The sequence below is a fragment of the Anoplophora glabripennis genome, unplaced genomic scaffold, assembly GCF_000390285.2.
Source record: "Anoplophora glabripennis isolate ALB-LARVAE unplaced genomic scaffold, Agla_2.0 scaffold322, whole genome shotgun sequence".
NCBI classification, from domain to species: domain Eukaryota; kingdom Metazoa; phylum Arthropoda; class Insecta; order Coleoptera; family Cerambycidae; genus Anoplophora; species Anoplophora glabripennis.
In genome coordinates, this window is record NW_019416693.1 from 6714 (window position 1) to 150892 (window position 144179).

Below are 144179 nucleotides of genomic sequence, written 5' to 3' on the forward strand. Positions count from 1 at the left end.
CTATGCGAAAAAATCTAAGAAATGGAGTACCTATCAATATTTCATAAAACTGATTTCGCTATCCGCATTTTTTATGAACATTGGCTGTAATATTTCAACTTCCCCCCGTATAACCCCACTGCATGTGGCTTTGATAAACATCATATGCGTGTTAAGCGGATGTTACACGTTATGTAACATGTATTTACTTAAGTAATCGTCTGATTTCATCGAGAGGTTGGTAGGTATATTTATTTATTTATAGGTATTACAAAAAGCAGATGTGTCACTATTTTCAAATACAAGCTAATTCATATTTTATAGTCCATGTGTAGGATCTGATTTACGAGTGTTCTAATGGCAATATTTTTTACAGGTTGGATAAATTGTTGATTTTACTAACTTAATTTATATTTTGAAATTGATAACTCGTTATAGCCTGCTTATTTCAGTAGTATGCAGCAAATTTACCTCACCTTCGAAACTCGAGCTACAACACGGATTTAGGGTAACATTTAATCAAAACGATTTACAGACTGACAACTCTTTCGAGATATTGACAATCCACAGAGGGACGTAATTCCAAAACACCAATTCTCTGATTCTGACGCGGACATCGCTACAAAACCCCCTGCGGAATCAACGTACTGTGTGATCGAATGTCAACCCAGGCACCATGCAGTTCAATAACCTTATCGAATCTTGGTTGCGTTCCAAATTATTTCATACTTTTGTTTTATATTGTTTTATACGCAAATGTTACGTTTTATTTATTGTTAATTATTACGAAAATTGCAATAAATCACGATTTTTTATAAAAATGAAATCTGATTTAAAAATGTATCCAAAGAACGCACATACCACCCAGGGATACAAGTTCCTAAAGGTTTAGCGGAAAATTTTTTTAAGGACGCCTATGAAACTCATTAAATTTTATTACCAGACGTTTTTTTTTGCATATTCAACTGACTTCGGAAATACTATAATATAACTCGGAATATAGAGACGACACTAATTGTAACAAGATTTCGCAATGTTGCCAATATAAATTGAATTAGAATTTAGTTGCTTACCAAATTTTATTGTTTAAATTTAGTTGGTATCAATTGAGTTTCACCAGTTTCTGGTGGAGGTAAAATAACCTCACTTTAAATAAGGTTCATTTGTTTATTTTTTAATAGTTATGGATTATAAAAAAACTTAAGGAAAGTGCAATTCGTTCATATTTTTATTTGTTTTGTTTTTTTACAGCTAATGAAAGCGTCTCTAACTTACATATCATACATTTTTTATCATTAAAAGAATAGTTTTTTTTTGTTTCTACATTTTACTATGTATATTTTGAATATAAGACAAACATAAATATTGTTTACATATATATTTTTTTCCACATCTACACTCCACGTCTTGAGTATATTGATTTATATTTTGTATAATTTTTACCAAATGTTATTGCTTTTGTTTACATACATTGGCTTTTCTGTTACCATCAGAAAAATTTATTAGTAAACATTTTGTATAGCAGTAAGTCTAGAATTTCTGTAAATGAATCTAAATAAAAATCTAACTATTATAAGTCTTTTAATTTGCATTTAATATTACACTTTTTCTAAAAAAAAATGGAGCGGTGTTATCAGCCAGGGGTTGATTGTTGTGAAAACATTGTCAAACTGCAATAACTGATCCTTCGGAACTATTCATCTGCACTGCCCTCTCATTTTTTTCTTCATCGACCTTTTAATTCCTGATACCAGACACTTGTTGTTTTACCTAAGTACATTAACATTTTTAGGTATATATTAAGATAATCATTAAGGAATATTGCCACGGTAAAAAAAATATACCTTGTGTATTCTTTCTAACCTAAAAAAAATATTTTGGTGTTGATTGAAATATTCTCTCAATATTTCAGTAAACGTTTTTAGTCTTTAATACTTATTGCACCAATTCAGTTATAACTTGGTAAAAGTTAGTAGTTTAGCAGATGACTTTTTGTGATTTTAAAATTAGTATTTGTGGAAAACATAAGATCGTGATATACAATTAATTTTACGTTACATTTACATAAAAAAAAAACAAGAAAAAGTACCACAAAATTTTACGCTTAATTTATTATTATTGGATGTCATTATGCATTCATTTTATTACTTTAGTATTATTTTATTTAATGAGAACTATCTATAAAGTATTTTAAATTTTCCCGCGACACCACTTTGATATTAAACTGACTTTGGTAAATAACTAGATATGTTAAGTTGACAACGCTGCGAAATCTTGTTACAATTAGTGTCGTCTGGAATATAGTATACCTAGACGAGACAGGGCAAAATTTTTCTGGACGTCTATGGATTCCGTAGAATTGATGAGTTAAATGTTTTTATGCGGTTCCAAAGATCGTAACAACTATACTTTGTACGTCATATTTAGAAGTACATATTTCTTTTCTACAAGCTCCTCAAGTGTCTATTATGGAAAATAACTCTAATAATCATATTTCTATGATAGACGTCAAATGTATTTACTGTAAATGTATGGGCGTAGCTAGGATAATTGCTAGGAGTAGGCCCAGGGTTGTAAATTCTATGAAAACCTCTAAAAAAAACACAACTCAAAACCTAAACACATTTTCGTTTCATTATAAAAAAAAATCAAGCAATCAGCGACCTACCGAAATAAAATTTCAAAACATAAACACTTTTTGAAACTTACGGCATGCAGCAACAATTAGGGGGGGGGGAGCCGCGACCCTTCTGCCTCCTGGCTACGCCCATGTGTAAATGTCAACATTTTTACGCTTATATACCTCGGAACAATTTTGGAAAAAAACACTGTTTGAGAATTAATTTTGTTCACCACAGTGGCGTAGGTAAAGGAAGGGTCGGACTATTTATATGTCAACAAAAATAAAGAAATGAGACTGAGAAATTGGTGATAGATTTTTCGCCTTCTAGATCTGCGATTCAATACATTTTAAATGTGTTTACGCCGGTGATACTGCGGGGGTCGAGACACGTAAGAGCATTCCTAATATTATGAGGTGAATAACAGCGTGCCGTTTAGATTACGTTCTCTTAAAAATAAATGTTGGAAAAACAGGGATTTCCACGCCCGTATTTTCTGGAGGGATTCGAGGGAACTTTTCCAAAGGTAAATAAGCAAAAAACCGTTCTTGGGCTTCAACGAGCGCCGAGACGGCGGATTGATGAATCGCAGTTCTCGGAACCCTCAAAACTCGGTCGTATACAGGGTGGACGGCCGGTAAAAACAACCAAAAAGTATTTCGTCAACTCGTTTTCTCTGGGAAAACAGCAGGTTCTAACCATATCAACTGTTTCTTGATTCGTATACATGATTTTTTATAATATCATACATTACGAACCTAACCTAACATATAAACTGAAAAACTAAAATAAAATTGTAACAAACCATTTACCATCGCGTCATATCATACCAGGTGTGAAGTCAATTTGCAGCTGCCGCTTTTCAAATGCGGAGACATGGTATAACAACTGCACAGCTGTGGCTAGCCTGCGGCATTATCCATCGGGAGCGTTCAGAACATGATGGGATTCTGCTTAAAATTAAACTGTTCACGATTTAATTTTGTTGCTATTTTATTTATTTTGGATTAATTTAATATTCGCTTCTGAAGCTGAATAAGAAAGAAAAAGTGGAAACATGCCATATTTCTTAACATTTTAACTTTCCTAAATGCGTCCATTTCTACTGTTCCTAGTGACAGTAATATAGTTCAGATGAACTAGGTCTATGTCAGAGGTCAGTGACACTGTGATTCACAAATTAAATACATATAATTTAAAAGACCAGTACTAGTCCAGACATTGAAGGCGAAAATAAAGTAACAGCCCCCAATTTTTCCAGATAGCATGGATTTTCCTGAAAATTTGCATACAAGCTCATCTGATTCCCCACTTCAAAAGTTATATTGTCTAGATGTGTGCTTTTTTCTATTTGGGGGTGAAAACTACCCTTGTTTGAAAAAAATGCGAAAATCGCAGATTTACGTATTTTAAAGATTCAATTCATGTTCAAATATGTTGGATAAAGTTCGTTTCATGTTTTTTAATATAATTTATGAAATTTAATTACTTTTCAACCCTTAAAAATCCTTAAAAACTAACCTTCCATGGCCAAAAAAGAAATAGAAAAAAAAAATGTTTTTAACAGTTTAAAATATTCTTTTGGTGCATTCACAATGTATTGCATTTCTTCTGATATTCATTAGGAAGCTTACGAATCATTACAAAGTTGCAACCCTTAAAAACTATCCCTTATAATAAAATAAAATATTATTGAAAGCTTGATATGTTTTAATGGTATGCATATGTTGAACTTTTTATTGGTTTTCAAATGATCTATGATATATTGCAACTTTTCAGCCACTCAAAAAACCCTTATGGAAGACCTACACCTCATAGAAAACCCTACCCGTTATAGAAAAATTTTCTAAAAATTATGTGTGAGTATGATGATATAATTATTTTTTTAAATTTTATTGAATTTATTCTTAATATTTTTATATCAAATAAAAAAAAAATTATATACATTATAAATGGATACGTGTGTGTATGTATATTATTAGTATACTTACTCAAATCAGTTCACAAGTGCTTTAAAATACACAAAAATGATGGTAATTTACCCACACCGAAAATTTTACCGAAAAAATGCGATTAATTTTTTTTACCATAACTTTTATAATTTTAAAGTTATAAATTTACTAAAAAAACCATTTTGTAGGGAATTTAAAACATTGAGTTCTGTGATTTGCAGTTTTTTTGAGCCCTTCGTTTTTTAGATTTGTAAGCTAAAAGGGCTCAGGAAAGACAGTCTTGGAGCTTAGTTTTGAGCTTCTAATGGTCATAACTCAAGTCAAATTTTGTCCTACAAAAATTAAAAAAAAACAAATTGTTCAGTAAGAAAAAACCTACAATTTCTTATTCTATCATTTTTTTTATAACTTTGTTAGTTTTTGAAATATTTTGAAAAAAATGCGATTTTTAAAAAATGAAAAATTTTATTCAAAAGTAAATGAAATATTTTTTTTTAAATTTAGGCTTCTAAAATCGTTCAAATTCCCAGAATCAACTGTTAATACATAAATAAAGTAAATTGCAGAAAGAATAGATTTAATTTTTTTTCCGTCAAGTCATTAATTTTAATACCGATTTTTTTTTCTCAAAAATCAAGACAATCGTTTTATTTTCATTGTAACTTCATTAGTTTTCATGCTAATGACTTCTACCACCACTCAATTTAAAGGTCTTTTCAAGAACTTTAATAGGTGTTATTTATATAGATAAGTTTTCCTCGAAAAACCTTTAATTTTTCTGCTACAGAACGTTGAACGTTTCGATTATAACTATCTTCGAAATTGACTTCAATTTCTGGGAGTCATAACTCGGGTTCTATACCATCTGCAAAAATAAGAAAAAGCAATATCTTTGCTATTTAATTACCTTCATTTTGCTTATTATCATTTTTTAAATGAAACTTGTAGTTTATGAGATATTCGCGAAAAATGGTTCAAAAACGTGCATTTTTTGGGCTAAAAGCGAACATGTTTAGGCGCAAATAACTCAAAAAGTATTTACTGTACAAAAAATTCTTATAGAACAATTTTTGCTTAGAATTCGTCACTTCGTTATTTTTAATAAAAAATTTCCCACCCTTCAGGAGGGGTGGCATCCACCCCTAGGGTAAAAGCACACATCGGCACTATGTAACTTTTGTTTCTTGGGCTATTCCCTAGCTACAGTTCAAATTTCACGTCAATCCAGACTATACGTTGTATGTGAAGCAATGCGTATAAAGGTTTTTGAGCAAGAAAAGCGGATATGTGCAGTTCTTTAACAAAAATATGTGTCGAAGATGTTTATTATGTCCTAAAAAAGTGATGAAAGTGTAAAACTGGACCCTTTAAACTGATACACCTATGGAATCGCACCCAGTCATATGGATCCGCAGAACGAGCTACCGCCTGCTACAATGGCACTTATGCGTGTCCTTAATTTCAACAAATGTTTCTTCCCACCTTCCCCAAACCTTAACCAGGTCACCCAGTACCCGAACACCTGTAAAACTACAATCCCGTCCGTATCATCCGCTCCGATGCCCCGGCAATCCATCTGCCTGCCAACCCATCTGCCTGAATGGACGGTCCGGGACCAGCGTCGCGGCGCCTGCGTCCGTTGCGCCCCACGATCACCGGCGCGGCGCCGATACACTCGCTCGTCTCTCTCTCTCGCTGTCCGGGCTTCGTCGTCCGTCTCCGTCGCTCCTCCTACAACTCGGCGACTCGAACAGAGGGACACAGAGGAACTACCGCCGTCTCCGTCTGGCTAATGGAGACGCACGGCCGACTTGACGTTCGGCGGGCTCGAGCCGGTCCCACCGACTCAGTAGGCTATGGTCGCGGTTAGCGTTACAATCGACAGGATGGCTGTGTATTCCCTGGAATATGACTCAGTTTCTGTGCCGTTCGGAATTTTGGGGTTTCGTCAATGAAACAGGCCGCGAATTTTCGGTCTGTCGTGTGATCGTGGTGTGCCGTGGTCCGCACGTGGTCTAGAAGGCAGGGAGTGGTGCACCTTATGTTATTTTTGTGATGTTCTGGGAGCCGGCGATGCACGGGGGCTGCAGCTTATGAAGGTGACTGTCGGCGTGCTTAGAGTCTATGTATTTGTCACTGTATTAGCAGGATTTCATACCAGTTTGCCCCTAGGATTGTGAACAGTAGGCCTACCTGGTTGGTTTGTTCCCTTCTCAGGTAGGCCATGACGTTATGTAAATTGAGCGATAGCCGTTAGGTACCTTCTTTTGCTTCGAAATCAGGTCCCAGCGTTAAAAAAAATAAAATAACCCCCGTATCACGATTTCATGATTTGATTGCTTGAAAAACAAATAATAACTATTAAAAAAACTATGGGGAAAAATGCGACGTCTGTAACTAACGAAAAAATATAAATTCTATAGCAATTTCTCGATATATTAAAAAAAATGCTATACAAACAAAAAATTCTTTAAAATCTTCTACATATAATTCTAATTAATAATTCTTCTAATTAGTTGCCAAAATAATTGTAGGACACCCTTTATATGTTTTCATTATTTGTTTGTTTGTTTTGCCACCTGTGAAAAAATTAGTAAACTCTTATAAGGCTTATTTTTATGAAAATAGTTTTGCCTAATCAAAAATTTTATTGAAAAAAGCAGACAAATACAAAAAACACTATTTTCAAAACGTTAACATCTTTTTCAAATGTGCTAAGTTTCCTAAGTACGGTCCTTAACTTCAGGACACAATTTCTTATGGTATTTAAAGAAAACAAGTTCCTATAAACATATGGCCGGAAGTGGCATAGATTCCGAGATACAGGGTATCGAAAATTTGAAAAAATATATTAATATTTGAAATAAAATTGGAACAGTCAATGTTAGGTTCATAAAGAGTGACCGCAAAAAACCTGTGATTTTCGCTCGTTTTTTCACAATCCGCAGAGAATTAAAAAAATACATAAAAATATGTTTTTGGTCGCAAATTACTTGTCGAAAAAAACTGAAATGACCATAGCTTTTAGTCTCGCTTTTAGTATTTTGAAGATTTTAAAAATCACCCCTACTTAGGGGTTGAAAAAATGCCAAAAATGAAGAATTTGAATATTACCAATTATTGATATAAAAACTATTAGATGTGAATTATCTTAATATATATTTTTTGGAATTTTACAATTATTTCTGATATTCTCTATTTTTGGGGATGATTTCACTCCCTGAGCGCGCTTAAGGGTGGATTTTCTAATTCAAAATGCTTATTTCAGTCATGAGAATAAATCTTTGTATCAAGAATCATTCGATTGAAAAATTCACATGATAATAGTTTTTATATTTATTAGTAATACCTATTCAATTCTTCATTTTGAGCGTCTTTTCAACCCCTAAATAGGGGTGATTTTTGAAAATTTTCAAAAAACTAAAAGCTATGCTCATCTTATTTTTTACGAGTAATTTGAGACCAAAAACATATTTTTATCTATTTCCTTTAGTTCTCTGCGAATTGTGAAAAAACGGGCGATTTTTTCGGTCATTCTGCAAGTTATTTGGTACGTTGGTAAAGAGCTGCATTTTTAATATAAAGCCAATTTTTATCTGCCGCCAGTGGCTTAGTTAGGCCTGAGTTAGTCGACGTTTTCGTCATAAAATGTAGAACGCCAATGGCTTTCTATAAATTTCTGTTATTTTCGGACTCGCCAAACATTTTACAACAAAAAAGGTGTCTTGAATTTTTTGCCTAATACTAACTTATTCTTAGAAAAATGGCCGGCAACTACAAATAATAATCATAGAATGTGTCAGTTTCGACACAAAATCAAAATAGATGTTGAAAATGGCCACCTTCTGATAAAAAAGCACGATTTCAATTGTTCCATCATTGATTATCTCATTGAGACATCGTAAGGTTGAATTATTCGGTTTCGCCTTATACACAAGAGTCTTGAGATGGCCCCATACATAAAAGTCGCAAGGATTCATATCGGAACGGCGAGCTGGCCAAGCTTGGGGAACTGCGTCCAATCCGGCGATTAGGAAAGGAGTTGTCGATGTACTGACGAACAACACGGCTGAAATGAACTGAGAAATTAGCTTACTTAAGAAACAACCTGTATGATGATGTGTTTTTTGTATTTAGCTGCTCTTTTCAGTGTGAAATTTCTAGTTTCTAAGTGAATTTTCATAAAAATAATGCGCAAGGGTTTATTTCAAATTTTTTAAATTTTTTAACAGCAGTCCAAATTTACAAAAAAATAAAGAAAACTACGAGTACGTTCGCAAATAAATAACCTCAGACAATACCCTCATATGCTCGACTTACATTTCACATACAAAACAGTCTCAATAACAGCTTTAGTAATATCAATAATACAAAAAAGTGATTCTAATACAAGTTGCACCGTCCAGAAGAAATTGAACAACGAAAAATAATTTAAAAACATGAAGGAATGGGTTCGGTGCAACATTTATTTGTTGTGTTATTGATTTTGCCCGAGCTATGGAAAATTCACCTGAAATGGAACACCCTGTATTATAAAGAAAGGCACGTAACCGACCTATGATTACACAAGGAATTAGTTCCGGAGCAATGACTTTTAATCCGTTAAAATTCCAAAAGTGAAAATTCACCAGTGCATAAACACGCCGCAGTTATTTAAATACCAATCAGTAACGGGGTACAAGAACAGAAAACCCTCGTAACATTAGCTTAAGATTTGATTTGAACTAATTTGATGTTGGGACACGAAGAACTGAATTTTGCGACAAGGTTATACAATTTCAAGTAAGAAAATCCCGAGGAAAGGACCTTAAGATATATTCAAAGTGTATAGAAAGTCACACTAAAATTTGTAAAAAAATATTTGAAAGTATTCAGGTAAAAACAGAAATACAGGGCGATTCACAAATGGTGACCAAAAATGAAACCTCGTATTTTTGGTGAATTTTAAGGGGAGTCTTACCTACAAAGTTTTTCTCTAGGATGCTTCGTTAAAAAAATACACCCTGTATCCTTTTAACGAATATGCCACCGATACCCTGTATCTCCGCCACTGGAGCATGTATATTTTAGGGAAAAACCCTCAGATTTTGGACAATGTTTACATAAATACATGTGCCCAATATCAAATTATTTCACTTACTAGTTTTTAAATTATTTAAGAAAAATAAAAAATTTTTTGAAGTTTAACACCCTGTATTTTTTTAACGAAGTGTCCTAGATAAAAACTGAATAAGAAAAACTCCCCTTAAAATTCACCAAACAATACGAGGTTTAATTTTTGGTCACCATTTTTTTAATCACCCTGTATATTTGTCAAAATGACTGGTTTATAATTGTTTTATGCTGTGTTGGCCTACTAATTAGGATCTGAATTTACACTATCTTGTTGAACAATATAAAAATATAATTATGATTAGCATCTTCCCTAATAGGCGAGCGGTTCACTCCTAAAGAAAAGGCATGAACCGACTAAATATTTAAAACAAAAACCTACAGCATGAAACTTTTTTGTTTTATAAAGTGTATTTTTTTGATAATTTACATATTTTTTTTATATTTTTCAGCGTGGTCAGTCAATTGTTATAAACAAAAAAGTTGTAAAGAAAATCACTCGTCGAACGGCTTTGAAAATGGAATTTAATTGTAAAATGGGCCAAAATAAACACTTTTTGTTCTTTGACAAAAATTCGAAAAATGCTTCGTTTCCGAGATATTTACAATTTGATGTGAAAAAAGTGGCGAAATCGACAAATTTTCGGAATTTTTTTCTCAAAAACTACTGAACAGATTTTAATTCTAAAAAAAGCATAATAATCGGCAGATTTTCTACTTCATGATATATTTTTTTGGTATGGATCAATCATTTTATTGAAGGTCTAAAGCGAGTAAAAAAAGTATTTTAAAGAAAACATTATGATAACACAAATTTAAATTTTATTTTTACAATATCTCGGATTAGATTATAATTTTACAATAAACATTATTATAATTTTTTTTAATCGATATATGTTAACAGTACAAATGTTCAAAAGATCATTTTGTTTGGTTTTGTAGCCGGAGTAAGGTTTTTGCAAGTAATTAGTCTTGAAAGTTATACTAAAACTAAACTAAATAAGCTTTTCAAATCGTAAAATTAACCTAATAATAATAATTGACCTAGTGGTCTCGAAAAATAAATAAGTTATTGGATAATTTATTGTATAGGATAATTCTTTTATTTTTAATTCACAAAAATATTAAGAGCAATAAAAGTATATTAATTTCTTTTTTATTTAATTTTTAAATAATAAGATTTTCGTTATTTTCGACAAGTTATTGAGTTGAAATAAGCGTTTCATCATCAATTTCGGATGGAATATTTTGACATTCATCTGAGCACGCACAGACTACACAGCATTCCAGGTTCGATGACAAGCAGTTACAATTTTTCGTAGAAAATTTTCTACTACATGAACAAAAATATTTTTGAAGCATATCTAACGCAGTTTCTCCTTCGAAATAATTAAAATCCAAACAACTATTTTACAATTTCACTATTTGTAGCCTGCTTCCATTCACTTATTTGCCATTTTGATTTTCTTTAAAAGACTGTTTTTTTTTTACTTGCTTTAGACCTTCAATAAAATAATTGACCTATACCAAAAAAATATATCTTAAATTAGAAGATCTGCCGATTATTATGCTTTTTTTAGAATTAATTTCTAAGTAGCTTTTGAAAAAAAATTCCGAAAGTTTGTCGATTTCGTCACTTTTTTCACATTAAATTGTAAATATCTCGGAAACGAAGCATTTTTCGAATGTTTGTCAAATAACAAAAAGTGTTTATTTTGGTACATTTTACAAAAAAAAACGGGTTTCAAAGCCATTCGGCGAGTAATTTTTTTTACAACTTTTTTGTTTATAACAATTGACTGACCACGCCGAAAAATATAAAAAAATATGTAAATTATCAGAAAAATACTCTATAAAATAAAAAAAGTTTCATGCTGTAGGTTTTTGTTTTAAAAATTTAGTCGGTTACTTTCATTTAGAAGCATCTTTTTAGGGGTGAACCGCTCGCCTATAAAACTGATTGAATAAATACAAAATACTTTGATTTTAAACATTTGTTTCTAAAACAAACATATTCGAATTTAAAATCAAATTTCAACGTCAGCTTAATACATTCTAATTTTGAAATATCGTTACACGTTAGAAAATTACAAAATCCTTTATAATTAATTACTATAAAAATGAATCAGTGCAATAATTATCGTTATTGGACTTTCTGTTTGTTGTGAATCATTTATTTTCGCTTACCAATGTGACTAAAAATAAACGTGCTTTCTTAACACAATTATTTACAAACATATTGATGTTTAATCAACAATATTTTCTTTATATCTATAAAATATGGTTGTAGTAGGTAGAACCTTAGATAAATCAGTTTTAGTACCGTGTTAAAAGGCCCCTCTTGAAGTGAGATCATAAACACTTTTTTTATTGGACCTTCCAAAACGTGTAGGTATGTAAAATTCATTGACTGTTTTATGCAGGATACCATCCCTTCTATCACCAGCGAATGTAAAATGTTATTTGAAACACGCATTTCTTTTTTGAACTCGATCAAAGGTGTCCGAAACATGCTAGAAAAAATACGAAAACATGTTTGAAGAAATACAAAACCGACGATTGGTGCCCAATTGCAAAAGTTACAGAAAAAGGTGTTTTCAAGAATCTGATTATTTTACATAACAAGTATAATTATGTTTTTTCTACGTTTAATTAATTTCCGGCAATATAATTATAAGTATAATTACAACAATTACTGAAAAGTACTACAATAGCCTATATTTTTTTTACCAGTAATTTACCAAGGCAGTAGCAACACAAATTTTAAATTCCTTGGAGGTTAAATGAAAGCAATAAGAATTTATAATTATTTTTAATTTTTTTGCATTTTATCGCGCAAAATACTCAACTTAGAAAAAAATGGAACTGTTCATTTTTTCTCAGACGTTACGACAACAAAATTGACAAGTCCAAGTATACAAAACTGAAATGATACACTTACTGACACTGAAATAATATAATCTCCACCTAATCGAACGAAGTTAATATTTTTAGATTTACTTATATATACAATCTTATTTATGATACTAATGAGTACTCACGATGGTGTTTATCGAATGTCAGATCCTTTGATCCGTACTGATCTTCTTCAAATATTATTACTACAAACGTTCTTTCAATCAAGTGTTATTGTTATAAACATATACCCTAATTATTTTTGCTGTTTTAATCTATGTTTCAGCCAATAAATTTCCGCTTTTAATTCCTGCGGATTAAAGTATGCACTTGTGTATTTTGCACATTGCAAATTAAAAAGTGCTATTTTAATATGCATTTAGTGTGAGTAAAGTGTCGTATTTAATTCCAAGGAGTTAAAGTAAAATCAGAACTTAACTTCGAGTGTTTAATAAGGATTAAAGTTTTAATTCCACGGGTGATTGTTTAATAAAATGCCATAAAACATGTATCAGAATGCATCAAAACAAATAAACATAACCAAATTACCTTCAATTATCTCTCAGAAGTACTGCTTTAATCACTAATTTCAGGAAGTAAAAATCAAATTCAATCCCTAGGGATTAAAATAAGCACTTTAGTGGCTTGGTAGTGCACTGATTAATATCCCTGTTAACAAATAAATATATTTCTTTTCCGAGTTCTTTTCGCTTCTCTACCTCTGCACTTTGGGAAGTAAAAGTGCTGTTTTAATCCCGAGTGTTAGAAAATAAAGTGCCAGTTCTAATTTCTTGGCATGCAAAAATATACATGCATTTTAAATCGATTTCATATATTAAATACATTTGACATTTCTGTCTTGTCAAGTGAATATATTAGCGGTGTAAAAACTAACGCATATACTGTAGGACTAAAGTGCATCTTTTAAACCCTTGGGTGATTGTTTAAGAAGGACTAAAGTGCATCATTCAACCATTCACGTAATTCCTTAACGACTAAAGTGCATGTTTTAATTCCTCTGGTGATTGTTTAACGAACTCAACCTTTGGGATTAAAAGACACACTTTAGTTTTTCTGTTAGGTGACGAGTTATTTTTAGTTTCATTGTCCACAAGTGCTTAAATTCTTACAAACTTACTTCCTGTTCATTATGTCTGTTTAAACCCTCAGGTGATTGTTTAATAAGGACTAAAGTGCATCTTTTAATCCCTGGGGATTAAAAGTTACACTTTAATCATTTTCAGTGTGGTGACAATTATCTGTATGTACATATGCAATGTTGGCAAGTAAATGCCAACTACTAATAATACTATTTTGGCATTTTGGGAGTATTAAGGAGTAAAGTGTCACTTTTAATCCCTTAGGGATTACATGCAGAAAGAGACGAATATTTACAGATGTAGTTTAAATCGATACTATGATGATTTTGCACAGTCGTTATATTAAATAAATTAGACCTTTGCCAAAGTGCAGCTTTTAATTTGAGTGATGCATGCTTTAATCCCTCGGGTGTTTGTTTAACAAACTGGACTTTCGTGATTAAAAGACGCACTTTAATCTCTCTCTATTAAGTGAAGTTATTTTTTTTTAGTTTCGTTGCCTAAACCCCTACAAACCTACTTCTTGTTCGTCATGTTGGTAGCCGCAAAAGATAAATATGTATATATTCAGAAAATTAAGTATCACGAGTGCTGTTATCTGGCTCTCCACTTCTGCGTCATCCTGCCCGCAAATGTCACGACTTCCTATCACCGCCGCACTAGCAAATCCTTTTATATTTTTTTATCGAAAACGTGTTTTATCTAACAGACCAAAGCTTTAAAGGCGTCAAAGGGAGAAATAGCCGGGGCAGAACGGGTTGATCGCCTAGGTAATATACTGTAAGGTGGGCCCAAACCTGTTAATGTTTTTATATATAAAAAAACTTCAAAATTTTACGATCCAATTATAATTTGAGTTATTTTTTACGACTTATTCCTCGTTAAGGGTTTTACGACGCTGCGGATAGTTTTGCGCTATTTTTCTCTGGTCTGTGGCCGGTGAATAAACTATACGACACTCCCTGGGCCATATAACTATGGCACAGTGAGAAGTACATAGAATTAAAACCATATAACTCGGTAATAAACTTGTTACGACTTGTTACGGTAAAACTGTAAAAGCGGTTCAGGTCAGAGTATCCACAGGGTGACTTAATTTATAACTGACCGGTTGAGTATCGACGAAGCCGAAGAAAATATAAAAAATAAGACAATTTTTTTTTGTATACAATAATACTTATAAATGTTGTGGAAATTTGGCCTATGAAGTCTGTAGGCCCCGTTACCCATTTTTGGACACTCTGTAAAGTATATACAGGGTGTTGCACCTAAGAGGGATTCTTCTGTAACTCTGTAACTGTAAAATTTATAAAAAAAAGGTTTTAATAAAAGTTGCCTGGAATCATGTGGGCCATGTAAAGAAAATATTTTTAGCTGTACAGGGTGTGCCACTTCGCGTGGGTCTTACTTAACTCTGTTATTTTAAATGGAACACCCTGTACATTATTGCGTTTTTGAATTCTTTGGTTAATATTAGGTAAGTTTATTAAATGTACTTGGTGTTTAAAACTTACCGTTTTCGAGATAATCAGTTGTTTTTGAAAAAAATCACGATTTCGGTAAAAATAAACACCGGATTCGGATTCAGCGACCTCAAAAACATGTCCATGAATTTTTTACATTTTTGGAAGGTTTTTTGACCATTTGACCTTTAAATGACCTTGAAATGAGGTCGACTGACCTCAGAATCAGATTCAGGGTCCTCGAAAACACGTATGAAATTTTTCAGATTTTACGGATGGTACTTGACATTTTTGTCTCAAAAACCCCTCAAATGACCTTGAGATGACCTTGAATGACCTCGAAGATGCATGCAAAGTAAAAATAAACACCGGATTCGGATTCAGCGACCCCAAATTTTTTAAGATTTTCGGATGTTTTTTTGACCGTTTGACCTTCAAATGACCTTGAACTTGACGTGATGGAGCCTAACCGACCCACTCATCGTAATCAGTGACCTCAAAAACCCTAGGATACCATCTTCCATTCCCGTGCACAAGCCTAGATAAAATGTTGATTTGTGTAATCTTACAAGATGAAAAACTTTTTTTTTTCAAATGGAATGACCCATATTAATTGTCATGGGTCAAGAGAGTCTTCGTCTATTTCGATGTTACAAGGAGTTTCAAGCGCATCGCTATAAAATGTTAATCGCGTCCTCAAACAGAAAAACATTTTTTTTTAATTCGTGAAAAAATGTCAGCAGTTTCTTTCTTTAAAAGTCATTTTCATAAAATAAAAATTGAAAGTGTAAACTACTTTAAAAATTATACTACTTTAGAAATTATTCAATCACGGAGAGAATAAAAAGACCTGCGTTCGCTTCTAACGTCTATTTTATAATAATCCTTTTATAATATCGTAGGGCCAGCAACAAGGCTCTTCCAAGTATCTTAAACCTAAACAAAACATTAGCCGAACGGTGACGCTCGGCGTTAACATAAACACATATATCGTTTACTAATAAACCTCACAGGGCGATCTTCTGCACAGGGTACAGGGAGTCCTAATCCACAGAGTGGTTACAGTCGGCCCACTGCGATCGTTTACAAAAGTTATTTGAAAAAAACATACCCAAAAAAAGTTCAACTTTTTCAGTCATTTTTTTATCCTTAAAATTAATAAAATCGTCAACATTTTTTGACGGCATGATAATATAACTCTTTACAAAGAAAGCAAACTGAAAATCGTTACTGTAGGGCTATCCGCTGACAAGATCTAACCAATTCTCGAGAGCGCCTTTTTTTCAAAAAATCGACATATCGCGAAAAATAATTAATATTTTTAAATTTTTCAAAAATGTACTCTCTTGGATTGCCGCGGGCTATGCTTGCAGTAAATAGCAAGAATGGGAACGTAAACGTAAACGAGTTATAGAAAAAGAGAAAAGAGGAGATTTTTAACGGTTTTTTCGGAATATCTCGATAAGTAACAAAGCAATCGATACTTACAAAAAGTCAATCGATATATCTTTTTAAAGCCTACAACTTTCTCATTTAAAAATTTTCAATCGGTGCTATATTTTTTAGTTATTTTAGAAAAACCGTTTTTTGCAACTTTGCGATTTTTTTAAGCATGTTCGTAATTTTTGATCGAGTTTAAAGAACTAGAAACTCAATTAAAAAATTTAATTTCCTATGCGGTCATATTTTTTTTGTCCAGGTAATAATTTTGCAAATTTAAAATTAGTCCGTGACAGAATGCTTAGACTATCATTTAGCGAGTTGAAATAGTGAATTTTTTCAAAAACAACTGATTATCTCGAAAATGGTAAGTTTTAAACACCATGTACATTTAATAAACTCTACCTAATATTAACCAAGGAAGTCAAAAACGTAATAATATACAAGGTGTTCCATTTAAAATAACAATGGTATGTATCGCCAAGCGAAATGGAAGACCCTGTAAAGTTAAAAATATTTTCTTTAGATGGTCCATATGATTCCAAACAACTTTTATTAAAATCATTTTTTTCATAAATTTTACAGTTGCAGAGTTACAGAAGAATCCCTCTTAGGTGGAACACCCTGTATAATTTTAAATGGGACGTTATTTTCGCTATACTGACACACAATTAATTTTTCGTCACACTGTAGATGAGTGGTGACGTCATTGATATATATTTTTTTAAATGGGATTATACATTTTTTTTACCTAAGAAATGCCCTTCTAAATTGTGTGCACTGCCCCGCGGGACACCCGGTACTTTTTTCATTAAACTTTATTCCTCATCACTAGAACCTCAGTCCTCTGTGCCAAGTCGATTTCCACATGATGCTGTTTTAAAATAACTGTCGAGATAATAATATCCGCATTGGCAAGTGACCGGTGATCCAATCTGTCAGTTGCGATAAACACTCGGTCATATTATCTCCGATAATGTACGATGGCGTGCAGTAAGCGGAAATTAAATGTGGACGAGTGACCAAATTATTCGAATTAGTCGCACGGATATCCTTAGTTCGACTGCCAAACTTAACAGGAAAAGTTCACAAATCTCCGAAGGTAATTTCACTGCTGTCATAGAACTTCGAAGGCGCACTGTTTATCCTTGTCTTATTTATACAAATGTATAAGATTGTCTCTCTCGCGTAACCTTTTCCAAAAACGACGAGCACGCCTCTGCATCATGACGATTCCACACAGTCGGAGCTTTGAAAAATGAAAATGACCTTTCAACATGTTTGCTTCTGATCTAAAACTTCGCATCGATCAATTTATTCGATACGTATCTGGCGGCACCCTAATGCCGGTGGTGTCAGCTTGGCGTGCCCTCGAACAATCCAGATTTTTTGCTGAGATGTCAGCCATATATTTCATTGACGTTTATGCGTGTGTGAGTGAGTTTACAGCTTTATTTGGTCGAGTGTATGGCACGTGTTTTTATGGCAGTCAGTAGCATTGTGTATCGTGAGCATAGAGCGGCACACGTCTTGACCACATAATTAGCCTATTTCTCCTACTACAACACATATTGGCGCTTATTTATTTGATTGTCGCCACAAAGTTTGTTGTAGAGTTTAACTTAAACATAGTAAACATGTCGAAATATTAAGCCATCAAAAATGCCAGTTTAGCTGCCGAATAAGTTCTATGACAATACATAAACGGTTCTCAGTCTTAAAATGGAATAACACTACTTTTTTATCAACAACACAGCAATCAGTAATCATTATTTCGCAAGATAAAGTTAAGTTAATAGATTGGAATATTCTTATTGCGTAGAAAATGATACAGACGAAGCCATCCGTGCGAAATGATGCAGAACAGAACGATCGTTATTACTATAAGAAAAATAATGATATGGGCGAAGTTTTTCGAAAGCTATGCGACGTTTATTATGGAACTCCATTGATACTGGACGAGACGCGATAAGAATAAAATTTAAGCACTTTTAACGCTTCATTTACTTAACAGCATTACTGAATAAAAGGGAAATATACAGGCCAGTCCAGACGTTTAAACTGAAGCGCTGTTGACAATAGCATGTGGATTCTGGTTAACCTGAACTCAAATTCCACGTAAAAAGTGTTAATTTGGCATAGGGACAGATTTAATCATAAGATGGGCTTTTCTAATTCATTTTTGCAGGTACTGAAATCATATTTAATTAGTAGAAGGCAGTACGTTGTTTACAATGGCTTTAAATCTGCTGAAGTTCTAGCTCCTCTCGGTGTACCCCAGGGATCCGTTCTGGGACCATTATTATTTAATAGATTTACATAATAGCATACATGCATTAGACGTACTTTGTCGTTAAGTACTAATTGTGGGGTCTTCGTCAAGATTTTCCAACATTAAGGTTCACTTGCTGACTACGTCTTTCTCCTCGAGGAACAACACTTCCCGTATCTCGGAACCGCTGAACGCACTGTAGGATTGTATTTGCACATGGGGGTGACGTTGTGGTCATCGTTCCCGGTACAACCTAGTCGCCGCGAGCGCATTTTCTCCGGCTGCACCATACACTAACACCAAATCGACACGTTCGGAAATAGTAAATGCATTGTTTTCTCGGTTCATTGTAAAACTAGTTTGTGCCCAAACTAAAAAATTAAGCAGAGTAAGAAATAAGAATCTCGTTTTAATGTAATCGGCACGCTATTCTTATTTTTTACTCCTTTATAAAAATTACACTGTAAACTCTCGCGGAATTACAAAATAAAAACTTGTGTCTGGAATCTTTCACTTTTTAACACTGATGGGTCGATGGACGATGCTTAATATTTAATAATTAAGTGAATAATGGATTCAATACAAATACAAAATCAGTTGACTTCACAAATTTTTTGACAATGTAACCTAACCCTCTTTTAGTACTAGTATTAGATTATACCGACTTAAATTATAAAGTTGCATTTCGAGTTGCATAAAAACATTTCCAAAGTTTTTAATAAATAACACGGGGTCGGCCTTCATTTTCATCAAATAAATGAACTTTAATTTACAAAAAAAAAACGCAGAGATAGAACTTTTTCGTATAAGTCGTATAAGACTTTTCTATTACAAGTATCATTAGGCAGCTGTAGTTTAATTTTTATAGATTATACACGCCGCACTCTGTATAGACCAATTATCCAGATGGCAGATGGTGCATAGAACGTAGGGAACCACTCAATATTGCAAAGTTTATCGTTGTCATTTACTCCCAAATTATCTCCTCAAATTTTTAATTGTAATTTAAATAACATAAACATACAAAGACCTGTTACGTTCCGGGATCTTGGTGTTATACGAAACTGAGTTTTTTCTCGCATATAGCAATTATTTCCGGTGGGGCACTTATAATACTGGATTTCATTGTACGAAGTAGCCGCGATTTTATCAACATAAATATTATAAAAATCTTATGTTAGAACCCAACACCGACTCCAAACACCAACACCAAATTTCTACACATGTTTAACAACTCGATTATTTCCTTTGCAGATGCAGCATATCGGCGTATACTGCTATGTGGCGGGTTTCGTACCAAAGGACTAGACTTTAAGAAAGGACAGTATGTGGCGGAAATAAGAGAAATCCATCTCATCCAGTGTCGCACGTATCATGCGCCTTAAGGAAGTAGCCGAGTGTATTATTCTTAAGGGGCGGGAGATCTATCTGTAAAGCTTAGGATGCCGGGTCTCATTGTGTTCAGGAGACGATGGAGTGTCGGATCAGACGATTTGGTTGTTCCCGGAGCTTTCCTATGCACCATGCACACGATATGGTAAGCTTTACCCCAAAAATCCGTTTAAAAATAAAAATTGTTCCGTTTTGGTGATTATTTATTGTTTCCAGCAATATCAGCAGTTAGGGGAAGAATATTGTTTGACTTCATTTTATAAAATGGCGAAAGGAACAAATTCGTTTAAAATTCAGGTAATCATTTTGTGGAGAACGCTCGATTAGTATTTTTAGTTGCAGATTTTTTGACATAAGATTATTGTATACAGGGTGTCTCAAGAAGAACATATGCAGTCATCATTGATTTTTTTAATGGAACACCCTGTATATTTTGCCATTTTTGAATTGTGCGGTAAATTCTGAACACTTTTTTTATAATCACGTTTGAAAATTGATATTTTGAAATACACACAAGTAATTAAATAAAATGTTTAAATTGAACTACCTTGAACATTTTTTTAAAAGCCAACAAAATGAACCTGGTATGCCAAATTTTATCTTAAACAAAACAATTTTCTTAGATCATTTTGATGTAGTATTTTGTGACAATAAAAACCAAATTATCATCGGCGTTTGTTTGTCAGTGTCATTTGGCAGTTTTACGTTTCATTTTAAAAATGCATTTATCTGAGAAAGAACTTATTGAAGTACTTATGAATTTTGTTTAACAAATTTGTTTCTTTCACCATGAACGTACTGTATTTTTAATATTTTAAGTAACTCTCTCTCATTTTATGTAAATTTACAATATTTTCACTATCAATTTTTTCAGTGTACACTCGAAACCTATTTTTGCGAGTCAAATTTTATTGATTTGCGGAATTGGTTAGTTTTACATAAAAAAACGTTTATTTTTCTCACGTTTCGTATGAATGTAAATACAACATAAATAGCGTGTAAAAATAGTGAGATAACTGGAATTGCCGTTTAAATTTAGACATTTTGATGTCGTTATACAAAAAAATACTGATGTTCTTTCTCAAAACTGGTAGAAGAAAATTTAAATATCGATTTTCCACCGTTACCAAATTTTTAAAACGGGTAGCAATAAAATTTGTAGTAGAAGAGTGGCAGTAAATGTCTGTAATAATACTTGAAGACGAGATTTATTGTAAACGAATGGATAAATATATTGACTACGTAGGTAGTGTACTAAGGTCATAAGTCTAATTTCGCACGATTGTAGCTTTTGTTTTTGAAAAATTACATAGCATTTTGGAATAACTACAATTTCTTAATGTGCTTTTGTTGTTATACATGGTTTTGTTATCATTTGAGACTAAGGTGAAACGCGTTTGAATAATAAATGTTTTTTACAGGAGGTTTAGATTTACATGCTCATACACATGTATTTTTATAATGTTTTGGTGCACATTTCATCAATTTTTTTTATATCTTTACTTACAACAAAAATTATAATGATTTACAATATAATCTTATCGCAACAACAAAAATTATTCGTGTTATCAGAAACATTTGGCATAACATTTTTGTTTTTAACATAACAAATATAATCACTTATTTTATTTTTCTGTAATAAATTATCATAAACAATCTATCATCACTATCAGCCTCAAATCCGTTGAGAAACCAATTCTAATAAACTAAGCCATACTCTAAGGAAATAAATTTGCTATCTATATATTTTATCATTGCGAAAGAAACATTTTTCTCGATATACGAGGCTAGTAGTGACGAAAGGGATCTCTGCTGTCTTAAACAATGCTCAACGCCCCCCTTGGGAGAATTAAAAACCAATTAAGGCTTTCTTAATTGCATTCAAATGTACCAATTAGTAAGTCGTTTTCGTCCATCTTTTTATTGGCTAATAAACCGAAATTACCTGCTTTATTAAGTCAATAGTACACGGTAAATGACGATTCATTGGCTTCTTATTGAGGTTTAAACACGCAATTAAAGTGGGAGGATATATCGCGTTCCTAGAGATTAAAGTGCATTTTTTAATCCCTTGCGTTAAAACGATCACTTGAGGGATTAAAAATCGCACTTTAGTTCACTCTTGTAATACAGGGCCTGAAATAACTCACATTAAAGAATAAAAGAGCACTTTTAGGTTTACTAAAGTATTTCCATTGGTGAAGATTGTTAAATCACCACCAGAAGGATTAAAAGATGCACTTAGCGTGCATAGTTTGAAATTCATAAAAATAAAGATAAAAAAGCACATATTTTAATACTGTGAATGAAGATTTTTAAATCGACCACCCGAAGGATTAAAAGATGCACTTTAGCTAATTTTTTACTGTGCGTGGCCTGAATTAAATACAAATAAAATTTAAAACAGCACTTTAGTGCTTAAGGTGAAAAATACCGATAAAGTAAAGTGCATCTTTTAAGTAATAGTCCGAATGAAGATTGTTAAATCGACCACCTGATGGATTTAAAGAAGCACTTTAGCTTATTTTTTGCAGTGCATAGTCTGAAATACACAAAAATAAAGATTAAAAACAGCACTTTAGTACTTAAAGTACTAAAAAAACAATATATCGATAATTAAAGTGCATCTTTTAATACATCAGTGAAGATTAACAATCGACCACCTGATGGGTTAAAAATATGCTTTAGCTTATTTTTTACAGTCCATGGTTTGAAATACATAAAATTAAAAATATAAACAGCACTTTACTACATAAAATGCAAAACACCAATATACCGAAGATTTAAAGCGCATCTTTTAATCCTGTGAGTGAAGAATGTTAAATCGACCCCCGGAAGTATTAGATGCACTTGTAGCTTATTTTCTGCAGTGCATGGCCCGAACATGGGATTCCTTGGGTGCTTGATGAACCTGGGAGATCGGTCTTTTAATGAAAATTTTAAATTTCTGTATATGTTTTGCAGTGCAAAACAAAAGCAGTACGTACAAACTTTCTCAGACGAATTAAAAAACGTAAACAGTTAATTCTGATTAATTTATGATATACTGTCTTTATCTTTAATACGACGGGATTAATGCATTACTACACAATTTGTATGAGATTGATAAGATAGAAACAAATCCGTTTTTCCCCAGGGGTTTTTCATTGTCATTGTGACATTCAAATTGCCTGTGAGAAAGCAATTAAAAGTAATAGTAATGGCTTCATAAGTCATTAACAATATGCAAATCCAGTAAACGAGTTTTTAATGTATTGCAATACAGACTGAGAGTGTTATGAAACTTTCCGTCTTACGTAAAGACTATTGTTTTTTTTATAAAGAAATGTATCAATTTCAGTCTCTACAATCTATAAAAACGAATTAATCACGATAAAATTCTATTTATTATTTTATTTTTATTATAAAATCATTTAAGGTGTTCTAACAAATCTACACTGCAAAAAAGATGGAAGATTAATAACGTCAAAATATTTAAATAGAACCAAAAACAGTTGTACTCTGATTAAGACGATTTTATTTGTGTTTCTTTATTATTAATTAACTAGGATTCAATTTTGATGAGTAAAAAATGAAAGTAAATATTACATATCATGCAGATTCTAGAAGTGTTTTTTTTAAGAAGCGAATGTTGCCCTCGATATTAAAATATGCACTTTTATTTCTTGGAACGTGATACACTATTATAAACTATGTGGATTAAGTGTTGTTTTAATCCCTATCAAGTTTAAATTAAAAGAAGCACTTTGGGGTTTTGGTATGTACTAGTGGATTAAAAACAATCTTTTAATTCTGAAATAAGTGTCATTTTTAATACGTATGGATTAAATTGAAATAAGCACTTTAGTCTTTTGATATTTAATATACTAAGTACAGTTGGATTAAAAATATTGTTTTTATCCCGAATCAAGTGTAAATCTTAATCCCTAAAATGAAATTAAGAGGCACTTTAGAGTTTTGGTATGTAATATACTACTTTATACGCCATCGCCATAGATTAGAAGTGGCGTTTTAATTCCGAGTAAGTGTCACTTTTAATACCTATAAATTATATTGAATTTGCACTTTGTTTTTGGTATCTAATATGTAATGTACAGTTCGGGGATTAATAATTCAATTGTTTTTAATGTAGTATCATTGGAATGTAATCTTAGTGAATTAAAGGTACTGTTTAAAGTAAAGTGTCAATTTTAATATCTAGGCATTTAATTAAAATATGCACTATATATTATTATGTTCTGTTCATTACAGTGCTGTTTTAATCTCAAGTTAAGTATTAAAAGGTGCGCTCCACTGTTTTACTGTTTACTATTTCACTCTTCCTTTTTAACCGTAGGAATTAAGTTAAAAGAAGATTTTAGGGGTTTGCTGTCAAAAATACTATTGTGTACTCTACGGATTGGAAGTAGTGTTTTAATTAGCTAAGTGTCACTTTTAATGCCTATGAACTAAACTGGATTAGCAGTTTAGTCTTTTTGTGTCTAATATACGTACAGATTTTGGATTCAAAATTTTCTTTAATCCCGACGTAAGTGTCACTTTTAATCCATTCGAATTAAATTAAAAGATGCACTTCACTTCCTTGGAATGTAATATAATTGTTAATAGTGCTGTTTTAATACCGAGTTAAGTGTCAATTTTAAGGGATTAAAAGATGCACTTTAGTGTTTTACTATTGTCCACTTTGTGGATTGGAAGTGCCGTTTTAAACCAGAGTTCGCTATTCCTAGGGATTAAATTAAAAGACGCACTATCATATTTTAGTGCTTAAAATACTATTGTACGTTCTGTAGGTAAAAAGTTCCGGTTTAATACTGACTTAAGTGTCAGTTTTAATTGCTATAGACTAAAGGATGCGCTTTAGTTTTTTAGTAGGTATATAAACTATTTTACGCTTCGTTTCTTGAAGCGAAGAATCGAAATAGTATTTTTAAAATGCAATAGGTAGAAGTCACGCCGTTAAAAATATTATTTACTCAAGCCGTTTACGTTTCCCTATTTTTAAATAATCAGATAGCAATGACGCACGTAAGAATTGTACATCTTCTAACCTGGCAGTACCTGGCGTTTCGACGTTTGATTTCCTATTATTTTGCGTATAAACCTACATTGGCATTGTGTTGTTTTGTTTGTATTGCTCACGTAACCTTTGGTGTTTGCAGATATACGAAATGTTAAGGTCAGACAATGTGTTTTACATGCACTTATGTCTATGTCGCAGAAACCGGTGTAAGTGCGGTGTGCCTCATAAAACATTAGGTACGTCGACGGCTCGATAACAACTATTCGAAAAATTCGCTGACGACTGACCTACTTGGTTAACCTGTGTTAGCCAATCTTGTACTTGATTCCGCCGTAGATGGAGGTGTTATGTAATTCCCGTCGAAATACCAAATTAATTTCGTCTGATATTTCAAAAACCGCTTGGTTTATTCCAACGGTGTCATTGCGCTAGTCGGTGGTTCTTGGAATGTTTGTATTCATATACATTTATGTTTATATTGTCATTGGTTTGATTATAGGCGACCTTGTTTCCATCCGATACGGGAGTGTTTGTGTTATTAGTCGTAGATTACTGTGCATTAGGGAAACAAAATATTGCTTCATTCGGAAGAATATGCGACAGACGCACTCTTAGCGATTTTATCGATGATTTCACACCGCAAGAATGGCGTTCGTCTAGATTTTTATGAAATACTAATCCAAAAGAAGACACTGGAAAGATTAAAGTACCTATACAGGGTTTTCAAAAAGTTTTGAACCCCCCTCTATCTCAGAAAATACTGCTCAAACAAAAAAATGATTAGGACAAAAGTTGCAGGGTTTTGAGTGAGTAATCCAACGGTGACCTTGATCATGACCTTGAAGGTCATTTAGAGGTCAAGTTGAAAATTTTAATTGGAACCGTATATTTTTGACCCCGGAAATGGAAAAAACGGAAATTTTTACGTTCGGATATAACCTTGACCATGACTCTCAAGGTTGTTTACAGGTCAAATTGATTTTTAATAAATGACCCGATATTTCTCGCTCTTTTAATTTCTGGGATCAAAAGTATACGGTTCCATTTAAAATTTTCAACCTGACCTCTAAATGACCTTGAAGGTCATGGTCAAGGTCATATCCGAAAGTAAAAATTTCCACTTTTTTCATTTCCAGGGTCAAAAGTATACGGTTCCGTTTAAAAATTTCAAGTTGACCTCTAAATGACCATCAAGGTCATGATCAAGGTCGCCGTTGGATTGCTCACTCAAAACCCTGCAACTTTTGTTCTAATCATTTTTTTGTCTGAGCAGTATTTTCTGATAGAGGGGGGTTCCAAACTTTTTGAAAATCCTGTATATAAAATTATACGTAAAATAAATCTATCATCATAATACAAATTCACGATCAGTTACGAGTTGGATCTAGGTTGATAAGTTACTGAGTGTTATTTAATTTTAAAATCACCTTTCGGATGAAAGTTGACTAGAGGACTAGACGGTTGTGAGACATATCGAAACAATGTGTGTAGGTTGTAGTAATGTTCTACGAACAATTTGGTGAATTAAACAGTGTATTTTATTATGTTATTATTAACTTAGCAACAATGTTCAAACCGATGCTGAAGATAAACATTTCCAAACACATTTAGTAATTTTAAAAAGGTTTTTTTTTTTAATTCTCCTACGTCGAATTTCATAATCACATTAAAATCAGCTTTAAGTAAAGTTTACCAATTACCACAGTAACATATACATTCTTTAATTTAAAGAGGTCTTCAATTCATTATAAATCTACTTCTAATAATGCGATTTAAAAGCTTGTCGCGACATTTATTCCTAATTGGAATCACATAAGAACATGAACATACTGATTACAGATAGTACTTGTCTATACAGGTAAATTCGCATCTCACTACAGGGATCTCGAAAACGGTAAGAGATACAAACTAACTTAAATGGGAGCAAAGTTGCGTAATCAGGGGACCAACATTATGCCTCTAAAAAATCAAGGCTAACATGATTAGTTTCCGAAATATTTGAAAAAAAAACGAAATTTTGGGAATCCGTATTTGTTTAATTTCAGCCTTGTTTGAAAAAAAACAACACTTTCTCATGGCAACTTCATTTTTTTAAATACGACCCTAGAAATTTTATTACATTTTTTGCAAGTCTTCATGATCCCCGATACTGTACTGCTTCAACCTGAACCAGATTCAGACGTTTTGTCTCGAAAAATTCATCTTCAGTGTATTCGTTCCAAATTTTCTAAATTTTTTATTTAGATTTCTTTGTTTATTGAATTATCGTACACTGTCAGTGTCGTTAGACCCTGCGAAATCCATCTAGTTATTTGAACTATTACCACTTTGCGTTACAATAAAACATTTATTATTATTAACTATTACCATCTCTTGGTCATATATAACTCAATATATAATACTCATATATAACTCAAGTTGTTGCGTCAAAATTAAAACATTACAATTTTAATTTTTAAAAATGCATATGAACAACCAAAACGCCAACTGAATATTATTCTTTAAAAAATTTCAGTAAATGTTGAAAAACGTTTTGGCAAAGGTTGAAAATGAATATCAGCGTAATATTACCGGAATTTATTATACCTGCAACCGCAACTGAAAGAGCATGTCAGATGTATTTGTGTGGATATCTTGAAAAAAATAGATCGGAATTTGTTTGAATTTTGAGCAGTCGAGAAGCCTAGAAATAACTATAGACACGGGAATAAAACTCTAATAATTTTTTATTGTAATGCGTGGTGGTAATAGTTTAAATAACTAGATGGATTTCACAGGGTCTAACTACACTTACAGTGTACGATAATTCAATAAACATAGAAATATAAATAAAATTTTAAATAAATTTAGAACGAAAACACTGAAGAATTTTTCGAGGACAAAACATCTGAATCTGGTTCGGGCTGAGGCAGTACAGTATTGGGGGTAATGAAGGCTTCATTTCGTTTTTTAAGTTTTACTCGAAAATTAGTTTTTTTTTCGAAAAATATAAGAGAGTAGTTATTTGTAGAAAATTGAAAGACGAATCGGAAAATATGATTATTTCCGTAAAACAGTGGCGTACTATTTTATTTAGAAAAATATGCCACCGATACCCTATATCTCCTCCACTGGAGCATGTAAATTTTAGGAAAAGCCCTCAGATTTTGGGCAATGTTTACGTGAATACATGTGCCCAATTTTAAATTATTTCACTTAATAGTTTTCAAATTATTTAACAAAATTAAAATATTGAAGTTTAACACCCTGTATCTTTTTTATGAAGCGTCCTAGATAAAAACTTTATAGGAAAGACTCCCCTTAAAATTCACCAAAGAATACGAGGTTTCATTTTTGGTCACAATTTGTGAATCACCCTGTTTAGGAAGCATATTTTACTATTAAAATCCTTCGCACGTTGATATCTGACTTTTTAAGGTAACTCTTCTTGTAACAGATTGAAAATGCACAAATTTTTTCCCAGTCAAAATATTCCTTCAAATGGTCAGTGTCTTTGGAAATGTCATACCATTCTCGTGGTTATATTATCAATACCTTTCTCTCTGTAATTTTCTGCTTCGTTAAGCAAAATCATCTACAATAGGGTTGTCCACTATAAAAAACAAACCATATACAAATTGTTGTTGAGTCAAAGATTTTATATAAAAGAACCTACTTATATAACCAAATTTTAAATATATGACAAATTAGTGGTAGAAATCATTTGTGAATTTTTGCGTTACTTAAAAACTAGTCTGACGTCATAAGGGGCAATTGAACAAGAAGCTAGTAGCGATCCTATTGCATAATTTTGAAGAAGAAGAAAATATGTTAAAATTGTCCATCAAACCCTGCTGCCCTGTTTCCTGTTTTTTAAACAAAAGTGACGCTAGTGACAGCAGTCTATCAATTAAGAGTATTTGTGATAGTTATTATTAATTCCCTGATTGTAATGGTTATCAACAAAATTTAAGTGGTGTTTTGTTCCACATTCCACATAGCCAATTGCATTATCTCCATAAGACTCGCGATCTGCACTATAAATTTCCATTAAATAAATAGGTATTTTATATAAATAAACACAATAAAATCATTTATTAAACATGTTGATCCTTACCTGACTGCTTTTATACCTCTGATTTCGCCAATATTAACACGCTGGTCTCTTTTTAAAAATTCAATTCATGATCATAAAAATATCAATTTTCGGTAAAATTTGCGAAGTAGATTTCACAAATCTCGATTCATACATTCTGCTTTAATTATAAGGGAAGCTATTAAATGATTTTTACTAAATAATAATTTTACTTGATAAAGGAATTTGAAGATTAAGGAAAATAACTCGTAGACTTGAAAATATTTTATACGACTGTGTCACTGACAGACTGACACTACTGACAGTGTTGACAGAGCGTCTTCTTCCAATTTTTTTCCTTAACGCAATCATTTACACATAATTTCACTACAAGGTGCCCCTTATGACGTCACAGCCGTTTTGAAAGGTTATATAAAAATTAGTTTTAGATAATTATTTTAAAACTGTTCTGACCCATTTCTCAATCTCTAATTGTGCATACACACTAATTAGTACGAGTAGAATTATATTATCTACTTTTTTGAAATTTGGTCAACAACCCTATTCTCCATAAAACACCACTTCATCATCATCCATCACGAGCTTGTTTATGTATTTCACCGTTTGCCCCATTTCTGTGCCAATTAATGCAATTGAACTAATTAATTGTTATCAGGGACACGTCACTGGATATCCTTCATGGCGATGTATAAAAATAACAGGTGAAAATAATCGCCGAACAGCATGGCGTGTCGCTCCGAAACACACCTTAATGCTGTCCATCCGCACAAGACAAATTAAAATTGAATTGAAAAACGCCATTAGGCTACCCCCAATGTAGGTCACATAGAACACACAGAACCATCTGAACCAGTTGTAGTGAAACTACAACTTCTTCGGGAAGATAAATTGAAACCGATTGCGACAAATGAAAGCGAGGGATTACTGATGTTTGTCGATATACGATATCAGGCAAAATCTAATCGGGCGACAACACATCATATCTATACGGTTCTATAAATTAAACTTAATATTGTAATCCAATCTAGTGAACTTTTCAACATTCCCAATGCCTCATAAAAGGAAACGCAAATAATGTGATGCCAGCAGGACAGCCTTTCAATATGCTAATTTGGTTATTCCTACTTCACGTGTGATTTGCGTTGGATAAATATACGGTGTGATTATACTTTCAAGTAGGTAGCATGATATAAAACAATACCAATACGTGTATATAAACGCTTCCTAGGAATGTAATTCCATATATCTGCTTAGTAATTTGCAATTCTAACCGCAGCAGTTAGAATTGCAAGGACGATTTTCTGAAAGAGGATACGAATTAACTAAATTTATTATGAATAGTTACTATACTATGTACAGGTCTGAAATTCGATAGCAAGGGCCTACTGTGACGGTACAAAAAATTTAAATATAATTTGGGACACGTGGTGTTAAATGGGATGAGGTAAGCTCCATTTTCAATAGAAAATATTATCTTTGGGATTTGACAGAAACGACTAATTACATCATCAATTATATTTTTTCCAGAAAAATATCCAAATTTTGTTCCTGTTACAAAGCTCTCTTTTCTTTTAATAAACTTTTATTAGGAATTTTTTTTTATATTACCATCCGTTTAAAAGTTATAAGCAATATAATCCTAAAGAGCCTCAAAAGAAATACCACCTAAAAATTATATTAGCGGTGGAAGGATCAAGTAGTCGTTGGAAAATAATTGAATGTTCGTTGTTTAGACTGCATAAATGTCATTAAGAATAAATAAAAGGATTAAACTCGATAATTCTTTAATACAGCTAAAACAAAAGATGATGATAACAATAACTAAACTAAACGGCTTTTGGAAGATTTAATAACTTTGTAAATATGAGTCAGAACTGGCCCAAATCGGGTACCCGGGGGTTTTCGAGGTCGCTGATCACGATTATGATGTTCAAATTGACCCCCCGAACACCTGGAGCTCAGGAACGCCGATGAACGTCATCTCCGTGGGACTCTCCCACAAATCACGCGGGGAAGTAGAGAAACTCGGCGCCCGTTTTTTTTTTGGGTCGCTGAATTCAAATATGGCATCGGCAAACACCTGGTGCACCGGAACCTGGACGTGGACGTCATCTCCGAGAGTTTTCCTGACAAGATTGCCAAAACAACCCGAAAATCATTGTGGGGGCGTTTTTTGGGGCGCTTAATCCAAATTTCACGTCGATCCCCCGAACACCTAGTGCACCGGAACCTGGGCCTGAACGCCGTCTCCGAGGGTTTTCCAGACACGATCGCTAAAGACAAACCGAAAATCGTTATGGGGTTTTTTTGGGGCGCTGAATCCAAATTTCACCCCAAAAACGTACCTTCGGACACCTGGTGCACCGGAACCTCGGCCTGAACGTCATCTCTGAGGGTTTTCCAGACACGATTACAAAAAACTAACCGAAAATCGTCTCATAATTTGACACATTCATTGATGGGTAACTCTCGTAAAGTTACAATTAGATTGTATTTGATTTGAGTTCAATAAAAATTTTTCAAATGCCAATTACATAAATATTGACTTTCTATTCATTCGATTTCTTTCCTCCTCACATAATCTAACTAGAATCAACAATTTCACACAGCTATGCAGTATTGACGTCAGTCTCTAAGACATCAGGTTTGATTGACATTCATGGGAATGACATCGATGTTAAGATAAAGGTTCCGGTGCACCAGGTGTTGGGAGGGTCGTTTTCGACGTGAAATTCGGATTCAGCGCCCCAAAAAAAAACCCATAATTTTGGGTTCGTCTTCTTCGATTGTGTGAGGAAAACCCTCGGAGATGACGTTCAGGCCGAGGTTCCGGTGCACCAGGTGTCCGGAGGTACGTTTTCGGGGTGAAATTTGGATTCAGCGCCCCAAAAAACCCCCATAACGATTTTCGGTTTGTCGTTTCAGACCGTGTCTGGAAAACCCTCGGAGACGACGTTCAGGGCCAAGTTCCGGTGCACCAGGTGTTCGGGGGGTCGTTTTCGACGTGAAATTCGGATTCAGCGCCCCAAAAAAACCCCCATAACAATTTTCGGTTCGTCTTTTTCGATTGTGTGAGGAAAACCCTCGGAGATGAGGTCCGCGTCCAGGTTCCGGTGCACCAGGTGTTCAGGGAGTGGTTTTCGACGTAAAATTTGGATTAAGCGCCCCAAAAAACGCCCCCACAATGATTTTCGGGTTGTTTTTGGCAATCTTGTCAGGAAAACTCTCGGAGATAACGTCCACGTCCAGGTTCCGGTGCACCAGGTGTTTGCCGATGCCATATTTGAATTCAGCGACCCAAAAAACCCCCGAGCGCCGAGTTTCTCTCCTTCCCCGCGTGAATTTTGGGAGAGTCCCACGGAGATGACGTTCATCGGCGTTCCTGAGCTTCAGGTCGGCAGGTGGGTCAATTTGAACATCATAATCATGATCAGCGACCTCGAAAACCTCCGGGAACCCGATTTGGGCCAGTTCTGACTTATTTACAAAGTTATTAAATCTTCCAAAAGTCGTCTCAAAAATTGCATTTTTTTAATGCATTTTTGGCTGCAGCAATGCAATTTCCGGTTTGTATAAGATACAAAGTAGATACATTCTTTACAAAAAATTTTTGGAAGCGAATGCAAAAAACCGCATTCCAATCCGTCTTAGTGCAAAAAATTCCGAACTTTTGGCCTTTTTAGTGCTTCATTGCCTCGACTATACTCGTACATATATATTACAATCTATTCTCTCATTTCAAGTCAGATATCCAATCTTCGCCTGACTTTTTTGTGAGCTGCGTTTATTAACATTTTGCCGTTTAACTCATTACAAGCGTTTGTGATTTTTTCTTTCAAATGATTAATATCTAGCGAAGGTGTTTTGTAAACTTAAATTTTTAACTCGCCGTAAATTAGCAACATATCAACTTTTTCTGAATGAGAAAACATTTTGTAAGCACAAAAGTTATACGTTTGACGTTCGTATTGAGTAATGGCAAGTATTTTTTGACATTTATGCACTTTAAACAACGAACATTCGATTGTTTTCCAACGACTACTTGATCCTTCCATCATTAATGTGATTTTTAGGTGGTATTTCCTTTGAAACTCTTTAGGACGATATTGCTTATAACTTTTAAACGGGAAGTAATACAGAAAAATTTCTGTAATAAAAGTTTATTACAAAAAAGAGACTTTTGAGAGGAAAAAAATTGCGTATGTTTCTGGAAAAAACATAATTGATGACGTCATTAGTCGTTTCTGTCAAATAGAAGATGAAGTAAGAGAGAATCCTTGGTACAGTTTGGTCATTTTTGATAGAGATATCGAAATGGTTTTGATCAATGTTATGGTTAGAAGGAAAGCTTCAGATGTCAAAGCAGAAGATCCTTGCATAAAAAAACAATATGAAATATGATTTAAAGAAGTTAAAATGAAGAATTCTTGCATGCGGATTTTTAACAAGGATATATACCCAAACGTTTCTGATCAATTAACAGCTGGATGGTTATAAAGATTCTTGGATTCTTTATAAGGTTCTTGTTGGTGCTATACTGAAGTAATTTTTGGTGCAAACATCTAAATATAGGTATTTGATGAATTTAATGATTTCATAGAAAGCTGCAGGGTTCTCGGGCTGACGTTTGAACACACTCAAGGCTGGGTCCGCAAGGATTCTGCAGTGGTGTCCGCATTGGAATTGAAAATTATTTTATTTTCAAAAAATTCGGAACTGTGGTGATATTTTTCACGCTATGCGCTGTGGTTGGTGGTTCGAACTCTGCTGACGGTAACGACATGTTACAAGATTCTTCAAAAAGGCGTTACAAGATGCTGAGATAGTCTCGTGCCGGTCGAATCAAAGGAAATATAAATTTCGCCCTCATCCCCGCGGATGCAAGGGGGTCCCGTAGCAGCAGCCGAAGAAGCGAGATCGGGAACCAGAGACGCGAATGTACAGTAAACACAGTATCGACCTGGCGGGTTTGGTGCAGTCGGTCGTCTTCTCGTCTCCAGGGGGGAAAAGGTCAGAGGTCAAGTAATTGTGCTAAAGCGCCGCTCTAAATTCAGATGCGGCCTGGGAAAATGGAAAATTCATTTCCGTCTAAATTAAGGCGGGAGAATGTGTATATATATAGAGTCCGCGCCAGATTAAAATTTAATTACGGCCCGTTCTGGGAGAAACGGGGAACATAAAAATTTCAGGGGGCGTTATATATCACAATTAGGATCGGACGAAAATTTTTCAAGGCGATTAAATAACAGAAAAGAATGGAATTTTAATTAAAATTGTTCTTAGGATTGAAGGGCTATATAGGATGTAACGAGGGTCATATTTATATGGAAGCTACCTTGGAATTTTAGAAATACTGGATGTACTACCTAAGAGGGATTCGTCTGTAACTCTGTAACTGTAAAACTTACAAAAAAATGGTTTTAATAAAAGTTGCCTGGAATCATGTGGTTCATGTAAAGAAAATATTTTTATCTCTACAGGGTGTTCTATTTCGCGTGAGCGCTGCATCATAACTTTGTTATTTTAAATGGGACACCCTGTATATTGCGTTTTTGAATTCCTTGGTTAATATTAAGTAGAGTTTATTAAATGTACATGGTGTAATGGCAATTATAGAATATTGCGCCCATAATGTGGAAGACTTGTAATTCTTTGCATTTTCACAGAAGTATGCCAACAAAACATTCTCGCTGTATAATTGAACATTTTTCTCGGCGCACCACTTTTTGAACCGATTGTAGGCTATATCGTATAAAGATCTTGACTTCGTAGGCAGCAAATTGCTTATTGCAATATTTGCAGCCTCCACAATCTCTTCCGACTCACAATTATTCGTTGTGCACTAAACAAACTCTAAACTAAACCAAACTAGCACCTTAATTTGACAATTCTTTTTGTTTGTTTATTTTGTAGTTATGACAATAACTCAACGACTACTAAATAAATGCTAAAATCCGAATAAATAATTCTAGTGCTACTTACTTCATAATGACAAAATATGTGTTTTTAAGTTAATGAGAGCATGGAAAAAATAGTATATACCATTCGGGAGAGATGCTATTTTGTCCTCGGTGCATTGTAGCCCTCGGGCTTCAAATTGCACCTCTGCCAAAATAACGCATTTCTCTCCCTTATAGTATAATGTACTATTTTGTCATCCGCGTTTAGACGCGGTCAAAAATTTAGCCTTGTTGATATATAAATAGTTCTTAAGATACCGGCGGTTCCGATTAGAAAGTTAAGCAAAAATTTGAAACCTAGAATACAGCACTATACAGGGTGTCCCACCACGAACTCCATCGATGGATATCTGGTAAACCGCTTGAAAGATTGTGGTGGTGTGATATGGGCGTGAGGCTTACCAACTTAAAATATTTTCAAGGTCACCGTACTTCCGGTTATACCGGAAGTTGATACCAACTTTCTTATTTTAAATGGAGCCCCCTGTATATTATTGCATTTTTGGAAAGAGCATTTATTTTTAAGTTGAAAACATATAGCACACTCCATACTTAGGACTTAGGATTGATCGTTTCCGAGATATTTTGATTTTAGGGCAGAAATTGACAGATGCTGACTGTCAGGAAAATTTAGTTTCCTCGGAAACACAGCTTTATTTTTTTGTGCGAATTGGACATTTTGTAGAGGAAGATCTAATTTATCGGATTTTACATGAAAATTTTCCAGTTTTTATACAATAGACCAACCAATAGAGCGAAAGGCTGTTTTTGCATCTACATATTAGAGCAAATTTCATGTATTATCTTCTGAAAAATACTTAATAAATGAAAACCCAAGTGATTTCCCCAGCAAAGTCGTAAACATTTTTTTTTAAACAATAGAAACTGCAAAAAAATGAAATTTTTTTGTTTTTTTTTATAATATCGCGAAAAATAATGTTGGAATCGTCTTACTCTCAATAGGACTTTTCTAGAATAAAAAAAACCTATAAAACGGTTTTTTGTGCGACCCATCGGCTCAGTTTTTACAGAGAAAATCCGGAAAAACCTCTAAAATAGACTTTTTTTCAAAAATTCCTAACCGTCAAATTTATCAAAAATGGTTCGATTTAAATTCTGAAAACGGTATCTGACGACAAAATCTCCAATTTGTATATCTCGTATTTTCGCCTGGGAAATATGCTAAAAATGCCCTCGAAAGTCGCCCGAAACGATCGAAACTACGCTCGAGCCAGAGTCATCCGCTCGCTGCTTCCCCCACTACCGCGTGATCGAGCAGGATTATCGCTCTTTATCCACGCAACGATTAGACGAATTCTCTTATCTTTTATATCTAACGTGGTCAACGTCGCAAACTGTGGGAAACTTAAAACAGTAAAATATTGTTAAAATTTTTTGCTATGTTCTTTTCTGATCATGTGTGGTCAACAATTTGTACATTTCATTGATTTCTTCTTCTGTTTTATTAATAAATAAACGACCTCACTGTACATTTGATTCCACGGGTTGCTTACTCTATTTAGAAACAACGAAAATGATAAAAAACTTAATCTTAGAGTGGTCACTCAACATTTTCCTCGAAATTTGGTACAAATAATAATATATAATTATTGAAGTAATCCGAGGCAATTCTTAACAAATCATTAAAATTACAATGAAATAAATCTGCTATTTGGTTATAATTATTAGCCATTAAATAAACAGGAGATTTTACGCACACATTTGTTCTAGCATTTGGACAATAAAATAGTGAACACTCACGAGAGCCAGGTCTCGGAACACGTATATTAAAAAGATAGATTAAAGCCTGAGAATATATCATGGCCATGAAACAATTTAAATAAAAAACACAAACTTGTAACCACCCTTCTAGTATTCAGCGACTGCATACTGAATCTTTGTAGCAATAGTTGGTGATTGTATCCCCTGTCAGGATAAAAATTGTCAACACGAAAAGACAGTATATCTGATAACATGGGTGCCAAATAAGGCTACAATATTCGAGTTTCGAACATACCAGTGAATAGTATAGACTCTTCAATGCACCCATATCGGTAAAAGATTTTGTACTTCTTATAACAAAGCCTAGCATACTATAAGCGGATCCAATACTTGAATTAATATGATCAGCAAAAGACAATCTGCTGTCAAACATTACACTGAGATCCTTAATGTTCTGAAAACGAGTTAAAGGTGACATACCTATATTATAATCAAATATGAGGGGCTTATTTTTAAGAGTAAACGTAGACACTTTGCATTTTTTTGTGTTAACAGGTAAATAATTATCAGTACACCATATATAAACATGATCCACAAGGTCTTGCAATAACAAACAATCAGCCACAGACGATATATTCCAGAACAATTTCAAGTCGTCGGCAAACATAAGATGATTTGACTTTAATGTTAGAGATAAAGTCATTTACAAATAATATAAAAAGGAGTGGCCCCAAGTTAGAGCCTTGAGGTACTCCCGATGCCGCATTAAAAACATTCGACTTGAAACCATTATAAGAGACATACATCTTTCGATGATATAGGTAAGAATTGAAAAGGCGGAGTAAGCTATTACTGAAACCATACCGTTTCAACTTACGTAGCAATTAACCTTGTCAAAGGCCTTTGAGAAGTCTGTGTAAATGACATCAACTTGCCCTTTGTCATCAACATAGTTGGCTGTATACTGGGTAAACTCGGCCAGATTAGACAAATTTGAAAGGATACCGAGTCTAGCGGTGGAGTCATATTTCAAATAAAAAAAAAATCGCTAACCAATTTTAGTTTTAGGGTACTTCTATACGAAACGGGCCATATTGTAAACCAAAAAAAAGTGGTAGACGACCCTATCTTCCGTACAATTTACCATTCCCCACACTCATCCTGACTTTGCCTTTTCGAACGTTCAACAGCCTTCCGCCGAATAACAAATATTAATCAGGATCCGTATACCGTAACAGAGCCTCCCCTCTGTTTGCCGCCCGACTGACTAAGCACATTTGAATAATAACACCAGCCGTTCAACCCTTGCCCTTTCCGGATGCAACGTTAACACTATAAATTCCCTTATCATTTAACCAGCCGCCTGAAGGATACGTCCGAAGCCGACACGCGAAATAGTCGATGCAAATGCGGGACGGTGGATAAAACTGGTGCCGACACAGCCGATCCCGGAACTCGAATGCCTTGGAACTCGTCACGTGTGCAGAGCGATAACCATAGACAAGTTGAATGCGAAATCGATTCTGCAATAGGCCATTGAGGCGTCTTCCGCGTTATTACAAGAATCGGAGCGATAAAGTAATAATAGTCCGTCCCCTCTCCACTCAAATATCCGATTTCAACTTTAATATTATTTTAAATTGCTCCAAATTGTGACGATACAACGTTATAAACAAAATTTCAACTCAGTATGTCACTCTCCGAGTTATTCCCGTTCAACATTTAACGTATTGTTGGCGTTGTTCAAAGCTCCCAACGAGTCCCATAATGTCTTAAATGTTAAATGTTCCTTATCGGTACTTGTCGGTCGGGATAATCCGTTTTCTTGCAACATCATTTTCTCCTGACGAAATATAGGTTCTAACCATATCAGCTCTTCCTTCCTATACATGCTTTTTCATAATATCACCCAGAAACTTAAGAATAAGTTGTTTGCAGCCGTGGCACTCTGATTGGCCACGGAACCCTATCTGGCTCCTAGACTATAAAAACTTGAAGCAATTTTAAAACAATATCTCATATTAGTCAGGTTAATAAGTATTTTTATTAATTTTTCTAAAGTACGTTTTTTAAAACGGTAAAATTGATTATTTTAAAATATGAATTAGTTTTATTTACAGTTAGTAATGTACCAATATTAAATCATGTAAGCAAATTTATTTTTTTAAACAATAGAATGTTTTTTTATGTTTAACTCTTCGTCCACATTGATATCAAAAAAATATGGTGACTTTAAAATAACACGTTGCTAAGCCATACAAAAGCAATGATTTACTAAATTATTTTCCACGGACGCTCTTTTACAGTTAATTTAAAAAGATAACAAGTGGCAACGCTGATAGTGCACTGATACAACTTATTGGGTTAATTTCTGGTGGCCCAATTTAATTTTAGATTCGTACCAGGGGAGGACACCTTTGAAATATTGTAAATAAATAAGAGGTGCGAAAATTCCATTGGCAGAAATATTTTTTTACAAATAGTTTAGCACCTAACGACTCATCAGTCTCATCACGTTGATACGAAGATAACTTTTTGGAACCGCTAACTACACCGATAGAAGTAACTCGTGAGCAATTCATTATTCATTTATTGTTTATTATTAATTCAGTATTATTGTTCTGACGATTTAAAAAAAAAGCTTGACACGCTATTTTCGGCTACGACTATGCACCTCTTTTTATGTAGTACGTAAGTCGGAGGCGATTCCAGGGGTTCTCAATAAGTTTTATTAATTTTGATTTATTAGCAGTTTCAACGATTTAAATTTTTGAAAATGCTTATTAATAAGATATTACTACTATCAAAAAATCCTCCCCATGTGTGCAAACACCCTGTATACCTGTATTAGTAAACGAAACGAATCATTTAGCGGAGGCCGTCAACCGCACAATACGGAAGCAATTTAAACAATTTCATGTGTTCGTACCGAAAATATCCCGACTGAACACGCGACATTACAATCAGTTGCCCCGCCATCGCCGGCTCGATTCCCGCGCCTCGCCATTTTTTATTCACCACACCAATTGTGGCGTAAATTATGGCCGAACAAAGGATGTACAATTTCGGAACGTCTGAACCAACAACAAAACCAGGCGGATAGTATTGAACAGTTGCAGCGAAGACAATGAAAATTACATTGGAAATGAAAAAGAAAATACGATAGGGCTTGCATATAACGTACACGCTATAACGTACACACTTAAAACGTATCCCGAAAAGTATATTTGATTAATATTATATATGACACTTGTTTATAAAGTGTAAGTGTACGTTACAGATATAACGTACCTTTTAATTATCCTTAACAGAACGTTTCAATCAGGCATTATATTTGCAATGTGAAACAGGAATAGCAAAAACAAATATACACTTTATCGTACCTTTATATTATATACCACATAATAAAATATCAATTAAAGTCGTACAGCTATGTTGATAAATGCAGTCGTTATATTTTTATTATGGCATCCATTAGAAAGTAGAGTGAATGTCTTCAGGATGTTTCATGTTTAATACTCGTGCCCTTAAAATTATCTGTAGGAAGAACATACGTTAAAATTGAACGAGCTCGTTAAATATATTTAACGTTCTGATAGAAAATACTACCTGTAAACGTTACGTTGGTTGTTAAATCTGAGACTAATTCTAAACAGTTTTGTGTACGGTTATATCGATTCAACGTCCAGAAATGTTTTCAGATGAAACGTTGAACAGCTTTTAGGAATATAGATTCAAATCGTGTTATAATTCAACAATACGTTAACACTATTTAACGATACAAATTTGTTTTTGACGTTCCAGCAGAGTTTCAGTTCGAACATTAAACACATTTAACGTATGATTGAACGTACTGGGAACGAAACTATTACGTACGTTGTACGTTATAACAATATAACGCATACGTTATATATCAAGGCAAATACGTTGTGTAAGACATAACCTGTAAAGCGTGTTATATTTTAAATGCCATTGCCACTATTTAATACGTTAAAGTCATTTAACGTTTTCGCTTAAATGCTTTTAAATGTACCAAACAAAAACGAAAGAAAACAACCTATCTCGATATTTGCCTTTGACCATTTCAGCTACACAAGTTTCTAGACTTTCGGCATAAATAGAAACATTGTGACAACCCAGCAAGCGACTACAATTTACTGCCTTTAGCAGTCGGAGTTTTACGAGTCGCCGTCAATCGTTTTTTCAGCGTGACTCATGCCAGGAGGCACTTACTCCTTATGACGGTCGCGAAAGGGGGGACCTGGTAACTCTTATTTACGATCGCGAGGGCTTAAACGCCAAGATAAATGCCCGTTTAAATTATTAAACTAAGGCGCAACGACCGCAGATATGCACTCGATCGCGAAGTGGACTGGATTTATTACGTCGGAAGGGTGTTACCCTGCGGGATAAGCGACGGCCTGCATTCGTTCGCGCGAGTTAAGGAGAAGGGAGTGAAGCTTAGGGCCAGCGTTTTCGATTGAGACAATTCGGGAAGCTATTCCACTTAAAATTAATCTCAATTAAAAAATTAATTCAAAGGTAGGGTGTCACTATAGCTTCCTATGACCAAAACAAACAGATTTAACTAAATTTTACCTCTATCGTAAGTTGCTTTGTTTAGCCGTTAGCATCAATTTCGCAAACAAAACTTTTTTTTTTTTAATAACTTTGAAATTCCTTGTACGTACGATTTTATTAAAATTTGACATTGTAAATTAATTGGATTAACAGAACTGTGAAAAGTACCACCTCCCTTGAACTAATCTATAGTCTGTTTGGAAATTAAAGAGAGTAATAAAACCCCGAGATAAGAACCGGCCATGGGCGTGGTAATATTTCGTTTCGGGTAATTATCGGGTAACACTAATGCTAACAAAAATGACAGGGATTGGAAAATCGACTATCTACAGACTTTTAAAGGAAACAAAAAATGAACAAGATACTGTAAATCCCCCAAGATAATCTACAGGGAGGTCAAAAGTCGTTATAGATGATTTCTTCAAAAATGTCATTCGCAGAAAAGTACACTCATTTTATTTTAAAAGAGAAATACCAACGCTAAACAAAATTTTAAGTGAACTTTCAGAGGACAACGATTTGCCAAAAATCAGTAGAAGCAAATTATGGGCCGTCTTACGGGAATTGAATTTTTGCTGGGAAAAACTGAACAGGAACTCAGTTCTTATCGATAAAGATGAAATTATTTGTTGGCGAAGATCCTACTTAAGATCAATTAGAAAATTCCGTGACGAAGAGAGTAATATTTATTATCTAGACGAAACTTGGGTCAACGAGGGATATACTGTAACAAAAGTATGGCAAGATAAAAATGTAAAAAGTTTTCGACAAGCATTTTTGGATGGACTTTCAACAGGGTTCAAAGCACCTTCAGGTAAAGGGCGAAGATTAATAGTGACACATATAGGTAGTGCCAGTGGTTTTGTAGATGGCGGTTTACTTTTATTTGAATCTAAAAATACAGGTGACTATCACGAAGACATGAACGCAGATGTTTTCGAAGAGTATTTTACACAGATGTATATTTATACAACACTACATTTACTCACCATAATTTGAATTTTCAAAACACATATTTGTGGAATAAAAGTCTATTCATTAAATTTAAATAAATATTTTGATAATAATATTGAATAATTTTATTTGAATTACTAAAAACCCTCTTAACCCGGTTATGATGCTTAAAGTAGCCTCATGTTTTGAAATGCTGTTTTTATATTGTTTACTTATAAGAGAAATGGACCGAGAAATTGAAGCGGCATAGACAAAGACGGATTGTCGGGGATTAAATTTTAGCTACCTGCTACAATTTAGTACAGTCCGATCGCACAAAGTTTTTTTAAAAGTACACCTCATCCTATACCGATAATACATAATATAAAAATATTGAATATAAGCACCAGTACTATATTTATTTACGATTTGCATACATAATAAGCTTTTATTACTCTCTTTCATATCTAAACAGACTATAGATATTATTCTCTTTTGTTAAAAAAAATGCAAATTGGGGTCTCAAGTATTACACTGGATCAATTTCATTCCAGGCGTGGAAGCTAGGTGATCTCAAAACCATATTTTATTGTGAAGCTCCAATTATGGTGTCACCTCAGCAGTGGCGGTTTTACCATAAGAGCTGCGGAGCTGCAGAACACATAAAATTTTATGTATTTAATTATATTAAATATCAACAAAATATTTAAAGAATCCAAATGTAGAGCCAGAACCTCGGCACACCGTTCGAGGGCATCAACTAATCGACATAGAGTACATGTCACAAAGCATGCACTGCTCTTTTTGCAAAGAACTTATTTTAGATTATCTACAAACTGTGATCACGAAGTGATTTGCGTGGAAAAGTTTAAACGTGATTTAGTTACATGCATTAGTAGCATACTACTATGATGCACTTGAATACAAATGTTCCTTATAAGACAAGGGTTTAAAGCGATTGCATTTATGAAAGTATAAGATAATTTGATATAATTATGTAGTATTTCACTGTGAAACGATGTTATTGCAGCCAAAATTATTTTAAAAAATATTTACCGAAATTATTGAAATGTTAATTTTAAAATGAAGAATGCTATTGAAAATTTCCCATTTTATTTTATTGTGTCAAATTAAATTACAGTTGAATGTAATTCACTTCTAATGATTAATTTGTGTATCGATAAGTTTATTTAAATTTCCCGCCACCTATCCTCATTCATACTTATAGCGCTGTTGCCGTTACTCCTTTGCGTTTATTACTTGGCTGGCGACAACTTAGAACTTTTTATGTTTGATAATTTATTTCTCTGTGAAATGTGCGGTAACCTACTTTGTTTATTTCTTTCGTCTATTAATTAATGATTGAGGTAAATGTCTATATTTTTTTCGTGTTACCATTTGCATTTTTTCACCCGTAATTAAATTGTAAGGGTATGCATCATAGCATTTCCCATGAGAATTTATTTGAAATATTCAAATCCTTGACATTAATTAAATACAAAAACAAAAACAAATCGATAAATAATTCGAGAATAATTCACAGAATTTAACTTCGCATTGCAAAAACAATATATCAATAATACGAAATTGGCCGCATTTTTTTCATAGCACTCACTTGTGCTGCAGAAAATTCTACATTCTTGAGTAGAAAAGCAATAATTAGTAACCTAAAATCAAAAATAACTACTTCAAATTCCATATATTTGAACTATATTCTTTTGAGTCTATTTTTTATCTTGTTATTACATATTTTGTTTGCCTTTTTCTATGTACCTACTACCTATCTCTATTACCTCCTGCTTACAAAACCTTCTAAATATTTTTTAAACATTTTCATCCAACTCCAATATTTGTAATTTCCACATAACCTCAACTTGTTTAACGAATATCATATCAATATGTAGTAATAAACAAAAACCACGTATTTTGAAATCATATCCATCTCGATAAATTATTTCTTGCGATTATATTAACCATTAAATAGATCTAATTTAAGTCTACCGTTGTTTTTCTCGGTCCACAGCTCTCATTTAATCAGCCAATTTTGCAGTTAATACTGCTAATTGCATTAATCCATCGATTTATTAGATTACCGATATGAAGTCCTACTTTTCATAATTGCATTACCTCGATTAATTTATTTATTTTACCATAGATAATAGTAAATTGGATAAAACTCGGATATCGATTACAAACCGTACAAATAAACCTGACAATTTTTTTAATCAGTGCAGAGTTCTATTTTTTTTCCTTACAAAGGACGCAAATTTTCAAAGTTTTAAATTCTAAGTAACGTGGACTGTTGGCCTATAGCTCGCGTTCCTTCGCGAACAATTAACATCGGTCTGCACGCACCTTTAGTTTTAAAGCCTGAGGTGGACTAAATAAAGNCAATACTAAAATACCTATTTTACACTTTTAGAATTTTTTTAAATTAATATAATTTTTTTCTCGACTTCACGATTTCGTAAGCTATAAATTATTATTAACTTTACGCTTTTATATCTCAGTAGAATTCTGTCGCATTTAGCTAAAAAGCAAGGGGTTACGATGTAGTTTTTATGTGTGCAAGATTATGTCTATTGCGTAGAAAATTCCCTGGGCAATAAATAATTGTTTATAGAGTAAAATGTTGAAAATCTATACTAATATTATAAAGAGGAAAGATTTGTATTTTTGTATGTATGTTTATTATGAATAAACTCAAAAACTACTGGACGGATTTCGATAATTATTTCACCATTAGAATGCTACATTATCCCTGAGTAACATAGGCTATATTTTTTTCTATACTAATATTATAAAGAGGAAAGATTTGTATTTTTGTATGTATGTATGTATGTTTGTTACGAATAAACTCAAAAACTACTGGACGGATTTCGATAATTATTTCACCATTAGAATGCTACAATATCCCTGAGTAACATAGGCTATATTTTTTATNCCAGTGGCGGTTTTACCATAAGAGCTGCGGAGCTGCAGAACACATAAAATTTTATGTATTTAATTATATTAAATATCAACAAAATATTTAAAGAATCCAAATGTAGAGCCAGAACCTCGGCACACCGTTCGAGGGCATCAACTAATCGACATAGAGTACATGGTACAAGGCATGCGCTGCTCTTTTTGCAAAGAACTTTTACATACATATTTTTAGATTATCTACAAACTGTGATCACGAAGTGATTTGCGTGGAAAAGTTTAAACGTGATTTAGTTACATGCATTAGTAGCATACTACTATGATGCACTTGAATACAAATGTTCCTTATAAGACAAGGGTTTAAAGCGATTGCATTTATGAAAGTATAAGATAATTTGATATAATTATGTAGTATTTCACTGTGAAACGATGTTATTGCAGCCAAAATTATTTTAAAAAATATTTACCGAAATTATTGAAATGTTAATTTTAAAATGAAGAATGCTATTGAAAATTTCCCATTTTATTTTATTGTGTCAAATTAAATTACAGTTGAATGTAATTCACTTCTAATGATTAATTTGTGTATCGATAAGTTTATTTAAATTTCCCGCCACCTATCCTCATTCATACTTATAGCGCTGTTGCCGTTACTCCTTTGCGTTTATTACTTGGCTGGCGACAACTTAGAACTTTTTATGTTTGATAATTTATTTCTCTGTGAAATGTGCGGTAACCTACTTTGTTTATTTCTTTCGTCTATTAATTAATGATTGAGGTAAATGTCTATATTTTTTTCGTGTTACCATTTGCATTTTTTCACCCGTAATTAAATTGTAAGGGTATGCATCATAGCATTTCCCATGAGAATTTATTTGAAATATTCAAATCCTTGACATTAATTAAATACAAAAACAAAAACAAATCGATAAATAATTCGAGAATAATTCACAGAATTTAACTTCGCATTGCAAAAACAATATATCAATAATACGAAATTGGCCGCATTTTTTTCATAGCACTCACTTGTGCTGCAGAAAATTCTACATTCTTGAGTAGAAAAGCAATAATTAGTAACCTAAAATCAAAAATAACTACTTCAAATTCCATATATTTGAACTATATTCTTTTGAGTCTATTTTTTATCTTGTTATTACATATTTTGTTTGCCTTTTTCTATGTACCTACTACCTATCTCTATTACCTCCTGCTTACAAAACCTTCTAAATATTTTTTAAACATTTTCATCCAACTCCAATATTTGTAATTTCCACATAACCTCAACTTGTTTAACGAATATCATATCAATATGTAGTAATAAACAAAAACCACGTATTTTGAAATCATATCCATCTCGATAAATTATTTCTTGCGATTATATTAACCATTAAATAGATCTAATTTAAGTCTACCGTTGTTTTTCTCGGTCCACAGCTCTCATTTAATCAGCCAATTTTGCAGTTAATACTGCTAATTGCATTAATCCATCGATTTATTAGATTACCGATATGAAGTCCTACTTTTCATAATTGCATTACCTCGATTAATTTATTTATTTTACCATAGATAATAGTAAATTGGATAAAACTCGGATATCGATTACAAACCGTACAAATAAACCTGACAATTTTTTTAATCAGTGCAGAGTTCTATTTTTTTTCCTTACAAAGGACGCAAATTTTCAAAGTTTTAAATTCTAAGTAACGTGGACTGTTGGCCTATAGCTCGCGTTCCTTCGCGAACAATTAACATCGGTCTGCACGCACCTTTAGTTTTAAAGCCTGAGGTGGACTAAATAAAGCATATCTACTTTACCGCACATCCTGAACTCGGCAAGGGAATCGGTACATCCCTGCACGACCTAAACGATGGGAAATTTGTTTTGATTATCCAGGCTAAGAATAACACCCCTAGGTCTCCGTCGCAAAGGATGTGTTATGAAAGATATCTCAATCTCTGTTAAGAAACCCGAGGCTTGCTTATTTTGTAAAGTGAAATTCTGTTACAGGCAGTGATTCATTGAAATTTGATTTGATTATGTACTTAGGCAACCAGTTAAACTTAGGAATGAAAATATGGTAACTCTGCAATAAAATCACCCTTTTTCATAATACATATAAATAATACAGATGATAGAATTCATTATTTATACGAGTCGTGTTTTGCGTAGAGCTCATTTAATTTTTCTTTGGAGGAAACCTCAGTTTTTGTGCGACTTATTCCAACTTTTTGTTCAATCAACAATAAATTGTAAGAGAACCTATGATCTTTGCATATAACACTGGTTATTCAACTCCGGAGTAGACGTTTGAACACTCTCTATGCTGGCTCCGCATAGGTCCTATAGCGAGGTCCGCCTGCATCAGAATCGAAAAATTGTTTATTCAGAAAAGCCTCCTTCTGTGAATTGTAGGAGTCTTCAAAGAATTGTGAGTTCGAATTTTAGAGTATTCGGTAAAATTTTCACGCCTTTCTGAGCTGTCGGCGGCACCTGGGCGATGAGGGGCATCGTGCAGTTTATTTATCTCAAATAATTCACAGTTTTGAATGCTGTCATGACACAAAGTTTCACGAAAAGCATACGCCTGATATTGTTTGCGAAAAGACTATTAGATTCATGCTCTACACAGTAAACTGTATATCTAAGATTCATCATGTATAAACACGGGTTATGCGATATTCCGCAAATCCTGCCTTTACCTAACGTGTACTCTTATTATTAATTAAATCCTCTACTCGCTCAAACTCCAATATACAGTACGCGGGGCAAACTAAGCCTTTCCATAAAGGAAAATTATGTGGCGGTCCGGAACCCGCTTGCGCGCTCATATTTCAGAGTCCCGTCTCTTTGTTACCCGTCGAAAAAGGCGACGCGCCGTGTGGCAACTCCCAGGCGGTTTCGGCAACTTCATACATCACGGTAGCCGGTAGCATTAACCTAGTTTCGTCGCCGTACCTCCGGTAATATTCCCGCACTTAGCCCGATATATGGGTAACTTGTCTGGACTTTGAAACAGCCGAGAGAATTAATGATTGTTCTAACATATAACATCATTAAAAAGTTATTGGAAAATTAATGAGGTATTTTTAAAATACTTTTAAAAAATTGATGTAGAGTCTCTTGGTACAGAATTTAAAGTGCATTGAGTCTTACAAACAAAATTTAAAGTTTTGTAAACTTACCTTTACCAAAAAATGCGAAAACGTACTTAAGATTGTACAATTTTCCTATAAAAAATGTAGATTTAAAGTGCTGTTTTATTGCAGGAGTTTCTCCATTTCCTCTAGTGTCGGTTGTTCTCAAAAACAAATTTCACCCACAGGATTAAAATAGCTAATGTACCACTCAATATGTGGATTTAAAGTGTTTTAAATTTCTGCGGAATAAAGTGTTCCTTTTAATCTCAGAGACAAGTTTAGTTTTAATAATTTGAAAATTATGTGCAAAAAACACTATTATTTACAAATGCACTTTAAATCATATACATGATTTAAAGTGCAAACAATTTATGTACACTGTATTTTCTGTTGAAATATACTCGACCCATTTATTATACAAATGTTTAAAATTGATTGAAATACAGCAATATGTTGTTAGATCGTTTAATATTGCATTTAAAGTGCATTCAAGTTTTGAGCTACATTTTGTAGCTTTACATTGCTCAAAACGTACTCCCAAGTACTGTTTTAACCCTGACTTCCAAATAATAAAGAGCCCTTTTTAATTTCTGAATTAAATTTAGGTATTTCCGATCACGAAGCACAAGAAATAGTGTATGTATCACAGGATTAAAGTGCTTTCTTCAGACTCTCCACTACATCTCGGGCAACAAATTTCACCTTCAGGACTAACTATGCACTTTTGTCGTTCATCTTCACAGTTGTAAGGGTATCTAGACATTTTACAGTATATGACTTCAAAATTACTGACTTGTGTGACCAATATATTATAATAATTTTGATTATTTCAGCCCAGAGATGTAAAAATAGCTTGTACTTGACAAATTTAAAGTGCATTGGCATTAAAAATGCACTTTAGTCATTTGATTTATATTATATTAGTTCAGAAATGCGATTTTTACAATATGTATCCACTCCTATACTACATTAACCATTTTTTTGACTATACATTTTTCACTAAACTAGCTTTTCGATTTAAAAACTACATTCCTGTTTTTTTATTTCACATTTGAACCAACCCTAAATCGTTTACTTTATCCGACAGTCGTTTTACGCCAAATCGGCCAACTACGATTCCTCCAAGCGCTCCTGCAGGATTTCGGGCTGACGGACGATACCTCCCCCTCCCCCCTCCCCCTCGCCCACCCAACAGCGGTGCCGTTTGTGTCGCTGTTTCCCGCCCATCGCGCCGAAATAATTGACCGTATCGGGCGGCCGAATACGACACAGCGGCCGACTTGAGGGTCTGAGGGTCGAAACGAGGGAACCACCTAAACAGCAGGGGTGCCCCAGATTGGGGACCGTTTGGGAGTTATGGTTTTCTTGGGGTTTGGCGCTTCCGTAATAACGGTGCATATGACGTGGAAAGTGACAGATAACGAGCCGCTATCTGTTAGTAGTAAATATGCAAGATGTTTGTCTAAATGTTTTACAAAAACATTAACTCCGTTGCCCCCTTAGGAGTCTTAGAATCAACAATAAGAACCGCAAGGGCGGGCTCCTAGGAGTTCTGATAGTGGATCCGCCCCAACGGAGCCTAGCCTGAGAACAACATGAGCATATCAAGGATTCCTAGCTAAGACTAAACAATTACAATGTAAGTCTGTAATTGGCGGTGACCAGGTATATAGGCACAGCATAACCCGAAATACCATCGTATTTTTTAATTTGCTTATAAGCAGATCTTAGTTCCATTGAAAAACTATATATTTTACTTTTGAAAATTAATAAAATATGTAAGTAAAAATCGCCCATTCGTTCGATTTAAAACAATTTCCGATTGTTCTAACACAATTTTTTGTGTACTTTTTACTGGCGTAGTTATTATCTTTTTTAAAGAATATTTTTAAGGAAATAATTTAATATTTTCGGGTGAATGCCATATTGAATTTTATTTAATTAGGTATTGAAAGAAAGCCTCAAGAATTTTTACAATCGGATCTCAAAAAACGAGCTATTGCTAATTCTTTTAAAGAAACATTTACAATAGCTTGGAAGTAGATTATTTAATTATGCAAATATTACATCAGTAAATGTCGATCGGTCGTTCTCTTCAAATTGAGATATTTTATCACTGCCGCGAATAAGTTTAGCTGAAGCAAAGATAGAAACATACCTGATGATGCGATCTATAACAGATCCCATCTAGATTGTGCAACCGATGGCAACGATGCGTAAAACAATTTACGTGTTCACTTTATTTTAAGTTGATGATCTGCGCACGCCTCTGGTGCGCGGCCAATTATGACAGCTCTACATAATGTTATCTCTGACGATGATATAAGAACAAAAATAAAGCTTTTTACGGCTTGATATTTACTAAGTTGGTTAAGTAAACGGAAATAATAAAGAAATGAGGACAAAGAAACCTTATCCTGAACTAATTCCTAACTAAATATCTATCGATTTGTCGATAAGGTTTTATTGAATAGGTTTTTCAGCCGCTTACTTGGGAATCTTACAATCTTCTGTCATTCGTTTTGAATTACAGAACAGGTTTATCTAGTTCTACATACAATTCTACCCTAAAAATTTTGCAACGATCGATGGCGTGTTTTCTATCGACAGGATTGTTACTTAAGAATATTTCAAAAAGTTTATCGCGTACCGTGGGTTTAAATTAAGGTTTAGAAAGGGCACACAATTTTTTAGAGATACTTGTCATAATAAACAATTGTCGTGGAGCATGATCGTTTGTATCGGCCATATTGACATGGGCCCTCGGTGGAGACATCGGAAATTCGAATCGAGCCCCACGTTGGGCGCCATGTCGAGGATTATGATCTGTAGTGCCTAATATTTGAGAATTGTGCGGGGAATTTGTAACATGGGCTCGCCGCGAAGACGTCGAAGCAGGACTTCGAGCCCCACGTCGAGCGCCATGTCGTGAAGTATGATCTGAATGTTGTGTTTGGTCGGCATGGGTCCTCAGTGGAGGCATCGGGAGTTCTAATCGAGCTCCACGTTGGAAACCATGTCGCAACCTGTGATCTGGGATGTTAGTTCCCTTGACCGGGTTCCGCGGCAGGAACGCACGGAGTTCACGGGGATCGTCNATGTATGTATGTATGTATGTATGTATGTATGTATGTATGTATGTATGTATGTATGTATGTATGTATGTATGTATGTATGTATGTATGTATGTATGTATGTATGTATGTATGTATGTATGTATGTATGTATGTATGTATGTATGTATGTATGTATGTATGTATGTATGTATGTATGTATGTATGTATGTATGTATGTATGTATGTATGTATGTATGTATGTATGTATGTATGTATGTATGTATGTATGTATGTATGTATGTATGTATGTATGTATGTATGTATGTATGTATGTATGTATGTATGTATGTATGTATGTATGTATGTATGTATGTATGTATGTATGTATGTATGTATGTATGTATGTATGTATGTATGTATGTATGTATGTATGTATGTATGTATGTATGTATGTATGTATGTATGTATGTATGTATGTATGTATGTATGTATGTATGTATGTATGTATGTATGTATGTATGTATGTATGTATGTATGTATGTATGTATGTATGTATGTATGTATGTATGTATGTATGTATGTATGTATGTATGTATGTATGTATGTATGTATGTATGTATGTATGTATGTATGTATGTATGTATGTATGTATGTATGTATGTATGTATGTATGTATGTATGTATGTATGTATGTATGTATGTATGTATGTATGTATGTATGTATGTATGTATGTATGTATGTATGTATGTATGTATGTATGTATGTATGTATGTATGTATGTATGTATGTATGTATGTATGTATGTATGTATGTATGTATGTATGTATGTATGTATGTATGTATGTATGTATGTATGTATGTATGTATGTATGTATGTATGTATGTATGTATGTATGTATGTATGTATGTATGTATGTATGTATGTATGTATGTATGTATGTATGTATGTATGTATGTATGTATGTATGTATGTATGTATGTATGTATGTATGTATGTATGTATGTATGTATGTATGTATGTATGTATGTATGTATGTATGTATGTATGTATGTATGTATGTATGTATGTATGTATGTATGTATGTATGTATGTATGTATGTATGTATGTATGTATGTATGTATGTATGTATGTATGTATGTATGTATGTATGTATGTATGTATGTATGTATGTATGTATGTATGTATGTATGTATGTATGTATGTATGTATGTATGTATGTATGTATGTATGTATGTATGTATGTATGTATGTATGTATGTATGTATGTATGTATGTATGTATGTATGTATGTATGTATGTATGTATGTATGTATGTATGTATGTATGTATGTATGTATGTATGTATGTATGTATGTATGTATGTATGTATGTATGTATGTATGTATGTATGTATGTATGTATGTATGTATGTATGTATGTATGTATGTATGTATGTATGTATGTATGTATGTATGTATGTATGTATGTATGTATGTATGTATGTATGTATGTATGTATGTATGTATGTATGTATGTATGTATGTATGTATGTATGTATGTATGTATGTATGTATGTATGTATGTATGTATGTATGTATGTATGTATGTATGTATGTATGTATGTATGTATGTATGTATGTATGTATGTATGTATGTATGTATGTATGTATGTATGTATGTATGTATGTATGTATGTATGTATGTATGTATGTATGTATGTATGTATGTATGTATGTATGTATGTATGTATGTATGTATGTATGTATGTATGTATGTATGTATGTATGTATGTATGTATGTATGTATGTATGTATGTATGTATGTATGTATGTATGTATGTATGTATGTATGTATGTATGTATGTATGTATGTATGTATGTATGTATGTATGTATGTATGTATGTATGTATGTATGTATGTATGTATGTATGTATGTATGTATGTATGTATGTATGTATGTATGTATGTATGTATGTATGTATGTATGTATGTATGTATGTATGTATGTATGTATGTATGTATGTATGTATGTATGTATGTATGTATGTATGTATGTATGTATGTATGTATGTATGTATGTATGTATGTATGTATGTATGTATGTATGTATGTATGTATGTATGTATGTATGTATGTATGTATGTATGTATGTATGTATGTATGTATGTATGTATGTATGTATGTATGTATGTATGTATGTATGTATGTATGTATGTATGTATGTATGTATGTATGTATGTATGTATGTATGTATGTATGTATGTATGTATGTATGTATGTATGTATGTATGTATGTATGTATGTATGTATGTATGTATGTATGTATGTATGTATGTATGTATGTATGTATGTATGTATGTATGTATGTATGTATGTATGTATGTATGTATGTATGTATGTATGTATGTATGTATGTATGTATGTATGTATGTATGTATGTATGTATGTATGTATGTATGTATGTATGTATGTATGTATGTATGTATGTATGTATGTATGTATGTATGTATGTATGTATGTATGTATGTATGTATGTATGTATGTATGTATGTATGTATGTATGTATGTATGTATGTATGTATGTATGTATGTATGTATGTATGTATGTATGTATGTATGTATGTATGTATGTATGTATGTATGTATGTATGTATGTATGTATGTATGTATGTATGTATGTATGTATGTATGTATGTATGTATGTATGTATGTATGTATGTATGTATGTATGTATGTATGTATGTATGTATGTATGTATGTATGTATGTATGTATGTATGTATGTATGTATGTATGTATGTATGTATGTATGTATGTATGTATGTATGTATGTATGTATGTATGTATGTATGTATGTATGTATGTATGTATGTATGTATGTATGTATGTATGTATGTATGTATGTATGTATGTATGTATGTATGTATGTATGTATGTATGTATGTATGTATGTATGTATGTATGTATGTATGTATGTATGTATGTATGTATGTATGTATGTATGTATGTATGTATGTATGTATGTATGTATGTATGTATGTATGTATGTATGTATGTATGTATGTATGTATGTATGTATGTATGTATGTATGTATGTATGTATGTATGTATGTATGTATGTATGTATGTATGTATGTATGTATGTATGTATGTATGTATGTATGTATGTATGTATGTATGTATGTATGTATGTATGTATGTATGTATGTATGTATGTATGTATGTATGTATGTATGTATGTATGTATGTATGTATGTATGTATGTATGTATGTATGTATGTATGTATGTATGTATGTATGTATGTATGTATGTATGTATGTATGTATGTATGTATGTATGTATGTATGTATGTATGTATGTATGTATGTATGTATGTATGTATGTATGTATGTATGTATGTATGTATGTATGTATGTATGTATGTATGTATGTATGTATGTATGTATGTATGTATGTATGTATGTATGTATGTATGTATGTATGTATGTATGTATGTATGTATGTATGTATGTATGTATGTATGTATGTATGTATGTATGTATGTATGTATGTATGTATGTATGTATGTATGTATGTATGTATGTATGTATGTATGTATGTATGTATGTATGTATGTATGTATGTATGTATGTATGTATGTATGTATGTATGTATGTATGTATGTATGTATGTATGTATGTATGTATGTATGTATGTATGTATGTATGTATGTATGTATGTATGTATGTATGTATGTATGTATGTATGTATGTATGTATGTATGTATGTATGTATGTATGTATGTATGTATGTATGTATGTATGTATGTATGTATGTATGTATGTATGTATGTATGTATGTATGTATGTATGTATGTATGTATGTATGTATGTATGTATGTATGTATGTATGTATGTATGTATGTATGTATGTATGTATGTATGTATGTATGTATGTATGTATGTATGTATGTATGTATGTATGTATGTATGTATGTATGTATGTATGTATGTATGTATGTATGTTACGAATAAACTCAAAAACTACTGGACGGATTTCGATAATTCTTTCACCATTAGAATGCTACAATATCCCTGAGTAACATAGGCTATATTTTTTATATTCCAAAATGTTTAAAATAAATGTCCACCCGTGCGAAGCCGGGACGGGTCGCTATTTTTTTATAAAATTCTTTAGTATTAATCATGGTTTATTATGACAACAAATATTTCTAAAAAATTGTGTGAACTTTCTAAACCTTAATTTAAACCCACGGTACGCGATAAACTTTTTGAAATTTTCTTAATTAACAATCCTGTCAATCGAAAACCACACCATCGATCGTTGCAAAATTTTTAGGATAGAATTGACATATGTTTTCTATTTGTTCACAAAGTTTCATCAATATTTAGAAATATGTATTTATTTTAAAAATTGCTCGAAATACACATGATTTTTTACTATTTTTCGCCCATTATTAATGCAAAATTCAACTTTTTTTATTCGCAATTGTTGTAACATTATAGAAAATCGTCATATAAACAAAAAATAAAGAAAAGACTTTTTTATTTAGAGCTTTCATTCAATGTTACAGGGAAATTTTTCGTTCTTTTTGTATGTTTGTCGTTCCCCTGATTTCCCCAATGGTTTTTTGGAATAGGCAAACTCGGATTCTTATTCTACAAAATATTTGGGATTTTTCTGTACAACAAAATAGATGACTTCAAACACAAACGCCAAAGCCTACTGTTACTGCTATATCGCCTGGACTATTGACCAAATTTCAGTTACAAAAACGATTCTATTTAAAAACGATCCAAATAATTAATTACAGGTAATATTAAAAAATATGTACTGAAAACATTGCACACACACTTCAATGCATAAATCCCTTTTCGCCTGCATAATTTTATGATAAAATTGACCTTTTGATTTCAGTCGAAAAATACCATTCCGCATTCCCTTCAGGGAAAAGGAAGGAGCTAGCAGAATATTACATAATTCCTATACGTTTGAGATATATAGGAATCCCAGATTCCGGATTTGGGTTTTACATATTCCGACGATTTAAATATTTCATCGGATTTTAGATGCCGGCTTTGATTTTTCCCGCAGACTAAATTCCAGCGAGTCGAAGCTGGAAAGCGAAACGAGCTTTAGCTTTAGCTGGGTGGAAGTAAAAGAAAACTGTAATATTAAATGTTAATGACTTAAAGTAAAATGCTTAGCATTAATATTCCATTCTATTCTATTTGAATATTTAAATTATTACTACTTTAAGACTAAAATATATGATTCTTCTATCCGTTTTGGTGTTATTTTAAACCAATACCACCTAAAAAAAAAAACGTGCATCATCTAATTTATGGGGTAGAGTTCCGAGGCGCAGAATTTCGTGTTGGAAAAATTCACCGCCCTCAATTTGAAGCCTGCAAAGGACAGAGAGTGCTAATTTGACGACGGCCGCCACTTCAGATCCCTCCTCTGAAATATCTTCTACATTTGTTTCCGCATTATTACGTGGACGGTTTTGTGCGCTGACCTAGTTCGAACGCTGTGTACGGGATGTCCCAAAAACTGCGTGTACATTTGGAAACAATAAATGGTTGAAGGTAATGAACGAAAATAAAAAGTCTTCAATGGCTATGTTTACACATCTATTTTAAGCGAATTGTTATGGTCGAATTGGTAACATTTTCTATTTTAATGTGTGGTACAGATTCGCTAAAGGATGTCTTAATAGAGGAGATCGTCCGTCTATTTTGCTGCCATGCCGTTGGCAGTTAATAAAGAAATTTCATAAAATATTTACATTATAAGCGTTGTAGGGTAACATTTTTAATAACCAAGATATTAACTTATAGTTAGACTTTTAAATTTTTATGTTTATTTTTGGAGACAAACAGTGTTACAATGTACCTAATTAGTAGGGCTGTCATAACTGAGCCACGGGACATAGGCGTACGCATTATTTATTAAAAAGCAACAAATTAAACTGTCACCAATACACCACCATAAATACCAACGGATAGGAATTAATTACGCAACATCCACACCATAACAAAGGCAACAGTATACTAACGTGACATGAACGTGAAAAGCATTCTGAGGCAGCGGATCACGCATGTCTCGGTTGACTCGCTTGGCACGCCATTGAATTGCGGGTCTCTCTGAGAGCCTTACTAATTAGATTAAGTTAGTGAGGGTGATTACAAAGTGAAAATAACCAACTTATTATGTTATTAATCTAATGCGAATGTCAACAAAACGATGCACTATGTAACCATCAGTTTGTCCGTTTTATATACAGAGCGTTAGAACTTTGCAACCTGTAGTATACCCCATATACAGAGTGATTAAGAGTGTTTCAGATTAATTTGAACCATGTATTCGGAAGGCGTAATAAAAACAGAAAATCGAAAAAAAATTACTCGCCCCTTTAAAAGATAAGCAAATTACCCCTTAAGAGGGCTCTATAGCAAGTAGGCAACCAGCATTACATTTTATAGATTTTATTACACAGTTTGTCTAAATATGAATTCATGTACTATAACTATGTGTAATAACAGACTTTCCTCCATTCTAACACAGATTTTCTATAAAATGAAAAATTGAAACTGAAATTACTTTGTGTTGTAAAGAAATTTGTAATTTGTTGCTTTTTACACCAAGAAGTAATTTGAGTTTCAAACCAAGTCTATTTTATAGAAAATCTGCGTTAAAATGGGGGAAAGTTATTTGTGCATTAATTTATATTTAGACAAACTGTACCTAATAAAATCTATGAAAATGTATTGCTGGTTGCCTATTTGCTATAGAGCCCTCTTAACTCCCGGTAATCCGGCGCCCTACTTCGCACTACATTTTCTGACCGGGAACGCACCGGCAGATCACAGAGCCTTCGAACGTTGAAGCGAAACAGCTGATTTCCTCAGTCGTCATGAATTTTGCAATTGATTTCAAAATCAAAGTTTGGCGGATCCCAATTTTATTAACAAAGTGCTATGGACAGATGACTGTTGTTTTAACCGTACTGGCAATTTAAATAGGTACGTACCACACTATTCTTTGAAAAGCAATAAGTCACACAATAAGGTATACGTACTATAAACTGAATAATTAATTGAACATAATACTAAAAACTCATTCAATTATAAAACATAATGAAAACGTTAACAATATTTAAAATACTAAATTGTAATAATCAAAATTAGAAAACAATTAGTATTCTTATACATTTATTTTTATTAATAATATTATTTAAAATCTAAAAAAATATCGTATTCATTCATGTTTCAATGTGAAAAGATTTGTTTACTACTTGTCATCCACTACGTATTAAAAACGTAGTAAAAACTAGGTTAACGACCGAATACTATGGTAGATCAAGATTCACTCTCGATAAACCTGAATAATTCCGTGTTCAATTTGATTCAAGATGAAAATAATGATTTGCTGTGTCATTATTATTTTTTAGTTGCTTTAATAGAAAGGTCCATTCATATCATAGTTATCACATCCACATGAACTTACCTACATTCACTTGTTCCTCAAACGTATTTTCATTATACTTTTACATTATACCATTTTTTTTGTATTATCTTTTACTTTCTTTATTAATTTACGTCCTACTACCATTGAATTCGCATGGGTATACATAAACCAATATATTCTATGAACAATTCAAAATATTTTGCAATTTGCTTGATTTGGTAAATTTTTTATGTTGGTGAAAATTTTATCAATTAATTCAGATTTTGAGATTTATCGTTTTAGGTTTTAATAAAAATCATTCAGAACACTCTGAAAGACCCTACCAGCTCCCACCTCGACTCTGAATCAAACAAAAGAATACAAACAACACTCTATCCCATCCTTTCCGTCGCATCTCCTCGCGTAAGGACGTCCGCGTATCCAGCCATCCAGTCCCGAGCCTGTTCCTGCCACCGATGGCACAATCAATAACGTCCCTCTCGCCGCCACCCCTTCCGAGACCGGCGACTTCGAAAAATTCGTCACCCACGCACCGGCTGGCGGGCGACGGAGCGGATGACTCTTTCGAGATTTGGTCCTTCGTCACCGGATCTCGTTGCCGTCGATCCCCGAGCCACAGTAATCTACTAAGCGGCAGATATATTCCCCGATTACATCGTCTTCGTTAGCGAAATCTGGTTTAAATCCAACGTACGAAGTATGCTTTTATAACTACACGAAAAAAACTCATTCAAAATGTATATAATTGTAGTACAAACTGTTGAATACCTAGAATTTACAACTTCAATTTGTGTCTTGTATTTAACTTGACTAATTTTGTAAAATATATTAAATTTTTCTTGCAGTTATATCATTACATTAATGGGAACAAACATGTGAAAAAAGTACAATATGGAAAACAGTATTCAAACGTAATCATCAAATGAATTTAGAAAATATTATTAAAGACAACACTTTATTATATATCTTCCAGTTTTCAAACATATCCCAATTTATTTTTCACAAAATTATGCATAATTAGGATGATACAAAGCACAGCATTTAAAACGTCCGTAAATATTATATAACGTACAGAGAACAATGTACTCTTATCCCAATATTTTATTAAAACTATAAGAGATTTTAAATAAAAACACAAAACTGTGTCTACATATATTCCTGTAAATACAGGGTGTAAGAAGTTTGACTGCCATTATTTCAGCATGAAATAGAGTAATCGTAAATGAACAAAAAAGTTGTTTATTACAGGCGTGTAAGATTAACAGTTTTCAAAGTACAGCGAGTATTAATTAATATTGGGGAGTTTCATCACAACGTGACAACAGCGCTTAACCTAATGCTACACAGCTGATGCACACCACTTGCCCTATGGAATAACAAAAATGTAAACAACTATTCTTGTGAAACATTTAGCAAATTTCAAGACAATTGTTTTCCAGTTTTTAAATAAATAAAATAAAATGTATCAGTTTTGTAGTACAAAGATAATGTTGTGCTTAAATTGTAGGTCAAATTTTAGTAATTATGAATCTCTTAAAACAGGAACTCAACTTTTAATCAAGTTATGGATTTTAAAAATATGTAATTAAAGTACCTAAAGAATCACATCGTCCAAATAATCATAATAATTTAAGTACTTACCAAAAAGCAAAATTCAGTAATTTTTAAACACACAAGTACAAAACGAACATATGCTCAAAATGTTAACCACCCTTTTTGATGCACGCACGACACCTTCGAATCCAATGTTCGCACAGTTGCTGGAAAATACCCGGATTTATCCTTATTTGATGGGCAGTGGCAAAAATGGTAAACATTTTAAAAACGCAAGGAGAAACACCTCAAGAAAAGGAAATAGTGGTTCGCAAAAAACACTCCGACACGGTCGAATCCAGATACCAACTGAATTGCGTATTGGTGGTTGCTGGATAGCTTAGTACCTCGTGTTAACCGCAGCGCCGTTTTCACATTGCTCGATATGAATTTTATCGAATTTTAAATTTATTACAATTATTTTTTTAGAATTAAGCATAAAGAAGGTCTAAAAAGTGATAAACATTGTATTTTATGGTATTTTATGCACGCAGTTATGTCGAATTCTATGGTCTGTCAAATTTCTAACACCCTGTATAATACTACTGTGAACACAGAGATGAACATAAATTAAATACAGATCTGACTGTTTTTCACACAATTCTACAGTGAACTAAATTAATATTAATATAGTAATTTTTTGTATGAACTACAATAAACCATTTTTTTTTTTCAACTAATAATAATTCGTTCCAACTTTGACTGCCTGAATACTAAAACTTAAAAACATGGAACGGAACATAAATTTTATAAGAGGTCCAGTTAAACCATGATGAAGGGAACAGTGGTCACATTCTCACAGATATACTCATAAAAAAAACCAATTCCCTTGGCCATTTGTCACCCGTACGACTAGAAGCGCGTTGGGGGAGGTGTCGCGAATTTCAATTCTGGAACGCCAGGGGCGTACGTTACGACAGGAATTTTAGGGGGACATAATTTAGAAAACGTCTGACGTTTGGATGAAGGAAAATTTAACTTAAGTAAAAAAAATCTGGTCCGACATCTACAGGATGGGCCACCAGTAACGCCTAGGTCGCTAACAGAAACCTGTTTAGGTGGGTATGTGTAGGTTGATTACGGCTACATTTTAAAAATATTTTGTAATATACAGGGTGTCCAGGAAAAGCGTACCGTATCAAAGTTATGTATTTTTAAATGGAACACCCTATATTTTACTGCATTTTTGAAAGCACCGTAAAAAAATAGGTGGACATTATTAAAGGATCTGCATACTTACTTACTAAATTTCCAAACTCCCAAAGTCAAAATATACTGGGTGTCCCATTTAAAATAACCAAGTTATTGCTGTTTAAAGTTGAGAGAAGTATTCAGCAGTTTTTTGAACACCCTGTACAATACTAAGTGACGACAAATGAATCAATTTATAACTTCGAGGATCTAAAATATACTCTCCAAAGCTGCTTCCTTAAAATTATTTTTTTAATGCAAATATTAAATTTCTACGCTAAGCCTGCATTTTCACTCAAATTGAAATATCTCACAAACTATAAGTCCTAGGTATGCAGAACCTTTAATAAAGTTCACCTATTTTGTTAAGGTGCTTTCAAAAATGCTGTAAAATACAGGGTGTTCCATTTAAAAATACATAACTTTGTTATGGTACGCTTTTCCTGGACACCCTGTATATTTCAAAATATTTTTAAAATGTATAGCCGTAATCAACCTACACATACCCACCTAAACAGGTTTTTGTAACATTTGCCGTTTGGTACCTAGCGACCGAGGCGTTACTGGTGGCCCACCCTGTATAGTTACATAAGGAAATTTTAATACAGTGAAGTCAAGCCGTCATATTTTTTAATAATTTTGTGCCAGTAGTCGCAGTTATTCAAATAATACAAATAGTTAATGTTTCGTGGATTTTTTATATGTTAATCAAAACTGTGGTTCTGTTTAGATTAAAAATGTGGTAATTCAACATACGGGTTTTATACTATTTGAAAAAATAATTTTTAAAATGCAGAAATATGGTTCTTAATGCATCGCAGCTGGATTTCGTATCGATTTTAGTGCGTAGCTATTAAGAACAATTTTATGATCGTAGAAACTACAATTGCGAACTTTTTTCAAAATTTTAAACATAACGTTTCGCTACGACCCATTGATACCTTGTTTTAAGGTTTCATCGGAATATTTTGAGTAATAATTTAATTCCCAAGCGCAGGGGCTCCCGAAGTCGAACTCGAAAATGGTACAGGCCAAGGCAATGAAAGTTTAAAATCGATTTGTTAAATCGGGAGGAAGTTATAGAAGTTTCAACCTACTTGTCAGGTTAGAAATTATTTTTATACTTTACGGTTAACGGGAAATACTGGGTGGATAGAATATTTCTTTATACCTTTTGAATACCTTTTTAATTGTTTCCTAAGTATCAGACATACGCGTTAGTTAATTGAAACGAAAAGAACTTTTTTAACGATGTTTTGAATTAAAAATTGTGTATGCCAATTGTTTACAAAATATAGTTTTGGCACAAGTAAACAGGTGCGATATTAATCAACCATATGATTAAACTAGGGCTTCAATAATAATCGAATTCGGAAAACGCTTTATTTAATTTTTCAGGTTTTTTTTGGACCTGTCGTATGGAACACTCAATAGACCCTCTAAATCAATAACGGCTTCAATATATCAAAAAGCAACAAATACACCTGAATTCGGGTCATATACTTACACTGTCCAGAAACTTCTGCTCTGGTTATAGAACTGCAAGGCACTAGAGTCGACGTTCGATCCCGTTTCATGATGGCTCCAACAATTCTCGGGCAGTGCTTTTCGATAAGGATCCTGATATCTGGCTCCTCCTAATTTGGTCAACTCATAGCTGTTGACTTTACCGTTAGAGAATCTGGCTGTTATTTCAGATTTACCGAAACCGAGATGAAATTTTAGACGTGAAAATCGTCGCCGGTGGCGGTACCAACAGCACAGAAACCTCCATATGTCGTTTGTTGCGACTTGGAGTTTTTGAAGCGATTTGTAGCTGTCTGCATCCTCTGCTTCATAGGCTAGATGCCCTCGAGCATCGCCAACTAACGAGCGTTCAAATAAAAACGTAGTCGAAGTTGGCTCCGACACATTGGACGTAGGGAGTAGTTTATAGCGACCAACTTAACCTGATTTCTCAACGAGCTGTATAGCAGCTGTCAGTTTCAATAACGTTAATGACTATATAACTTTATTTTAAAGAATAATCGTGATAACAATAACAAACAATTAAAGGAGCTGCGGAAAGTGCCCCTCCTTGTTATAACAATAAATTAAAGCAGCTGCTGAAAGTGTCCCCCTCCTTGTTCCAAGCACTTTTCACACCTGTTCCTGAAAGAATTAAAGACATTTTCTAAGATGCTCGGGGTATTGTTAATTTCACGAATCTTGTCTATAAGTCGAGCCTGCAGATGGTTTAAATCAGGAATAGGCAGTTCAAAAATAGTGTTTTTAAGGTAAGGCCACAAAAAGAAATCACACGGCGTAATATCACATAACCTCGGTGGAAATTCATGTTCAGCATTGAGACTTATTAGTCGATTTTGGAAAACTTCCCTCAACATATTCATCGTCTCGCCTGCCGTATGTGCCCTTGCGCCATCTTGTTGAAAGTAAAAGTTTGTAATTTCGTTTTCTTCCAGCTGGTTAACAATAGGAGCGATAATTTCTTCTCTATACCTTTGCGCAGTAAGAGTACCATTAAAAAAAATAGGTCCATAAATCCTCCTTCGATTGAGAGCACACCAAACTCCAATATTTTGAGCGTGTACAGGGCCCTCGACAAAAAAGTTATCTGGTTTTTCAGAAGACCACATTCTCATATTCTGTGAGTTTACGTAACCACTTAAATGAAACCAGGCTTCATCAGAAAAAAAGGTGATATTATGAAGTTCACCGTAGTTGTTTAAAAACCATTCACAAAATACAGCCCGTCGCGGAAAATCAACTTCATGAAGTTCTTGCTGACAAGTTAAACGATAGGAGAACAAACGCAAATCTTTTTTTAACACTGTGTGGCAGGTACCGACTGATACTCCCACCATTTGTGATAAAACACGTTAAGAAGTTCTTGGCGCATTTTCTATTATTTGTTGGACATTTTCTTTTAATTCTTCAGTCCGCTTTTTAGGTCGGCCACTTCCTTCTTTTCTTGTTACACTGCCCGTTTCACGAAAAACATTAACACAACGCTGAACTGCACTTTGAAAAATTTTGTACTCAACAACGCCGGGAAATTGATTTTGAAATTCTATGAAACATTCCTCAATAGAATATTTCCATATTCCATCAATCTTGCGTCCATTTCTAAAGTAGGACTCTATAATAAACACTTTTTGTTCTTGAGAAAACACCATTTTAAACGCTTCTTAAAACGAAAATATTCAAATTGATGACGTTTAAGTTCATTTGCTATACGCTACGCCCTACGTCCAAATTTTCAGAACCAACTTGACCACGTTTTTATTTGAACGCTCGTTACATTATTTGGTTGGGTTTTCCGCGTATAAGGGTTCTGTAGGCGGATTCGTAGGTTGGATTCGAAAGTTAAGTAAAATTCGAAGTACAGAGGTCTCAAACGCGATAGTATGGGCCTACTGTGAGGATACAAAAAAAATAAATAAAATTTGGGACACGTGGTATTAAATGGGAAATGAAAGTATTATCTTTGGGATTTGACAGAAACGACTAATGACGTCATTAATTGTAATTTTTCCAGAATCATACCCAACTATAACCGAAAATAATGGGCGGATAATCAGGTTTATTTTTTTAAAGTACTCGTCTTTCCGAGTACTTTCAAACCATATTTTAAAATAAAAAGCTTGAGAGCTCTTCTTTTTGTGGTGAAATTTTGAAGTATTCAAAGGCTTTAGATTTTTAGAAATTTGATTTTGAAAATTCTTAAATTTAAAAAAAAATAAAAAAATTAAACAATTATTATGTAAAAACTATCGAACCGTATTGGATGAAATTTGGTGTGATGATTCTATGCACTAAGAAGTTTAATTGGAAAAAGTATGAAGATCCTAGGTATTATTCAAGTGTCTGAAAAAAATTGACAAATAAACTAGCATTTTTTGCAATTTTGATTTATCCGATTTTTGCAACAAGAATAATTATTTTTTCGAATTGCAACTAACTCTATCTTGATCAAAATTTAATTACAAAACTTTTTTTCCTTTTCCATTTTTGTCTAAAACGAATAGTGGCTAAGTTGTCGACGAGAAATCCAAGAAAAAAATGAATTTTTTTGCTATTTTTTTATACTTTTTTGCATTTTGATTTTATCCAACCCGAAACAAGTACCGCCTGGACTATCAGCGTTCGTTCGTTCCGTTTTCCGCTGCATTGTGTCTAACACTGTAATATCATCGATTTTATATAGCGCGAAACTTAATCATTTATAGATTTTGAATTAGCGGGGACAGGTCGCATAGTTCGTTGAATATTTGATCCTGTTAGTACGCTAATCTCGTTACACGTATGATACGAGACTCACCGAGGGGAATATTGGATTAAGCGTAAGGGTATGTGGGACGCTGTAATATTCAAGGAAGTAGCGCCTGGAACAAAATCACAACTTTATGTCGTCGATAAGAGTCCACGAGCAGAATATTTAATGACCAATGACACCAATGTTGTCGTTCAGACAGAGAATGAGCTGCTGTGCTGGTTGTATATTGTCGAAGAACATCGTGAGATACGATAGAATCCTTCACTGTTGGAGATCTTTGTAGCAGAATATACGGACACATATTTTTTTAAATACTTTCATTTATTTGTATATTTTGAGAACCGCTGTTCACATGGGAAATAATTAAAATCCTGCGCTTTGCTGGTTTCAGAACTGATCTAGAGTTCGGGAGGCGTGGCTCTTAACAGGGTCGTACTCAGCCCACTATCTCAATTTTTACTTCAGTCCTTGCTACACTTGCTTCTGGCTATTTTACACATTTGCATAAATGGCTGAATGTTGCAATCACCGTGTATATTTAAATATTTGTGAGTGTTTCAATTTATGGATATCTAAACCATTAAGGTAACGGTAAAAAGCGAATCAAGTCCATTTTTTGAATACAGTTTTTAAGTATAAAAATAAACCTAATTTATATTTTAAAATTATTTTTGCATTTTTTAAAAGACGTACATAATAAAAAAATAAATAATAGTTATTTATTGTATAAGTATTTTAAATTGCATTTTATCCACGCAAGAATGTTTAAACGCAAGAACGTAATTCGAGCGTTTAATATTCTTAAGTGGATAAAAGGCAATTAAAACACGAATGCAATACAACGTTTTATCCATAATCACATCACAATCATATTTGTGGAGTCACAATTATTGGAATCTAATAATAAAAATATTCGCACGACTTGATATTTTTTACTAGTAATCAATGAAACGTGGTAGGTGTTGTTATACCTACTGGAAGCTATGGTACGTTGTTTATTATCAATTGTTTGAATTTGGTAAAAATGCAAGAAAGTAATTGTGTTCTTGTGGCTGTTTTTGAAGAAGCTCAAGAAGCAATTTTCCATTTATTGCCAGCGACATCCAGGGAACACTGCGAAAAAGTGATCGTCGAATTTAACGAATGGAGGGAAAAACGGAGAGTAATGACAATACATGAAGAACTCATGCTATTGTATTTTTTAAATTTAAAGAAAAAATATGCAATTTCATCTATGTGGTCGAAGTATTCGATGTTGAAGGCCTACAAAAATATAGAATTGGAAAATGTAACAAGCTTACTGCTTATTTGAAGAGTGAATCGAGAGATACAAAGCAAAAAAGCTGCAGTATTGGAAAGAACATATATTGAAGAATTTTTGACTGGGACTTCCGATAAAGAATATTTAGTGGTTAAGGTAATATCTCTTTACCTTCTACATGTTAGGTACATGTATAGCAAACTTTGAATTATTTTAGATTGCACTATTAATGGGGGTTTCTGGCAATTAGCTACTTGTTTCAATACCTGATACCAAGACGGACATTTCAAGAAAATTTACAATTAATTATAAAAGAAGGATTTTGCGTGAATGCTGTTGAAATATGCAGAAAATATATTTTTCTGTGCCCAATTCACCTAACACAAGACAGATTCTTGTTAAGATACATCAATCAGATGTACTTCTCAGTCTATTGGAATTAACACATTGGCGAAGGTACCCTTAATAGTTGCTTCATTCCTGAATACCGCAAATCCAGAAGCATATATTGGCCATTGTATGAGGCGCACTTCAACAACTTTATTGGCCAATAAAGGTGCTGATTTTACAGCCATCAAACGACATGGTGGATGGAAGAGCTCCTCAGTAGCAAAAAGTTATGTTCAGGAGTCTATATCTAACAAACTTGATATTACAAGGAAAATCCAAGGAAAATATAGGTGTTCCTTACAAGAAGAAACATCCGTAACTTGTGCAAATTCTTCACAACTTCGGCAGATATTGCAACAATGCTACAAGGGTTGTTATTAACGGAAAGGAAGTTAAATGTGATAAAACAAAAAAAACGAAATGTCTTTTAATATAAATGTTAATGTTAATAAGTAAATAAATTAAATTTGATTTATTATAGGATTTTAATAAATAAAATAAATTAAAAGTCCGATATTTCGATGAAAAATGGTCGTATCGACATTTAAAAAAAAGGAAATTGAAGCTGATTAAACAAGCTATCTGGTGTGGCTTAGCCGAAAAAAATTTTTATAAATCCGTGCTCAGAAAAGAAAAAGAAAATTTGCAAAATTTTTTTGTCGCGCTATTTCTTATAATTGCATAACCGTAGCTCCTAAAAAATTTCGACCAAAAAATCTAAAAACTAGAATCTTGGAGCTTTTTGCAAAGCAAAATGCTTTTTTTAATTCTCGATAAGACCATTTTTCACCTAAATACAGTCCGTCAAAAATCACGGAAAAATATCGGAAATTCTTTTGACCCTTTAATTTTTTGCATTGGTTTATACAGGGTGTCCCTGAAAAGGATGGGCAACGCTTGACCACAGGTTCCTTGGATGAAAACAAGACTATTTAGCCTAATTTACCTATATACAAAAGCGCACGCCTACTGAGATATGGCCTTCTAAATATAGAACAGATAAGCTAGTTTTTTTCAAATAATTTGAAAACTGTTTTTCTTAGAAACTTCAAATTTGGCACACATATTTTTTTTATATAAGGGCAATGTAAATATAGAATTTGGTGAGAATACATATACAGGATGTTCTCTTTCTAGTGCCTGTGCGCCACTGGCTATCCCGTAACTTTCTTGTATGTACGCCAATGAGGACAGAATTTATATTTTTAAAAATAAGCACTATTTTAGAAGATTTTTTGCTCCTTACAAAATTTTGATATCGTTTATGGATTTCGAGTAAAATTGGCATTTTTTACACATTAAATAAAATCAGTTTAAGATAAATAGAACATTCTAGTACGAGGTGCCATATAACAGAGAAACAAATTCATAACAATAATTAAAAGGTTCTGTGTCAAGCTAGCTGTGATTTAATTTTAGCTTACATTGTTTTTTATTGCAAGTTATACTTTTGCTGAACAAACTGATATTTTAGTAGTTTTGGGATATTGTAAGGAAATTGTTGTGCTACTGTTCGAATATATGCTGAAAGATTTCCTAATCGAAGAACTCCAAATCACAAAACATTTTCTAATGCGGAGAGACGCCTTCGGGAAACAGGACGTTTTTTACCCGTAACATTAAATCGTGGACAATGTATGGCCGGAATTATTCAGCTGGAGGAACAAATTTTGGAAAGGGTCGAAGAAATTCCTCAAGTAAATAAAAGGCATTTAGCGGCAGAGGTTGGCTTTCAAAAAGTTCCTTTAATATCGAAATTTTGTAGGAGCAAAAAAATCTTCTAAAATAGTGCTTATTTTAAAAAATATAAATTCTGTCGTCATTGGAATACACACAAAAAAGTTACGGGATAGCCAGTGGCGCACAGGCACTAGAAATAGAACATCCTGTATATGTATTCTCTCCAAATTCTATATTTACCTTGCCCTTATATAAAAAAATATGTATACCAAATTTGAAGTTTCTAAGAAAAATAGTTTCCAAATTATTTGAAAAAAATAGGTTATCTATTCTATATTTAGAAGGCTATATCTCAGTAGGCGTGCACTTTTGTATATAGGTAAGTTAGGCTAAATAGTCTTATTTTCATCCAAGGAACCTGTAATCAAGCGTTTTCCATCCTTTTCAGGGACACCCTGTATAAAGTCCCCTGGGATTAAAATATATCCTTCGTCTCGATCGCGCCCCTGCGTCGTTCTCCAACGACCCGCGGATTCAATTCCGTCGGATTTCGCGCCACCAATAAATTTTTCATCAGTTTAAAGTGGGCCATCAATAATTCGCGTCGCTATGCGACGCCAATTTTCATTATTGCATTCCGGGGTATTTTTATGCCTGCGCTTTTTCCGCGCTCTTCCGAGGAAAAGCCCCGCGGCTTTTGTTTGAGGGTTGACTGCCAGTGCCGATCCGTTTTTACAGTTTAATTGCGATTTAACTTCGTCGCCCGATGATTGGATGACTTAATCCGCCCTTAATATTCATGGAAAGTTGAAGGGAACTCCAAACCGACTAAAAAAGACGTCTTGTCGCGTTTCGGTTTGGGTATCGTCAGCGCAATGAGTTATATTAATTAAATTCAGAAATGTTTAACTTGTCTTTCAAAAATACTCTTTTTCTCGGTGTATTTGGGGCAATATTATCAATCAGGTACGAGCGGAGGGTGGATATGTAACAGTCACCCTTGTGCTATGATTAATATCCGAAGAATACCTCGAGAGAAGCGGAAACGTTAGACAAGGGAACACATATGAACGTATGTGACCACTAGAAGTGTCAATGGGGAGAAAAAGAACTGGAGCCCTTAATAGCGTCATTGTGGGATTGATGGCGTAGATGTAAGGGAATGTTTCTTCGATATAATCGAAGGGGGATGTACAATCGATGTCCCAAGGGAAAAGTCGTAGTTTTATTAAAGTTACATCAACATTCGCTTTGTTTGAGATGTTCCAATGGAGGAAAAACAAATTTCCACGAAAAGTAAATGCTTTGTTCGTGCGGTTATTTAAAGATATTAGTTTGTCATCCTGGAAAAAAATGATATTTTCAGTTTAACAAATTCAAATTCACAAAATTCTAGTTTTTTTTTCGACACCCTAAAAGTTATTTTGGATACTTTAAAACAGGGATGCACATACCGCGGCCCATGGGCCGCATGCGGCCCTCTGTCGATGTTTATGCGGCCCGCCAACGAATTTTAAAAGTATTCTACTCGCCGCGTTCTGGTCCAAGCATATTATTACGAGAATAGAAATCTGTCGCATTAACTAGATTACAAATTCGCGAAACACGTCGATCCCCGAACAAAGTGGATGGTTCCCGATGTTTAGTAACTCGTATAAATACGACGCATCGCCGGCTACCGGGGCAGTTAAGTTTTGACTACGGATAAGCGAACGTTATACTGTTTGAGAACTGTAATCTGTGACGAGTAAATATTTCGTCGTTCGAACTTGGCTTTTACCGACTGTAACATATAATATTAATTTTGATATGGATAAACCAGGCCCCAGTAAGAAACGTAGTCGTAAGGTTGAAGATGAAAATCGACAGTTTCATGATATTTGGACCGAAAAATACTTTTTTATTTCATCGCATAACAAAATTGTCTGTTTAATATGCAAGAGTAGTGTTTCTATTCCGAAGGAATATAATGTGAAAAGGCACTATGAAACCCAGCATCCAACTTTTACCAAATTAACTGGCGAAAATCGAACGCAAAGAATTTCCACTTTACAACGGGAACTAATAGGCCAGCAATCTATGTTTACAAAACCAATTCAAGATGCTGAAACAGCCACTGAAGTTAGCTTTGAAATATCTCGAATAATAGCGAAAACTTGTCGGCCTTTTAAAGATGGTGAGTTTGTTAAGCAATGTTTGGATATCGCCGCAAAAAAAATTTGTCCGGAAAATGTAAAGAAGTTTGAAAAAATTCAGTTAAATCGGATGACTGTTCAAAGAAGAATTACCGCATTAGCAGATAATATAGAAGAGCAATTAGCTACGAAATCGAGAAGTTTTGAGTATTTTTCTATAGCGCTCGACGAATCTACAGATATAAGTTCAACTGCTCAACTATTAATATTTTTACGAGGTGTAACGCAAAATTTTGAAGTGAGTGAAGAACTGATTGGTATGAGTTCTTTGACAAGTCAAACCAGGGGAAGTGACATGCTCAAAGCTCTTCTAGAAAAATGTTCTATAATGGATTTGGATTTAACGAAAATATCTGGAATTACAACTGACGGAGCACCTTCAATGGTTGGAAGTACATCTGGGATAGTAACTCTGTTAAAAACATATTTACAAACTAAAAACATAAATACCAAGGAATTAATGCAGTTTCATTGTATTATACATCAAGAGGCCCTCTGTTCAAAATTATTGGGATTTGAAAATGTTATGAAAGTTGTAGTACCTACCGTAAACTTTATAAAATCACGAGGTCTCAATCACCGACAATTCAAACAATTTCTCGAGGATATTGAAAGCGAATATGGTGATCTCCTGTTTTACACTGAAGTAAGGTGGCTAAGTCGTGGGTTGACACTACAGCGATTTCTTAACTTGATTGAAGAAATCCAACTATTTCTGGCGGAAAAGAAAAACGACGTCCCCGAACTCGACAACCCTGATTGGCTGTGTGACTTAGCGTTTCTTGTAGACATCACAAATCACTTGAATGTCTTAAATACGCGACTCCAAGGCAAAGATCAATTGATTTCGCAGCTATACTCTCATGTTTCGTCCTTTCAATGCAAATTGAGTCTTTTCAGGACACAAATCAATTCAGCCAATTACGGCCATTTTCCGAACTACAAAAAAATTATGGAGAAGTTCAATAAAACTGACGTCAATTTCGCTCATGTTGAAAAAATTGATATTTTGATACAAGCTTTTGAAAATCGTTTTGTAGACTTCAAAAAAGTTAAACCGCTATTGGACATTTTCAGCAATCCTTTCAACATTTCACCCGAAAATGCGCCGGAATTAATGCAGCTGGAATTAATAGACATGCAAAATGATGATAATTTAAGAAACAAATTTAATGAAGGTAATTTACTCAACTTCTACCGTTGCGTTGATAAAAACGCTTATAAAGAGTTGCGAATAAATGCATTGAAATGCGCAAGCTTATTTGGATCGACGTATATTTGTGAACAAACGTTTTCAGTGATGAAACTTAACAAAACGAAAAACCGAAACCGTCTGGCAAATGAAAATTTGGAAGCAATTATACGTGTGGCTACAAGTAATGTGGAGCCAAATATAAAAAAACTTGTTAGTTCAATGCAATGTCATGCATCAAAATAATAAAACATGAAATATTACATTGTAATGATTACATAATTATTACAACAAACATTTTTTAAGGTTATTTTATTTTTATCATTGTATTTCAGACTATTTAAAAATAAAAAAATTTGTGTTAATAAATATTGTTTGTAGTGGCCCGTCCTTGGCTTATATTTTTCCCGAGTGGCCCCTGTTCCCTATAAGTCTGTGCATCCCTGTTTTAAAATATTGTGGGCTTTTTTTCTCGCGTTATAGAAATCCAGGTCCAAAAAGAACCGTGTTATGATAGCAAGTCCGCCACCATAGAGCCAAGCCCGAGAACAACAAGGACATGCCAAAAAAACTAAGACTAATGCAATGTATGTGGGTCTATAGCTGGTGGCGACCCTATATAGTATAGGCGAGGACATAACCCAACCGGCTTAAAAAAGTGTATAGGAAATATAATACTGTTTTCTTCGTGTACTAACTAGCTTAAATCACCGATATTTATTTTTTATTCCAGGACCATCGTACTGGTTATCATCCTGTTCCTGGTGGAGTACGACAGAAGCGTGCAGTGCGTGAAGCTGCTGTGGAGCCTCGTCGTGGGGTACCTGGCGATCCTGATACTCTCCATGGCCATAGAAATATGCGTCTGCGCAGTGGCCATGCGTGGAAGCATTCTAGACACAGGAAAAAGAGCCTCCATGCAGTATATACTCTACCTCAGATTAAGTAAGTCCCCTGGAGTTATGCTTCTATCCAATGATGAAAAAATTCTAGGATTAATATAAACGGTTTTGTATCTCTTACCATACATTAGATGTCAATGGAACTTGGGACACATCGTATATTACAGATCACAGCACTATTTATTACAGCTTATATTACGATTTACCCTCCAGTAGATTTAAAATGGTTTTTCCCGCACTTTCAGAAAAGTGTCTAGGTACTTAATTTTTAAGGGATTACTTTAATTCCGAGGGATTACTTTTAATACCCTTACAAAAAAAAGCGAAGTACATTTCAATCACGTGAATTTTTTTTGATTTTGTATATTTTCAGATCCTGATCATCTTTTCCTTGGAAATTCTCACGAATCATGAAAACTTATGGCTGTAAACGTTTGTTATGTAGGAAAAATCCTGGTAGGAATTATATTGGTTTCAATTCCGAGGGATTAACTTTGATCCACCAGGGATTACTTTTAATTCCGAGGAATTACCATTAAATCTCGAGAGATTATTCTAATCCCGAGGGATTACTTTTAAAGTTAAAGGATTACTTTTAATCTCTACAGAAAACTAACAAAATACATTTTAATTATAGGGAATTGCCATATTCATACATCTTGACATCGATTTTGGGTACTTTCATATTCTGAGAATTTTTCCTAGGAAATTCTCACGACTAATGAAAATTTATGACAGAAAAATTAGTATGTTTAGGAAAAACTAGAAAAGATATTGCATTTAATTCTACGGGATTAATTCGAATTTCAGTGAGATTATTTTTAATTCCTCAGATATTACTTTTAATTCCACAGGGATACTTTTAATCCCGAGGATTACCTTTAATTCCGATTGATTTCAATCACGAGGGATTATATTAATTCAATCCCGAGTTATTACTTTTAAAGCTGAGGCATTGCTTTTAATCACACGAAATTGACAAATTCCTATATTTTAATGTTTTTTCTCGATTTTGGGTACTTTTATATTCTGAGAATTTTTCATTAGAAATTCTCATGACTATTTAAATATTTTTTTTTATCTATGAAAAATAAGGAAAGGTATGTTTTTAATCCCTATTTTATTTACGAGCGATTACTTTTAATCTTGATTGCTTTGAATCCCGAGGGATTAGTTTTAAAGCAGCGGGATTACTTTTAATTAGATGGAATTGCTACATTCCTATACATATTTTAATGAGTTTTCTTTGGGGCACATATATTCTAGGAATTTTTCCTTGGAAATTCTCGTGACTAGTAAATATTTTTTTGTCTATGAAAAATAGGGAAAGGTATTGCTTTTAATCCCCAGGGATTACTTTTATTCACGAGCGATTACTTTTAATCCCGATTACTTTGAATCCCGAGGGATTAATTTTAAAGCACGGGATTACTTTTAATTATATGGAATTGCTTCATTCCTATATTTTAATGGATTTTTTCTTCGATTTCGGGCACATATATTCTACGAATTTTTCCTTGGAAATTCTCACGGCGTAAACATTTATTTATGTCTAGGAAAAATCGGAGAAGGTATTAGTTTTCATTCCGAAAGATTAGGGATTACTTTTAATTCCGAAGAATCATATTTCTAGTCCCTCTGTTAAAAACAGACGAAAAACCTTTTTGCCTACGTGATTAAAGGATGAATTTCAGAAAATAATTCTACCACAGACTAATTCTAGATTGATTATATAAATTGATACGAAAAAACAACGCTCCCAAGACTAAATTCATCTTTCGGCTTCAAATTACATTACCCTTATGATTTATTACAACCAACAGATGACTTATGGGTTTACTTCGAAACATTTTTAAAATATTAGTCCATCCGTCCTGATTTCCGATATGTACCTCTTCCCTGTTATCAATCTAATATGTTTACCAGTCCTTGACAAAGGGCGCCTAATATTTTTCCGTTTGATCGCGTAGTTGTGACAGGATCTTGATTTATTACGCCATACCAGTTTTGTTTGTAACAGCTATCACATTATCCTTCCGATCACATCAAAACTATCAACATACGAAAGTGCATTTAGAAGAGGCCATCAATTCAGATATGTAACCACTGCACCGCATTTTTTTTCCAGCTGTGATGATAATAGAAGCCGGGTGGCTGTCAGCTGGGATAGCCTGGCTGGTGAATTATTACGTAGACTGTCCCATAGAAAAAGCCAAAGAAACTGTGTTAGGTAAGTAGAACTTCGCGCGACCTCTCTCCAAAGACCAGTTCGTATCTTTGCCCGTCAGGTATGGTAATTTTTAATTGGTGCGTCCTCTTGTCCGTTCTTATAACCGTCTGGTGTACGTACGACACCGCTGGGAGGTCATGGGTGAAGATGAAGCAATATCAGAGGTCGATGAGGGAGTCTGAATCGAAGTTTCAGTACAAGAGATCGGGGAGTACCAGAAACTGGAGGCAGAGGTTAGTGAACTGAACTGCAGTGCCAAAATAGTAGACTGTGACGGGTTGAGGCATGAGATTGCGATTCCATGGACGTATCATTTTAAAGGGTTCCAAAAATTGTTGTCTCTGATTGTTGTATTTACAAAGGTCAACGCCAACTGAGATACAGACCTCTTATTGCCTACTATTTTGGCCCTGAAGTATGGGGAATTGTTCTGCCATTTGGGCGAAGCAAAACAGGGAAGTACAAAACAATAACAGCAAGGGTTCAGAAATATAAAAATGTAAAGAGGTTTGTTGTCTCCTTCGCAGTTTTACTTTTGGGCCCAATTTTTTTAATCTGACAACTAGGGAATTAAAATAACAGGGGCAAAGGGAAACCTGGATCAAGAAAATACTCATAATCTTAGTTTTTGATGATAACTTTTAACTAATAGAATTAGTGCACGATTTTGAGGCTATTTGCCATGTCGTAGGTTAAAAGTACTGTACAGGGTTAGACACTATAATCTGACAACTTATTATGAGTTTATTATTGAAATTACAAAACAGTTTTTAATACAAAAGTTTTTGTTTTTTTCATTAATTTTTATTACACAGTATTAGAAAAAAAACAATTGAATAATGGAAATCACTAAATTAAAGAATTTTTTTTAGTGAATCATCCTATATATTAGTGCATACTTAGCTTCGCTAAATTTTTCTTTTTTCAAAAATGTACAATACCTATGTTACTGTTTGATTCAGGACTTTTCAACATATTGCAGTATAAAACTATTCTTGAAACAACAGGAAGAAAATTTATGTGTAACGGATCGCAGTGGCTATGGACGAGGCACGTGGAACAAATAAATGACTTTGACAGAAGTTTATTTATCATCATTAATTTATTTTCTATAACAAACCATTTCAACAAAGAAATAATGTTGACTAACCCTGTATAAGTCTTCTGATGAAGGGTGCGATTTAGGTCTCGAAACGTCTAAATCTTTATACCGATGACGTGGCAATCTACCTGAAAATCATTGAGCCATTAACTACAAAGTACTAATTTAAATTGACCAATGCCAGTACTAGCTTTTAAGTTGAAAGCCTTGGAAGAGATCAGATACGGACTTGATCGCCACTGTCAATTTCCAAAGGGAAATAATGCATGATTGTACTTATAATTAGTCATAAAAATAACTAATGGGGGATGCACTTTGTCGACTATTTATAATTTTCAAATATCAATTACTGATTTGTTGTGTATCTTAAGACATTTGTCCTATTATAAAAAATTATGTCCTTATTTTTATTTTCAGCACGATTTCGCGACGTCTTCAGGGGTAGGCATTTCGTATGTAGAAAATAAACACACAACACATATCTCCTCGTATCATCCAAAATAAACTACTTTCTGTCAACTATTAACATGTTTCCCAAACACACTTTCTCGGGTTGCAATTCTCGAACACATTAGCAGCACTAACGATTAACTAAAAATTTGGTCATTGTGAGGGAATGGGGACGGTATATTATGATTTTACAACGTCGGTTTGTTAGTAGCTTGGAAGATGCGAGGACGTAGCTTTAAACTAACAATTTTATAGATACTGCTAATTAACCACCTCTTAAACAAGTTTTTTTAATGCTTCCATTAAACACGACTCTTAATTAACAAAGCTGTAGCGCGACTAAAATTCCTGCTTTTCTAATATTACCTTATGGGATATTTGAACGCGGTAGTACACTTAAATGAAAAATTTAAACTGCGCAAAACTTAAATATTTTACTTAATCAAAAATTCGACTGCTGCAAAAAATTATTCATAGAAACTACTGTGGAAATCACGGTAAATCTAGTAAATATGTACATATGTATATAACATTTATTAAAATGCATGTGAAGTTAGCCACATCTACAAAGTATGTAATTTTGATTGCAAGCATAATAAATTTGCACAATAGGTATCACAAATATTTAACAACTGATTAATTAGTACTTACTCAGTCAGGTGCCAAGTATAATACATAACTATACAGTGATCAAGTACTTTGAATAAGTATCTCTGAAGTACTTATGAAGATATGTTATTGTTACTGAACATCTATTATTTTTACTAAGTATCAACATTGTAGTACTTAGCAGTATTGATCTAATGTATGAATGAGCACATGAATTGACTGCATTGAAGTAAACTAAATTACTAAATGATTTGAGAACATGATCCAAAAACTGAAAATACAGTACTAAGCATATAAAAAAATATGAAATAACACTATCTACATTACTATACATTGCACTTAATAATTGAAGTCTATTACTGAGCCATTTAAACTAATAATTGATATTATTCAAAGTATGGTACATAATTGGCAAGTAGTCGGTTTGAAAACTTTAAAACAAATCGCACAGCTTCAGGCACAATCACCCAGTCAATAACGTTCAATGATTATTTAATTTTAATGTTTTTCTCGCGTTATGTAAGGACTAGAAAATAAAAATTAACAAAATCGACGATCTAAGTTTCAAAGCAATATAAATATAATAATAAATTGTTGCAAGATTAAGACAGCCAAGTAGTAGTAGTAGTAGTGCAGGGGCGGCCTCAGCCTGGCAATTAGGCCACAAATGGGCCCTTTTTACCTACCCCGCCGTCCCATCACCTAACCACGCCTATGACCCTCCTCGAACCTACCCGACGCCCTAATGAACGCCAGGATTTTGGTCCATGGAAGGTCTCTCACCTCAACCCATTGCAACTCTTCAGCACCAAAGACTTTATGTCTTATTCTCCCAAAGACTGCACAATGTCCCAGAAGGTGGAGAGGGGTGTCCTCCCTTCTCCACATTTCGGGCATAGAGGGTCCTTCTCAATTCCTATTAAACTTAAATGCCTCCTAAGTCTGCAGTGACCTGTCAGAACCCCCATCATTTGGTTTAGGGCTCTTCGACTACGGCTCAGCAGCCATCTCGTCTTGGATATGTTAGGTCCATGTATAAAACTATGGGCCTGCCTACCTCCTCTATTTCTCCTCCAATTCTGACCTTAAGTTTGATAGGCTCATTTATTGAGGGCCCCATTAATGCTGCCTCGTGTGATACCGAAGATTGGTTCAGGTCCCTGGCCAGATCCCCTGGACCCGAGACGAGCAAGTTGATCCGCCCTCTCGTTACCAGGGATACCCATATGGCCTGGGACCCAAACCAACTCTACCCCTCTTCGTCTGGCCAATAACTCTAGAGCGTCTCCACATTCCTGGACAATGGCAGACTTCGTCGATTCTAGTCCTATCGGTAAATATAGACGAAGTCGTCATCATAAAATGGTACCTTCTCATTCTAAGATCACGACTTCGTCGATTCTAGTCTCATCGACGAATGTAGACGAAGTCGTCGTCATAGAATGGTAGCTTCTCATTCGAAGACCCCGACTTCATCGATTCTAGTCCTATCGGCAAATGTAGACGAACTTGTCGTCTTAAAACCGAAACTTCTTTTTCTAAGACCACGACTTCATCGATTCTAGTCCTACCGACGATCGTAGACGTTGCTAACTTCACACCCCTCGCATTAACCGTATTATAATCCAAAAACATATAAACTTTTGTTTTGTCACTTTCACAGCACAATAACTTCAAAACGACCTCGGCCTCGATTTGACTAACACCCGCTTTGTTTTAGGAAAGTCCTTCGGGCTTACCAGGACAGCTGGCACAACAGATGCCGCTTCCTCTTCTGCTGCTCGACGGCCAGCGATAGGAACCGGAACTCCTTCGCGGACATAGCCAGGTTGCTGTCCGACTTCTTCAGAGACCTGGACGTCGTGCCGTCCGACGTGGTGGTCGGTTTGGTTCTGCTGAGGAAATTCCAGAAGATCGAACAGAAAGCCATCGTGGACCAGGTGAGTTTCCGCAGCGAATTCGGAACATGAAAAAGTGTTCCTCAAGGCACAGAGAAGGGGCCGGTACACCGATTTTTGTTTTCAGCGCAAAAACGACACTTACGAGTTCCTCTCTGGAGTTGCCATAACTCCCAGGACACAGTTTCTGTCGCTACACGAGGACGGTTCCGACCTGGAACTGTTCCAGACGGTGATACATTTCGCCCACTTCGCCGTGCGGGCGTATGGGTGGCCCATCTACGTCTTGACGGAGTCGATGGGGTTGTGCCACTTGTGCACAGGCGTCAGGTAAGGGAGAAGTATAGAACAACTCAAATAAGAAACTAAAATTATTAAATATACAGAGTAGAACTAAGTGGGGGGTCAGTTTTTCGGAGATACATGTTCGCTTGAACACTAATTTGAAATTCTTTTTTTTTTCTTAATTAAATCAGTATCAGTTACTTAAGTTCAGTTCACTGGGCGACATAAATGGTTTAAATTTAAGCAGAATCCGATCTTGATCCGAACGCTTACGAAAGTCAACGGAGGCTAGCCTCCGCAATTCAGGTTGTATGAGGAGCTAGCCTCTAGTGTATTTTTGGTGACCTGTATGAAAATAGGAGCAGAATTTTGACTTAACTGTGTTGAGGCATGTTTGGACAGCAAAGGAGAAAAATTGAGAAAACAAACCTTCGATATGTGTTTCTAAAAGTCGAAAGTAGCTCTCTGTATAAATAGAAGCCTCATTCTACACTTGCAACTGAGCTAAAATCTCACGACCAAGACATTCTTCCAGGTGCTGCTGTTGTTTCCCGTGCAGAAAACCCACCAGCGAGGGCGGCAATCCTGAAATCGTGGAGGACAACTGTTGCCAGTGCAACTACGCCGCTCTGGACAAGCTCACCGACTACGGTGACATAGAAATCATCTACGCGACTTACCACGTAGACATAGGGCAGACGCCCTTCTTCGTAGCGCTCGATTTCGACAGGAAGAAGGTTGTGATTAGTGTTAGGGGAACGTTGTCCATGAAGGTACGTAATTTTTAGCAATCTCTGTACTAAAAGCGCAATTTTTACTTTTCTGTTGGAACGCCGTACTTCAACACGCACTTTAGTATTTTCGTTCTTAATTTTTTGGAACTAAAACCTGCCCTTTAATTTTAGTAATGCACTGAGACCGAGACATATTTATTTCTCAAACCACGGTCTGTTTTTGTAGGAAAGTAAAAATCGGCTCGTATCGTTATTAAATTTTTCATTGGCAATTATCTTCAGCTCGAGGTGAGGATTCCGGAATATCCGGTACGGGAACAATGGGGGCGAATTCGCTATTCGGGACGGGCCCCGTTAAAAGACTAGCGAATTAATTATCATCGTCTTAGGGTTCTCCTCTAAAGGAGGGGCTAGACGTCTGGCTCTTTCCAGGCACAGAAAAGAGCGACTTGGCATAATTAGATGCTTAAAATTTGCATCACAACCGGCGGATTAAGCTATATTGGATTGTATTAACGAAGGGAGAATGTACAAATTGAACAGAAACGCCAACACTGTGAAGGTGTAAACCTTTATAGGATTTTCAAAGCAATGACATCGATATACACGTTGAACTTTAGGTTTATGATAGTAGACAGTGATTTACTCCTAACATTTAGACCGTGTGACGGGTAACGTGCAGTAAAACGATTCCATAGACGTATCATTATAAAGGGTTCAAAAAATTAATAAATATAGAACAACAAATAGATACGCCCATTTTTAGTAAAAACTACATTCCTGTTACAAAATGTACACTCAACTTGATATATTCAACCGGTAGATAAATACTTTTTTTGTTTATACTAAAGCATATATTCAGCAATTGTAAGCAAAGATGGTTAGTGTACACTTTTTTCTTCTTTTCTTATTATGGGATGTAGCTAGCAAGTGGACAAGTGGTCTCATGACAGTTTGGCCACTAACAAACCTATACGATTCCATTTTCGACAACTCCTAACGTTGAAATAACTAAAATATAGAAATAATCAGTTTTCCAACTTGTACGCTTATGACACTCATTCTGGACACTGAGATTGGGCGGGAACTCAAGAATTCAAACCATCCAGCCTTAGTCGTCTCTCTTTTTGTATTTACACGATAATACTATGTGTATACTATGTATGTAAGTATTTTCCTTAAAATGGACGGTTAGAATGAGTAGCTCTACTAGATCTCGCCGCCACTTATATTACTGCATTTTTGTATAAATAATTGTTTTACATAAAAAATAAAGACATATTATTATTATTATAAGCGAAGAAAGAAATAGAATAGAATGCGCGTGCGCAGACTGAACGTATTATCGGAACACTATGCCAAATGAACAACACATTACAATTTTAATGCAGAGAACACATTATTATATCAGATATACCTGTAGAAATAGTAAAAATTGCGGTTTGATTAATTCACGACTCACTGTCTACCATTTTGGACATGGAATGTAGTTTCCCTTGTTTTCAGGATATTTTGACGGACCTGAACGCGGAGGGCGAGACCCTCCCTCTAAATCCACCCCGAGAGGACTGGTTGGGGCACAAGGGGATGGTGCAAGCGGCGCAATACATCCTCGAGAAGATAGATGAGGAAAGGCTGGTCGAACGGGCGAGGGACCACAAACCCGATCGGGGAACCACAGACTTCGAAATAGTGATAGTCGGTCACTCTTTAGGTGAGTTTAAATTATCTGAGGGGTATTTGGGATGGAAAATTATGTTATAAATGATGATTTGATAATTCGGGATATGCTACAACGTTATAAATTGTGGGTAATTGGCAAATTCTGATAGTTGTCGCCAGTGACACGAAATCCAAGGGAAGGGGGGCTATTTAAAATATCAGGTCTAAAGTCCGTGAGTAAATCGTATTTGGCGTAAAAACTAGGGACTGAAGTATCTGCTGATAAATGCAAATATAAACAATTTTATTTACAATTAGTGGAAGTTAACCGGAAAACTACACAAAAAAGTTGAACTTGCTAACACATACAACTTTTGACATTGCAAGTTTTAAATAGGACCATTAGACTTTCTGATATAAAATAGAATGCACAAACTGAAATTTCAGGACTTTTAACATATTTAATTTCTATAAAACGCCAGCAGGAAATGCCCTCTGTTTTGTCGCCAGTCCTAAATAATCTCTCCTTCTCGAATTCAATTGTATTTTGATATTAATTTTTTAGTTATCGGTAAAAAAACTGCTTGTATTCTTTATTTCTGTCATTGTTGTATAAAACTATATTTCTACAAATATGTTTATTTTTTCATCACGTCAGGTAAAAACAAAGTACGCACCTGGAATGTACGATTTACTGCCGGACCTTGGAACAAAACATACTTTTTATTTTTATACATTGTATTTGATCCTTTCTTTTATATTTAAATTATGTTGTGCCTTAAGTTAACTATTCCCGAACCCCTGGAGGAGCTTCCCCCTTGCTCCCGCCCCCTCCAACGCGACACTGATTGTAATAGTACGTCATACCTGACACGTTCAATCCAGTGGCGGGGCACAAAATAAGCTAGAAACACTAACGTACAAAAATTTAAGAAAGCTTGATATTTTAGGTGCGGGAACAGCCAGCATTCTGGGTATACTGATGAGGCAGAGGTATCCCACCCTCCAGTGCTTCTGTTACTCCCCACCCGGAGGCCTGCTGTCAGCGCCTGCCGTGGAATACACTAAGGAATTTACAGTCTCCGTGGTCATTGGAAAGGACGTGGTACCTAGGATAGGACTGCACCAGATGGAGACGTTGCGGACTGACCTTATAAACGCCATAAAGAGGAGCGTTGATCCCAAGGTAAAATCAAATGTTCTCAATTTTAAAGAATAAACGTTCGCAATCTAAACCCTCGCGATACTTTCAGTGGAAAACCATCACTTGTAGCGTCCTCTGCTGCGGCTGTTCCCAACCTACATCGGCGGTGGAACTCTCCACCGGCGAGCAAGACGTCACCGAGTACATGCGCAGCAAAGAGAACGCGAGGCACATGGGTATCCACCCATCGGACAGTACCATAGCCTTGACTAGTCACCAACCCCTCTTTCCCCCTGGAAGAATTGTGCACATAGTAAGGCACCATCCAACTAGTGGACAGTAAGTAGTTGCCTGTGTTTGCGCCACTGGCGTAGCGGTTGAGAAAGCTTAAAGAAAGGCGAATTAATAGTGAAAATTAAATCTCAATTTCGTTAATAGTTTTTACAAGAGTTTTACACATTCACATATTTATAAATTTGCAAATATGTATAGTCTTTCCGATCTCAATTGAAGACCAAACAGCTAGGCGGTATGTACCAGGTTCGGTCGCTACACAGCAACTCGGCATTGAAATATTTGAAAAACTTGTTCCCATATTTATTTAGCCATACCCATATATAAGTCTGGTCGCCCAGTTGAAGGCGCGCGGGACTAAACGGCGAACAAACACAGCCGCACTGGGCAACTGGGCCATAAATTTCAGTTGTTGACAAATTGCCTAGCAGTGCAGTGCAGCAATGCGGAATTTGGTGTGATTCAGGTAATTTTAATTTATTATAGGCACCTTCTATTAATCATTCATATTACAATTGCGAAAGGGAGAAATAAGAGGCATATTTTGTATACTAATATTATTATATTATTATAACATGGCATTTTGGAGACCTTTTGAAAAGGAACAAAATGAAATACCGCCTGACAATATTGAATTAGTTGAACCGGTTGTTGATGGAACAGATTTAGAATTTAAAAATAAAGATTTACATGTTCAATGTCAACGTCTCATTTTAAATATTTACGAGTGTGTAAAAAAGGAAGAAAATGAAAAATCAGATAATGAAATTATAAATAGAATTCACATTTTAACTAAAGTTTCAGTGTCCATAATTTTTCGTGTTATTAAGGGCGCCATATTCTTTAAATCGTGTTATCCACAAATACAAATAATTTCAAACATTTAATAACTGAATAATCTAAAGCTTATCAAATAATAGGAATGTTATGTCATGCCATCTGGGTATTTTCAAAGACGCCGCAGTAAAACGAATAAACAGGTGCAAAAAACGATCAAACCATCAAGGTTCTAGGTACTGAAATCTACGAAAATACTAACTTTTTTATATACAAATCCACATGTAAATATACTTATAACATTTCCTTGCTTAGTCCTACATATAAAATTGTTTACTTTTATTTATAAGTACGTGAAAATAATTCTTAAAATGTGGGGTTAGGATAACAGCAAACGCATGTTTTACAAACGCTTTTTTTTAATTATTATTTTATTTGAGTAAAATTAAATAGTAACAATGAATAAACAAAACATCAAGGATTTTATTTTTGTGCTTACTTTTGTTTTACTTTTCAAGATTTCAGTACCTAAAAACGAAAAAAATTTGACTATTTCTCGGCCAGAGGTATGGCCACCTTAAACAAGGTGTTATTATTGCGTAAAGAAGAAGCGAAAACAAAAATTTTAAAATATCGATGACATGACGAGAGACACAATTCAGCGGACAATTTATAATGTATATAAAGAAAATTGATGATATAAATAATTAAAATATGTTGGTAGCCAAATGAACATTAATAAAAATTTTCTACACATGATATACAAATTTTATTATTTTTAAATTAATTTGCTAGGCGTTTTTATACATATTCAACTGACTTCGGAAAGACTACCATTCACGTAACATTAATATTTTATACAGAGTGGAAGGTTTAACTGTAACTTAATAAAAGTTTGTTGCAAAATTCCTGAAACGTCAATTTTATTTTCAATGGGGCATATTACAAAGAGGTTTGTCTATTATTTTAATTATGTTCAGGATTGAGCAACCCCCAACCTTTTTTTTAAATGGAAGGATAGGGAAGGGTAGGTCGATTATTTTTTATTTAAAAGCTTCAATTCCAAATACAATTACATATTTTTTTTTGTTACTTTTTATAAGCAATATGTCGGAAAAAATAAAATAAGGAAATGTTTACTGAAACTAGGTACTTTAATGCAAAAATTGTTTAAAGTGTGTCTTCCACATTGTTGCTGACAATATCCTAATCGATAATAAAAAGCATTCCAAACATTTTGTTTGGCGTTACTTGTTTAATTTCATCCCTGCTTCTTTGTCGAAGCTCGACGATGTCGTTAGGTTTAGTAGCATAAACCTTGCTTTTTAGATATCCCCATAAAAAAAATCTAATGGGGTAAGATCGGGCGATCTTGCTGACCATTCAATTGGGCAACTTTTTCCAATTCACCTATTCGGAAACACATCGTTGAGATAAGTCCGTACATTTTCAGTAAGATGTGGTGGTGCCTCATCTTTTTGAAACCATATCCGTTGGTCAAATAAATCGGGATTATTGGGGATTAAAACCGCTAAAGCAGGAACCAGTTCGTCTTGGAGTATAGTTAGGTGTTTGTCAGGAATTTTGCGATTAACTTTTATTTATTAAGTTACAGAATTTGTTCCAGTTAAACTTGCCACTCTGCATGTATGCAGGGTGATACAACTGGTCGACTGTATTGAGGTGGGAACTCGAAATCTACCGAGCAATGGCGCGGCAACAAGCCAAATTTAACAGTAAAGTACAATTTCATGGCAAAATTTATTATCTAAATTTAATATTAGTACAAGAAATTCATGAAATAATGCCAATTTCTTTTGTATTAACCGAGACATGTAAATGTATTTTTTTTTTGAATAAGTTCTGAATCTGAATAAATAAACTATATTTTACATAGTCTCTAATTCTTGTAAAAATTATTATTCGTACATGATTTTCTAATGAATATGTTGATTAAACTCTTATTGCGTATACTATGTGTGTCAAAAAAAGCATAATCAACTTCGGTGTTAATAGTTAGTACTAGCCATATTGTTTATTAGTTAAAGTGTTGAGAGATAACGTTAATTCGGTGATCTTAAAAAATTAATTTCAATGCACCCAGTATTATACATGGTGTCCTATAAAATGGTACATCCATATAAATTTAAAATATTGTTTTTGTAATAATTGAGGTGCTATAACATTTTTTTTCTCAAAGTCGTTAGATTAAAAAAAATCATGTGACACAATTTGAGTTTAATCAACCGTTAATACTAACGAAACTAACAATAAATTTTAACAATTTCAGACAAAAGTATGAAAAAAGATGGAGGTAATACTAACACATTACTAACCTTTTGAAATGCATGATTAGCAGAGAACAGGAAAGAAAATTGCTGCATTTGTAACAATCACAACTTAATATCTGATATTTTTGACAAAAAAGTCAAAAATTAATTGTTTCTCAAAAAAGATTATTTAAAAACATTTAATTTTTATTGCTTGTTATATTTAAAATTTATAAAAATAATATAGTACAGGGTGTCCATAATAATTCCATAAGCCAAACTTTACCTGATGACGTTTTTTTTTATTATCTTCAAAACCCCTAAAGCTATTATTGAAAATTACGTTGAATTTGGATCACCCTGAACAAAAATATCAAAAATCAAATAATTCCATGTTCTCTATTAATGTCAGGCATGTCAACCATTAAATCCAGAAAATACGTGATCAGTAGATTTACAAAAAAAAAAATGTGTAACGCAGAAACTACAAAAAATGTCATTCCACTACCTTTCATAACATCTGCCCTGAGCGTGTCATGTGCGGCGAATGACGAAACGTCTAGACTCTAGATCGCTTCCAGACATTCCAAATTGCATATTTTTTAATATACAGGGTGATTCACAAATGATGACCAAAAATGAAACCTTGTATTTTTTAGTGATTTTAAGAGGAGTCTTTCCTATAAAGTTTTTATCTAGGACGCTTCGTTAAAAAAATACAGGGTGTTAAACTTCAAAAAATATTTTTAATTTTTTTAAATAATTTAAAAACTGGTAAGTGAAATAATTTGAAATGGAGCACAAGTATTTGTGTAAATATTGTCCAAAATCTGAGAGCTTTTCCTAAAATTTACGTTCTCCAGTGGCGGAGATACAGGGTATCGGTGGCATATCTTTCTAAATAAAATAGTACGCCACTGCTTTACGGTAACAACCATGATATTTTCGGATTCATTTTTCAATTTTCTACAAATTACTACTCTCTTATGTTTTTCGAAAAAAAGCATAATTTTCGAGTAAAACTTAAAAAACGAACTGAATACACTTTTACTTATATGATACGACAAACACCTTTTTAACGAATCGTCCTGGGTAAAAACTTTATAGGAAATACTTACCTTAACATTCACCAAAGAATGCGAGGTTTCATTTTTGGTCACCATTTGTTGATCACCCTGTATATTAATATACGAAACCCAAACCAAACCGTATGCCCAGTGTGAAGTCCGCATGAAAAAAAAATGCACCATGTGTCCCGTATTTTTTTATACTTTTGTGGTGTCCTAGTGTGGTAGTAGATTGCCTCGTGGTATACCAGCCCCTATAAATGCACTGTAGGTCACTAAAGTTATATTTTTGATTTTTTTGTGTCGCATCAGGTAAGATTTTTTGAAAGCCCGAGGACGAAACCGATGCATGCCATTTTGCAGTGCGTTTTTGAGATGCTACATTGAAATTTTTGTGGCGTAGATGTAGTACTGTAGTTTAGGCCAATTTTTTAAACTTTGACGTGACCCATTGTGCATTTGTAAAGTTATCTATGTTATGTAGAAGTATACAGGGTCAATTTTAAATATGCACATATATTTGTAAGACGTAAATAATTACGCAGGTGAGTGTTTACCGCAACGCTCACCTCGAAAATCACGTGAACAATTGAATTCTATGAAGATATAGACTTTTCGTTTTTAAAAAAGCTTATTTGCTTAACTTTTTTCTTCCTATATCATACAAAAGTTTAATTTAATAGTAAAGATTTCTGTGTAACATCGGCAACATTGCATAATTGATCTACGTTGTGCGTAAATACCACAGTGGTTCCAAACAAGTTTTTTTTATTAAAAGTTAAATTGTATTCCTATTTTTTCCAACAAAACTCTCTCAATTGCTTAATATATGTACACATTCAAAATTTACCGTGGTAATAAAATTGTATCTAAAAAATCAACAAAAATTGCTAAGTAAAGAACCCAAAAAAAACATGGCACTATATGTCTGTTCGCCAATTGTTCTCTTATTTTTTTTAGACAAGCGCTGAACAAGAAAGACCCCGTATACCAAGCCCTGTGGGCTTCGAACATAGACTTCGACGAGGTTCTTATTTCTCCAGTGATGATCCAGGACCACATGCCGGACAGAGTCCTGGACGCTCTAAACAAGGTACGTGAGCATATCAGTCACACAAGGAATGATCCTGTTTATACAATTGAAGACGATATGGACTGAATAGTGTGCATGCATAGTTGTATATATAGATGCTATGTGTAACGCTTCGACAGATGCAACCGTCCTTATTGTATCCGTAGTGAATATATTCATTGCACGAGGTCTAGTAAGTTTTTTTTTGACAAGTTTCACAGTGTGCAGGTGTATACTTTATTATTTTTGCTCTGTGGGGTAGGTCACTAAAAATTCTTATTATAAAACTACCCAAAATTAATTATTTTCGAGACAATTTAAAGATAAAGGTTTTAAAAGAGGCAAACGATTATGTTTTAATTTAAAATATTTTTAAACATGGTGTGAAAAAGTATTTTGTATTTTTTTAAATATGTTTTATTTTTAATTTACGCTTATTAAATATATGTATTATTTTTTCTAATTTACGCTCATTGTTATTTATTTTTATTCATACCTAATAACTGTTATGTAAAATGCTCGTCCTTTAACAGCAACTTGAATGCTTATTTTTATTTTTGTAATAGTTTTTTTTTTTGGTATCTGCTGTGATTAAATAATTTCATTAAATGTTGTATTATATATATAATTTTTTTACCCGCTTCTATTTACCCTTGGCTCCTTAACATACTCCAAATTACTATCAATATCCTGTATATAAAAAAAAACAAATACCGTTTTGCTGTAAGAAGCTTTTATAGTGACATCCGCTAGATACATAATGATTATCAACTGTATCGGTAATTTTAACAACGATAAAGGGTGTTAAAAAATAGAGCGTGAAACTTTGCGGATTCTCGAGATAAGGAAAAGATAAATTGTGTTTCAATTTACCCTTAAAAAGCTTTTCAAATGTCATTTCCACACACTTTTCCATTATTTTGAATAGAATTATCTGCCCCTGAAGTTTTAACGCCCTGTATTTATAGCTTCGGCGCCTGTATAAGAATTTTTCAATAGGTAAGTAATTATTTCACAGAAATACGCATTAACTTCAGTATCTGTTCATTCATCAACTGGTCAATCACAAAAATCATGTATCACAATCACAAGGGTTTCATGCTTTTTAATAACATTTCTTTTACGGATTGTTAATGTAAATATTTAGTAAAACAGTTAAAAGGTTTACATATAATAGAGTGCGTCAGTAAAGTGTCCATCTCTATACAATTTTTGCCAAACGTTCACTTTCATTGCACAAAAAATATGATTCTAATATGTCTACTAATTCACGATTCATATAAATAGTTATATTTCACTTGAACGCACTATTTCACTAAAAATATTAATTCAATACACTTAAAGACACTTAAAAGACAAACACCGTCCGCGAAAATAACAAATCCACACATATACATCAAGGTTGTGTTGCCCTTACTGTCCGAGAAACGTGATCGTAGAGTTCGGAGATAAGCGGCTCTTAACAGTACCGGCCTGATGCAAATATGAATATGTTCACATAAATTATAGTCTTTCCGAAGTCAGTTGAACGTGTATAAAAACGCCTAGCAATAAACAGTGTAATAATTTTAGTAAACAAAATATCCCTCTTATTTCTGCCTTTTGCAATTATTATTGTAATATGAATGATTAATAGAAGGTGCCTATAATAAATTAAAATTACCTGAATCACACTAAATTCCGCATTGCTGCACTGCACTGCTAGGCAATTTGTCGACAACTGAAATTTATGGCCGGTCGCCCAGTCCGGCTGTGTTTGTTCGCCGTTTGCCCGAGCGCGCATTCTTCAACTGGGCGACCAGACTTGTATGGCTGAATAAATATGGGAACAAATTTTTCAAATATTTCAATGCCGAGTTGTTGCGTAGTGGCCGAACCTGGTACATATCGCCCAGCTCATTGGTCTTCAATCGAGATCGGAAAGACTATACGTCTCAATACAATAGTATTAATGCTAAATAGTACTAAATATGTAAAAGTGAAAACACTACAAAGTTCTATAAAGTCTAAAATGTCGTTACATGTTTTGTTAAGTTTCTGCTACGAAAATTATTTATATTTGGTGATGATATAGAATCTACGTCAAAGTTTCCTGACTTTTTAATGAATTTGTTCGACACTTTACTTACGCACTGTACCTTTTCAATTATGACATTTGTAGAATAAAAAAAACTTAATGCTACCACAAACGCAACTTTGCAGTTTGTTGCCAATCAAGAACCATATCAGGAGAGGGTAAATTCCTCCTTTCTTTGAGAAAACAGTATTGGATTAGGCGGGCTTTGGGTGCTCCAGCACCTAGAGTAAAATTATTGTGGGTGCCGAACGAAATGTCCTACCTCAATCCCAACTTAACTTTAATGCTCGTCTTGTGAGGTTAAACATTATAGATTTCAATATGTAAATTTATAAAAATCCTAACTTAGTCCTAGTAGCCTAACAAAGTCTTAAGATCTGACCTTGAAAGTTCCCGACTTCTTTCTAAGATAAAGACCAGAACACAACTAGCACGCATGCGCAAAGACTTTTTAACGCTGACATGTCGCTGGCCAGTACTTAAAGTTTATTATTTATTAAATAAGTAAAGTGCTAGTTTTCTGGTACACTTATAACAACTTTTCTGAAAATTTATTGGCCCAAAGAAAGATGTTTACAAGGTATGAGCTGTTATGTTGAAATATCTTGTTTTGGCGCTTATTTCTTTTTTTATCAAACAAAATTTATTTTATACAAAATCATGCCTTCTCTAACAAACTATAATATTTTCTAGTTATTTTTGAGACTTGGTTCAGTTCCACAAGCGGTTTAACTACGATCTGTTGACATACGACTATTGAAATTGCACTCCCTTGAAGTTTAATTCTGAGTTTAATTTTTGTAGCTCAATTGCAATAATATTGGCGGGGCAATTGCCCCCCCCCCCTTGCCACCCTCAATCCCGCCTATGTTAGTAAATAGAAAACTCGATACTAACAGCATTACATAACAATTTTTTACTTCGCGATGTGTCATCATAACTAACCTTTTTTCGGTTAAGTCTATTTTTTCAAATTTGGTTCAATTATTACTATAGTCTGTTTGGAAATGAAAGAGAGTAATAAAACCACGAGATAAGAATCGGCCATGGGCGTGGTAATATTTCGTTTCAGGTAATTATCGAGTAACTCTAATGCTAACAAATATGATTGGGATTGGAAAATCGACTATCTACAGACATTTAAAGAAAACAAAAAATGAACAAGACACTGTAAATCCCCCAAAATCATCTACAGGGAGGCCAAAAGTCGTTGTAGATGATTTCTTCACAAATGTCATTCGCAGAAAAGTACACTCATTTTATTTTAAAAAAGAAATGCCAACGCTAAACAAAATTTTAAGTGAACTTTCAGAGGACAACGATTTGCCAAAAATCAGTAGAAGCAAATTATGGGCCGTCTTACGAGAGGTGAATTTTTGCTGGGAAAAGCAGAACAGGAAGTCAGTTCTTATCGATAAAGATGAAATTATTTGTTGGCGAAGATCCTACTTAAGATCAATTAGAAAATTCCGTGACGAAGGGAGGAATATTTATTATCTAGACGAAACTTGGGTCAACGAGGGATATACTGTAACAAAAGTATGGCAAGATAAAAATGTAAAAAGTTTTCGACAAGCATTTTTGGATGGACTTTCAACAGGGTTCAAGGCACCTTCAGGTAAAGGGCGAAGATTAATAGTGACACATATAGGTAGTGCCAGTCGTTTTGTAGATGGCGGTTTACTTTTATTTGAATCTAAAAATACACGTGACTATCACGAAGACATGAACGCAGATGTTTTCGAAGAGTATTTTACACAGATGTTGGATCTTATTCCTCCGGGGTCTGTAGTTGTCATGGATAATGCCAGTTACCATTTACGGCAGACCGAGCGGACGCCTACGACTGCTTGGAGGAAAGCCGATATAATTCAATGGTTATCCGAAAAAAACATTTCTTTTGAAACAAATATGGTGAAAAAGGAACTTTTGACACTTGTCAATCTTAATAAAGATTAGAAAAAATATGTTATCGATGAAATGGCAACAAATCGCCAAATAACGGTACTACGGTTACCACCTTATCACTGTGAACTTAACCCAATCGAATTAGTCTGGGCGCAGGTAAAAAGAGATGTAGCGCGAAATAATACGACGTTTAAATTAAGTGACGTGAAAATTTTGTTAAAAAATTCCTTGGAACGAGTAACTGCAGATAACTGGCAAAGATGTATACATCATGTACAAAAAGAAGAGGAGAAAATGTGGGAACTCGATAATTTAATTGACGTCTATTCATTAAATTTAAATAAATATTTTGATAATAATATTGAATAATTTTATTTGAATTACTAAAAACCTTCTTAACCCGGTTATGATGCTTAAAGTAGCCTCATGTTTTGAAATGCTGTTTTTATATTGCTTGCTTATAAGAGAAATGGACCGAGAAATTGAAGCAGCATAGACAAAGACGGATTGTGGGGGATTAAATTTTAGCTACCTGCTACAATTTAGTACAGTCCGATCGCACAAAGTTTTTTTAAAAGTACACCTCATCCTATACCGATAATACATAATATAAAAATATTGAATATAAGCACCAGTACTACATTTATTTACGATTTGCATACATAATAAGCTTTTATTACTCTCTTTCATTTCTAAACAGACTATAACAGCATTACATAACAATTTTTTACTTCGCGATATGTCATCATAACTAACCTTTTTTTAGTTAAGTCTATTTTTTCAATTTTGGTTCAATTATTACTAGTAACGAATTGACCCAATGATAAAAAAAAAACATGAAAGTTGTGTGGCTTTAAAATAAAATAAAATAAAATTGCTATTTTTTTTATTTGAATTTTTCTCAACTCAACCTAATAAAGTGTTATTATTATAAATCGATAGTATTACATTTAAGCGAAAAAAACGTATTTATGTATAAACATTAAATGCGTTTTTTTAAGTTTTTTGTTTCATTTGAGCACCCACATCAATTCAAAAGTTCCGGCGCCCATGCCCGTATTTAAACCGCCCCACTCCCCCCCCAGCCTCAAATATTTAACCGTTATTTTCCGTTTTGCAACCTGCACCCCCCCGCATGCGGTGTTTCTGTGATGCGTTGGTGTCTGATAGCAAGGTGTGTGTGGACAGGTGCAGCAAAAGACAGGCAGCAGAAGGCAGCACGGCTCGCAGAATAGGGGCTCGACCCCTATCGAAATGAAACCGCCGCCACGCGACACAAGGTACTGTATTATGTGTTGCCTTACGTTTTAATAAACAAAACCACACAGTCTATCCACAACACACAATCGACACGGTTCTACACACCTTTTCTTTATACCTCACAATAGACAAAAATGTCGTATTAGCATCATATGGATTTTTTTTGATATGCCTCCCAGTGACGTACAGAAAGAGACCCAGTTTTTTCCGTATAATGTGAAATTTTGCTTCCCAATTTAAGGAATAGGGAATTAATAGAGCTACAAATTGGTTAGTTCGAATACTGTTTATATGAAAATTAAATAAAAGTCAACACAATGCTAGTATTCAAGGAAAAAGTTTCAGCAACATTGTAACTATTTCTATTAGTCCAATCAAATTAGATTTATATGTGCCAAAATTCAGTTCAGTAAACAAGGACACGCAAAAATTAGGAAAAACTCCGTAGAATTGAATGACCTCCTTTACCCCACCTCAATGTTAACGCGTCATTTTCAAAATGGCGTCCAAAGTTCAGAAAAAACAGTTTTTTTCATAAAAAGAACTAAACATTTTAGAAAAATATGTTTTAGGCGAAAGTTGTAGAACTTTTTATAACAAAAATTTTGAGGTTGTACTTTCCTGTGCAAATTATGCGCGTATAGCAAAATAATTGGAAATATGCGAAAAATGTACCGAATCTTTGACTTCTTTTTTGGGGTCGAAAAATGTAGATCTTTTCGTTATCGTTGAAATTTAATCGGAATGGCATTATTGCCATTTGAAAGCTGACATTTTTTCACGAATTTAAAAAAAAATGTTCTACGACTAACAGGAGCCGAGCAAATTTTTTTTTTTTCAAAAATCGCTAGATTTTTCGCAAATTTCCAATTAGGCATTTTGCAATATGCGTACAATTTGAACAGAAGAGTATAACTACTAGAGAAAATTTTAAGCCCAAGATGGGTCACGTAAATGCATTACTTACTGTATTGAAACTTGACAAAAATATATTTTTTTAGAAAAACTCAATTTGTGCAAAAACTATCAAATATCTCGCAATTTTACAAAAATGCACTTATTCTACTTGCCAAGGACTACATATTCTGAAAGATTCGTAAAAAATCTTTTTTCGTTTTAAAGATTAGAAGTTAAAAAATATGCGATTTTTAGCCGTTTTTTTGCAATAACTAATACATTTGTTTATCAATTGACATCAGACTGGGCCAAAATTTTTCCAAGTCAAGGTTTTAGTGGGATAAAGATCAATAAATAAAAGAACACTATATTTTAAATCATTGCCAAAGTTTCGGTGTTACTTTACACCATCCTCGAGCCCTGAGGGTGGTGTAAAATAACACCAAAACGTTGGTAATGATTTAAAATATAGTGTTTTTTTATTTATTGATCTTTATCCCACTAAAACCTTAACTTGGATAACTAATCAAGGTCGCAAAACAGTGGAAACGTAACTCAAAAGTTTTGTTACAAAAAGTTTTATAACTTTTATCTAAAATTTTTAGTTTTTTTTTAAATGAGAAAAACTGATTTTTGTGAACTTTGGACGTCATTTTGAAAATGAAACCCTATTTTTTACGTGTCCTTGTTGACTGGACTAAATTTTGTTAAAAGGAAAGTAAATTCATTAAAAAAAATATACATTTTATATATTTTTCCCTTCCGCCCCTTCAATACACAGTTTTCCAAAGGTCAGTGTAAATTATGATAGAATTTGCATGATACACTCGCATGAAAAGCACGCTGTCTAGTTTTCGTTGTAAGTAGTACACAAGTACCAAAATTAGGGTAGAAGCAACCATTAAACTGAACATTTTTCTAATAGGATTCCTTTAATTTACAAAAGTACCAGTCGCATAAGATAAAAATATTCCAGTGTCGCTTAAAAATAGTCCTAGGAGTAATTACCTGCGTTACCAATTTAGAAGTTGATATTTTTTAAACTATTTAACTTAAAATACATTCAAGTTGGATTTTGTTTTGGATTATTAAGTTTTAATAAATATTAGGAAGGAGATCTAGTTGTATTCAGTTGTATTTTTAGTTTAGTTTTTATCCTTAAAACAGTACCCAAACTTATCTTATACTTATCTTATATTATTTTAGTCGTAACTTATCTAAATTTTTTGTTAACATGTAATTTTCCATAAACCGCAAATTGTTTTTTTACTACTACAAATACGTAATAAAATGCAACGAAAAAAATTGAACCCATCTATCTCAGATCCAACCGAGATATAGAACAGAAACAAATAAAAAAGCATTTTTTTGTTGTTCATAATATTTTTTCATCTCTATGTGGCGCTTGTGCATTTCCGAAAAAAATTTGTCACGATGTTTTGGGCCTTCCTGACTGAACTAAAGATTTCTTAAAACAATATTTTTGTAAAACTTCATCGAAAATATCATGCAAAAAGAGAGAACACTTACCACTGCTCACTGGCCAATGTGTTGAACGAATTCTTGGATTATTAGGCTGCATTACTACTGAACCCTGAAACAAAAATATTGTGTTAGTATTTTGAAAACATATTACTTTGTTTAAACATATTTTCAAAGGAAAGTCAAAAAGAATATGGATGCAACCATGTGCGTCTTTTTATGTAGCCTGTAAGTTTGGGACGATTCCAGAGGTTGTCAATAAGTGATAACAATTTTGGTTTTTATTGATTTTAAGCATTGTTTTGAAGTTTAAGCTGTATAAATACTCTTAACAGCATAAAATGAGAAAGTATAGTCATATAATAAATAGCAGTACAATTAGACCAAGGCGGAATATTGACTTCTTGGATGTAAGGGGGGCAAGCTAATTTTTGCTGGAATTCCTTCAGTACAACTCACATAATAAAAGTGTAGATCCCTAGATCTGCGCGAGGTCCGGAACATTTTCAAAATTGCAAAAATGTTTAAAAAATTTTACTTACGAGTTTTTTACTTATATCTTGGAATCTATGCATTTTGGAAGAATATTGAAGAGGAAAAAAAGTTTTAGAATTGAATTTTTCACAATATACTTACGTTAAAAATGTTTAAGTTTATTACCGATGATGCAAAATAAGCAAGTAATCAAGTTTTTTGGATAATTTTTTAAAAATATTTTAATTGCTCCGAGGGCATTATAATTTTGGTAAAAAAAACTTTAGAGTATAATAAAACAACACACCAAATTTCATTAAAATCGGTAATCGGTTAGATAGTTTTCGCAAAATAAGAAAAAAAATTTGAAAAAAAAATTTCGAATTTTCAAAATGTTGCACAGCCTCAAATAAAGCATCTCGATACTTGAAAATTTTTTCACATAGAAAAGACCGCTCAACCTTTTAAATGGTTTTTGAAAAATTTCAATCGGTTAATAGTTATATAAGTTGAGTTTTTTTATTTTTAAACAATTAAGTAGATTACATTTATCAATTTGCAATTTAGTTTTTTTTTCAAAAATTTTAAAGTACTCGGAAAGACGCTTCTTTAAAAAAAAAACACGAAAAGTGGGGGAGGGGGCTTTCGCTCCGAGACTGAATTCGGAGGTTCAAAATGCGAAGATACGAAAAATATTGCATTATCTCGGCTTCTAATGGACCACTTTCGATCTTTTTTTTAATCCGATGCCTTGCGAGCCAAGGAATTCGAATATCGAAATGTCAACTGTCTAATTTGCACATATTTTGTTATAAACAAAGTGTATTATTTATGCATTAAATATATTGTATATTTTACCGTGCTATTGCATTTTTTTCAATGAAAAAATTTGTTTACGTATATATTTCAACACTCTGAATATGAATGTATTTAGTTATAATTATTACAATTATTTAAATAATTTTGTTTAAACAAATTAAAAAAAATTATTTGGGAATTAATTTTTTTGTTAAATACGGATAAAATTAAGAAAAAATAGTACTTTAAAATTATAATTTTTGAAAAAAACTAAATTGCAAATTGATAAATGTAATATACCTAATTGTTTAAAAATAAAAAAACTGTTAAATTTAAAAATTTACTGTGGCCATCTCGGTGGCCATCCTAATCAACCGATTTCAATTTTTCGAAAACCATTTGAAAGGTTGAGCGGTCTTTTCTATGTGAAAAAAAATTCAAGTATCTAGATGCTTTATTTGAGGCTGTGCAACATTTTGAAAATTCGAAAAATTTTTTTCAAAATTTTTTCAAAAAATTATTTTGCGAAAACCGATTTTAATGAAATTTGGTGTGTTGATTTTATTATCCAAAAAGTTTTTTTAACCAAAATTAGAATGCCCTCGGAGCAATAAAAATATTTTTAAAAAATTATCCAAGAAACTTGATTATTTTGCCTTTTTTTCATCAATTATTTGCTATTTTGCAACATCGGCAATAAATGTAAACATTTTTAACTTACAGTACATTGCGCAAAATTCAATTCTAAAACTTTTTTCCTCTTCAATATTTTTCCAAAATGCATAGGTTCCAAGATATAAGTAAAGAACTCGGATAAAATACGTATTTTTTAAAATTTTTTAAAGATACTTGCAATTTTGAAAATGTTCCGGACCTCGCCCAGATCTAGGGATCTGCACTTTTATTATGTGAGTTGTACTGAAGGTAATCCAGAAAAAATTTGCTTGCCCTCTCTCACATCCACCTCAAAACAGATCCGCCCTGGTCTAAATATTAATTATTACATTTTTGGCTTTAATAAAAAAATATTATCACTACCGTGAATATGATTTAGAGCTTATTTTGTGACCCTTTTATTTCCCACTTTCCCAGGATTTCCAAGTTGCCGAATACTGCATAAAATAAGATGTGTCATTTACAGGGTGTTTCCACTTTCCCATCTTTAAACTGCCTTAAGAATTCATTTTAACTTTTCGTGTTCATTTTGACAAAGCACCACCCCGTAGAAGTTTTCCAGCCGAAACAACTTTGTATAATATGAGATACCTTACTTATTATTATTACACTAACACACCACCAACATCAAGTTACACAAAACCACTCGACACAGATAAATAAAAAATATCTTCGAAGCCCAGACGGTCACGACCCTTCCGTTTCAGGTTGTAACCACCCTGGGCCCCAAAAAACCGCAGCGTTCGTCCTCTACCAGCGAGCCCTCCGGCAACTACGTTTCCGCGTCCTCAAACCCCAATCTTTTCTTGGAAACCAGCTTTACCTCCCTCCAGAGCCCGTCTAGCTGCTCGTCCATCACCAACGGCTACTACTCGACCAGGAGCCAGCCGTCGCCTCTGTCTATACGGCCTGTGACGCCAAATTTCCTCTCTCTGAAGAGCCCCAGGTAAGAACTTTCCATTTGGACGAAAACGTCTTTTCCACACGTGGAAAATATTCACTTCAGGTCGGATACTTCGAGCAAGAACCACCCGTCGCCTATTTGGACCCAACACCAGCCACCCTCCATCACGAAGAGCTTCAGTCTGAGCCTCCGCAGCTGCACCAGCCCCAAAGTGGACCTCATCCACGACGACTGGCTGGGGTTGGCGCCTTTGGCGAGCCCGGAGAGTTTGTCGGAGCTTTCTAGTATCAGTTCCAGGACTAGCCTGGTGACGACGACCAACGTTATCGTGGAGATAAACACTCCCAAGGTAGCTAAGACTTCCTGTAGGTGTTCCTTTCGAATTTGACCTTTTTCCTTGTCGTAGATAATGCGCAGGACGCCGAAAATAATAGGGAGTCTCAGCACCTGCGCGGATGACATCAGGAACGTGAGGAACTTCCAGAGGGCCAAGACCTTCACGAGGCTCTTCATCAACAATAACACGGAGAGTTCGTCCAGCAGCAATCTCAGTTACGAATCGGCGTCTAGCAGTAATAAATGTTGCGGTGGTGTGAGTAGCAGTAACACTAGCAACAACACCATCAGTATATGCAAGACCACTGAAGAGTGCACGTAAGTGAAAAAAATTACAAATCAGTAGTCTTTTGTCTAGTCTGAATAGTGTTTTTTTTATTTGAATTAGAAATTCAAACAGACATAAAAATACGTTCGCGTTTCTGACTCAGGCAAAGTTTGAAACAGAAAACATTCGGCTAGACCAGAGGTCCTCAAATTTTTTTGTCTTGTAGATCCTGTGCCAATTTTTTCTGTTTTGCGTAGACCCGCTTTTCTAATATTGAATTGTTACAAATTTGTTTACAGTGCCACTGACTTTAATATGTTTAACTATAGCGTGAAGGAAACAAATACATTATGCATTTGTTAATTAAAACTACACAAAATGCAAATCTAGTAATTACAATATACAATACGAATTTTCTATTTTTTTATTGATTGAAAAAAATATTTAAAATTTAGCTTATTTCACACCATTTTGAAAATTTTTGAAAATGTATATAGAATCCCAAAATTGAAAAAATATATACAAAAGAAATAATTCATGAAAAAAATTTCGATTTTTTTTTAAAGGTTAAGAAAAAAATAGAAGACCGTTTTTTTTCGAAAACTATAAAAATTAAGAAAAAAATTGTTATTTGGTCCATTTTTGGATGAACAGTGGGCTTTAAAAAAGACATGCAACGCATTTGAACTCGAATAAATCATTTTGAAACCATCCTCTTTTGGTTTTTTCAAATTGTCATCAATCGCTGCATAGAATAAATTTTTTCAATTTTGGGATTCTATACATATACATTTTCAAAAATTTTCAAAATTGTGTTAGGTACGTGAAATACGCTAAATTTGAACAAAAAAAATTTCAATCAATAAAAGAATAGAAAACGAAAAAACCACTGAAAAAATTTGAGCATTTATAAAAAATGTCGTTTTTTATAAGAAAAAAAAAATCAAAAATGGTAATAGAGTAATTTTCGTTTTTTTTTCGAAAATTGAAAAAAAACAGTGAAGATAGGTCCAGATAATTTTGATTTTTTTTTTCAAAAAGTACATTAAAAAAAATTTTAAAAAAAGTCCCGATAACTCAATTTTTGAAAAAGTTATGGTTATTTAAAAAAAAACTATTTTTTTTTTAAATTCATAACTTTCCGAGTTGGGTGAACAATTTTGAAAAAATTCTCAGAGAAGTGTTCAATGGGGTTGCAAACAATAAAAAAGGTTCAGCCAAATCGAAAGGAGTCGGGGTTAAATGTGGTTATATAAAAAAAGCAAAAAAATCAAAAAAAATATTATGAATTTTTAATATAAAATAATATAATATAATATAAAAATATAAACTTGTAACTTGTAACTTCTAAGTATGTACATATAGTCTCAAAAAATATTATATGACCATCGTCCTTTATTTTTATCTTAATTTGTATGTATACAAATCGGTATTACCTATCCTCAAAATATCGGTAAATATTTAAAGACCACCCTGTACAAACTCAAACTCATTATTTAATGGACAAAATATGAAATCAGGAATTAATACCTAGAAACTTCTAATTTTATTATAGATTCTCTGCTTCTTTTGTACTGTGTAAAATTCAAAACTACAAAACTGCAAAAATTATTTTACTGCACTTTTCAGAAATTTGCACTAAATAAGTACCTATATAAAATACAACAATCCAAAAATCCAATGTTAAATATTGGCTTAGCGTCTCGACGACATCGTGTTGCCTGTGAAATCTTGTGGATTGATGCAAGTCTGCGTGGTGAACGGTTTTTTTAAACATAACCCAAAAAATTTCAATACACATACACAAGCGTATTCCGTATTACCTTTAACACATGCTATGATGTACCTACTAAGAATGATAAATCTACTGAAAGCAAATATTATGCACTTACATTTAGCCGTAAACTCAAAGCAAGCTAGCGATAAGCACAACCATCATCCAAATCCACTAATCGTGCTCGTGTAAGTAGTATTTCATACGATTGCAAGTCTCCCGCACTCACTACATCACAATTACACTTTATTTAAAATAGTTCACACACTCGAATGTACAAATTCGTTTTAATTATCACAAAATAACTAAAAACTACCGAAACACGCGTACCGAAGCGCTTGAAATAAAGCACGCAACCGGTAACCGTCAAAAAGCGATGCGCGATTGTTGCAAACCCGACGCTTCCGCGAGAGCTTAGGCCCGGCCACCTTCTAGATTGTATATAAACTTAGACACAGCTTGTTATTGAAATTTTCGTGTAGATTTTTATTCCTTGCGCTTCTTATTGATCAGTTGATGATGTTAAATGACTATATATAGGTATTTTATGACTGTACTCACATATTTTAGATTCTTCAGGAACTCTTACAATTAGCTCTACTTTTATGTGACTAATGGATGTTCAAAAATTGATGATATTTATAATGAATTCAATAAAAAATATGTAATACACGTTTAATAATAATTAGACGCAAAATTATTTACTTTTTCGTAGATTGTGAAAAACATATTAAAGCATATTATTTGTACACCGTACGATATCCACAGTTACTTTATTGTGTTTTGACACCAGATACAGACCTGAACAACTATATTCTTTTTTTTTAGGGAAGAAGGATGTGAGAACAGCGACAGCGAATTCCAGTCCGCCGAGGATATCCTGGACAACGTTCTAGCAAGTGCCGGTTGTAAAGAATATTTTAATTCGGAATCGAATTTCTTGGAAACACATTTTGATTTACTGCAAGAGCAAATCCCCATCGAGAGTCCATCTTCTAGCTTTTACAAACCGTCCCCTACGATTTACCCGCAGGTAAACAAATAAAACCACATAAACAGGGTAACGTATATCTACAGGGTGATAAAAAAATAATGGAGTAAACAGGTACTCGTTTACTCGTTCACAATTTTTTGATTTCTCTACCAAATTTAAAAATAACGAGCGTTCAAATAAAAACGTGGTCAAGTTGGTTCTGAAAATTTGGACGTAGGGCGTAGCGTATAGCAAATGAACTTAAACGTCATCTGTCAAAGCGCTATATCGCCGCTATCAATTTGAATATTTTCGTTTTAAAAAGTGTTTATCATAGAGTCCTACTTTAGAAATGGACGCAAGATTGATGGAATATGGAAGTATTCTATTGAGGAATGTTTCATAGAATTTCAAAATCAATTTCCCGGCGTTGTTGAGTACAAAATTTTTCAAAGTGCAGTTCAGCGTTGTGTTAATGTTTTTCGTGAAACGGGCAGTGTAACAAGAAAAGAAGGAAGCGGCCGACCTAAAAAGCGGACTGAAGAATTAAAAGAAAATGTCCAACAAATAATGGAAAATGCGCCGAAACTTCTGTACGTGTTTTATCACAAATGGTGGGAGTATCAGTCGGTATCTGCCACACAGTGTCAAAAAAAGATTTGCGTTTGTTCTCCTATCGTTTAACTTGTCAGCAAGAACTTCATGAAGTTGATTTTCCGCGACGGGCTGTATTTTGTGAATGGTTTTTAAACAACTATGGTGAACTTCATAATACCACCTTTTTTTCTGATGAAGCCTGGTTTCATTTAAGTGGTTACGTAAACTCACAGAATATGAGAATGTGGTCTTCTGAAAAACCAGATAACTTTTTGTCGAGGGTCCTCTACACGCTCAAAAAATTGGAGTTTGGTGTGCTCTCAATCGAAGGAGGATTTATGGATCTATTTTTTTTAATGGTACTCTTACTGCGCAAAGGTATAGAGAAGAAATTATCGCTCCTTTTGTTAACCAGCTGGAAGAAAACGAAATTACAAACTTTTACTTTCAACAAGATGGTGCAAAGGCACATACGGTAGGCGAGACGATGAATATGTTGAGGGAAGTTTTCCAAAATCGACTAATAAGTCTCAATGCTGAACATGAATTTCCACCGAGGTCATGTGATATTACGCCGTGTGGTTTCTTTTTGTGGCCTTACCTTAAAAACACTATTTTTGAACTGCCTATTCCTGATTTAAACCATCTGCAGGCTCGACTTATAGACAAGATTCGTGAAATTAACAATACCCCGAGCATCTTAGAAAATGCCTTTAATTCTTTGAGGAACAGGTGTGAAAAGTGCTTGGAACAAGGAGGGGGACACTTTCAGCAGCTGCTTTAATTTATTGTTATAACAAGGAGGGGGACACTTTCCGCAGCTCCTTTAATTGTTTGTTATTGTTATCACGATTATTCTTTAAAATAAAGTTATATAGTCATTAACGTTATTGAAACTGACAGCTGCTATACAGCTCGTTGAGAAATGCTAAGCTACTCCCTACGTCTAATGTGTCAGAGCCAACTTCGACCACGTTTTTATTTGTACGCTCGTTACTTTCTTCTATAAGCATGTGGACTTTAATTTTGGGATACAGGGTGTTGAAGTTTTTAAAGGAAAATGTTACATCTTTATTATTTATTGAGATAATGAAAATATCGAACGGAAATTTTGCGTACAGGTCCTGTCGCCCTGCTCGCCCCAGGATCTCGACCCCGACATCATCTCCAACTTGGCTATCGACCTCAACCTCGACGAGGAGCACCGCGCCATCCACTTCCAGAGGATTCCCGGCCGCAGCCAGCCCAGCAGCAGCGTGGACTCGGGCAGCATGTGCCGCACCCCCTCGGACACCACCAAGAACGTGACCTTCAACCCCCAGGTCATCACCGTGGACGCCACAGTCTGCGAGCCCCACTATTCGCCCCCCAGGTGGCGCCACCTGTTCCGCAGTAAAAACAATAAACATAGAGAGGTGCCCCCTCTACCGGTGACTAGCACCAGCAGTGGCGCGCCCATAAAGACTATCCTCTCCTCGAAGAGGAGGAGTGAAGAGACGGAGGAGTGTTTTTCGAGGACAGAAGCCTTGCCGCTGTTGAGTGGTTTGAGTAGTGCTAGTGAGAGAACGCCCAGTCCTAGTTTCGTTCGTAGGAAGAAGTATGTTTACCCTTCTGATATCGTGGTGATGACCCAGCATCCCAATGAGAGTACTGTGTAGTCTCTGGCGGGCGTTTTGTGATTTCGATTGTAAGTGGAGGGCGAGGGGATGGGGAAATGTTTTTTTACTCACTTCTCGCGTTTAGTTTCTTAGTTTGATCCAGAAATGGTTGAAATTAATTTTTGAGCCCCATCATTAGGAGGTTCAATTGTCACAGAAATTCTCACAATTATCTTTAAACTTACAATTGTGTTGTCTTTTGGAACAAAACCCAATCGCGACGGATGTAAGAGGGTCAAGCTAATTTTTGCTGGAATACCTTCAGTACAACTCGCATAATAAAAGTGTAGATCCCTAGATCTGGGCGAGGTCCTGAACATTTTCAAAATTGCAAAAATGTTTAAAAAATTTAAAAAAGTACCTATTTTATCTGAGTTTTTTATTTATATCTTGGAACCTATGCATTTTGGAAGAATATTGAAATGGGAAAAAAGTTTTAGAATTGAATTTTGCACAATTACTGTAAGTTAAAAATGTTTAAATTTATTACCGATGTTGCAAAATAGCAATAATTTATGAAAACAAGGTAAAATAATCAAGTTTCAATTCTTTTTAAATATTTTAATTGCTCCGAGGGCATTCTAATTTTGGTAAAAAAAAAACTTTAGAGTAATTAAAACGACATATCAAATTTCATTAAAATCGATTGTATAGTTTTCGCAAAATAATTGTTTGAAAAAAATTTTGAAAAAAATTTTCGAATTTTCAAAATGTTGCACAGCCTCAAATAAAGCATTTATATACTTGAAAATTTTTTCACATAGAAAAGACCGCTCAACCTTTCAAATGGTTTTTGATAAATTGAAATCGGTTGATTAGGACGGCCATAGTAAATTTTTAAAGTTAACACTCTTTTTTTTTTTATTTTTAAGCAATTAGATTACAGTTATCAATTTGTAATTTAGTTTTTTTCAAAAATTATAATTTTAAAGTATTCGGAAAGACGCTTCTTTAAAAAAAAACGTTAAATTCCGTTTATTGGTTCTCGAGATATAAGCGGTCAAAGTTTATAGGCATTTACCGTTAATTTATAAACAATTTAGCAAAAATCTTTGATGGTGGCTTCGTTTTTCCGAGTACTAAGCTGGAAAAAAAATGCATTATTTCGGCTTCTAATGTCTCGCGAGCCAAGGAATTCGAATATCGTAATACCAACTGTCTAATTTGCACATACTTTGTTATAAACAAAGTTTATTATTTATGCATTAAATATACTGAATATTTTACCCTATGCTATTGTATTTTTTCAATGAAAAAATTTGTTTACGTATATACATATTTCAACACTCTCAATATGACTGTATTTAGTTATAATTATTACAATTATTTAAATAATTTTTGTTTAAGCAAATTAAAAAAACCATTTGAAAGGTTGAGCGGTCTTTTCTATGTGAAAAAAATTTCAAATATCTAGATGCTTTATTTGAGGCTATGCAACATCTTGAAAATTCGAAAAAATTGTTCAAAAAATTAGTTTGCGAAAACTATGGAATCGATTTTAATGAAATTTGGTGTGTTGTTTTATAATACTCTAAAGTTTTTTTTACCAAAATTAGAGTGCCCTCTGAGCAATTAAACTATTTTTAAAAAATTATCCAAAAAACTTGATTATTTTGTATTTTTTTCATCAATTATTTATTGCTATTTTGCAACATCGGCATGCAATAAATTTAAACATTTTTAACTTACAGTATGTGCAAAATTATTCTAAAACTTTTTTCCTTTTCAATATTCTTCCAAAATGCATAGGTTCCAAGATATAAGTAAAAAACTCAGATAATATAGGTGTTTTTTAAATTTTTTTAAACATTTTTTTCGTGTAGTATAGAGTTATATTTATGCCAGATTTGCAACTGCAACCAACAATTAATTGAAAACCAAAAAATAAATGTAAAAATTTTGGAATTTAACCAAAATTGGTACTATGTTAAATATTAAGTTGTCAAAACTACAAATAAGGTAAAACCAGGTCTATTCCCTTCAACTTATTGTTGTTAAGGAATTTACCACAACTTCCTAATTCACACTGGCAAATATACTTACCAAAAAGTCTTGCTGAAAAATGATATGTACCTATATGGCGTTGATTAAACTATCTGGAGAAATTTGACGCGTATTACTGACAGTTGGACTAATAATAATTAAGTAACTACAAAAATTTTTTCCAAATTAATACATTTTTTAAACTTAAACCAAAAAGAAAAGTTGGTGTAGAAATTGTATGGTAGATATCTCTAAAGCTATGCTTCTTTATGCTTCTGATAATTTAAAATTTATTATATATATGTATTTTGTAATATTGAAATAAAAAAAAAATTGCAAAATAATTTATTTGTCGAATCAAATGCACGTATCTTTTTCTCAATATCTCCCCGCCATTGGTTAACATATTTGTCTGCCAACTCAGCGCAATTTTTCTACCGAGATGTTTGAATTAGAGCGATATCTTTTTAAAACCGCAACACTAGACTTTTTGGCCTAAAATGTTCCAAGAAGCAACCTTATGAAGTCGTAACATAAACTAAGAAAACACCCTGTACAGGGTCGTGTCTTGAGTTAAAAAAATATTTTCCCAAACGCCCAGACTCTTTAATCGTGTGACATATTGAGCCTTAGCGAGGTAGTTACAAAACAGTAAACCCAATTAAAAAAAATACTGACAGAATTCTCATAATACAACGCCGTAGCAAATAAACTGACAAAGGACTTTGTGTAGCGCGCTGAACAAATGAAAATGTACCAGTACCTTTCATGGTTATTTGAAAAATAGGATGTTAAATTATGAAATATTTTAACTTGTCAGTGGCGTATACAGAGCTAAAAAGTAGGGTACCTAATTTGGCAGATCGAAGGCCCCTTACAACCGCTTATTGTCTACGCTTCTGACTATCGTAAAAAATAATAGCGTAAATAATATGCCTTAAAAAACGCTACCTTACATTTATTACTTTTACATACTTTTGTTAATGTTCTTTTCTAAGAGCTCTAAATCACAATGTAGTCAATTATATCAGCCATCTTCACATAAACACACTCAAGGTGAACTTTAATATCTTAAAGACTGTCAAATTTCAAAACATCTTCATTTTAAAGAAACAGAAAAACAATCATGACATTCAGACCTCAAAAAGCGAAGACGCCCCTGCTTCCAGTGTTGTAAGCACCTGTCCGATGTCTTGATACAACTCTAAAGGGAAACGGAGACACAAACTATGTTTACGAATTTACTAGAGATGTCTATAACAATTTTAAACCTTGAAAATGAATTTCCTTCCGACTATTTCACCTTTTGAAATTAATTTTAAGAACCCGAACTGAAAACCGTCAATGAATTTGAACTGTCAACAAAAAGAATGCAAAATGCAGGAATTAGAATAAATAATAATAGTATCGATAACCTCTCCGTAATACTGTGTATTTTTTTCGATAATTTAGGAGTTTGGATGTCAGATACGTAAGTAGCGCCAGCGTCCCCCATTTCTTGTTCAGAAAATCGGAAAAGGGAATTGTGCGTACCTATGTAAAATATATTTTAAAGATGCTACGTAGTTTTCTTTCGAAATGGGGTGAACGCTAGGCTTTTGAATAAAAGACGTAGACATTAAAGTGACATAATATAAAATTATAAAAATAAAACGATCTCTTTATGTAAACTATATAAATGTAGCAAAAAAGTAATATTGTTAAAGACATGTAAAATACCTAAGTTAGTTGTGTATAAAGTAAAATTATGGATAGGGTCCAACAATGTGTACAGATTATTTATTATTTTATGTATTAAGGAATCTATTTCAAAATATAGTTACTTTAATATTGCTGAATTTGTTTCATTCCAAGACAAAGATAAAAGGTGCCCAAAATTCACGGAAGAAATAATTTTGGTAAAAAACACAGTATTTTAATTACAAATTTTAAATTTTTTATTGATTCATAAAATATACAGTATAGGGTTTATGTATGGGATAGCATATTGAGTAAATGTCTTTTGCCAAAATTTTCCATGACTTTTTTACATAAATACAACATAATTTCATTGACACAGCCCTCAATTTCCTCCTTCAAGGCACCCACGCCATGGATTTGTTGGTATAAACTTTAGACTTTAAAAAAACCCAAAGAAAATAGTCTAAAGGCGTTAAATCGCATGGCGGCCAATTCTGATCACTAAAACGGGAAATTACAAGACCAGGAAATAACTCATGCACTAATTGAACTATTTCTCGGGCTGTATGGTATGTGGCACCGTCTTGAAACCACATGTCGTCTACATTTATATCTTGCAATTTAGGCACAAAAAACTGGATTATTGCCTCCATCCCAAAATCCTCACCAAATAGTGACGTGTTGTGGATGCATTTGTTTTTCAACAATCACCTGTGGTTTTTCTGAACCCCAAATGCGACAATTTTGTCGGTTAACGAAGCTATCAACATGAAAATGAGCATCATCGCTGAAGATGATTTTGTTCGAAAAATCAGCATTTAGTTGTTCCATAAACCATTCAATGAATTCTCTTCGCTTTGCGTTGTCAGTGGACTTCAGTTTTTGAGTCAATTGGACTTTGTGAACAATTATTTCTTGACTACCATGTTGAATTGGTGTTCCTAAACTCTCAGCAACGCTCTCTTCGATGTTTTGTGTTGAACGACTTGTTGTAGTACGGCCAGAGTGGTTAAGATCACTAATTGTTCAGTTGATAAAGTTAAATCACTATTGCGACCATCTGTCGTACGAAAATTGAGAACTATAACTGCCAAACCTTCATTATTTTTAAAATATTGCTTAACAATGAAAACGAAAACGCACTATTCGTTCATGTAGCGCTCCATTTTTAATAACCCTGAACTATCAGTAATCGCCATTGCCCACAAGGCAGGGCCCGAGAACTTATACTTGAAAATATGGGGACACTCTGGGAACCACGTGACTTGAGATGGATATACAAGTTGGGGAAAGAGTCTATAGATGTCGCCACAAAGATTTTGTAGAATAAATTTTGACAATTGCAATTATGAATCATTCTTGTTCATGTTTATTGTTTATTGTTGGTTAGGTTTGGCGAGTGTTGGTGTGTGTTTTATTTGTGTTTTTAGTGTGTTTTATTAGATATTTCATTCACATTTATTTATATAACAATAATGTCTGATCATCATATAATCACATTTTTTTATTAATAATAAAATGTTGTTTTTTTGTTTTTTTTAATAAAAAATGTGATCAGAGGTAGGTAGTTTTTTTTATGGATATCAACACAACGAAAAATTTAAAGTTGCATAATAAATCTCTGTTACAAGAATTAATCAAAGATTGGTTAGTAAAATTATTTACTTGTAATATTTTTTTATTCACCGTGAAAGCTAATACAATATAGAAAGTACTGAAACTCTATAATCATTTTCACTCTTTTTTTTTCAAAATATGTACTGAAATTTGAAATTTTTTCAACAAACATTTTAAAAAGTTACAGTATCAAAATTATTTCTTATTTTAAGTAGGAAGACTATTAGAGCATTTAAAAGTGTCTTTAATGCTTGAGTGATTTTAATGCTTTTTATCAAATGTACTTATTTTCTTATGGTGACAAAAAAATTATCTACGTGAAAATTATTTTACAAAACCAATTTATGAGTGATCTGTGTAGGGTGAGATTTGTTATGTAATTTTAAATTTAGCGGCGGCAGAATACCTAAAACAAATATTGAGTAGGTAGGTATATAGTTGTAGAGCGTACAACTAGATGGCGCTTGCATCTTTTACCGGCTACAGGTAATTTAACTCACTGTATTACCGATAATTCCTAGAAAAGGAAAGCAATAGAAGTTGGAGAAAGTGTCATCAGTTAGCGCTGTTAATGACCACGAAATCTGTTCAAGTTTCCTATCTATAGTATCATTTATCTAGGCCACAAGGTGAGATTTGGTTGTCGTCTCTAGAGGGCAACACTGTCCACACACATTCTTTAATTTTGCATAATATGCCGACAGTTCAACTATCTACTTTGTTATCGTACACTGTTTTGTGGTTGACACTGTGTTAAATAAAATAGTTTTTGATTATTATTGTTCTGTTCACTATGAATGTGAAATATAGAATAATTTGAATAAGCGTTAATACCCTGTGCAGGTGCCAACATGACCTCTGTTAAACTTTTTACTTTACAAGATATTAAATCTAAAAATAATAAGACTAACACACGTCGTTAATTTAAAATAGGGGGTAGGGTCCCAAAAAGACCCGTACCACCGATATTCTATTAAAAAGAGTTTTAGATAATATAGTCCAGGCGCTATCTGTTTTAAAAAGGATATACTTGGGTAAAAAGCATATGATCGGAGATTTTTGTTTTAACGGCTTCTAAATAACGTCAGAAATGATAATTTTTCTATGCAAATAAAAAAAATGTGGGCTTAATTGTTATTGCAAAAAAGTATAAAAAAATAGCAAAAAAAAAATCATTTTTTTCTTGGATTTCTCGCCGACAACTTAGCAACTATTCATTTTAGACAAAAATGGAAGAGGAAAAAAAGTTTTGTAATTAAATTTTGAACAAGACAGAGTTAGTTGCAATTCGAAAAAATAATAATTATTATTGCAAAAATCGGAAAAATCATTTAAAAAATTGCAAAAAATGCTAGTTTATTTGATATTTTTTTTCAGACACTTGAATAATACCTAGGATCTTCATACTTTTCCCATTTAAACTTCTTAGTGCATAGAATCATCACACCAAATTTCATCCAATTCGGTTCGATAGTTTTTACATAATAATTGTCTAATTTTTAACTTTTTTTTAAATTAAAAAATTTTTAAAATCAAATTTCTAAAAATCTAAAGCCTTTGAATACTTGAAAATTTCACCACAAAAAGAAGAGCACTCAAACTTTAAAATGCATTTTGAAAAATTCAAATCGGACGATTAGGTGAGCCGTGGTGATTGTTTAAACATGTTCGCAATTTTTAACGCTTATAAACCATTGCAATAATTTAATATTTTTTTCAATTTTTTTTTTATTTTAAAATATGGTTTGAAAATACTCAGAAAGACGAGTATTTTAAAAAGAAAAACCTGATGATCCGTCTATTATTTTCGGAGTTATAGCCCGTTAAAGTTAACCCTTATTTACAGCAAAACTGTAAGAGTATAAGGGCTGTTTTTTGAACTAATAGGTTTGTCATTCCGAGTACTTTCCAGATATAAATTTTCAAAATTTGCAATCACGGGCGTCCCATTTAAAAGGTCACTCAAAGATATTCAAGACCGCGTGAAATCAATGAGGTATCAGTGGTGGGGGAGCAAACACACAGCTACTCCGATCTGAATTCTCGAGTTTAAGGGCCCCATATTCTTTAAATAGTGTTTTCCTCAAAGACAAATAATTTCAAACATTTAATAACTGAATATTCTAAAGCTTATCAAATAATAGGAATGTTATGTCATGCCACCTGAGTATTTTCAAAGACGCCGCAGTAAAACGAATAAACATGTGCAAAAAACGATCAAACCATCAAGGTTTTAGGTACTGAAATCTACGAAAATACTAACTTTTTTATATATAACTCTACATGTAAATATTCTTATAACATTTACTTGCTTAGTCCTACATATAAAATTGTTTACTTTTATTTATAAGTACGTGAAAATAATTCTTAAAATGTGGGGTTAGGGTAACAGCAAACGCATGTTTTACAAACGCTTTTTTCTTAGTTATTATTTTATTTGAGTAAATTTAAATGGTAACAATGAATAAACAAAACATCAAGGATTTTATTTTTGTGCTTACTTTTGTTCTACACGTTTTACTTTTAAAGATTTCAGTACCTAAAAACGCCAGAAATTTCACTATTTCTCGGCCAGGAATATGGCCACTTTAGAACTGCGACGCTCGGAAAAATTTCACTTATCTCAGTTTGTAATGGACCAATTCCGATGATTTTTTTTAAGTCGATGTCTCGCAACTTAAAAAATTCAATTATCATATTTTCAACAACCTTTTATTATTAATTAATAGACTTAAACGTAAAGACTTCTCTATTACAAATATCATCAGGAAGCTGTAGTTTAATTTTTATAGATTATACACGCCACACCCTGTATATTTTTTAAGTCACATCTTAAAAGTTTCAGATTTAATAATTCACAAAAATATTTTAAATACTGTTAATGACTATTTTCAATGTATTTAATATTCAACACACTCAAAATACTATTTTAAATACTAACTAATTTATATTTAAAATACTTTGCCAAAGAAGTATTTTGTTCTTAAGTATTTTAAAATACTTTCGTATTAGTATTTTTTTTATTTTAAATACACTTTGAAAGTATTTTGCCCAGCTCTGCCAGAGTTCACTATCTGATGACGTCTATCTTGGTGCCCTCTACATGTCGTCTGACTAAACTCTCTTACAAACCTTTAGACAGTGACGAGCTTTACCAGCAATCCTCTTGTCCGCTCTCCTATCCTTAAGGTCGCAAAAAAGGTACGCATCAATGAAACAGCGGCTAGAGAAGTAGGTCTTTATGTTACTAAATATAAACAAATAAATAGAAGGTGTAATAACAACCTTTTTGTTCACTTACATTATTTACAAACATCACAGAGTTAACTATGAATACACAATGGTTTATTTTACTGCCTAGTAGTTGAGTGTGTACTTCATTCCTAGTCCTCACTCTCAATTCTAGAAGTGGATGGAATGGTAGCAACCGAACCAACTCGGTCACCCGATCTAGTTGTGTGTGACAAAACCAAACAATAAATATTGATAACATTTGGCACTTTCGGGTGTATTTAGGATGGACGTACAGCCGCGGACAAAAAAAACGACCCGAGACGTTCAAAGGGGGGATGTTTTGTTGTTCGCAGCTGTACCAGCCAAACAGACCTCAGTTAACTCAGCATGCACAGTACCGACGCCTCATTTTCTGTCGTTATTATATTTAAATTTTTATTTATACATTAAATTTTAACTCACATTTACATTAAAACTTTAATAATTAGTTTACAATAGTGCATCTTACCATAAGGATTTTTACAGCGCAAATGTAATAACAACAGACGATTTTTCTGCCTCTTGGAAAATATATTATTGTTCTATATGTAAGTGCACAGTGGATAGGTCTAGGAAAAAAATTATCTGGTGTAAAGTGTCTGAAATAGTATACAAATACGATCTAAAACTGTATCACAAATTTTATTACATATTAAATAAATTGAGAATGTCATCAAGTTCATACCCAACCCTCATCTGGAGTTACCTAGTACTTCTCGCCTAGCACTGGGTGATATGTATATAAAACGAGCAACCTCCTCGAAAATCACCAAAAGTTCAACATCGGTCATAACCTGGTGATGTTCCTGATCTTCCGTATGTTCTCCAAGCGGACCTCCAGCCAAGCGAATGGCACCACGGCTAAAACCATGAAGAACGCCAAGCCGTACAGCTTCCAGTAGTTGCAAAGCAAGCCGTGGAAAGCGAAGGCTATGGAGAGTCCCAGGAATTTGAAGAATGCCATGTTGGCGAAAGCGGATTCCCAGTTGTCTGCGTATTGACCGGTCAGTAATGCTAAAACGGATAACAAGTAAGAACAAATGGTGTGGAAGTCAACGAAACTAGACCCTTACTAAAATTGAGCATTTCCCAGATGGAGTTGCAGACACCCCAAGATGCCGAAATGACGTAGAAAAGGGCGGGGTCGTCTTCAGTTGGCTTCCAAAGGTTCAGTACCATCAAGAGGCAGCCATGAAACGTGAATCCTACAGCTGTAACATGAAAATACCGAACTGAAAAGATCTTGGAACTAACTGTCTTTTGGTGGACATACTGTTGCTGACGGGAACTTAACCTCCAAAATTTAAACACAGTTCGACGACAACAAAACAGATTTATTGTCACTTGAGTTGTCACAATATCCTGGATCCTAGAATTGTTACAACTTTGGTGATTTGCCATTGGTGTTCTTCAAGTCGTACAACCACATTTTTTCATTCTCCTGGGACCTGCTGTTGTTGACAGGTAAGTTATACCTACCGTGTCTCGATCCTGTCTCTTCCCATCTGCAATTATTGTTCCCATACCTTTTTATGCACAAACTTTATCCAGTCTTTTAAATGGTTGAGATAATCATCTAAAATCATCGATTAGCAATAAGATCTATTGGCATACATAACTATGTGCCAAAAATGACGCTGACTAGTTCCTTATCGGTTTTGATAGAGGAAAGTAGGTGTCCTAGTTGAACTGCTTCTGGGTGATGGTAGTTCTGAGGAAGTTTTCAATGGTTTGGTTGAACCTCTCGATCGTTCCATCTGACTGTGGTGTCTCATTGGAATCAAGTCTTACTTATTTCAAAACGACGTTGACGATTCCACTTTCAAGTGCTTGAAGAACTTTCAGGATCAATTTCAGAGATACATTTTGATATATCATTGAAATTAAGACTCTTCCATACTCCTTTTAACAGACCATTCTCCACTACTAAGGACTTCCATATTGCACAGCAAGTTTTCCAAATGGAGATTCGTCGGAGACGTTCGGCTTAACCATGTTTTTAATTTTCCAATAGAAAATGGACCCAAAATATATATATCTTCACTTTGTTCTTTAACAAGAATCTTATTGTTCCATTAATCGGGAATTTTGACAAACAAATTACACCTATTTCCTTAATTCTTGTTGCAGACAGTGCTTGGCATGACTTCTTCAAAGCGTTGTCTTCTATCCTGGTGACCATGTTGAAGATGGACTTCACTATATCTCATTTCTAAAGGAATCTTCAGTAGTTGATAATCCTTTTGTTTATCTTCAGCTACCAACCTTAAAACTTCGAACTCTTCGAACTGTTTTAGGTAGAAACTCCAAAATACACCTTTTTGTCATATGTCCTTACTGATGATGGAAGAGAACTACCTTCATCTTTGACGAATTATTTGAAGACAACTGCGTAAATTCCCTTTCTAGATTTGTGTCCGTAATTTAATTGCACTCTCTTCTCGACCTTAATTTTGTCCTTTACATTACTTCCCAATTGATTAATTTCCTTCAACAGTTTTTTCAAAATCTTTGAATTTATCTTTAGGTAATGACTTTTTCTAGATCCATATTAGTTGTCTACAAATTATACTTCATTTCACAATTCTACTTGATTATTCATTTCTTGCATGCCACGTCAGCTTGGCTGTTCCTCATATTTTATCCATTGCCATTAGCTCACAACACATCATCAATTTCTGCAGATCTTGATCTGCATTAACTTATTACAAAAATCGATAAATCAACAATCAAGAACTGAACTAAGTATATGACCTCCACAACAATACTCACCAACTACATAATATCTTCTGATTGTCCTGAGCAACATGCTGAGTGTACAAGCCGCTAGAGATTGCAGCAGCCCCATCGCCAGGAAAACTAAGTTGAGGCGATGTATTCCTATGGTGCAGACTACATAGGACTGAAAAGAAACAATACTGGAGCACCACAAAGACCTAAGGTCCAACTATACTCACTTTACTAAAATCGGCATACATGAACGCCTGTTCCATTCCTATGAAAAAGGCCAGGGGGGCCGACATTTGCAGTCTTATGTCTCTGAAGCTTTCTTTCACCGCCCGCAGCGCCGCGAAGACCTCTCCCCTCTCCAAAGGGTCCTTAAGAAAAAAAATATGGTACCATTCCATCCACATGAATTTAACTACTTAAAGCACTGTTTGTAACAATGCACTGAGCATTGTATGTTAACACCAACAGGCTGACAAGATTGCTGTTTGACTTCAAAATAAAATCTCCTGTACCTCACCTGATATATCAGCATTTTTATCCTGTCCAGGCCCAGCCCAGCCAAAAGCAAGGCGGCCCCGCAAGCTCCAGCGTACACCCCCGCTAGAATGTCGGCGGATTTTGTCGGAAGCACCTTGAAACCACCGTTTTGGACTGAAGAATTGGTCGAGAAGGTGGAGATCGGGCACGCCTGAGAACCGCAAAGTCTGCCGTCTTCGGTGCGGTCGAAGATGTCTTCCAAGAAGGAGTTGTAGTCGTAGAGATTAGACGAGGAGATGACGACCAGTTGGGTTATGTTCTGGCAATGGGGAAGATTGTAGGAGGAGTTGCTGAAGCAGTCCTGAAACGTCCAAATCGGGTGTATAATACTGACTCGATTACTACAATTTTATCCGCCCCAGAGATTATACACCTGAATGAGGCTTCCAGGTGTATATTCTATGACAGTTAAGAAACAACCTATCTTTAGCAATCATCTTCTATCTCTCATTAAAAGCATATGTTGACAAACGCCCTCTATATGTTCATAGAAGATACTTACATCTGTAACAACTGTGGCATTCTCGTATCCGTATCGTACGTTTCTTAAATTAATTGTATAAGTTATAAGAATCGCAGATAAGACTGATCCCACGATGAGACCAAAATCGTGAGCACCCTGTGAACAATAATAAATTTGAAGATTATTTCATTTAAATAAGTACAACAAAAAATTTAAAAAAATCAATAATATACAAGATGTTCTATTTGAAATGAAATTAAATAATGTTCAAATAAGATAATTTCAATGTCTTGCATTATCGATGTATATTGAAAAACCTACAGCAGGACCCGTCTTAAAAGAAACGCCCTGTATATAAAGTCGAAAAAACAAGCAATATTAACAGTTCTTACTTGAAACGCTCTCGCCACCCTCCTTATTATGCAGGTACGCCTGGCGTGTCTGCTTTCTTCGTCTTCCTCGTGGAACAACCCAGTTACCCTGTGCGAGAGTATCATCAGGAAGGATATATGCGCGCAGGATAACAGTCCTTGGACGATACCCAGCAGTAGAGAAGCGGGGACTGTTACATACAGCGCCGGGTACAGGTGTGATAGGTAGAAGACTATCATGGCACCTGTAACATATTTATGAGGTGGTTTCCATTCTCTTGAATAATAAACTGTAGTTTGACAATAGCTAGTGCCAAAACAATAGGCAGTAGAGTAAGTCAAACCCCAACCACTTATTGACATTTAATAATTTTTGGAACCTCCTAAAATGATACGCCCATGGAATAGCGTTCCCTGCACCATAATACGTCTACATGTTGAGAATGAGACACTGCTAGCCATTTTGTAAATAGAGTATACAATATATTATATATTTGAATATATGTACATTTGTTGAGATTGTGATGACGGTATACTAAACTACATACGATAAAATGAATTGCTGGTTATCTACAGTCAGCCTGAAGTTAGCAAAATGTTATTGTTGCAAAGAAGGTACAGTTATTATTAGTTATAAGAAGGTATTGGATGTCTGCAAGACTTTTTATATACAATTTTTTGTCATAATATCGGAGATTGTATTTAAGGTCAAACTTAACGTATTTATTAAAGTAAAATCTACAAAATAAATTTAGTAAAGCAAATAAGTTTTCTTTAAAAAATTAAATGCGGAAGTAATATTTACGTAAGTTTTTACTGTTAGATTGGGCGTGACTGCTATGTTTTTGTCTCCAAAACGTAGAACCCATATTTACCTTTCCTACTATTTCTACTATTAAAAACTGATGGTTATCAGATTTAAAGGCTTGATCATTACACAAAGTTAATAATTCAATTAAATGCACATAGTTACAGCAAACAAATCACTTATTAATGTCTAAAGAGTCACTTATTTGAAGTAAAAGAAGATATTTGCTTGAATAAAACTCGTCGTCATAGGAAGACAACCTAATAACTGCCAATAAAATTTTTGATACGGTAAAAATTGAACTACAGTTACCCTAATAAGATGATATGATTGCAACAATAAATAAAACCTTAGAAAAAAACATTTTAACAGATAATATAATGCTGTAGTAAAATATACTTTTATTATGATAACGGCGTAACCTTTCTCGAGCCTATTTAAAGCAGATATTTGTTATGGTTAAAATATTTCCCTCAATGTACAGGGTGTCCCAAAGTTCGCGTCTCGGGCCCGTAAAAGACAAACGAAAAACAAGAGTAAAAATCTGTTTAGATAGCGTGAATTAGGATTCGCTAAGGTCCGTTTTAGACTTGAAAAATTCGGAAAATAAAAAATTTGCGTTATCAACTTTTTTTTCCACAAACATACCCATTTTTTATGATAACTAAAATTATCTATTTTTTATGAACATTTTTTGTGCAGAAATTTTTTCTCTATCTCTTCTTAAAAAGTTACAATAACAAACATTATATAAAAATGTATCCTATTGTATTGGAATTAGTCATGATTTAATCAACATTGCTGTGAAAACAATGGCTGAAACTGCTGTCACGAATCTGTTTACATATTAGTTTATGTCAAACGTTGTTGCATGATAAATTGATAAACAAACTATAACTGGTTGCTAAAAATTAAAAAATTTTTGCAAACAATGAAAAAGTTGACATGATTTTAATTCATGGTGAATGTCAAAAAATGCCAGAAGAGCTGCTAACTTATTTCATGAGAGATATCCAGAGCGTCAAGCTGATAATCCAAAAATATTTTCCAGATTGGAACGAATTTTGCGTGCTAACGAACATGCATTTTTATCTAGAAAAGGGAAAGAAATTTCAAAATCAGTATTACAATATTTTCAGGAAAATCCTAGAAATTCTATACGACAGGCCACTTTTGCATTAAATTTAAAAAGAAGTTCTGTGCAAAGAATTTTGAGCTCCAATGGTTACCATGACTATAGGCTAAATAACTTGAAACACTTATCTCACATACATGCTGAAAAAAGACTTATGTAGCCCAAATAATGGTTAATTGGGCAATAGATAATAGACTCTTACAACACGTTCTTTGGGCCGATGAGAGTCCACGAGAAGTTTGGAGCATTTAAAGCAAAAGATTCGACATGTTTGCGAGAATTTTTCAAGAAAAACGTTATTCAAAGCTACAAGGGTAGTTAGGAAAAGATTGGATAAATGCTTAGAAGTAGGAGGCATGCATTTCGAAATTGTTTAAAGTAATAATCATAATTTTATATTTTGTTTTGGTTTTGTTATTAATTATTGTTATATTTATTAGTTACAATTAAAATTGTTTAATTTTTTCTGCATTTGGTTATCCTATTTAACCGTCATTATGTGTATTGTTCTGAGTGACCTTTTTTAAGAAGAATATAGCAACTAATATGTAAACAAATTTGTGACAGGGGTTATAGCGACTGTTTTTCAAAGTAATGTTGATTAAGTCTGACTAGTTCCAATATAGAGAAAAAATTTTTGTACAAAAAATGTTAAAAAAATAGATAATTTTAGTTATCATAAAAATGGGTATGTTCGTGGAAAGAAGTTGATGTCATTAAAAAAAAATTTTTTTCAAGTACAAAACGGACCTTAGAAAGTCCCTATTCACGCCATCTTAACAGAATTTTACTGTCGTTTTTCGTTTGTCTGTTATGGGCCTGAGACGCGAACTTTGGGACACCCTGTACATATAAAGACTATATGTATCTCGTATCAATTTACTGTAGATTGATTAACACATTGAATATTCTTTTTTGCTGTCGATTTTAGGGTTTTTTTCTCGTAGCGACAAAACCCTCCTCTAATAATATGATTATCACAGTTTTTGTCTAAAAATATAAATATTCTTATGAAATTTTAATATCCACCAATTTTTTTTTAAAGCAATCTACCATTCGCAAGATTACCTACTTGGTGCAATTCCCAGAATCGTTCAAGTCATCACATAAACTATTTATATTTCCTTCGTGACATTAAAAAAAATTAATAGTAAATAAGGAGTACGTCATAGGTATAACAGCAACAACTAGCTGTTTCATCGGACAAATAAATCTACTGCACCTGTTATCCTACTAAGAGCGGAAATAACATGTCACCCAAACTGCACAAGTTTACGGAGTGTGACGAATCGCTTTTGTTAATCATAAAATGTTCATACCCAAAGAAATACCACTGAAACTAGATCACAGATCATAATTTTATAGGGATAATATGTTTTTAACCGCAACAAAAGCCTCATATTACAAAAACAAGTTACGTGACACCCAACAGATCAAAAATAACTTGTACTCACCGTAACATACAGCGATGACCATGCTGGCATCAATCCTCTTGAGAACACAGGGAGCTATCAAGGCAAAGACGCTTGCAGTCATGTATCCTCCGGACACAAGTAGCGATCCCACTTTTACATCCACGTTGGATTCGTTCAAAGGATGGTTCCAAACCGAAACGGAGCTCTGCAGGGCCAAGAAGGGCAAATACGCAGCCGAACAGAGCAAGTGGCTGATGCACACCACCACCAGGTTGGCTATGAGGACCTTCTTGGTGTAGACTGGGCCGCCGCTCCTCCCTGGAAGGCAAGGCGGTGAATTTTGAGCTTTAAAAAAATGTCCTAGTCCGCTAGTACTGCTTAATATTTCACTGTTTTAGTGGCACCTTTGCCTGAAGGTATATAAAGACTGCGTAGTCTTGGGGACCGTTTGGAGAAGCATTACCTGCGAAGATCTCAACCAAATGATGCCCAAGAATTCTAGACCTGCTTAGTAATTCATTGTGCAAGCTATTAGCTTCTCCAGAAGATAACAAAAGGCTTTGGATACCATCTTGAAGTGCTTCATATGGAAAACTAATTTCATTCAACCAAGTGGTGCCTTCTAGTCTCGTTTAATATTTCAATCATCGTACTGTCACCTTCTTCAGAAGGCATCCAAAGACTTTGCGTTAGGACTTTGAATACCGTCTGCAGGATCATCACCTAGAATAACCAAACGATGTCCGGGACTCTGGTCTTCCTTAACATTTCACTATTCACGCTATCTGTTTCCCCAGAATGTAGCTAAGGGTTTTGAATACCTTCGGATACCATTTGGAGAAGCATGACTTGAAAACAGCAACTCTTTTCAGCTAAATGGTGCACTAATATTGATTAAACAGACTGTCAGCTTCTTTAGAAGGTAGCCAAAAGTTTTGTGTACCTTTGGAAGTCATCTGTAGAACCCAACTGAAAGAAACCAACTCTACTCAATCAATTACCTGTCTGGCTTCCATGGGGTCCTCCTCGCACCACGGCCAAAAGTCGACGCACCGACGTGGCCCCAATTGAACTGTTCAAGGAATCTCTTCTCTTACTAGTTGCTCCTTGAAGGTTCAGGTTGTACCTGGACCTCGTCGATATAGGGGAGTATGTTGCCATATGCTTGAAACAGTACCGATATAATATTTACTTCAGTTTTAAGTCAAAATTATTGTTACCTCCACCATAAAGTCATCATAGACTATCTTGTTGGAATCCTGTGGGTTACTGCGAGCCTTGTGGATCCTGTTGTGTCCTGAGTACCTGTGAAGGATCTTGGTCTTTTCGTGGGACGAAAGGATGCCATTGCACCCTCCGCAGAGGTGTCCCAAAGCTGGACCTGGAATGTCAAAGATATGCATCCTCGGTGGACAAATTGGAAAGGAAGGTACTTTAATTTACCTCGTTTGTATCCTTGTTCAGTAACATCCTGTCGGCCCAGCTCGTGCAGATTTGGCAGGCTACCCATCTTTCGGTGATTTCAGTAGGTCGCACCATCACATATTAGGACAGCAAGTGAAGAACCTGATTAGTGTGCCTGTCTATTTACTGGACGACGAGAGATGATCTGGATGGTTACTGAAAGGTAACAATGCTTTTTTCCTTCAACCAACACTACCATATATAGGGTGTCCCATTAATATTGCGAAAAAATTCAGGGGAAGTTTCCTTGACCAAAAATAAGAAAGAAAGTTCCCATAAACCAATGTCCGAAAATGTTTCGTTTCCGAGATACAGGGTGTTGAAATTTAGAGAAAATACAAGGTCTTTACTAATATCTGGAGAACCCTAATTCCGATTTTTTTTTAAATTTGGTATGTTTGTTTATAAAAACAAACAAAATAACTAAAACATTGAATTTTTGTTTTCTACTTCCCTTGGAAGATAGAATAGATAAAATAAATCAAATTACGTCAGAAGACGTCTACCGTTTTTATAAACAAACATACCAAATTTAAAAAAAAAATCGGAATTGGGGTTCTCCAGATATTAGTAAAAACCTTGTGTTTTCTCTAAATTTCAACACCCTGTATCTCCGAAACGAAGCATTTTCGGACATAGGTTTATAGGAACTTTCTTTCTTATTTTTGGTCAAGGAAACTCCCCCTGAATTTTTTCGCAATATTAATGGGACACCCTGTATAAAATAATCTATTACCCATCCACATTATCTACCTTTACTATAACTAAAACTACAATAAAACTTCTAAAAGCGATTTAATTTCTTCTGTAAACCACAAAAGTTTCATCGACTGATTTTAATGCGGTTTTAACCTTTAAGGACTTCAGTTGACATTTCCTATTGATCTAATCACAACTCAACGCACATATTGTATTAATTATGTGGTTTCGCTTTGCAATACTGAATAAATTTGTTTAATTACTTTATAACACGAGTTAAATTGATTATTAATAACATGACTTGCATGGCACTTACAAAAATGTAATGGAGATTGGTATTTGCATCTGTATCTATGGTATTTGCCTCGTTTAATTATTACAATTCCAATAATAATTAGATAGGTAACATTTCGCATAATATATCAGGAAATGGAGGGCAAAGTAATAGTTTTATAAATGTGCTTTAATTAAATTACACATTGCTTCTAAAATAATACAGTATATTTTGAACTTTTAAAGCTTCACTGAAGTTCAACAACTTTCAGGAAACTTTCCCCACACTTCATCTAATATGACTTCTACCGGGTAGGAAAGTACCGATGGTCTATCTGAAGTTACGTGAGAGCGATAAAGTAAGCCATAGAAATCCATGTGAGAGACAAGGATGGGTATAGTGAAGGCGTCTAATAGTCACCGCCCATTTCGCCCTGCCACAAATAAGAAGTGGATCTTATTTCACTTCTAGTGTCTACTTTCCTACACGGTATGTGTGACATTTTAGATCCAATACCTTATATCTTGGGTTCTAATGGTTTTTTTTTTCATTTAGACCTCAAATAATACAACAATCTCCAGAAAATATTATATTTACACCATATGAAAGAACGCCATCTAACTCCTCTTTTTTTAATTATTAACAACAATCCACAAAACAACCAACCACTGTTATTTGACTTTAACTGGTAGAATGCTTGTGTAACTAAGCCTTCATAGTAACTTATTAAAAAACAATCGATAAACAATTAGAAAACAACGTACTTGATTTGCATGTGTTTATTATTTTTAAGAGAAGAATTTGCATAAGCGAAAAACAGGGAACATCCACGTGTTGGACACAATCAGGATATCTAGACGTATTTTCTCGTGTCGATAATATTGCAGTTATTAGTATCCACCTGTCCGTATGACTTATTGTTATAAATATTACATGTACGGTAAGTAATATCCGCTTTAATACCGCATTAAATGACACGTATTGAATTCATGAGGTCGATTTGCAAAGTTTTACAAGCGGATTCGATTTCTATATGAATATTCAGTTTTGTCTCCAAGATTGAGGATTTTGTAGCGCGAAAAAAAGGAGGTTTATCTACAACCGTTCAGTAAGTAAAGTTTTTTTGTGGCATATCACTACGTCAAACTATTGTATTCCTTTTCATACCTTACTCTAGTTCGACGTGTTAATTAAGGAATATTGACATAACTGCGTGCATAGAATACCATAAAATACAATGTTTATCACTTTTTTGAACTTTTTTTATGCTTAATTCTAAAAAATAATTAGCGTTGTAAATTTAAAATTCGATAAAATTCATATCGAGCAATGTGACAACGGCGCGGCAGTTAACACGAGGTACTAAGCTGTCCAGCATTACGCAATCTGGAATTGCACCGTGTCTGAGTGTTTTTTATGTACCACTATTTCCTTTTCTTGAGGTGTTTTCCAGCGGGTGCGCGAAAATTGGAGGTGTCGTGCGTTTATCAAAAATGGTGATGGACATTTTGAGCATATGTTGTAATTTATTTTGTACTTGTGCGTTTAAAAATTACTGAATTTTGCTTTTTGTTAAGTCCCTAAATTATTTTTAATACGTATGATTATTTGGACGACATGAATCTTTGGGTACTTTAATTACATATTTTTACAAATTCGTAATTTGATTAAAAGTTAAGTTCCTGTTTTAAGAGATTCATAATTACTAAAATTCGAGCTAAAATTTAAGCATAACACTATCTTCGTACTACAAAATCGATACATTTTATTTTATTTATTTAAAAACTGGAAAACAACTGTCTTGAAATTTACTAAATGTTTCACAATAGTTGTTTACATTTTTGCCGTAGGACAAGCCTACCGCGAGTACACGTGGTTGTGTATCAGCAGGTTAAGCGCTGTTGTCACGTTGTCATGAAACTCCCGAATATTAATACTCGCTGTATTGAAACTGTTAATCTTACTCCCCTGTAATATACAACTTTTTTTGTTCATTTATGATTACTCTGTCTCATGCTGTAGTAATGGTAGTCAAACTTCTTACATCCTGTATAAAATAGTATTACATTCTAGGTAATTTCCATTCCACAAACTGAAGTATTTTCGTCTTATTGCATAGTTATTCACTGATTTTTTACTAATTCCCTTAGTTTGTTTTTTTTAAACAAAACTAAGCTGTTCTCTGAGTGTAAACTTGGCTATCAGTACTAGTCACTACCCAAACAAAAAAGTTGGTAGAACGTTGAAATTTTTTCCCGTCGTCTAGGCAACAATAAGGCAGGGATATTTAAAGGCCTTGTTAGTTAAATATTGTGCAGAATCACGATGTAATCAATATTCATTAGCCTACACCGGAGGCAAACCTGGAGGTGTGTGACATTGTGCCCCAATGCAGGATTTCTAGATTCTGCCCCGGGCATGTCACACCCATTTTTCAATGTCAGGACAATTAGCGTTATACACTAATTGGAGCAGAGACACAGCTTCATTGTGAATGTGTCTTGGTAATGGATGCAGGTGAGCAGGGGCGTAGGCGGAAGGGAATTGTAAAAGTGTAGAGGGAGTAAGTTTCTCTTAAATAAAAAAAAAGTATTTCTAATAAAAGTAAAGAGATAACGGCGTAGCTCCGGACAAAAAAGTTCCCATACAAAACATGTATGTAATAGAGTTAAAAGAAACATTAAAAAATCAATTAATAATTGAGTTACGTTTTAAAATCTCACTGTATAGTTGAGGTTGTTAGGAAGAATGCGTGCATATGGAATAAATAACTATTGTTTTACTTTGCTCTGCCAGTTCTGCTTTGTTTGCCTTGTTTATGCTGCACCAAGTAAATGTAGAAATCTACGAAAACGAATATGAAGAAGAAAAACTTTCTAACGTGGAAAAAAATCGACTTTCGGACCCAGAGGTCAGACATTGTTTTTCACACGTTTTTTGGGTCGCTGAATCCGAATCCGAGGTCCATTTAATCCCATCACCTCAGGATTATTCATAACCTCAAAAAAAAAACGATATTCTGAACAATTGAACCATATAATCTTAAGAGATTAAGACTCAAGTTTCCAACGCTAAATCCAATTAACTAAATCCCATAAACATTTAACCCAATAATATCCCAACCTAATAAGCCCATGAACCAAAAACCTCAATAACCCCATAACCCCATAACCAAGGGAATAAGTCATAGGCAATCTTTATTATTGCAAAACATCACATAGCAGAGGACTCCTTAAAAACCCTAGTACTGAATCGGTGGCATCGACCAACTGCGACATCATATTGCCGAAGTCTGAAATACGATTCGAGAGGACGTGGCAATGTTGCAACGTGTGCAAGCGAATTGTATACGTAGCGCTGAAGCTTGTATGCAAGCAAATGGTGGGTACATCGAACATCTTCTATGAAAATTAGCAGTTCTCAAAAGGTGGCTGCTTGCAATGTTGAGGTAAGTCAGATGTTAAAATTACATTTTACTCAACACAAGTCCGTGTATTTACTTCATTTTGACAACGGACATTTGATATAAGTTCATTAACATCCTGTAGATTAATGTACAATTTTAGGGAACCTAGATTATTCTTCATTACTTAATTTTTGTTTGTTTCGACTAAGTATTTTATTATAAAAGCTGACAACAATCATTTTCAACATCATATGTATTTTTCAAATCAGTAAATTAAATATTCAGACCCAGTTATTTTCCCATCACATAGGCACAGCAATCTACTGTTTCTTAGGCCTTAAAAGCATTAGTCCCTCGACCGGTTACAGGTTCTTCTGCGCCTCTCATCCAAAGGTGACTGGGAATCCCAGTCAACTTTAATTTTTTTTTGTTTACGGTTTCGCGACCCACTCACGAATACGAATCTGTAGCACAGCGACCATAGTAATTATGTAAAATTATTGTAATCGCGAGATTTACGTCGTATTTTGATGAAAAATCTTGTGGTCTTTTAAGGTTGGTTCTCGTGAATTTTAATGAATATACGTTACCGTTTTTTTTTTGCCAATCACTTAGTGGTTACTGGTTATGATATACCAAAATATTTTATTAGCTTTCAAAGCATTTTCTTGGTATTTTATAATGGGTTTCCTGTTATTCAGAAAGTGGAATGGTACTTTTCCTTATTTATACATTCCTTTGTCTTTCACAGACGTATCAGATGACTTGCAAGAACTCGTGTTACGTTAAAATGGAAACCCGGTCGAATATACAGGGTGTTTCAGGATTAAGTCGACAAACTTAGGATATTCCTCATAAAAAAATAGAAAAAAATCAAGTATAAATTTTTTTCCAGTGACGCTTTATTTTCGAAATATAGGGCATTAAAGATTTTTAAAATGACTTCTAAATGAAGAAGGCTATTTAAGCCAAATTTGACATGATACATCTTCTTATAAGATACCATTTTTCCACAGAAGTAGAAATCCTGCAAACAACCAGTGGCGGAGTTATGGGGACTCAGACTCATTGAATTATTAAAAAAAATTAATACGGCAGTACTAAAAATAAAAAAATAATGCTGTTTTTATTTAAAAGTACACAACACAAGTAAATGAAGTGACTACAAACTGCCTGAAAAAATTTAGGAGTATTGTAAAGGTCGTTACGTTGTCGCATTACGACATAGTCACATTAGATGTTAGGTACTTAAATATTTCTATTGCTTTCATCAACATCATTTTTTTTCTAAAAAAACACCCTATATCTCAAAAACAGCATCATTTTTTATTTTCAGTAGGGCCGTATTATTTTTTTTTTATAATTTAATGAGTTCCCATAACTCCGCCACTGGTTGCTTGCGGGACTTCCACTTCTATGGAAAAATGGTATCTTATATGCAGATGTCTCATGCCAAATTTGGCTTAAATAGCCTTCTTCATTTAGTCATTTAAAAAATTCGAATTTTTTAAAAAATCTCTAACGCCCTATATTTCGAAAATGAAACGTCTCTGGAAAAAAAATTATACTTGATTTTTTTCTTATTTTTTTATGAGGAATATCTCCTTAAAGTTTGTCAAATCAATATATTAAATATTCAGACCCAGACTTAATCCTGAAACACCCTGTATATTTTCAAAAATTTGTTATAATTGGAGTGTTCTGATGCTAATGGATCCATTCAAGATCAGTTGGAGGTCAGCTTGTTTTTTTTTGTATAATGATATATTTTTTATTTAGCAAATTAAAAGACCATTAAATTATTCTTACATTATTAAAATTTTGGTAGGTTAAAGCCCTACAATGAATAGTTTCCAAGGTTATACATAAGCATTTTTTTTAATTATTACTCATAACCAATTTTAGCACTTCCAATTATCAGTATATGGAGGAGACCACTATGTATTGGTTGAGATATTGGATTGGCGACTTATTTGGCTAAAATTATGTACATTTTAAAGAAAACTGGTAAGCTGTCTATTTTATTAGTTTGTTAAACAAAGATTTGTCAAGATATGTCTAATTACAGAAAGATGGTTTAAGAAACCGGCTTTAAACAACTATGTTTTTTTTAAATTAAATTATTCACGTTTGTCTGCAAATTCTTAGTCTCGGAACATGTCATTAAGAGGTAATTATCAATAAAATAAAAAAATAACATTATACGTCTGATTTTATTGTGAATTCTAAGAAAAATGACATGATTGCAAGGCAGAGCCTGATAAGAATACTTTACAAATTGATTGTTATTGTTATATAATGTCATGAGGTCACGAGACATGTAAAAAAATACTTTATTGTAAATAAATTCACAACTTTTCCTATATTGACAGCGCTGAAAATTATATTTTTAGAACCATTCACTTTTTAAAATCAAAACAAGCGTCAATAGGTGTTGACATATTATTACAAAGCAATTGAAATTTACAAGTTGTTGGAAGGTTTAAGCCTCAATTTCTTCGGTGATGTATTGAGCCATTCCTGTTACGCCGATTTAACGTGACAGTTTGTTTTTTACTCAATCACCATACCGTCATATCATACCAAGTGCGAAGTCAACTGGCAGTAGCGACTTTTCCGAAGGCAACAATGTGGTATTTTAACTGAACAGCAAAGGCTAAACGTTTACACTATTTACGGTTTTATTTTATTGTTACTGTTATAAATAAAACAGGATACATTTATTATATCTAGCATGATGAGATCAAACATAATATTTTTGTGTCTAGTATCTCTAGCTTAGTGTTGACTCATTCTTTCTGACTCAACCTGTATGCATTGCGTGCGAGGAGTAACCTTGAAAACACAATTTTTCTTTCTAGAAGGCCCGGGCACAAAATGAAAAACAATAAATTTGGTAGAAAAAAAGAACGCTCTTTCAAATGAAACAAAAAAAGAAACAAATTAAAGATGACCCACATTCCTATTTTTTTCTGCTGAAGATAGGGTAAAATTTGCATAAAATTTTTTTTGCCATTTTTGCCATCTTCTGCCTTCAAAAAGAAACATAATTCCTGAATTTTTGACTGAATAAAATTAAGCACACATAGAGACACTAATGTAGACTACTTTTGGGAAAATTATTGTCTGATTTAAAATGCAGCATCTTAAGTTATTTGTGCTTAAAGTATGGTAATTATTTCACAAACTGATTTTTTTGCTCAACTTTGGTGCCAATTTGCAATTTGGGTTTAACTACAATTGCTTTTTTATTTGCACGACTGGATTTGGCACAAAAAGTTGTCCTAATGAGCTAAATTTTATCCTTCTTTGTTGATCCACACTGAAAAAACAGACAATCAAAGTCGAGGGATTTTGGAAAACGAGCGTGATGATTGCAAGATGACCCTGTATAAGTCAGGAAAATAAGTTGGGAAATGACCATTTCGCGACTTTTTGTTTCGGCAAGCTGAATTTAACACTATAGATGCTAAATATTATGTACAATAACATATTAGTTTTCACAGACATAAAAATGGGGGGAAGAATGTTTACAGGGTGGTTAATTGTATAATTTTTTACTTAAATTCACGTTTTTCGCTTATAACTTTTTTCCGTTCATTTCCACGAGAAAACAGTAACGTATTTTTTTTTCGTCTTCAAAAGACCTACAAAACTAGCCCTTCAGCGTAAAGAAATATTGATTAGATCAAAATTTATAAACAGAAGAAATTTATTTATGACTCTTGAATTAAACATTTATAAACTGCGTTATTATTACCAGAACGTTTTGGCATCGCATCAAAAATGTGTTTTTTAATTTCAAATTTGTAACCTGAAATTTTTTTTTATTTTTTAGCCTTAGTTGCAAAATGAAATATACGACGCACGAGCGTGATATAGTTATATATTACATATTCGGAAAGCTTATGAAAAGAGCTTTAAGTTAAAAATCATCAAGATTCGTTGAAAATCAACGGAGTTACAGACTGTCAAATATATTATTTTCAAGCGAATTTCGCTTATTTAAAGGCAGATTTATGAATATTATCGTCATTTTATTCGGACTCGCTGTCGTTTGCTTCCCCCACCCTTCCGCCGCGCCACATCTCGCCGAAAATCAAGCGACCCACTGACTTTTGACAATATTTCTTATGCACTTAACATACTTCCACAAATAAAATATTTTTATCTGGGAAAGTACTCGGGTTGCCGATTATGACAGTATTTTTTTGCCGCTACAACCTAATTTGTTTAACAATAGTCCGTCAACTTTGATAGTCTGTAACTCCGTTGTTTTTCAACGAATCTTGACGGTTTTGCAACTGCCGAAAAGATAAATTGAACATAAAATGCGAAATAATTATAACGCCAAGACAAGAATATACCCAACTTTCTACGAATTAAAATTGTTACCCGTCTCTACAAAGACCATCAGAAGCGATAAATTAGACGGTACGGAATTTTTCGCTCTATCAAATTCAATTATGCGGGATCGCAGGAAACGTCCAAACCGTCTTAGACCGGATATGGTGACTTGCCTTTCCGTAAACAACTTAGAATTAATTTAAAGGGATCGATACCGGGAGAGATTAACGAACCGTGTTGACAATAACTCTAAATTAAATCAGTCCGTCAACGATGACCCCGTCGTGGTGCGTTAGAAAATAGTCGGGTTTCGTTCAAAGTCTAATGGTAGGGCCACATAAAGCGCTGCGCTCGTTATAAGCCAATGTACCGCAGCGTATGTAAACCAATAGCTTTTCTTCGTTGTCGGTACTTTGATCTCGTTCAGCCGTTTTCTGTGACCTTGGATCAGGGCCGTAATAAGGCATAAGGATGGTGGTAAAGTGAAATAATGAAGATTTTTAATTGACTGGACCTACAGTCTTCTCAATAGATATAAAAAAGTCATTTAGGCAAAGACTGGCTACAAATATACAGCGAGGAAGAATAGAAGTATCAATAACAGAAACTAAATCGTGTGTTTTCAAAAAAAATTCTCGAGGGCTTAACTTAATATTTCAGAAATAAACTTTCCGAGCAAAATTCCATTGGATAGCTAGGGTCTAGATAAAAAAATATAAATACTGGAAAAAATTAAAGGTACAAACATTTTCATGTGATATGCGAAAGGCTGTATCTCTGTGAAAAATGGTCGTATCGAAATAAAAAAATGCATTTTGAAGTTTTATGCCTCTAGTTTCAAGAACTTTAGACATTTTTTTTTAAATTTTACTTTAGGACTGTCCATGGATAAAATTTTTGAATAAATTCCTACGAGGACCTGTTATGGTTTTCGAAAATTTAAAAAAAGTGCAAAAAATGACTTTTTGCAGTTTTTTAGAAATTCTACCGCTAATTTACAAATATGTACGAAAAGACTAATCTTCAGAGAGATTTTTTCAGCTCAAGGTACGATGTATCTAATGCAAAATTGTACGATAAGTCGAGAAAAATTGTTCTTTTACATTTTGATAATGTTTAAGGCAATACATTTGTTTTTTTCATGATCTCCAAAACTTTGATCACTTGGATAAGAAAAACGATTTCATGCATCCACAAGTCAATTTACTATTGCTAAGCTATTGAGCTTTAAAAATGTTTCTGAACATTAGTCTTTTCGTAAATGTTTGTAAATTAACGGTAGATTTTCTAAAAAAACTGTAGAAAGCCACCACAATTCAAGTTTTCAAAACTGCCCTTGGATTTACTGTGTAATAATTTCTTGCAGAGAAATCGATGATTATGATTATAGACAAAAAAGTATTATTTTCATTCAATCACCGAGTCCTAAAAAAAAAAATTTGGAAATTTTTTTCTCGATGTATTTTTTTTTTTGATTACTCGATAACCGTAGCTCAAAAAAAATTTTTGATCTTGAAACTAGAGACTTAAAGCTGCAAAATGCTTTCTTTTTTATCTCTATACGACCATCTTTCACTGAGATACGGCCTTTCGAAAATCACTAAAAAATTCATGAAAATTGTTTGTTCCTTTAATTTTTTCCCGTAGTATCTTGAAAACTAAGCTACTAAATAATTTCAGTGAATAGATAAAACTGCACGCAAATGAATCATAAATTAATTTTCTCATAGTCATCGTTTTAATAATATTATTGTACCTACATGGTATGTTATGATTATGAATGACAATTATATTAATATATTTTTCCAGTATTATGATTATGAAGAAACGGTCAACAAGTTCGAAAGGATTCCTAATCATGCAACATGACAAAGTGGTTTTCTTTGTTTTTTATTTAGTTGCTATTATGGAAACTGGAATAAAAAGAATCCGTTGGAAAAATTATGCGGTGTTCAAATTAGACATGAGTTGGCTGCCTACTCGTATGACATAACATATGAATGAAATGCAAAAAAAAATACATTCACTGCGGGAATTCGACAAATAAGTAAGTTTGGCTAAGATAAAACTGTATTATAAAAACAATTTAGGGTTCTTTCTTACGGTGAATAGGTGAATCGACTTTAGTTGAGGCATACGTATATAGGGTATAAGAAGTTTGACTGCCATTACTTCAGCATGAGATAGAGTAATCATAAATGAACAAAAAAAGTTGTATATTACAAGGGCGTAAGATTAACAGTTTTCAAAATACAGCGAGTATTAATATTGGGGAGTTTCATCACAACGTGACAACAGCGCTTAATCTGCTGATGTACACCACTTGTGCACGCGGCAGACTTGTCCTACGGAAAAAATGTAAACAACTATAATTGTGAAACGTTTAGTTGACAGTTGTTTTCCAGTTTTTAAATAAATAATATAGAATGTATCGATTTTATAGTACGAAGATAGTGTTGTGCTTAAATTTTAGCTCGAATTTTAGTAATTATGAATCTCTTAAAACAAGAACTTAACTTTTAAACAGGTTATGAATTTGAAAAATATGTAATTAAAGTACTCAAAGATTCACGTCATCCAAATAATCATACGCATTAAAAATAATTTAGGAACTTACCAAAAAGCAAAATTCAGTAATTTTTAAACGCACAACTACAAAACAAACTATAAAATATGCTCAAAATGTCCATCACCATTTTCGATGCACGCGCAACACCTTCGAATCCAATTTTCGCGCACTTGCTGGAAAACACCTCAAGAAAAGGAAATAGTGGCACGCAAAAAACACTCAGACACAGTCCAATTCCAGATACCAACTGAATTGCGTATTGCTGGACAGCTTAGTAACTGTGTTATCCACCGCGCCGTTGTCACATTGCTCGATATGAATTTTATCGAATTTTAAATTTATTACAACGCTAATTATTTTTTAGAATTAAGTATAAAGAAGTTCAAAAAAGTGATAAACATTGTATTTCATGGTGTTCTATGGACGCAGTTATGTCAATATTCCTTAATTAATTGAACTTTTGTACATCAAGTTGGAGATTTTGATAATTTTTTTCTCGGAAATGGTTGAGTTTAGGAACCCATGTCATATAAGTTTTTTTTTGTTTATTTAAAGTCCAGGCAAGTTAGACTAAAATCACCCGAATACGGAGATTTTTTTCTGATGAACCGATCGAGTTGCGGTTTTCGGCATTGTCTTTGGAAAAATATCAGGGAAAAAGTCTATCTATTACACTTTGGGGTTGGATCGAAACTGCATCTCGGGTGCATAAACTGCATCTTGGAGTGCATCAATTTTTCCGAATTTTTAAAAAATGGTAAAAATTTACCCGACCCCAAAAACCCCCGAGTGGAAATTTAGAAGGCAATTACTCAGCTATTCTATGTTTTACAGAAGGCCCCCCCTTGCTCCCCTGCACCCGCAATGCAGTTTCGATCCAGCCCCAAAGTGACTTTTTTCCTGATATTTTTCCGAAGACAATGCCGGAAACCTCAACTCGATCGGTTCATCAGAAATAATTTTCTGATTTATTGTCTAACTTGCCTGGTCTATTTAATGTAAACTATCGTCTGTTAAAATTAAGGCAGTCAAACTTGTAACACTCTCTATAGGGTTAAAAATAATTTACCTACGGCGAACTAAAAATTGTATATGTTTTTAATAAATCATTTTCATTTTCTTTGCGGTTGAAAGAAACTAATTATTTTTTAATGACTTAGCGCACCCTCTGGAAAATCTTTCTACCGACGCCCATGGCCACATCGCGCGTTTCTCTTACAACCGTCCTCCCCTACCGACGTACACATCAACGCACCTTTACTACCCCGTAGATCTTAATTTAGCCGGAGCCCTCCCTCCATATTGTTTGCTCAAATCGCGTTTTCATCGCCGGCCTTGGTCGGCATTCGCCGTTAATCCTACAACAAAACACTGTCGCTTTATTATCCAGCTTTAACGCCCGGAAATTTCCTATCGCTAGCATTGTCTAGGTTAAATTTATAGACTTGGCATTGGCTGGTCTAAGCGTATCGATCGTTAGGCAGATATCCAGCCAAGATTTGTTGCTTTTTCGTCTCCTCGATCAAGACTCTGATCTCCATTTCATGTAACGCGGTTGGGTTTGCGTCAAAAGACGTAAAATTGGACATAGTAAGGTTGGAAGTTTGTTAAATTATAGTTGAATCATTTTTTTGTACACTGTTTCACTTTTCATGGGGGCTTTTGCCATAGATCTTGTAAACTATGGACTGATCGATCCTAGACTGGCCCTGATGTATGTAAGAGAGATGAAGCTAGTAAGGGCAAAAGCGATAAAACAAATACAACGAACAAGAAGAGCACTTCAACTAAAGCTAATCAATTACAAACATGGCATTTAAAAATCCAAAGATGCATGTAAGGGTAAAAAGCTTCAATCTGACTGCAGCTATAGAAAATTTAATCTGCACCATTAATTGATGGTTAACATCAAAACGGGACAAAGAAAATCACGCCATTAACTGATGGTAGACATCAAAATGGTACAAGGAAATAGTTCAAACATTTTTAAGAAGAGGATCACTGTTGAAAACATCGAGACAAAAGAGGAATTATAATAGTGAAGATGACACTACTGTGCTAGTTCAGCAGTCAGTGAATATCCTACGTCATTGAGATGCTCAGAATACTTAGGAGTTGTGAAAAAGTCCAACATTCAAAAATTCAAAAGCTAGGTTTTAAGCTTTAAAAATCGACTTTCTAAACACTTTTTTGTTAATAACTTTCGGAGAAACAGAAGGTTAAAATTATGCATTTTTGTCCTTGACGGGATAAAAAATAGAATTTTACAAAAACTATTGGTCCCACAGAGCCCATCTTTGGCACAGTTTTGAAAAACAATAAAACTCACAACTTTTAGGCATGCTTATAAAAGTCCAACAAATAACAACCAAGTTATGGATAACCACGTTTTTTGACGTTTTTTTTGCAATAACTTTTAAACAATTTATTCGATTAAATTCCGTTTATTGGTTCTCGAGTATAAACGGTCAAAGTTTATCGACATTTACCGTTAATTTATTAACAATTTAGCAACAGTCTTTGATTCAGTGGCTTCGTTATTCCGAGTTCTAAGGTGGAAAAAATTTTCATATCCATAAATTATCGGCAACAAAGATAAATCAGCGGAAAAGCTGTTGCTCGCACGCGCGAAAAGTGACTCAAAACACGAAATGTGGGGGAGGGGGCTTTTTTTGTTATTTTGTTATGTTTATTATTTATGCATTAAATATACTGTCTATTTTACACTATGCTATCGAATATGAGTGTATTTAGTTATAATTATTACAATTATTTAAATAATTTCTGTTTAAACAAATTAAAAAAAAATTAATTGGAAATTAATTTTTTTGTTAAATATAGATAAAATTAAGAAAAAATAGTATTTTAAAATTATAATTTTTGAAAAAAAACTAAATTGCAAATTGATAAATGTAATATAATTGTTTAAAAATAAAAAAAGATTGTTAACTTTAAAAATTTACTGTGGCCGATCTAATCAACCGATATCAATTTTTCAAAAACCATTTGAAAAGTTGAGGGATCTTTTCTATACGAAAAAATTCTCAAGTATCTAGATACTTTATTTGAGGCTGTGCAACATTTTGAAAATTCGAAAATTTTTTTTCAAAATTTTTTTCAAAAAATTATTTTGCGAAAACTATCCAACCGATTTTAATGAAATTTGGTGTGTTGTTTTATTATACTCTAAAGTTTATTTTACCAAAATTAGAATGCCCTCGGAGCAATTAAAATATTTTTTAAAAATTATCCAAAAAAACTTGAATTATTATATAATTATTTTACCTTTTTTTCATCAATTATTGGTTTTTTGCAACATCGGTAATAAATGTAAATATTTTTAACTTACAGTAAGTATATTGTGCAAAATTCAATTCTAAAACTTTTTTCCTCTTCAACATTCTTCCAAAATGCATAGGTTGGTTCCAAGATATAGGTAAAAAATAGGAACTTTTTAAAATTTTTTAAACATTTTTGCAATTTTGAAAATGTTCCGGACCTCGCCCAGATCTAGGGATCTACACTTTTATTAAGTGAGTTGTACTGAAGGTAATCCAGAAAAAATTTGCTTGCCCCCTCTCACATCCACCTCAAAACATCGACCTGGTCTATTAATGCTATAGTGACGCGTCTATTGTGGGATCGACTTAAACAGATTGTGTACAATAGACCTTTGGACAATAACAAAATGTATTAGGGAAGCTGTACCGTCTATACTATACGTTTAGAAGAGGTTATACGAAGCTATAATGAATTCCTTGCTCGCCATCAAATTTGTGTGTTCGAATAATGTTTTATTATACAAATATTTGCAAATTTACTACGTTCTTTAAAAAATTAGACCAGTTTAGTGTACGAATTGTTTTATTTAAAGAATTAAATAACTTTTTAGCATGCCTTTTGCTAACTTTTTCCAAAAAAATTGTATGATATTTTCACAATTTTTAATTTTCTGAACATTACATACATGAAATGTAAACATTTTATAAAGCGTGCTTGCTTTTTTCTTGTGAAATAAAAAAGTAGGTACATCCTTTCATTTCCAGATTTCAGTCATGACAACTCTATTCAATCAATCCACAAATATTCATTAGGAAGATACAGGGCTTTAAAAATCCGGAGTGATAATCGGTACTTTGGGATGTCAAAATCAACCCCAACAACCGTTTTTGTCTACTGTCGAAATCGACCCGCCGTGCATAAGCTTTCTACGTCACTGCCCGTGAACAAAGCACTCTCATTCTGCTCCACAGCCACCTGGGGGCAACGACATTGACTTTCGTTTTTCTGTCAAGGTCACGGCAGGACGGGAGCACACGTGTATTACAAAAAGGCCGCCGTATTTGTATCCGAACTGTTGTATATCACAATATCAGCGCCGGGTAAAGCTTTCGGGAATTACGGAAGATTTACGCGTTACGTTACATTTTTCCACACCGCGGACAAAGTTGAACCACCAGTCTTGTAACGTGGGGGTATTTCTCCTTATTACTATACAAGGCGTTTGGAAATGGCGTTACACATGTCTATACCAAAGGGTTTCAATGAAAAGGCTCGGCACAACCTGTCGAGTGTCGATTGTCATTTCAGATTTTATATTTGCGTCCCAAGATTACTAAAAATTGCGGATTGTTTGCAAACAATCGTGTGTATTTGCAAAAGAAGAAATCGATAAATTTATATTTGAAACTCCTGATGGTGAATTATATCTATCAAAAAACAAGAACTATATTCTAGGTTATTGTGGTAATAGGCTCTTTTAGTGTAACGTCACATATTTAGGCAATCCGCAACAAATTGTCATAGTTGAAATTGTACAGACATAGATACTATAAAAATGAATAACTTCAAATTACTGAATATTGAGAGAATATTTCAATCAACACCAAAACATTTTTTTAGGTTAGAAAAAATACACAAGGAATATTTTTTTTACCGTGGCAATATTCCTTAATGATTATCTTAATATATACCTAAAAATGTTAATGTACTAAGGTAAAGCAACAATTGTGCGGTATTAGGAATTAAAAGGTCGATGAAGAAAAAATGAGAGGGCAGTGTAGATGAATAGGACAGAAGGATCAGCAGTTACAGTTTGACAATGATTTCACAACAATCAACAATCATTAGATTATTTTAAACATACTATAATTATTTTTAAAAAGGACTATGATTTAGTATTAGATAGCTAAGGAACGAAAACTTGTATTTTTCTTTTTCTCCTAAAAATGTTAGGGTTCTTTTCATTTTCATAAGGTTTTGATTGTATTATAACTATACTTTATTTTATAATATCCATATATTTATCAATTAAAATGTAATTTTTAGGAAAAGTGTAATATTAAATGTGAATTAAAAGACTTATAAAAGTTAGATTTTTATTTAGATTCATTTACAGAAATTCTAGACTTATTGATATACAAAATGTTTACTAATGAATTTTGCTGATAGTAACAGAAAAGCCAATGTATGTAAACAAAAGCAATAACATTTGGTAAAAATTATACAAAATATAAATCAATATACTGAAGACGTAGAGTGTAGATGCGGAAATTAAAAAAATATATAAACAGTATTTATGTGGAAACAAAAAAAAACAATTCTTATAATGATAAAAAATGTATATGTAGGTAAGTCGGAAACGTTTTCATTATAATCAATGTAGCTATAAAAAAAAACAAATAAAAATGTGAACGAATGGCACTTTCCTTAAGATTTCGATAATCCATAAACTATTAAAAAATAAACAAACGAATCTTATTTAAAGTGAGGTTATGTTACCTCCACCAGAAACTCGTGAAACTCAATTGATACTAACTAAATTTAAACAATAAAATTTGGTAAGCAATTAAATTCTAGTTCGTTTTATATTGGCAACATTGCGAAATCTTTTTACAATTAGTGTCGTCTGTGTTTCAAAGCAGAATCAGGAAGAAGCAGAGATTCCGAAAATCGAAAAAAACAGGTTTGTTCGTATCTTTGGAACGCCCTGTATAATTTCTATTTTGATAAACTTATTAAACTCATTGAAAGATTCCCTACAACTTTTATTTTAAGTATTTTTGTCCAACTCAAAAAATAAAAAAGTTAAGGGGGATAATATGTTATATGAATATCAATTAACTATAATTTCAAATATTGCTTTAGCAGTGTTGAATTCTCGAGTTTATTTGTTTTTTAATTAGTATTAAGTTAATAAGAGTTTCTGGTCATTTCATTAAACATATAGAAAATTTTTCATTATTTACCCAGGCGTTTTTGTATTATTATTATTTACCTAGCTAGAGAAACATTACTTCTCATTAGAGGAATGAAGTAAATAATGGCGATTTCTCAAGTTACTAGTAAAAAAAAGTCTTTTTGACGCTTAGGAAAAAGAATTAAGACCTGAACATGTTACGCCAACTTCGAAAAAAACATTTTCTGGTTTTCTCCCCCAAAAGACGCGGATATACAAGAAAAAATCCTAAACATCTTGATCTAACTAGCTTTGCATTGTCTTCCCAGGGGATGAGAGATGTGTCGCGTAAGGATAACAAAGGCTTTGCAAGGGGTTAACGAACTGCGACGAAACGTCGCCAAAATCGATGCCCAGAGTAATTAAGTTGAAACAGGAAGTATAATTTTACTGAAAATGTACCAAGAGAATAAGCAAAGGCCTGGTAAATGGTTATTTAATGTGTTGGCGCTTGGAAAATTGATAAAAACGCGGAGGAAAGGTAACGTAGGTAAATGCCCTTTTAACGCAAACAAGAAAGGCGAAAGAAAGATTCAGAACAAAATTTTCTGTAACGGATACACCGAATTTAAAATTTAAAATTTTTTTAATTAAAAATCATTAGTCTACATAGCCTTGACCAAGTCTTCAATTGGTTCTCTAATGACATCCTGTACATTATACGACCGACGTTCTATGATTTTATTGAAGCTATTTTAAATTTTAGATAATAATAAAGAAAAACTGTTCCATCTATTAACGTGTTAATTAATTTTATTTGATTCTCGTGGGTAAATCTCAAGGTGGTGGACCTTGGAGTTTGTTGCGACGAAATACGAATTTCGAGTAATTTGTTTTTTTCCAATTTACGGGAATTTGGAAGGCGACTTGGTAGCTTTTCGAGGCGCCTGTTCGAGAAAAGCTAATAAACAAAACGGGTCTTTTAATGTGACGTTTATTATAACAATAAAAAGACGAACACTGCGATACGGATACATAAAAAATTGTATTTGTAAATATTTTACAGTTTTCCTGGATACATGGTGTCCTTTAATTTCATTGCAAAAGTACTACAGATGTTTCTATGTAAAAATTAATTATAGGCGTTATTGATCAAATATAATTTTTTATAAGGGTAGGACCTACCATAAAAAAAATCCAAAACCCTCTGGAAAATTGCTTCCCCATCCCGGCATCGAGTACTTTTCTTCAAACTATCTTATTACTACACGATTGGCTTGGTGGCAAAGTCTCGTACAATTTTTCATGTATGATAGCATGGTCTTGAGTTACAGAGATTTATTGCTCTATTGCATTACCATTTTATCGGGGACCACAAGCAGGTGGAAGGTATTGAGCTATCCAGGTCTCTGGTAGGCTGCCACAGCCACATCCCGAGCCTGCCTTAGGTCACCCATCCAAGTTTCAGCCTGCGTCCGTGATGCTTACCTCCGCCAATCGAAATCCATCGGACAAGGCACCCGGCTAGGCGGTCCCATCACAGCTCCTATTACTGCGTTACATTTTTTAAAATAACTTTACACAACATAATTGTCTTGTGTGAAAGTAATATAATATTTTTGAACTAGTACAAAATTAGAACTGAAGAAGATTAGAAAGACAGGTGAATAAATATAGGGAAAGTATTAATACAGCTGCAATAGAGATGTTGGTTGATTTTGCTACAAACATTTAACAATTCTGAGAAAATTATAAAAAAATATGTTGACACCTAATAATTTTATCAAAGTAACGAAATTCGACGAACTTCGAACTCGTACATCCAAACCGGGTTGTAACGGGTTTTGTAGCAAATTATTCATGTACGGTACAACCGCATCGTACGACAGATTGAAGCTATAACGCTACACGTTACAATTATCTTCGTTGAATGAACTAAAGTTGTACAACTTGTTGAACTACATATTTTGTCGCATGTGGGTAGTTTAAAACTGGATTCTGCAGTTCTGTTTTTCCACATGTCTAACAAATCCCTGTTTCATTGAGTACCGAAATAGCGATGGACGTTCTTCAGTCTCAAATAATACTATCTTCTTATAATGGGTTATTACTAGGCTTAGTGCACGCGCAGAGTCTAACAGGACCGGCACGAGGGTCGGTGGCCTTCACAGCTGACTCGCGTTTTGAACTGTTCAGTAATCCAGGATACACCATTTTATTTATTTATTTACCTTATACCGTTCAACTGGTACAAGAAACCCAATTACAGAACAGGAGAATTCAGTACAGTATGTATAGCATATAAAAATACAAGCAAAAAATATACATAAGAACGTACAACTAACAACTAGAACGTAATCATTTTAGGAACAAAGTTTTTTAGTAAAAACCGTCAGATTGAAAGCTCAAATATTTTTAAAATCTACGCTGAATTGATTCTAATTTACTAATGTGAACAGCACAGTGAGGGGACCACACAAGAGAGGTCTATTCAAGTTTATATCTAACGAAACTGAAAGAAAGAATTTTAAGTGTATTGATATCTGTAAAGTCACAATTACGGACAATAAAACCCTATGCTCTGTTAGCGTCAATATAACCACTCTTGGGCGTGACAGCATAATATTATCAACACTATAATCACACGTTACAAAAGTTAATTTATTTGAAAAAGACATGTTACACTCTATTTTTTTTTTATCACACCAACCCTTAACCTCGTTAAGATTATTTTGAAGCTGAATGCAGTCGTCAGTAGTAAGGATAGATTTAAACATCTTTAGATCGTCTGCATAAAGAAAGAAATCTACATCGAGAACATCAACAAGATCATTAATAAAAAATACGAAAAGCAAGGGTCCGAGTATCGACCCCTGAGGCACACTTGAATTGGCTAAGTACTCAATTCATTTAAATCCATTAGAAACCACTTATTGATTAAGTATTTTATCCTCTACTTAGCCTTGCTCTTTGGTAATAGTACTATGTTGCCACATATTTTCTGTAAACATATTAATATTTTCATTCGTAATCTAACTACGGTCCTGTTAAACTCCGTGCTGTACTAAGCCTAGTTATTACATGAACTATCAATGTAAAACTTTCTGAAAATAAAAGTTTAACTTTCTTTAATTCTAAAATCCCAACACATCCAATAGTTAATTAACAATTAACGTTAAAAAAAGGTAACTTGACTACAAAGGGCTCTATAGCAAATAGGCAACCAGATTTTTATAGGTTTTATTTGTCTAAATATGAATTATTAATGCACAAATAACAGACATTCCTCCATTTTAACGCAGATATTCTATAAAATGGACTTGGGTTGAAACTCCAATTTTTTTGGGGGGAGATCTTCGAACAGGTCGATTTTTAAATTAAAAAATACATATTTTAGCATAAAAGGCGATTTTCAACAGTCATTTGTTTTCGAGTAATGACCCCCTATTTTTTTTCTTGATTCTGAAAAATTGTTTCATTGTCGATCCGACAGTATTAAAATGTTGCCATCTTACATAGGAAAGTTTTCGAGTAAATGACGATTGAATGTTAGAAAACCCAAATCAATTAAAATAAAGCAAACACGTTATGAAATTTAGTTTTTCGAAATGCCTGAAGCTTTTTATGGATTATGTAGGTGTAAATATTTACAAAGTGTCACTGTCATACCGAGTTTCTAAGTATATATTGTAAGCGATATAAAAAGCAGGAAGTTTGCGATTTATTTAATGAAAAACATCCAGATCGCCGTATCAGCCACTCAACAGTCAGTAAGATAGAA

The 144179-nt window shown here is 33.7% G+C and overlaps 2 protein-coding genes across 4 annotated transcripts; one reads left to right on the forward strand and one right to left on the reverse strand.

Annotated features, from left to right (window-relative positions):
- The first annotated feature begins 6416 nt into the window (after positions 1 to 6416).
- On the forward strand, positions 6417 to 89989 carry LOC108910198 (sn1-specific diacylglycerol lipase alpha). 3 transcript variants are annotated; one of them, XM_018714738.2, is made up of 13 exons: positions 6417 to 6651; positions 20089 to 20371; positions 73606 to 73817; positions 75903 to 76004; positions 76063 to 76237; positions 77524 to 77547; positions 79886 to 80105; positions 80191 to 80393; positions 80884 to 81121; positions 82589 to 82796; positions 83695 to 83930; positions 83998 to 84227; positions 89257 to 89989. In XM_018714738.2, the coding sequence occupies exons 2-13, from the start codon at positions 20277 to 20279 to the stop codon at positions 89453 to 89455; spliced, it is 2142 nt and encodes a 713-aa protein (XP_018570254.1). In that variant the 5' UTR covers positions 6417 to 6651; positions 20089 to 20276; the 3' UTR covers positions 89456 to 89989. The 3 variants fall into 3 exon arrangements, with proteins under 3 accessions (XP_018570254.1, XP_018570256.1, XP_018570255.1); XM_018714739.2 differs by lacking the exon at positions 6417 to 6651 and adding an exon at positions 6676 to 6769; XM_018714740.2 differs by lacking the exon at positions 77524 to 77547.
- Positions 89990 to 114080: 24091 nt separating this feature from the next.
- On the reverse strand, positions 114081 to 123997 carry LOC108910190 (putative potassium channel regulatory protein unc-93). The gene is made up of 12 exons (XM_018714731.1): positions 123941 to 123997; positions 122905 to 123081; positions 122682 to 122842; positions 122463 to 122625; positions 121501 to 121779; positions 118125 to 118348; positions 117772 to 117888; positions 117250 to 117570; positions 116960 to 117100; positions 116775 to 116904; positions 115076 to 115213; positions 114081 to 115016 (listed from the first exon to the last, which is right to left on the reverse strand). The coding sequence occupies exons 2-12, from the start codon at positions 122969 to 122971 to the stop codon at positions 114790 to 114792; spliced, it is 1968 nt and encodes a 655-aa protein (XP_018570247.1). The 5' UTR covers positions 122972 to 123081; positions 123941 to 123997; the 3' UTR covers positions 114081 to 114789.
- Positions 123998 to 144179: the final 20182 nt, after the last annotated feature.

Excerpts from the sequence above, each read along its gene's own strand:
- LOC108910198 (XM_018714738.2), top strand. The coding sequence starts at position 20,277 with ATGCCGGGTCTCATTGTGTTCAGGAGACGATGGAGTGTCGGATCAGAC. Across the intron at positions 82,797-83,694 it reads GATAGTCGGTCACTCTTTAG|GTGCGGGAACAGCCAGCATT; the intron begins GTGAGTTTAAAT and ends TTGATATTTTAG. Across the intron at positions 83,931-83,997 it reads AGAGGAGCGTTGATCCCAAG|TGGAAAACCATCACTTGTAG; the intron begins GTAAAATCAAAT and ends CGATACTTTCAG.
- LOC108910190 (XM_018714731.1), bottom strand. The coding sequence starts at position 122,971 with ATGGGTAGCCTGCCAAATCTGCACGAGCTGGGCCGACAGGATGTTACT. Across the intron at positions 118,349-121,500 it reads GGTCATCGCTGTATGTTACG|GTGCCATGATAGTCTTCTAC; the intron begins GTGAGTACAAGT and ends AATATGTTACAG. Across the intron at positions 115,214-116,774 it reads CAGAAGATATTATGTAGTTG|CTGTAGGATTCACGTTTCAT; the intron begins GTGAGTATTGTT and ends TTCATGTTACAG.